Source organism: Gouania willdenowi, chromosome 3 (assembly GCF_900634775.1).
Source record: "Gouania willdenowi chromosome 3, fGouWil2.1, whole genome shotgun sequence".
Classification (NCBI taxonomy): Eukaryota; Metazoa; Chordata; class Actinopteri; order Blenniiformes; family Gobiesocidae; genus Gouania; species Gouania willdenowi.
Window position 1 is genome coordinate 33312792 of NC_041046.1, and position 144179 is coordinate 33456970.

At 37.5% G+C, this 144179-nt stretch overlaps 1 protein-coding gene across 3 annotated transcripts; it reads left to right on the plus strand.

The window, feature by feature from the left end:
• Positions 1-34040: 34040 nt before the first annotated feature.
• pcdh17 (protocadherin 17) lies at positions 34041-102622 on the plus strand. Of its 3 annotated transcripts, none has more exons than XM_028436546.1 (5): positions 34041-34688; positions 35403-38195; positions 60171-60229; positions 61159-61331; positions 100206-102622. In XM_028436546.1, exons 2-5 carry the CDS (start codon positions 35700-35702, stop codon positions 100901-100903), a joined length of 3426 nt encoding a protein of 1141 aa, XP_028292347.1. In that variant the 5' UTR covers positions 34041-34688; positions 35403-35699; the 3' UTR covers positions 100904-102622. The 3 variants fall into 3 exon arrangements, with proteins under 3 accessions (XP_028292347.1, XP_028292355.1, XP_028292364.1); XM_028436554.1 differs by having other exon boundaries at positions 61162-61331; XM_028436563.1 differs by having other exon boundaries at positions 35403-37985.
• Positions 102623-144179: the final 41557 nt, after the last annotated feature.

A 144179-nucleotide genomic window follows, 5' to 3' on the forward strand; every position in this document is an offset into this window, starting at 1 on the left:
TTAACCCATCTATGTGCGCAGTCATTTGTCTTTTTCAGAACAAATGCGTTGGTTAGGTTCTTTTTGAGATTGTTTTCGCCACTATCTGTGATCAGATTTTTAACATGTCAGTGCTACACACAAGGACAATTATTTCCATTGGCCATGCACATATGGGGTAGTTAGTCAGCCAGTTACAGAAAGACGCTTCTGTCCTAGATCTTGAAGGATAATCGAGGCAGTAATTATGATGTGTTCATTATAATAGGCTTTTATTGACAAGCATGGCAGCACCTCTGCGTTCACCCCTACCATCACAAGTGCTTATGAAAACAGGTTTTGCAACCCAATTACATTTGACATTGTATTTGACTCAAACGGCTACAGCTAAGTAAAAAGAGGTACACAACAGGTTTTGCGATAAACCATTGTACCTTTGAGCTTTTACAGGACCACTGACGCAGCAGAGGTAACAAAATTTGAAAAAAAAAACATTGATTTAAGATATTAGGGCCCAGGAAGCCTAAGCTGCAGGGAACAAATTGTTATCCTGCGTGTTATGATTCTTCTTCCGAGGGAATCATGCTTCCCACATGCTCACAATCAAGACATTTTGCACAAAGGTCCAGTCACATACAAGACATCCTTAGCTGCAAAAGCAGGCCAATGGTCTTAAAGGTAGCGCTGTAGCAAGTCTCTGAAGTATAACATTTAGAAAATTCACAACAAGTCAATCATATATGCTACAGATGTGCAACTTTGGCAAAAAAAAAAAGGAGCCACAATAAAAAAAATGAAACTTTAGAACATTTAAACCCAGTGCAAATTCATTACTTTCTGTTTTCAGAAAATTGTAAAACAATTTATGCTCAACTGACACCAAACTTGCTGCAGCACATCTTCAGACTGTCCTACACACATTAAAAAAATCAAGCCTACAGTGCATCAAAATATTTGACTGTAAACATATACTTACAAATTCTTGCTAAATATGTTTTAATTGCTCTTAAATAAAAGAACATTTCAGAGTCATGTTATATGATGTTTGGAAGATATCAGAATTTTATTTCAAAACTGATTTTTTGTTTTTGTTTTACTGTGTTTTGATTTTCACTCTCATGTGAACATTTGGAGTCAATGTAAACCTTTTTAAACATCAGTTTTTCACTCATAGAATCAATAAATAATTGTTAAATACAAATTACCGACATCTCCATGCTGTCTAGATCAGTGACGTGCCGTGAGTACGAGGGTTGGGTAGGCGCTGCCTACCTTGCCTACCTTGACGTCACTGGTCTAGATGCAATATGTGTATTTCCCGATTTTCTTAATAATTGAATTTTTGACACCCGTCAAGGATTAAAGGTATCTTAGATGAAACTGTTCTATTTCTTCAAAAAAAAAAAAAAAAAGGGTTAGGGTTTAAATCGAAAGTACTATTAAGTAATGTAAGTGACACTGCACCTCTAATGCATAAGTATTGGATTGTCCTTCACCTTTATCTGTCCTTGCTCATGCTTTTCTATAACCTTAAATACACTCCTTTGCGTCAAAGCATTTTTTTTTTTCCTTTAACGCGTCTTTTGATATTTCACTTCAAGGTCAGTCGAGCATTTGTAACCATTTGTCATGAATTTTGTTCAACCTTATAACTGCATGCTTCATGGATGTTACAATTCATGATAAATGACAAAAAAAGAAGCTGTGTTCTACACCACATGTTCCACAAATAAAACTGATGTTAGCTCTCGCTCCCAGAGAATGTCAAACATGCATTCAGTGTTTTTGGCTGCTCCCTCATGCTTTACCCTCCCTCCTCTTTATACAGGCAGGTACATTACAGCCAAGGCTCTGACGAATAGAGCACGGAACGACTGATCATGTGACTCATTTACAGCCTCAGAGGACACTGACGTCATGGACAGGAGCCAGAGCAATGGCTGTGTCAATGTCACCTTATGTTCTGCTTAACTGTTAGCTGGATATGAGCTGGGTGCTGCTGCCACTCCTTGAATCTAACAATGTGGAGAAAGTGGAATAAGTGACAAGTCATCCTAAACTTCCATTTTAAAACCCGCTGTGGCTAATGATGTGTGATCTGGAAGTGGCGTGCGTGGGTGTGGACCCATGCATATTGAGTGCTTGTGCACCATTACTTCGACTCGTGTCATTTTAATGTGTTTTCGTTTGGTTTAGCAACAAAGAGATTGGCCATTAACCTCGTAATGTAAATATAATTTATTTTAACCCATTGATAAAGGTAAAGATACTGGGGATTTTTAGACAAAAACTTAATAACGTTAGTTATATTTTAACAACATGCATAGACATTACGTAATAGTAACAATATATAACTTGCATTTACATTAAGTGATGCTGATATACATTTTAAATTCTTAAAAAATGTGTTTAGCAGTTTCGACAGGTTACGCTTCCATTTTGTGTCGTAAACAGTGCCAAATCAAGAAGGTGCCCGGGGCGAGGCTTTAGGGGCTCCCTTTCACATCACCTCCTCTTTCCTACGAGCCTGTCCTTTATGTTTGCATCAAATAATTCTACGTACAGTATGATTTCTGCATCATCCACTATCTTTGTAACCTTTGCAAACATGCTATTTAGTCAATATTTAGTGGGTAAAGCCATTGCCCTTAGTCACTGGATGTTGAACGTAATCTCAACATCCAGTGACAATTAGTTTTATTTACATTATTTTTTTAACAAACTGTTGTATTTGTGGGGTTTTAAAAGTTGTTGCTCTGTAATTAAAATATTGTTAGTATTTTTGTCAATTAAATAAATATTAGTATGAACTATGTTAAAAACAACAATGTTAATTTCCTCTCCGTTACACATGGTGGAGCTAATGCAGAGAGCAACTAGTGCTTTTCCTTCTTTTTTGGGTCAGCCAATCATTGATTCCACTGAAGGGCGGGACTTCCTCTTTCCTTGCAGCTGGAATTGTTTGGTGGTGTCTACCATGTGTCTTTTGAAATGCTTCATTGTAAGTCAAATGTTATCTATTATTGAGGATTATATTTTTGATTAGGCTAAGGTAATGGTTGATTTTTGCTTTAAGTACTTTCTAATGAAGATTTGGGTAATTTGACTTTACAAAACATTATTTGAATTATCTACATAAATATTATAACATTTATTATGATTACAATTCTACATTTATGTTTATATTTGCACTTTATCGTACTTTATTGTAATTTGTTTAGATCTTTTAGAACCATTGGCACTCGTCATCAGCACTCAACCAGTTCTTACCAAACTCGTGAAAGAAAATAAATACCAGAACTGAGTGCACACCTTTTTTCTGTGTGGTCTGTCTGGTTCCAGTTTAACCTTAAATCTCCAACAAATTATTTCTACTATTAATATAGTACAATTGTGCTGTGTAGTTGGCGGACTGTATATGTATGTGTATATTTACAAGACTTTGTGCACTTGTATTTAATCCTTATTTAATTTTGGCGTTATCAATCATGTATGTATCTTTTGTTTATGATTCTTTCCTTTTCTTTACCTTTCAATAATTTCTACTTGGAGCCTAGTTTGAATAGAATCAATGCCGTCTATGAATGAATGATACATGATGAAAATGATTTCACACTACATGCAGTACTAAATAAACAGCAACGTCAGTGGTAATTTACTCTAATTTAAATGTAACAAATTGCATAAGTACGTAAATTACTAATTTAGAAATATACTCAAAAAAGCACAAGTACCCATAAAAGCAACTCAATCGTGAGTACTTGTAATCCATTACTTTCATCTCCACGTAAAACCAACTGGTTTCACGAGGTTTAAGGCATGCACTGGTTCTGATCGTAATGTAAACTTACTCAGTTTAAGCACTCTTCCTTGTTTAGCTGGAAGGCATGAGTGGATCTGTAGTAAGATGGATGGCTGATGGTGGTATCCAACCAAATCCTATGCCAACCCACGCAGGATTAAATTTTTAGCATGGTAAGCACCGCATCACAATCCGTCTACTATAATCTTACTGGTCTTTTTTACAATAACGTCCAAAGAACTGGAACTAAGCACAGGGTAACATGGATAGGAATTACATGGAAGTTGTTCTAAATGCCTCCAAATGCATTACTTTGACAAATTAGTAACAAAGTTTTATTATTTATCTTTAGACCTATTGTATCATCTACAGTGCATTCATGTGATGGGCTGCTGACTGTTTTAACAGTCATAAAAAAAATTACATTAGACAAACCAATAATGGCTGCATTTATAAGCTATAACACGTGTCAAACTCAAGGCCCCAGAGCATCTGATTTGGCCTACAGGAGAAAACATGAGTGCTTGTGTAAATGACCCAATAGTTAAGTTGTAACTTGGTGTTAAAAGAACTGTACATTTTTCCAAAAACCTTTAATTTTTCTCAATTTATTCCACAAAATCTCCCAAATTGAAAAAAAAACTGGTCAAAAACAGACATTTAAGTATCTGTCACTTATTGTTTGGATATTGTTGATGCCTTCCATGGCTGATTTATAACTGGAAGTCCAAACTTTGGCACATTAGTGTTTAAATTGTTCGTTTTCCTGCCTAAAACTTGTGGCCCACTTGTGATTAAACAGGTCTGTATTTGGCCCTTGAAGTAAAATGAGTTTGACACTACTGCTATAACAGAATATATTTTTTTCTTCACATTTTTGACCTTATAATAAGCAGTCTACTTGAAGTATATTTTATGATATTTGATCCAAGTCATGCACAAGTGCAGTAAATTAATTTGAGGAGGTGTGTGTGTGTGTGTGTGTGTGTGTGTGTGTGTGTGTGTGTGTGTGTGTGTGTGTGTGTGTGTGTGTGTGGTTGAACTGGTGTCTACACACAGGTACTTTTGTTATGTTATTGACCTTCATTTTTACCTCATGCTGCTCAGTCCGTCCCCAGTTTTTATTTGTTATTTAATCACCAAAATCTTCTTTTCAAAAAGTGAATAAAATAAATCATTAGTTTTTCCATGCAACAAAGGTTGGCCACTATTGCATGCATGAAAAAAACAAAAACTTTAAATCTGTAATGCATAGCATACACCTTATATGACCAATAGGAAAGCTTGTTTTTTAATCTATATGAAATCAGTGTCAATAAAAATGCGTTGGTACAAGATCAAATAAAATGATAATCAAGAGATACATTTTCTTACACATTGGGACTAGCCATTTAAACAAAACAACAGTTATATATATATATATATATATATATATATATATATACACACACACATCCGCCTGCTCAAAAAGGGGTTACAATAAACACTTTTTACCATTTTTTTTTTTTTTTTTTACCACTCAGAGGTTCTGGCAGCTGGCCTGCCTCAGACCAAAAGAAGTAAAAATAAAAATGTTTACATATTTACATATGTACATATACCTTTTTTTATAATTATTTTTTTATGAATTTTAATCTATATATATATTAACTAATGCAGAAGCATTTGGCACTCATATGGACACATTCATTAATTTGCACCTTGTCATATAGTTTGCCTAACAACCATCAGTTTTGTTTATTATTGCTGTTATTTTTCTTATTTTATTTTTTTTTATATGCCACACTTTGCCTTACGAATTACCCCTCTGGGATCAGTGTTGGGCAAGTTACTTTCAAAATGTAATACATTACACATTAGTAGGTACTGTCATTTAAAAGTAATTAGTTACATTACAATATTACTGTCTCTGAAATGTAATGCGTTTCTTTTGAGTTACTTTCACAAAAGTAACCGCAGAAGTATGACTAGCATTCTAAAATGCTAAAATATAGTTTATTGTAGCTGATTATATATCCAGTGGAGGGTGATGTGGTATAGCATAATGACTAACAACTTAATATAATAAGCACAGTGAAGGATCATGGCACAATAAAGTAACAATGCCCGTCAGACAACTGGTAAGTTATGATAAAGATATTGTAAATATTTAAAGTCTAGACCTATTCATATGAAACTCAATAGAGGTAGAAACAACTATAATGTCAGCTATAGCCTTATGACATGACAAGATGCACAATCTCTTTCTTTTTGTTTTTCTTCTTTTATTCTCTTTTAATTAAAGCCCACAGCACAAAGCTGGCATGCACTGGGATTGGTAACCTTTTAAATGTTACATGTTAATTTACAATATCTGTCAGCTTTTTTAGCGTGATGTTTTTAACTGCTGCTAACATGGTGACCAGTAAAATTGTAACACCATTTTCTATGAGCGCCCAATACAAACCAGTCACGAGATAACATGACCACCAGTCAAAATGTAACACTGTTTTCTGAGCCCTCAATATAAACCAGTCATGAAGTCTATAAATAGAAACAATAACTAAGCACGAAAACAATCCAGGGAAATGTATCATTTTCAACTGCCATCAACACTGATTGACTGATCAATGGTTCATGGTTCAACTCATCTGTGACACTCAGATGGTCTATCCTTCTATCCTATTCTGTTTGTCCTTCTGTTCACTAACCCCTACCAGTCAAAGCAGATGCCTGCCACCTCTGAATCTGGTTCTGCTGGAGATTTTTTCCTATAAAAAGAGGGAGTTTTTTCTTCCCACTGACGTTAAATACATGTTCATGTGGACTTTAATTTTGTTTAGCTCTTTGAGATGACTTTATTGTATTTTACGCTATATAAATAAAGTCTTCTGTTGTTTTTAGCTGCCAGCTAGCATCATCTCTACTGTGAATGTCTCTACAAAAACTACTTCTAAACCTAAAACTTCTACATCGCACATTCTCAGCCATACGCCGGTGTTGTGTAGTCAGTTTGTGTTGCTGTTTGTAATAATAACACGCTACAGTAGATATCCGCATGACCCAGTAACTATACTGTATGGTATGGTACCACTCTCTATGACAACGTTAGCTTACCTTTTCATTGCTGGCGTTGGTGAGGATTTTGCCAACAAGCTTTTTAAAAGCCGGTGATTCCAGTGTTGACAGAAGCTACATATCCTCCACCACATACTCTGCCATATATATATTATTATTATTATTTTTTTTTTTTTCTGATTCTAAATAAGTAAATGAAATAAATATTTTTTTATGTTAAGATCCCATAAGAAAGGAAAATAAATGTTTGCCTTTGCTTCACCCTTCAGCCTCTACTGAAGACACATTACATGGCTGTGGATCAAGCGGGGTGACCCGTGGTCCATTACAACCACTCAGACACAAGCCAGCGCCTGATCAGCCATGGCTGGGTCACCTGAGGGTGTATGATGATGCAATACCCTAAACTCGCAATGACCCCAGAATACATGATGTGTCTGAGTTGCACCTGATGTGTATATTAGAAACACTCCTAGCAGGATAATGTTTTTAGGAACAACTCTACTTTAGGATATTACTAAATAAATGATAATATATTTTAAAACTATGCAGGTGCAGAATAGTCCCTATGAGGCTGAATTCTAAGTCACTGATTTTTTTTTTTTTTAGTTTTTTTTTATAATCTTTTGCAAGACGGTGGACAAGCAAGCAGAAAATGCATAGCGGTAGAAATGCCTTCTTTCCAGAATTGGTGAAAGGATTACACTAGATTTTTTTTTTTTTTTTTTTAGTTAAGCTGAAAATTAAATTTTTTAATGCACTGACCATGAAAATGAACTACACCAGTCTGCTAGGCTGATTGAAACAAAGTGTATCCAGAGGAAGAGTCGCACTGAATGACAAAGGCTGCAGTAGGATTGACCAACATTATAATGTATAACAACTTCATCATCATCATCTTCCCTCACACACAAAGACACTTGAACAGGGTGGAAATAAGACATTCAACGACTTTATTAAGGATTATGATGTCATTACTTTGGTGCTGCCAAAAAGCCTCCAGGGTTAGAAAACCATAGATGCACTCTCAATACATTTACATCTTTAATTTTGATTAATACATATTTTAAAATTCACCTTGTGTTTTGTGTTAACACTACGTTAATGTGCATCTCAGTTATTTAAATAAGCTTAAACTGCACTTTGTTTCAGTGGCGTTTAGTTCACTTAGCTATTCACAATCAGAATCAGAAATACTTTATTATCTCAGAGATAAATCGCTTTATTCTAAATCCAATGTGCATGTTGAGCTTTTACTCACAATTTCACATAATTATCATGGATATTAGTATATTTTTGAAATGCATTCATGGAAAGTCCCTTAAGATGCGACATCTCGTTTTCGATGGGGACCAAGAACATATAACATTTAATATACAGTACAACCAATTACAAAACAACCAATACTGACAAAATGATTTTGCTCACAACCCACAATCTCCCACCACCCCATATCTCAGGGTAAATATATACAGTACTCGTAGATCTACACATAAGTGTATACTAGGGATGTAACGATTAATCGTAAGGCAGTTAAAAATAGATTTATAGGTATCACGATTCATATCATTTTTCTGAAAATTGAATTGCAGTACTTTTTTTAAACAGCAGAGGGCGCTATCTATTTATCCTTCTCTTGTCCAAATGCTGAGGCGGCGGGGGGAATCTGCTACTACTTTCTTTCTGGCTGCGTTATACTCTTAAACATGTTCATGAATGATTCCTTACCCACTGCTCCTCAGGGATGGGTTAAATGCAGAGGACAAATTCCATTAATGTAATAACATTACATGGCCAATTAAAGGCGAAAGCCCCAATTTAATCTTAATCTTTTAATCATTTAGCACCGAGAGAATATCTGTAATGCTACGTGAATATCTGTAAAAGTCACGTTTTTCTATTAGCTCTGTCTGCTAGCATAGCATCTCTTCTTCACTGCACAGAATAGCTGCATCCCAACCGACCACTGGGTTACCAGCGCCCTCTGCTGGTCAAAACAAATATCTGACATAAATACAATGCAGACTGTTTTTTTTTGTTAATTGTTAACGCACAAAATACATTTTCACTTGCACTTTTAAAAAGAAAAAGAACTATTGTGCAGTTTTGCATTGTTTACTATAGAACCAGAACTTTAATTAATAGGCTTGTTCTTCATTTGTATTATTCCTTTATTTATTTCATTCAAGATTTATTTTTAGTTGAATTGCATTGTTTTGAATAGTTTATCAAGGGATTCTTTTGACAATGAAAATAAAAGGGAAATAGTACAGTATTTTCTAGTTTTTTCCCCCAAAAAAATAAAGGAATATTTTTCAATCATTATTTGTCTACAGTCCCATTTTGTAAAATAAATTGTGAGAGAATCGTATCGTGAACCCAGTATCGTGAATCGAATCATATCGGGAGTTGAGTGAATCGTTACATCCCTAGTGTATACAGTATAAAGATCCACATACATCATACAACCAAATACAGCAGACATATACATACATGCACATATATACATTCACGGCAATACATATAAGCATAGATTTTCACACATAGGAACACATGCATAACATATGCGTATACATTTTGTTTTACTGTGTTGAGGAACAAAAAACAAGGAACTTGTCATTAAAAACATTGACTGTTTTCAAGTAAGTAGAGCTGTTCCAAAGGAGCCTATAGGTGGTAAGTGATGAGTAGGAGTTTCCCTAGAAATACAACTTTATGCAAATGTGTATTGTTTGTAGTTGTTAAATAAGATTCCCAGTCATGCAGGTCTTGATAAATATGGTTCAAATAATCAGTATAAAACTGAGTGCAAAACATCTAACTCATACCATAAAATGCATGCTTGATTAAAGTCTACGTTGTTCACTTTCTTTAGCTGAAAACTAAAATAACTGCAAAATATTGCCATAATGAAAGTGTATTTTATTTAGTTGCTGTAAGCCACAGGGGCCAAATGTGACACTGCATGAAAATGCAAGGCATGCTTGTGCCTGGTCTCCCCAGGTTATGCAAATGTGAGTATCAAGCCCTCTTTAGGATGCAACTCAGTTACGCTGAAATTCACCCAAACATGAACTCATAACTGATGGGGTGAGTGCAGTCATTCACACAAGTCCAAACCAATCAGCATGTGACAGTATTATCAACTTTGCCCATTCACATTCACACCAAGCGCTCCGGAGAAATGTACTTTTCCATTTATTCCTGCAAAGCCTATTAGGTCCATACCATGTGGAATAATTTTAGTCAAACATACAGTTAATTTACATACATTAATTGTCTCTATTTCTTTTATTTTAAAGTTTAAACTAAAATTCTCAACCTGAAGGTAATTTATGGAGTTAATTCTTCTTTGACATGGTTACAGTGTATCTTAAACTAACCAAATTCCATCCATTTTGGACTGCTTGGCAAAATTAATGCTCAGCTTTGTGACTCATTTGTATTCCCAGTATCGGTGATTTGCATAATAGATCCCATTAACATCTATCTAGTAAAAGGTCTGCAAACTCTTCTTTCGAAGACTCGTGCTACATCCACAAAAAGCAGGCCTTGACTGCTTTGCAACTAATTTGGTTTCCCATATTTTCATTATGCTGGAAGGAAGTCATCTTTGATTTTATGTATGAGTTATTAATATGTGCAATGCTTTCAAATTCTATTCTCTCCATCAGCCCACAGCTGCCATAATCAATACAACTAAAAATCCAATAGCTCTACTTTAATCACATTGAATTGAGTGTTGCAGTATATTTCCAACAAGAGATAGCGGTGGGAAGTCCGAAAATGGGAAAAATGTCTAACTGAAGTCAACATGAAAGAGTTCGATTATTGGTCAGGCTGTTCCTATTGAACTTTCACATCTTTGGATCAATGTATCCTTATAAAATAGGGTTATCCATCCATCCATTCATCCATCCAAACGTGCATTTCACATCTAGGCCTTTGGTACAGTTCAGCATGCAAATTCTCAATAAAAACAAAATTCAAATGAAATTTTAATTGAAGACAGAAAAATATAATGCATTTCACTCACAACAAATTGCTGATCGTGTACACAAAAACACACATTTTATTCCTCAAGAGTGGATTAATTACTTAGCCTTACTGCTGCATGTGTTTCAGTAATATTTCTACTCATATTTCTATGGAGGCTAATGTTAAAAGCCCTTTTAACTGCGTTTCTCAAGGAAGATTTCATTTCCATTTCAGGTTACGAATGTTTTTTTTTTTCACTCTGTCAGGCTTTGTAGGTTGAAAAACAACGTGTAAACGGTAAACATGAGCTGGTCTCTGCAGATGCTTCCCTTTAGCTTTGAATGGAATACGTGAAATGTGTGGATTTTTGTGAGAAAACCTTGTTGAAGCCAATACTAAACCGTTTAAGAGTTTAATGACCAGGAAACAAATGATGTTAAAGAAAAATAGGGCAGGATCTAGAAATCAGACTCCATCTTGTTATCATGGTGGTTAGGGTAACTGCAGCCTTCAGCCAAGCCGCTGTGAGGGCGTGCATCAACTGTTTACAGCTGAATCTAGAAGATGGATACCAGACCAAAATCTGACGGGACCCAACGGCACCGGACGGGTCGGGTTTGGACAGATATTTAGAACTGGTGGTCTGGTTCTGTCACATAGTGTCGTTCTTCCATTCCTGCCACAGCTGCTGTAGCTGCTGCAGAGTGCAGCTTAAAGTGTATAACAGTGAGAGCTGTGATCTGCAGTGCAAGGAGAGTGGAGCAGAAGACAATTTTAAAGTAGTACACTGTTTAAACATTCCCTTTTCTGCACAATAACACGCATTATCCTTTTCTTTGATACATGGATTATGTAAATAGACACGATGGGTCTCTTGCGTGCACTGCGCCCCTTTTGTGTTTCACTTTTGCTTGTTATCTGTGCGCTGATCTGATATTGACATTAACAGTTGTTAATAAAATTGGTGCTTACCACCTAAACACACGTGAATCTAATTTCTTTAAAAAGAAAAGAGGTTTCCACTGTTAGACTGACGAGAAAATGCGGCCGATCCGCACTCCAACGGTGACACTTTTCTTTATTTCCTTGTTGTTTATGTGACTGTTTACTGCAAGACCTGTGCACATGCCTCTGCATACATCTGTGGAACCAAACAGTAGTCTAATCACTGTGCTTTCAGTCTCCAAGTCGTCCTCTTCTCATTCTTCTTTATTTCCGGTTTATTTCCAAGCCGTCGAGAACGCGCACCAGCGTCCTTTGACGTCACGTCTGCAGAACTGCGTGGGAAATTCACACCCAGAACAGCAGTACAAAATGTATCACACATTCTTTTCAAGGCAATAGGTACACATGTGTGTAAGCTCCTTCTTTTTCCTTAAAACAATAGTTAATTTTTTTTCTCAAATCCTGCTCTATGCTCTTTTAAGTGATTTCTGCTGGAAAACAGTGTTTAACTAAAGGAAAAATTAAAAAAAGAAAAAAAGATTCATTTTTTGAATTCCTTTTTGTGAAAAGATGTGGGGACTTTTTTTTTTTTCGTGTGTGCATCAATCGATGCTCTGAAAACATAAAACCTTTGAAGGAAAGACAATTTTGGTTCAGAGTTCACGTTAAGTCAAAGGATAAAACAAACGTAGAAGAACATATATCAACTGCACCATGGACGCAAAACCTGTCAACACATGTAATACCTTTCTATACGCACAGATAATCCAACACGGGCCTGGATTGGCCAGGGTTATCTCTGCAGCCAGGTATCAGAGCGCAGCTTTTGACAAAAACACCAACTTACTGCAATCATTAAACCCAGCCTTTCATTGTTTTAAGAAACATAAATCATTCTCGGCTTTTATTTCCCCTGTTCTCCTGTTTTTATTCCTGTCATATAAAGCCATTTGGTTGAAATTGGTGTATTGAGTTTGCGCTCGCATTGAGTCTGTCAAGAACGGACTGCAAGAGAAGAGTGTGCTTGTGAGTTCAATTTTCTTCAGTTGTTGATTTACCTTTTTCTTCAAAAGTGAGGCAGATGACAAAGATTTACCCTCTCTAAACTAAAACAACACAAACAGCAGCTGAAAAGAGCTCAGGTAAAACCTTCATGAGCAAAGAAAAGACCAAAGTTTCACAACTGCAGGTTGGAGTCTGGTGAGACTTAAATGCTTTCCAAACAATAGATCTAGAAAGTTGAGTTTCACACATTAAAACAATCTCATATAGAGAAATTGCTTCTAATGTTTCACAATTAAGTAACAAGCAATGCAATAAGTAAGTGTGATATTGGTAATAGGCTTGTTCTCAAAGTAACCTTTTCAGAAGAATTGTCAAACAAAACCCTACACAAGTGGTTTAACAAGCGTAGACATTTACAATTTATTAGCTTATATAAAAGACTATTTCAGAAGCATAGAAGCCTTTAGAATTAGAAGAGCAGAAATGTGGGCTTACTTTTTTCAACCCGTTATATTTCAAATAGAAAATGCGTCCATAATAACTAAGCATTCCCCTAAAAAAGATGATAAACATTGCAAAGCTAATCTATTCCATTATACTATCTATGCTAAAACAGTTTGCACCATCCTGTATTTGGCATCCGGACATCAACTTTATTGTGCATCCCCATTCACACTTAGCACACGTCTGTCCTGATTGACCCACAGTAAAATGCTCAACATTGCATTGCAATTATCACCAGGTATAAATATGATCTGGTTAAAAAAAAAGTGAGTCACTACAAAATGATGTTGTGCTGCCACATCCAATTCTTCCATCCAATCAAATCAAAAGTGTAAAATGAGTTTCCGGACTGGCAGTGGAAGCTGTTGTGCAGTTGTGATTTCAATATGTAGAGACAATTTTACTCAAAATTTCAAGTGACGTTTGCAAAATTAGAAAATTCGATGTGCTAATTGCATTGGCCTTTAATGCGGGTGCATTTTTTTTAAATTTAATTTAATTTTTTTTTTTTTTTTGGCAGTGGGGGGGTTGCTAACAAAATTCCAGATTAATGATTTCAAATTATATAGTTTTTTCATGTTATACTGTAGGCATTTTGTTGTTAAAAAAAAAGTCCCTTTCTGTTTTTGTGCACATCAGTCATTCATTTGCCTTCAAACATTGGACATTCATTTATTTTTTTGCGGGAGGCGCAAGCAACACAGATTCACCAAACCCTCAAAGTTAGATGACCTCCAAGAATGCATTTATCCAGGTTATATTTCAATTTGCTTTAATATGTTTTTTTGAAGGGGCAGTATTGTGAAAAATTAACTTTCGAATAGTTTTGCTACAGTCATATACATTCCTTTAGCCTCATTCAGAGGGCCAAAGTTGAAAAAGTTATGTTTCCTACCTCCCTTGTTATTCCACATTTTGTAAAAAGTCAGCTCCAAATGGGCAAGTTGGCTTTTTCTTGCCATATGACGTCAACGAAAACGTCTCTGCATTTAATCGCTCCCTGAGGAGCAGTGGGCAGCCACTGTGTAGCGCCCAGGGAGCAGTTAGGGTTAATTTAAGGGACTGATCAACATCCCACAGTGATGAACCAGTGAGCCTATAATTACAAGCCTGCTCCCTTAACCACTAGTCCCTTTATCCACAGATAATATATTTATGTTCAGTATATAGATTATTCAGTATATAGATAATGTGAAACGCTCACAATCAGTTCCATTTTTAGTATCCGTTATATCGCCTTGTATTGCCTTTGACATGATCTGACGTGTTTGTGACCCAATGCGACACAGCGAAAGGACAAAACAAATGATTATCACCTAATGGTCTATTCCTGTAGTATAGAGGAGAGGATGACAAGAAAGCGACGTAGCAGCAGAGTGTTTGAAACAGTTGACTGTGTCCGCTGCTGCTGTGATAAACACACACTGTGGAGCAGCGTTTTTGTCGGACTCACAATAACAATAGCAGCTTAAATAGCCGTGTGTTTTACTGTAATGTGAAGTTTTTTGGCTGAAAACAATAACAAGAATGTGTGGATAGCAAAAGACAATCGCTATGATGATCAGCTGTGGTGTGGAGTCAGTGTCTACAGACACGCCCACTCATACATACAGTATGCATGAAGGCCCAAAAACAGCCTGTTTGTAGAAGCATCAAGAAAGTGATTTTTCAGAGGCTATAACTCTGGACCTTTAAAGCCCAATTATTTATTTTTCTGTGCAGTTTAACGCTCTTTATTTGGGAACTTAGTAAATCGGGGCCTTTCTGTTTGTAGTTGGTACCCTTAAGATCTACAAAAAGGAACTAAAAAGCAATGGACTGTAGGCTGCCAACCTCTTTAGGCTTTTGTTCTCTATTGGAGCAGTCATGCATCATGTTCATCCTTCTGTTTGGATTAGCATCCAGCATCAAAGAACACACTCATTTCCAGCCTGTTTAGCTGCAGATATAGGCAGACAGATGTTTAAGAGTTGCATGTGTAAGGTTTTGTAAAGACCAGGGTGAGAGCCTGAATAGACAAGGCTGTAGTGGGATAATGTGCGTTTGCTGGTTGCTAAGAAACTGTCTGGCAGATAGTTAGAATAAACAAAGCTTGAGAGAAAAATGAAAGAAATAACAAATACGAAAGTTTTGCCAAAGCCCTTTAGTAATGTTATTTTTGGGGCATACATTTAATATAATCTATACATTGCAACTATTTTGAAGAAATGATTGTCTTCAGTTTTATAACAGCTGATAAAATAAAGTGGATGAAAGCAATTCATGATAATAAACTTGATATTTTCTTGAGTATAGCTGGTATTTTATTACATCAAAATAACTTAAACAAAAATGAAAAATGTGCAAGTGTGTCCTACATTACATTTTCAAATGTTATTTAGATTTTTGAGACACTTTTCGTGTAGCTTTGATGTTTTGCGATTCAATAACTCGTCATTGTGATGAGCAGTCATTTTGTAGAGTAAAACAATAAGCGAAATAGCAACAGCAACAACAAAACATGTTTCTACTTCAATCAAATCAAGCCAACTGGAATTGTGCACTAAAGCTTTTGAATATGATGTGACTTTTCCCTATACGTGATTTCATTGGAGTTTCTAAAACTTTCAAAATCTAATTACGGTTTGAACTGCAGTTCAATTTAATTCTATTTTCTCTTGGAAACTGCCACTTTGGTTTTACGAAAAAGTCCTTAATTCACATAGTAATTCAAAATGCATGTAAATGGAGCCCTTTTGAGTGGTAACTGAGTCACCTATGAGTGTTTTCTGTTCACCATTTGATGGAAACACTTATTGGTGTGCCTTGCCTTTTAACTTAAAAGAAACTACAGATACGTTTTGACATTCTCAATAAATACAAGATGCCTGTAGAAGACGAAAGAGTGGGTGACACAAAAATGATGAATTTAGGTAATCAAAAGTACCAAAAAAAAAAGAATTATTTCACGATTAACAGCAAGAAACTTTTTTATGTTGGTAAAGGGGTAACTTAAGATGAGCCATTCCAATGATATATTAGTGACACTTTTTTAATGAACAAACTCAATGAATATCTGAAAAATGTAGAACAAATATGACATAGTTGTGATGCTTTTTGATAATACTTCTGTGAGGTCTTTACATTAGTGATGATTCAACCATTAACGGGTTTGACAATTGAGGTAGTTTTAGTTAGAGCCCATTGTTATATGTTATGTTAGTAGAAAATAGGTCAATAGAAAAATCAAGTGTAAATGTCTGATAAATAAAATACTTTTGTTATTTGGAAATGTTCTGTTGCAGAAATAGCTTTACGTTAGGTGAATTCCTATTATTTGGTCTAAAACAAAAAAACCTTTCTTGTCTTACTTTGCAAGTAAATGAAACATAAATTGTTGTACTGCGCCATGTTTTGAGAGCGCGATAGTGAATGATCGAACGCAGCAAATAAAACACATCATTTACAAAATCACAGTTTTTGCCTGTGTGTGTTCAGCTTTTATTTGTTTCTCTTTGTCTCCCACTGTCTTTGTCAGTGTGTGTAAAAAGACCTCAAAAAGTCATGCAGAGATTTGATGTTTCTCTTTTTTGTGTCTCAGCATACAACTGCACTCACATGCAGCGTCTTCAAATTGGTAGGTTTACTCACCGCACTGGCAAAACTCTTTCTTCGTTTTTGTATTTACATTTACTAACTATAGGAGCACAATGGTGGTGCAGTGGTTAGCACATAATAAAGTCCAGGGTTCAAGCCTCGACGTGGTCATTTTGGTTCTTTCTGAGTAGAGTTTGCATGTTTTCCTTGTTTTCCATCTGTTAGGCAGAGTTAAAAGTAATGGATTACAATTACACACATTCCTGTAACTGAGCTCCTTTTAAGGGCACTTGTACTTTTTTGAGTATATTTCGAAATCAGTCATTTTACTTGTACTTAAGTAAAGAGTAATGTCATTTGTTACATTTCTTCACCCAACCATTACTGAGTAAATGTTATATATATATATATATATATATATATATATATATATATATATATATATTTGTGATTTATTTTTCTATTTACAGTTCAAGGTTTGAGGTCAGCAGCTTATGAAGCACATTGAACATAATCCATATGTTGGTAGTCGTTCAGTTTCTGATGAAATCAACTTTTTATGGTTCAGGTTAGGGTTTTTACTTATTATGTTGTTACCCACATGGTACACTTGGCATGTTTTAGAGCTCATAAATGTATCTATACTTAGAGCCTAATAATTTTTGAATTGAATTGAAATTGGTGTTATATTATTTTAAAAAGAAGTGTACATTTTGACAAACCTTTTATTTTATGCAGATGCCTTTGTGGGAAATAAATGAAGTTCCAATTGTGGTAGATTTCATCTCTTCCTTTTTAAGTTTATACATGAGATGTTTACTGTATACAAGGGAACCGTGGCAAGATTTATTACCAACAATAAACATGGTGGGTGAAAGTAACTAGTAACTTTTACTTTGAGTACTCTTTAATTGAGCTACTTTTTACTTGTACTTGAGTATTTTATGTATGACTTTTACCTGAGTACAATTTCAATCAAGTAACTACTTCTACTTGAATAGGTTATATCAGTATTCTTAATGCTGCTTTCACATCGAATGCGTCTTCTGTGGCACTGGATGCATCTGCCGTACAAAACGTACCGCAGGCTTTGCAGGATCAAAAAATGTCCCCATTCGCTTCATACGCACATCTGAAGGGAAGCCCCGCCCACCAGCGACACATCCAACTTGGTGAGTTTCACTTCCTGCTGAAGCGAGGAGCTGCGCTCTTTTTTTCTCCTCTCATAAACATAAACCACCAGTGGAAAAAAGCCGGTGTGATTAGCGGCTAATGCTATCTTAGCTCAGTGCCGACTTTCAAAGATGAAAACTAGAGAGAATGTTTATCTGCTACTGCCACCATCTCACTGATTCTCGTCCATGCCGAATCCTTCCTAGTCCGATCCCGGTTGTAAAGGCTGTGTCATACAGCTCCAGGTGGTCATCGTCAACAAAGCCTCTGATTGGGTTTCGTCATGCGAAACAGCCGCAGATTATAGTCTTTGGATTGACCGAGGAGGAAGTGAATTGCCAAAAACAAAGTTAATCTAATAAACTAAGCAGTTCAGTCTTTTGACAATTGTTTACTATTGTGTTGATAATAACATTTGATGTGCTAATGTCAAAATGTAATCCTTTTTAAAATGTCAGACTGGTTAACCTGACCAGCCTTAATATGAAATTGTAGGCATGATAACGGACAACACTTCTGGTTATGCACTCTTTAGGGTGTTAGGTTTCATTTAGAATCAACATGAAACTGGCGACATCAAGACTTTGAATATTCTTCAAAAGAAGCTGCTCATGATATTTCCAGTTGCTTTTTTAAGTCATATATATGTATTTCCTGTCATGGGTGGCGTTTGCCGAGCACCCACGTGTGCCAGACAGTCTACACGGTTCACTAATGACCCCCCGCTACCTATCAACGCATTGCATTGTAATGTTATTTCTTTGTAAATCCTCGTGGCGATGTTTGCTACTGTAGGCCTAACTGTAATAGTTGCCATCAGGATTAACTTATTTTAAATAAAACTGTTAAGGAAAGGCAAGGCAAATTTATTAGTATGGTACATTATATACACAAGGCAGTTCAATGGAATGTGGAATGCTCAACAAAATGGTTTGAAGGTTTGTACAAATGTGTCAATTTAAAAAAACATATAGGTAAAAAAAAAAAAAAAAATCTGCCAATTTGCTTAAGAAAGTCTACTTGGGGTATGAAATTTGATTTGTCATTTTTAGGTTATTAGAAAATAGTGAAAATTGTGTAGACTCACGGGGGAAGGTTGGTGGGGTCATTAATTATGTATTTATTAAATTAAGGGGCAGAAATATAACAATTTTAGTCCCGCTTCTTTCCAATCATGAAAATGTTTCATTTGGACTGTCATATTTTTTGATGTAATAATCTATGTTGGTTTGCATTTTCATGAAAGGAACAAATAAATATAAATAAATGGGCTTTACATAATTAAAAAAGTGCAACAGAAAACATTGAACAGTTTGAAAATCAATGGGAATGTTATAATCAGCAGTAATATCATTAATAATCTACCTGTCAATCATACGTAGTAGAGAGATTTTGTCTGATTTTGACAACCACTATTTCATTCCTTTTCTATCCTAAAGTGCACTATCTCTCTGGGTTTATTCATCAAGTGATAGACAGGCAATTAAACACAACTCCCACAAAATCAAATCAAGAGGATTTATGGTGACACTACATTATCCACAGGGACACAATAGCTATCTTACATGCTATTACATTTTCTTTATTGTTTTTCTTGTTGTTAATGTTATTTTTTAATTCTCCAGTGAAACAAAGAAAATCCATTAATTCACATCAAAACAAGACAAGTCGACACAGATGCTGTGTGTGGTTAGACGAGAAGCATTATTTATGGGTTTTTTACACTAATGTTGTTTTTAAAAAAAAAAAAAAACAATATGTGACTTTCATATCAAAAGCTCATTAGTAGTATACTGTACAAACGTCAAGTGCTTGCCCTGAGATAATTGACCAAACACATTGACACCATACCAGACAAAGTCTAGGATAAAAACATACACACACACACTTAAACAGGCAGTTACACAATGGCTGGATTGGAGGTACCACTAGATGGTGCTAATATGTTTTCTCACATATTATGGTCACAGTGTAATCATCTTCTTCTTTAATTTATCTTCCTTGTCCAATTTCTTACACATGTAACAACGAAGCATGAGATTTATATTTAATATTGAGGCTTTTTATTGCTCTGTGCATATCCTATAAGAAAATAAGTCAAGGTAGAATGCTACAGTGTGCAGTGCATGTTTGAGTTGTTGTCATTGGCAACCGCTGTTAAAGAAGGTGGGAGAAAGGTGAGCCCTATTTATTTATTTATTTTTTCATTTTACCAGTAATGATGGTTGTATGGAAGTGGAAAAATTGGAACTGCATGACGTAAATGCATTGAATACAACATTTAAATGTAAATAAGGCATTGCTACTCCACTTCTCGTATATGAGCGTGAGCAGATCGAATTCCTCAAACTGAAGGTGTGAAGAACTTTAAGGCGCCACTGATATTTTTTTCCGGGGCGTGAGCACATTACCTGCCTGGCCTTTTGCATGTGAATAGGTCATTTGTTGAGAAACACCTGTAACCTTTTGACAGAGCCTGAATGTTGTCTCCATTTTTTGTATATTCACTGCTGATGAACACCCCCTGATATGAATATGTCAATGCTTTTGAGAGTCCACAAAGAGTTGCAATCAGGTGCTGTGCTTTGCCTCAGCATGTAGCTACATCTGAGCACAGAACAGCAGCGCTCTGTGGGGAAAGGTTGGAGCCCTTAATTTTACTTTCAATCCCTTTGATATTTCCTTGTGGGAGGTGAGAGTGGTAGGGGCTAGAGGGAAGAGAAGAGACTGAAAGTGCAGGTGGGGATGTACAAGGATGGAGGGTGGGCTCATTTCCCAGTAGATAGAAGGAAAAAAGTAATATATTTATTTATTCCCTTTTTGCTGTTAAGGATCATTGCATGAAGCATTATAACCCATTATTGAATGGAAGACATGATGAGATCATCTTTTAGCTTATTTTGTGCTGGTCTACAGTGTAACATCCTACATTATGTTTAGAATTATACCACATAATGTATTCATAATTCACAGTAAAAAACACCTTTTTAGTGGATTTTTTTTTTTTAAATCAGCTGTATAAGAATAATTTGTGTGAGACTGATCATTTATACTACAAGGCTAATTAATTGAAAATAATTTCACCATTGCCATTTACTACATTTTGACCAATCATTGAGGTTTTGCATCAGGCAGTGCTGCCATTGATTTTTTTTTAATTTTTTTTTTTTAAACAAAGTGTGATGATGAAAATGAAAAAGAGTAGAGCATCAAGAGTACCTTAAAGCTGCTATCCAGAGTTTCTGAGAAACATCTCGATGTTCCACCCTAAAAAGCTCCACTTCCTCCCACTGCCTCTCCCAATCTACCAGAAGCCACGCCTTTACTTTTCTGCACGTGCATTGCGGAACATAACAAGGTCGCATTGGATCAGATTGATATAGGTCTATGGATCAGGTAAGAACCAAAATCATATTTACCTGTTTGCTGTGGTGACGTGCGGTTTGTTTCCGTGCACAGATCCACATTCACTTTGATTGACAGTCTCAAAAATAGGAAGTCGAAGCCTATTGGCTGGGTGCACTCGGCAATTGTTTCCATTTGTATAGGGGTCTATAGGAAGAAGGAGGGACTTATATACATTAATGTACAGTATATGAATGACCACAGGCAGTAGACCGTAGTAAAAGACCAGTTAGGTATTTTTTGCATTTCAAACGAATCATACATAAGCATAGATTTCTCAGAAACTCCGCTATGTCGCTATAATTTCTAGCAACATAATGTGAATATTTAAACCAATTTTTCTGCTTTAAACTTGACCAAATAATAAATATAAAAGTGAGCCAAGTGCACACAAATTGATTTAATGATAGATATTTATTTATTATTGGCTGTCTTCAAACATAAAATACAATACAAAGAATAAACATTCATTTTAACAACCAAAAATGGAATGGACTGAAGCAGTAGCTGCTTATCAGCGCCCATCCCCAAACTGCATTATATAAAAAACAGTATAAAAACACTCTAACAGCGGTATTCATCAACTTATGTTTCAATATGTGCAAAACATTTAGTTTTTCCAAGAATTTTTGAACATAGACAGTGAACTGATAAACAAAAGTCATCTTCAAGATCATACACCGTAAACAGAAACACATCTTCAAAAATATGAACCCATAATACCCAAAAGGAGGCTTTTATTTCTTACTCTGAATAAAATCTCTAACACTTTTAATCTTACTGTATACATAAGTTTTATTGTTCTATATTTTTTAAACACTTTGTTCCTAGGTGCCTGGAATTCCACTTTATGTATTATTCTTAATGCTCTCTTTTTTATTTGATTAATGGATCTAAACAGATCTACTTTGACTCGTGTTTGTAATGAACTTCTCTCTGCCACTTTTTGACCAAATTGATTCACTTGGTAAAATTTCCATTCAGGTTATAGTAAGCTTGTCACCTTGACGCTGCTGCAGTATTACTTCTATCACCCTTAATGGATGGTGAAACGTTACTCTGTATGGGTGTTTGTAGGTCTGTGTCACTTGCCTGACATCCAAGCTGACCGAAGGGAGTGTGGACCAGATGGACTCTGATGCGACGGGCTTGATCAAGTGGAGCGTTATCAGACCACCCACTCTGGCTGACATAAGCCGTGAGGGCTAAGCGTATTAGGAGGCAGGGGGTCCACAGGGAAGATAGAGATACTTCAGAGTAATAAACTCATCAGGACAGAGACAGATACACCTGTTCACTCCAGGGTGACGGGGACGGAGGTCGCAGAAGAGGAAGGAGAAGCAGAAGTCGTTGGTGTACGGTGCCAGGAAAGGGAAAAAGATAGCAATGAGAAGGGAGTGAGAGAGATAAAGAAGACGAAACAGCCACAAAGGGCGAGACTGTGCCTGTCCCTGGAGTGAAAATCGCCTTAGACAAGACAAATTGCTTTGGCCTAGTTGAGTCCAAGTCAAGCCAAACACTAGAGATGAAATCTCGAATGCTGCTTAAATTCTCTAACGGCTTCTAATACAAAACGACAGTGCAACACAAAAGTGTTGCCAAACTAAACTTTCCTTTTGTTCTCAGGGTTATTACTAAATTACAGGGGGACTCAAAATGTGACACAAGCCTGTTTTTCCCAAAGCATGTTGAAAACAACATCCTTCTTTTTTTCCTATACCCACTTATTCCTGCACTCATGGTTGTGCGGGTCCGCTGTTGCCTGCCTCGCTCACTCATCGAGCATGAAGTAGACTGCTCCATGGACAGAATGCAAGTCTGTCACAAGCTGCGTTTCCATTACCTTTGGAAATACACATTCTAAACGGTACAATAAAAACTGGTAATGGAAACACCCGAATTTCGAAAAAGCACTAATATATCAGTAAAAGGTGTTTATGCTTTCATGAGAAGGTATTTCAGACATTTTAATATTGAAATGAGTCACAAAAGCGCTATGGAAACACTTTTTTCTACAAATACACGTCACCGATAGTGATGGACCTGGTTACATGACGTGAGATACCTTGTCACATGATCACTCGCGCGGCACGTGTAGACATAAGAGGAGACCAGGACATTTTTTAGCATTTTACTTTAAAATTATTACTGCCACATAAGACCTGAAACAACAAAGGAATACAGAGTGTTATAAGGAGGTTCTGAGTATCCGTCTTTCTGCAGCAAAGTCTTGCAGGATGAGATTTCACAGAAGTTATGAGCAGTGACGTGCTGTGACCACTAGGGTTGGATAGGCACGTTGCAAATCGAGACCACCAATGACAATTCCATATATTTCTACTGGCAAGTGTTAATCAAACAAAATCAACATTGTAAAACACCATTAAAGAAACAAAAACAATTATTCAATAGCAGTCTTCATACGCTCCCAACAAGATATATCTCATGACACAGCAGCGCATCCGATGTTTGTGTTGGAAACACGGAGAACATGACAACAACTCAGAACAGCCTCAGTGAGGAGCATCCACAAAGCCAATCCTTCCTTTTGAACCATTCACTGTGGAAAGTACAAACAATTTTCTGACCTTCCCTTTACTGAAGGTCTGGTAGCTCAGGTGTTGGTCTCCCATCTTTTAAAAGCTGTTGTTTTTCCAAAAAAGAAAGTTTCTTTATTGTCTCTAGCGCTGTCATCCTGCCTGTAGTGTTATCCCGCCCACTAGCTATAAAACATAGCAACAGCCACGCTCTACCAGTTCACTAATGCACTGTGAACTTACGAATAGCATTTAGCATAGCACGATTACGTCCAAAGGCAGCATAGAGAGCTGCCTTTGGAATAGTTGTCAACTTGGGGAACTGACTGTGCTTGCGCAAACACATAAAAACACGCTATAGGGCCAGAGGCAGAGCAGCAATGTGCTTTTGGGAGGGGGTGTGGCCTCTTCCTGCCTTACAGCGGAGTGAGACTGTGCAGTGTCATTGCCATACCAGGAAATAGCGATGTTTAGTCATTTAGGCTATGAAAAGCACAAAATGCTGATACTTTAAAACGTATAGGTACTGTAGGCTATCGGAAATGGAACAATAAATAATTTATAATTTTATAATAATCAAAACAAATAATCAAAATATTAATTCACCCTTGGGTAGGCACTGCTTACCTTGCCTACACTGACTGCACGTCACTAGTTACGAGGCGCCTGCCCAAAACAACCTTCAATCAAAACACACAGTGCAATTATACTTTTTTGACAATCATAAATATCACTTTTATTTTGAAAAAATCTGTAATGGAAACCCAGCTACATAGGGCCGCACACCTTATTCACTCCTACAGGAAAATTCATACACAAGTTTCTAAATCCAAAACTATGCGTATGCCAAGGTCCCTGACAGAGGAAGCTCTGCTGTGTTATGGCTACCACTATCAGTGACATACATAACCCTGGGAGATTCACTGAAGCCTGTTTACCTCCCATCCGAGACAAGTCTCTCTCCCAAAACCCTTTGACCAAATAAACCCTGACCAGCAACCCTAAAGTTTGACTCATGACTCCATCTCATTCATCAAATCTGCCGCAACAGATTCCTGCATGGGAATCACACCCAGCACTTCTTGTTTTGAGGAAACAAAAACCCAAGAATAGCAAACACCAGTAGGGATGACAAAGTGAAGTTTAATTCAGATCTTATAAGAAAGAATTTCAACATGAGACAAATATAGACAATACTGGGTCACCTAGATTAAAATGGTTAGCAATTTTCAACAATCTTGAGACACTTGTAGAAACTGTAGAAACCACTCTGACCTATTTTAAGGTAAAGTAGTCCACGTTACCCTTTCGGCTCTAAAATATGAACATAAAGGGAAAGAAAACATTAAGGGTGTATCAAAATTCCCTCTTTCCCATACTTCCCAATTTTTTTATCTTTTTGTGTTTTTTTTTTTTTTTTTTTGACTTTGATCTTGAACTTCTTTGAAATTAAGACACTTAATCATAAGACATGACCCTTAAAGGGAAAAATCTAAAAAGGGAATATATTTTATTACATGTTGAAATAATTTCTTGTTTGATTTTAATATTTTTGGAAGTGTTTGGGGTGTACCAACTATTGTGTCATGTATAAAAAACAATGTGCCTTTTGTTCTGGAAAAAAAAAATCATTTACAAGCCACAAATCTCTGGGTTTTACACCCATGCTATATCTAAAGTGTTAATCACTGCCTGTCCTAATCACTGTTGTGTTTACTTGTCTGCCCTTTTGAATGCTTGCAGCTGATCCTTAGTTCTACGGAGCAGATGGTACTTTTACTGATTGAGGACTATGAAGGACAAGGTCTACAAGGCCATGAGTTGCATTAGTGGATTCTTACAACAGCTCCATTTGTAGGACATGAAACTGTGCTGTTGCATAAACTTTGCTTTTTTCAGTCTTCAAAGTGAAGGGTTTTGTTAAGAGCATGACATACTGTTGACAATGGAATTACACATAAAAAGACGTGATTGTTTCTTAAGCAGGCATTGAATGGGAAATGTGTTCAAATCAAAAATGAACAATTGGATTTAATTAATGAAAGAGGGACCCTTTTTTGACCATGTAAACTAATATTGTTTGTAAAACAAAAGACAAGTTAATATCCTGCTGAAGAATGTTGATGAAAAGCTGTATTGACTGTTATTATTCACTCTGCTCTTCTGTCACTTTGGTAATCCCTTATTTAACCCTCCTAATAAACACCTGTTTGTTGCTTTAATTAATAAGTGCGATTATACCAAACAAAACAAATGCATGCTGCAAAATGTTTAAGCTGTTGTGTCAGTACCCATGACAGTTCATTTATAAATCCTACATGAACTTTTGGAACCGTCGAAAAGGAAACGCGTCATTAAATTAGAAAATGTTTAAAACTGGCATGGAGGATAAGGCAGAGCTCTGTGTCATGATTTGAGTCAGAAGCCTGAAAAGAAATGCCAGTTGATGGATATATTTATTATACAAAAAGATTCTGCTAAAGGCCACAGCCCAAATATTCTCTCTCGTCTCAGGGTTTCGATTTTGCTCTGCAGGTGAGAAGGAAGGCAATCATCTGCACCTTGGGGTGAATGAAGTCAGGCTGGGGGTAAAATCCTTGACATGCCCCTTATTAAAGGACCAAAATGTTGCTCTTCTTCATAAATGAAAAATGGCTGTTATCATTTTTTAAAGGTGTAAAAACAAGCATTTCTTTCTATGAAGGAGAAAATCCGCTAAGAAATCCTTCATGAAACAATGGTTTTGTAATCGATCCATCCATTCTTTTTGAGATAAATACAAATGACACACATTTTTTTTCTTTTTATTGCTGCTCACAAGCACAAAAAAATCCTTAACATCTCACAAAACAAAGCAAATTTGATTTTTTTCTTTTTTTTACTCATCAGGCAACACCCTGAGCACTGATCGAGAAATATTTCTTGGACTGTAAACTGCGAACATTTGGTCGACACGAAACACACATGCACAGGCAAGCGCAATAAAAACGGAGAGACATGCAGAATGGGGCTTGACCATTAAACACATTCTGCTCAATAAAACCAGGAAAAGAGGCATTAATTATCTGCAGCCAAGGCAAAGACAGATTAGGAGTCAATTTATAGTCAAATTGAAAAAGAGACAAAGTGCAGACACATAAAATCAACACACACTACATGTCCAGGAAGCATTCTGTCCAGTTAACCTTGTAAGTAAATCTTTGTTTTGCAGGCCAATAAATGGATCCTAAAGGGCCTAAATAGTCGTGAAGACCTGAAACGGCGATCTTTGGGAGGAGAAATCAATGGATGGTAATCTGACTTTGCCTTTTCTGCCTGACCTGGTCATTTAAACTTAAAGTTAAGCTTGAATTAGATTTAATGTCTAACCATTGCTTTGTTTTAACTGTTTAGGTCAAGTTTGCACAATCTTCACTAAAATACTGTTCTTTAATCATCTGTAAAGTGAATGTTTTGAGACAAGCAGTAGTTCTTTGCTTAATGCCTCTGAATGTGCAGTTTTTTTCCTCATTATACACTTTTGCTTTAACAATACAAAAACATACTTTTAATTTATGGACGTATACTGTATTTGTGTTTTTGTTAGTCAATAAAAAACAGTATTTTCAGATTACGTCAATCAAAAAACCTCTTCTGCAAATTAATATTTCACACCCAAAAAAAATTTGAAAAGAAAAAACTTTGAAAAGATTTTTCATTGTAAAATAGTTATTCCATTGAATCAGCTTTTATAATAAAGACCATAATCTTTTATAATAAAGAATAATAAAGACACAAATCTACAATTGGTCTTCAACAGCAGTGGTTCTAAACCTTTTCAGCCCGCGATCCCAAAAATTAAGATGCCAGAGACCGGGGACCCCCGCTGTATCTGTACAGGGTCATCCATAAGGGGGGATAAAGAGGACAGCTTTTTGGGGCCCATTCATAAAGTCAGCAAAATTATGGTCTATTGTTCTATAAATCTGTGATATCTACATTTATGTATTGATTTGAATAATATCCACTGTTATCTATGAAGATTATTATTATTTGCACCATAGTATATAATCATCTTAAATGATGTAAATCCTTGTTTAAATCAGAAATAAAATTGATTGAAAGTGACCAAAAATAGTGGTTAAAAGTTGAAAATTAGAGTGGCCAGACACGGACAGAAAAAGTGGTCAAAATGGTTCAAAGTGTCAATGTTGGCTTAAAAGTGGCAGAAATCAGGGGGTGGGCGGCAAGAAAAATGTGATTGAAACAGGTTAAAATATGGCAATTTTGGTGTACAGTAGTACGTCGTTTATCGCAGGGGTTACGTTCTAAAAATAACCCACAATAGGCGAAATCCGCTAAGTAATCAGCTTTATTTTTTACAATTATTATGCATGTTTTAAGGCTGTAAAACCCCTCACCACACACTTCAGAGTCACACTGCTAGCAATCAAACATTGATGCCGAACGCATTCAGAATCTTTGTTGACGATGACGTCACGTCAACATGGACACCGGTCTGTTCACCCATTCAACCATGGAGTAGAAGCTGTGTGTGACCGCATGGAGCTGTATGACAAGGCCTTTATGACCGGGACCAGGGGGGATTAGGCGTGGAGGAGAATCAGCGAGGAGGTGGTAGTAGCATGTAAAAGTTCTCTCTGTAGCACTGAGCTAGGTTAGCATTAGCCGCTAATCACAAAGGCTTTTTTCACTGGTGGTTTATGTTTATGAGAGGAGAAAAAGGAGCGCAGCTCCTCGCTTCAGCAGGTAGTCAAACTCACTGAGTTGGTTGTGTCGCTGGTTGGAGAACGCAGCATTAGCCAATCAGGACACAGAACATAATGCGCGTTCATACGCTGTAAAAAAATGCATCCAAAATTGCACTGTAAAAAAAAATCTGCAAAACACAGAGGCCGCGAAAGGTGAACCACGTTATAGCGAGGGACTACTGTAGTTGCAAAAAAAGAGTAATAAGTAAAAATGGGCTCATTTTGTTCAGAAAATATTCTTAGTTTTTTGAAGGCATCTGGCGACTCCCTCCAAGTGTTTCGCGGCCCCAAGGTTGAGAACCCCCGTTCTATACGAGAGGGGGAGTGTAACTTTATATGTCTCTGCTGGTTTGTCCTGCAATGGAGACACATTTGAACAACCTGTCCTGAGAGTATTGCAATGTTCCTGGGCTATACTATGTACTGTAGGTATAATGGTGGCACCAACATCTTGAAATGCCTCTAAAATCATTCATTTTCTAAACTTGCTTTTTCCTAATTGGAGTCATGGGGTTTTTCTAGTCTCCAGCAGATTTCTATACCCAGGACAAGGTGCTATAGCTCCTCACTGGCCCCTAAATTCATTGTGACTATTTTTCATTTGAGTTATTTTTCAAAATACTCCGGGATTCAACTGTTGGCATAAATAACTGCTATTATGCATCATGTAAGAGATTATAAGATATTAAATGTTTGGCAAAGTCAGGCTGCATTATACATGTGACAGATGTACAGTGCTGCGCTCAAAACAAGAAATACAAGCATGAACTACACAAGTATGGGTTATAATGTTTAGCTCAATGATCTATACATGTGCTTTAGTCAATAAATGATACGTAGGGACTGCATTTAAAATAATGTTTCGTGTACTGCTGCTATACAGAGAAGTAAAACATTATGGCATAAAGCATATTTATATTCACTCAGTATAATGGAAGCCACCGTTTAACTGGTGTCAAACTAAAAAAAGGTGCAGTTTGAGACGTAAGATGGGATAAAATCACGTGGGAGGAAAACAACAAGCAAATAAAGATCATTAGTTGACAGATGTGAGAGACTTTTGCTGACAAACTTCCTTAAATTTGATAATTGTTTTTTTTTTTTCCTGTCTACAGAGTTTTACAATGTATTCTTTTCGGCTTGGAATTGTTAAGCAGACAAATGCAAAAAAAAAAAAAAAAAGTACCTTGGCAAGGGAATAAGGGGAGAAAAAGTGAACTGAAAGTGTGAGTGGAGGAGGTAACGAGGAATGTGATAGATAGGTTAGATAGTGGAAGGAGGAAAATATCTATACTCTCTCTTATTACCACCTAAAAAAAGGACCCAAATACAATTGATGAAATAAGAGTTTTAATGCAGATGTTCACCAGCAGCAGAAAATATGATTTCTGTCGGTGAATTTCCTGATCGGGCTATTTAAGTGGGCTAATGAAGAAATCGGCTAATGGTTGGGTTTATCTCTGACAGACCTGGTGACATTTCATCAGGGCAGGTGATTTTCCAGGTCCAGGCATTGTTTGACCTCAGTGTGAAGGCTTTCATTGGTTAAAATAGGTTGGCGGGGGGTTGGCGGTGGGTGTTTCGGGCACTCAATTAGATTCTTTCAACTAATTCACCAATTAAGTTAATAAAAATAACAATACATTAAGAAATAATGGATTGATTCCCATTCATGTTATTTGAGCCATGAAGGGCGGGGGAAAAAAATCACCCTGTAAATTACAAAACAACAACAAACAAAAGCAAAATAAAACTTTTACATTGTCTCATTTCATCACCTGCACGCACACATGAATGTTGTGTTATTAACGACCACTGTGACCTATTTTAAAGTAAAGTAGTCCATGTTACCCTTTCTATAATAAGAACATTAATAAGAACATAAAGGGAAAGAAAACTTTCAGGGTGTAATCAGAATTCCGTCTTTCCCATCCGTGCCAATTTTTAATATTTTTGTGTGCGTTTTGGTATTTGTTTTTTTTTTTTGTTGTTGTTGTTGACTTCCTTCTTGAACCCCTTTGAAATGAAGACACTTAATTGTAAGGCACGGCCCTGAAAGGTAAAAACCCTGAAATAACAATAGATATTAATAAATGTTGACATAATTTATTGCTTGAATATAAGTGAAATAAAAGTGACATGACATGAACAGTTTTAGCAGTGTTTGGGGTGTACCAATATATTGTGTAATGTTTAAAAAAGATATGCCTTTTTTTTTTTAATAGATTGATTCCCATTGATGTTATTTGAGCCATGAAGGGTGGAAAAAAATCACCCTGTAAATTACAAAACAACAACAAACAAAAAAAAAAAAAAAAAAAAAAAAAAAAACCTTTACTTTGTCTTATTTCATCACCTACACGCACACATGAATGTTATGTTATTAACGACAGTGATGTGGCATTTACCTTCATCTGTTATCACCATCTTGACATTAGCACATCAAACCTGCTGTTTAATAATGAGCTCTGGTCGCCTTTTGGCTAAACGAATCTGACACTCTTGTCATTCCCTCCTGTCAGATGAAAAGGTCAGTGGGAAAGTCAGAGAGGTTGAGACCCATGTTTATACATGATTAGACTGGACAATGCTGACAGGTCAAAAAACAGCAACACTGTACAAAACAGTTACTTTATGAATAAATAAAAAAAAGACCAGGCAAGTGAGCACTATTGGACCAATATTTATGTTTTCATTAAAATGATTAAACAGATTTATGTAAAAAATAAAATAAAATGGAGTGATCAGACCTGCCTCATGTACGAATATAACAAGAAAATGTATCATACCTTGAACTATTTGTAAATTTTCTATTTAGTCACTTGAATTTGAATCCATCCATCAAGATGTCTGTGACTTGGACGCTAAACCTACATCTGCTGCAGAAAAAGCACTTTGTGTCACCCCATTTCTCTGAAAAATATCAAGTCTGAAAGAAGAAAAAAAAATGTCAAAAAAAGAAAGAAAGAGGCAAAATTCTGACCAAATCTTTTCAGGTATTTATCTTTCAATTTCCAATGAAGTACGACTCCTTGTCTAAAATAAAGCATGGATTTAATTTTTATTTTCAGTAAGAGTTCAGATGACCCTGGGCTCTAGACCGTCTTTATTCATGGACTTAGGTTTCTAGTCTATCTTTTTTATGTACCTGTCTATGTGTCTACATGCCACAATTTAATGTTTTTTTTAAAATCATCTTTCCTTCCTCAGTCGGTACTTTATTCTGTCTGCCTGTTTGCGGGGATATTATTTTTTCTTTGCTGCTAAAAGTTCTTTCTTTATAGTTTCCTGCTCCAGACCACCTTATCTGACTGGGGCTTGACATATGCCAAAGCACGCCTATGATGACTCAATGACATATAGTGATGTTTGCAGGTTAAGATGACCATCAACTTCAACTTCACATCTGCCTACAGTAAAACAAAATAAAAAAATTTTTTTTAAAAAAAACTAAAAAATCTGTCACCAATTTAAAAATAAACAGGTAAATCAGAACTCATACACAGAGCAGATTGAAGGCCTGTTAACAACAATACAATATGTTACAAGACATGAATTTGTTTTAAAATAAAACCCAGAACGTGATAACTGATCATTAATGTAACAAAAGTGCTGGTCTTGAAAGGTAATAAAAACCAAAATGTTTTTGGACAATAATGTAACAAAATGCTGAGCCCAAAATGTTTTGCATTTCTTATTACATTAAGGGGCAGGAAAAATACTTTTCCCCCAATATCGTAATAATTGCATTACATCATAGAGTGAGTCATTGATTTATGGATTAAAGGGCTTATTGCTTCAATGTAGTATGTAGTATCATACATGAGTGTGCATAATCGTGTGTGTGATATATATCATCATTGTTACATATATTGGGCTCGAACAGGGCTGCTAGTCAAATGTTAAATATGTATTTATATATAACCATTGCCAAAAGTCCAATGCTAGGCCATCTAGACTCTTTATCTCCAGTAAATGACAATGTTAATTCTTAGTCACCAAGACATTTGTGACAATGGTATGTTTCAAATTTTGTGGGAACAGTTTGGGGACAGCCTTTTTGAAAATGTATTTAATATTATTACAACAAGACTAACCCTAACCCTCTGACCCAGACAGAGCCCGGACCCTAGCCCTATTGAGACCCTTTGGGAGGAATTGGAATGGAGAATGTGGAACAGGTGTTCTTCGTCCAACATCAGTGCTTGACTTGATACATACTTTCTAACATTTGTTGGAAACTGCCGGCCTTGGGGCCACATGCGACCCTCTGTTTAATTCTATGCGGCTCCCAAATAAAAGCACAAAATGACAGAAAAATGTCCAAAACAAGAGTAGAAAATATGCACATTAATTCCAAAAATACAGAAGATGACGACAAATGCAAAGAACAAAAAAAACATGACAACAAAAATACACAGAATGATAATAAAATCACACTAAATAACAACAAAAATGCATAAACCTATTCAAAAAAGAGAAACCATGTCGACAAAATACTAAAACTTACTCTAAAAGCACAAAAGATAAGTAAAAAAAAACTTAAAAATGTTTAAAACAAGATATACATATATGTCACCTAAAAAAACACAACAATGACACAGAATTATTATAAAAACAGACAAAACAACATTACAAACACAAATTTAGAGACAAAAAATTGAAAACAAACAAACCGACAACATAAACCCTTTATTCTTTCCTGTACTATTGCTCAGGTTGGTCATTGTTATAAATACTGACATGAATGTTGATAATGTGGCCCTCGGATCAGACAACCACATCTCTGCTCTATTAAATTAATTAAATGGGCCCAAATTTCTTCAGAAAACCTCCAAAACCTTTTAGAAATAATTCCAATAACAGTGGAGTCTGTTTCCACTGTATTTTCCTTAACTTTCTTTTTTAAACAAATGTTGAAGTGGGAAATATATGTTGACTCATACGGGATTTCTTTCTTGACTGTGATGGTGACGATATCCAGTTGGGTATAAATGAAACGTTGGGGATTCTCAAATGCATTCTTCAAAAAATCCCCTCCAGTTTGTTGTTTTTTGAATCCTAACGGGAATCGGTTCCAACCCCCTTTAGTCCTGGCCCCTGAGCATCTGTTGAAGTCACCGTTTCCTTTCATTGTAAAACAACAATGAAGTGTGATATTTGAAATAAGACAGATGCGCCACCGGTGAACCAGTGGCCACCAATCATCTGTAGTCTGGAGCCACATCCCTCCCTCTCTTCCCACCTCTTTAAACTCATTGGCTGCCGCAGGAACAGCGACAATGTTTAATGCACCATGCGGTGTCCGGAGTTCAGTCAGTGAGAGGAAGCGCTCTCTGTGCTTAAGGCTCTGCGACGTGCGCCAAATAGTAAATAACGGCCGTGTGTGTGTGTGTGTGTGTGTGCGCGCGTGTGTGTATGTGTGTGTGTATCACAGACCTTCTTCATTTTCTCTGACAGCTTTCAAGGAGACCTGTGTGCGCACACCACACATCCACAGCGTCTCAGTCCGTCTTTATGGACACTTTTGACGGGGACAACGGACAAGGACACGAGCCGCTCCGGTGTAACTCTGAGAAAAAAGACGCACTGATGATGAGCTTTGGAAGCGCACACTTTGGATCTACCTGTCACCACATGTGGATATGTTTGTCTGCCTTTTTGTGAACTGTGCTTCTTGTTTCTGATCACCGTCAGTCACTGCGGGCAGGAGGCGAGCCTGTGCATCCTAATCACACTTCAGCTCATTGACAATACAGTCTTTTTCTGGGACGCTTTTTCCTTTTTTTTTTTTTTACTTTCTATTTTATTCCCATTGCGCTTCACAGTAGCCTGTGTGAGGCTTGTGTCTTTTTCCCCTTTTACGCACGAAGGAGAGGCAAGGACACGGTGGCACCTTCTCAAGGTGTCAGGAGACGACACTGCCGACTTTTGAATTCTCGCTTTGATTGTTGGACTATCACAGTGTTTCTGTTGGTAAGCTGTTTTGATTTATTTATTACATTTTTTAAAAATCATTATTCCGTCCTGGGTTTGTTCTGTCGCTCATTTATCATGAGAATCCATCCCATCCCTGTGCGTATATGCAACAGCTTTCTCTAAGGGCTGTTGAGTTTATGCTGAGAGAGAAAAGGAGACGGAGAGAATTTTTTTTACGGCTTTGCTAAGATGTTGGCGGCTCATTATTTGAATTTTCACGAGACTCATTCTAAATATCCGGATTATGCGGATTTGTTCATGCGTGTAAGAGGCTCATATATACACTCTCATTCCAATAGCCGCCACAATAGACCATTTTCCAGTTGTGTTAACGTGTTATTTAAGTTGTATATTTGGGAGTCAGGTCATACTTTCCACATTTAATGTATGCATTAGAAGACTGTGTAATGTGAAGCTTGTGTTGACATTCATAGATGTGCATAACCTTCAGGGACATTCTGCCCCTGTATGTGATGTGATGTGAGTTGCTTCCCAAGATTAACTCATTGACAAGCATCCCCCATAATTGTGGCGATGAATTACACTTAGCCATGATTTTTTTTATTTTTTTTTTCCACTCTCTCTCTTTCTGTTGTGGATCAGATTTCTCCTTTTTAAATGACCCAGAGGATGCTCAGTCTGTTTCATTTAAATGACTTATTGATAGATATGTAATTAAATGCTATGTTTTTCTTCTGTTTTTCCTCATAGGTGGCATGACTGGACAATGACTGTTTTGTTTGGAGACGGGATCGCGATTATTGCTCAGATGAGTCTGGGTGCTCCGCTGAATATAAATTAGGTGTTTAGCACCACAGATTGCTTGGAAGGGTGGAGAGCATCAGAGCAAAGACAATCTGTAACGACAAATGTCAAGGTCTCACTACATGATGAACAGAACTCTTTATTGGATCTCGAATTATAGAAACACCAAATTTGATCAAAATACCAACAGGTCAAAGGAGGAATAAAAAAACGACAGATTGCAGCAGCTTTTACTGAGTGGAGATGTATCTTGCTGTTTACGTTTTCCTCCTTTTGTGGGCTCAAGCCCTGACATTAAAAAACTTGAGTTACTCTGTCCCCGAGGAACAAGGTCCAGGGACAGTGATTGGGAATATTGCCAAAGATGCCAGACTTGGACTCGAACAGACTGGGCAGGGGGGGCAGGGTAAGAAAGCCAACTTTAGAGTGCTGGAGAACTCAGCCCCACATCTTATTGACGTGGATCCTCAAAGCGGACTGCTGTACACAAAGCAGCGCATCGACAGAGAAATATTGTGTAAGCGAAACCCCAAGTGCCAGCTCTCAATGGAAGTGTTTGCCAATGACAAGGAGATATGTATGATTAAAATAGATATTCAGGACATTAACGATAATTCCCCTACCTTTCCCTCAGATCAGATCGATATTGACATTTCTGAAAATGCAGTACCAGGGACACGTTTTCCTTTGACCAGCGCTCATGACCCAGATGCAGGGGAAAATGGCCTGAAAAACTATCAAATAACCCGCGATGACTACAATCTCTTTTCCTTAGAGGTGAAATCCCGAGGCGATGGGACAAAATTCCCAGAACTAGTTATTCAAAGACCATTGGACCGAGAGGAACGAAATCATCACACCCTTATTCTGTCAGCTACAGATGGAGGGGAGTACCCTAGGTCTGGTACAATGCAAATAAATGTTAAAGTAATTGATTCTAATGATAACAGCCCAGTTTTTGATCAGCCCTCATATGTGGTTGAAATTCCTGAAAATTCCACTCCTGGCAAAGTGTTGATCGATTTAAATGCCACTGATCCAGATGAGGGCAATAACGGACAGATAGTGTATTCTTTTAGCGGCTATGCCCCAGAGAGAATCCGGGAGCTGTTCTCCATAGATTCAAGAACAGGGGTCATAAAGATTCAAGGAGAAATTGACTATGAAGAGAGCCCAGTTATAGAGATTGACGTTCAGGCAAAGGATTTAGGTCCCAATCCAATCCCAGGCCATTGTAAAGTCACCGTAAAAGTGCTTGACAGGAATGATAACTGGCCATCTATAGGCTTTGTGTCTGTGAGGCAAGGTGCCATCAGTGAGGCAGCACCTACAGGCACTGTCATTGCTTTAGTTCGCGTCACAGACAAGGACTCTGGCAGAAACGGGCAGCTTCAGTGCAGAGTACTGGGTAATGTCCCTTTTAAACTTGAGGAGACGTATGATAACTTCTATACAGTGGTGACAGACAGACCTTTGGACAGAGAGATGCAGGATGAGTACAATGTCACAATTGTAGCCAAGGACAATGGGCTTCCTCCTCTTAACTCTACAAAATCATTTACTGTAAAGATTATGGATGAGAATGACAATGTTCCTCGCTTCACAAAGTCCGTTTACCTACTTCAAATTCCTGAGAACAACATTCCTGGAGAGTATCTGGGCTCAGTTCTGGCACATGACCCAGATCTTGGCCAGAATGGCACAGTTTATTACAGCATTAGCAATTCGAACGTGAGTGGGGGTGACGTGAATACCTATGTCAACGTAAATGCAGCTAATGGAGCCATCTACGCTGTCAGGTCTTTTAACTATGAACAAATTAAGTACTTTGACTTTAAAGTTCTTGCGAAAGATGCCGGATCCCCACATTTAGAAAGCAATGCAACGGTGCGGATTAGTATTTTGGATGTTAATGACAACATTCCTGTTATTGTTTTGCCGCTTCTGCTAAACGACACGGCTGAAATTCATGTTCCACGAAATGTGGGTGTTGGCTACATTGTTACCACTGTGAGGGCAGTGGATAATGACTATGGCGAGAGTGGGAGGCTCACCTATGAAATTTCTGATGGCAATGAGGAGCACCTCTTTGAAATTGACCAAGTGACTGGAGAAGTGCGAACAGCTCATCCTTTCTGGGATGATGTGAACCCTATTGTTGAGCTGATTATTCGGGTCTCAGACCATGGCAAGCCAACGCTGACTGCTGCCGCCAGACTAATCGTCAAGGCATCAAATGGACGTCCCCCAGATGGTCTGCCTCACATGAAGGACAATCAGAACTGGGACATGTCTCTGCCACTTATTGTTACTCTAAGCATCATATCCATCATGCTTCTGGCTGCCATGGTGACAATAGCAATCAAGTGTAAGCGAGAAAATAAGGAGATACGGACTTATAACTGTCGCATAGCAGAGTACTCACATCCTCAGCTGGGGAAAGGCAAGAAGAAGAAGATTAACAAGAACGACATCATGCTGGTGCAGAGCGAGGTGGAGGAGCGGGATGCCATGAATGTGATGAATGTGGTAAGCAGTCCTTCCTTGGCCACCTCTCCTATGTACTTTGACTACCAGACACGCCTGCCACTGAGCTCACCAAGGTCAGAGGTCATGTACCTCAAACCCACTGCCAATAACCTCAGCGTGCCCCAAGGCCACGTGGGATGCCACACCAGCTTCACAAGCCCAGTCACCAGCACTACAGACACACCTACTAACCGCATGTCCATCATTCAGGTAAGAGAATTTGCACTCGTCTCCTTCACTGTTTCCCCACCGTTTTCTCACATAAAGATCCCTTATCCTAATAAGCGTGTGCTCCTTTTATTTTAAAACAAAAGAAACCGATGACACAGATACAGCTTTAGGAAAGCCCCAGGAGCCCTGAAATAAAGAGAAGGGAGGAGTGAGTAGTACAAAGATTAAAAAGTAATCCTGGTTATTTGGACCTTTAATTGCTTTTGTAGGCTTTATAAAAAATAAAATTCAAGGCAGAAAATATTTTTTTAAATCAATCATTCCTTGTCATTTTACTCATGCCAAAAAAAACCATAAAACTGTAGTTGAGAAGTAACCAAGTCTATGCATTTTTAGACATTTTTGTGTGTGTTATCTTTATGATATTTATTTTTCCCACAACAGTTTATCATCCTTATCTAATGATTAAAGTACAAGTTAAATTCTGGATTTTACTGCCCGCATTTCCTATATTTGTATGTCTTAAAATATGTTCAATCTTGGTCTTAAAAGCACAATCTGTTATTCCAAGTAGTCATACACATGTTTTCTGCGTCCTTAATTCTGCAGCTCTTTGTGGTTTACTGTAACATTATTAATTCCTGGAGATTAGGAGATTGTTCTTATTGCTAGGCTACTTTATACGTCTTTGTGCGGCGTACTTGTGTGTATAAGCCTCTAACGTGATAACTTCTCTGTGTCTTTGGTACTAAGCCCATTAAAAGTCTGTCGTGACAGCTGAGGATTTAAGTCTGCTTAAGACAGTGGTAGTTTACAATGACCATTTTGGGCACAGGCCACTCTTCTTATTCGCGTTTACCTGTTGTCAAATGTGTATTCGTAGATTTTCCTCCTGTTAAATCTAGTTGTTTTTTATTGTCATTGTCACCACAGTAATGGTTGAAAAGATAAATTGGTTTACATTACGAAGCAGAAAACATGCTACCCAAGGCTTTAATCAGAACACAACCTAATTGTGTCCCTTTCTTTATATACATACAGTATATCAAGATGCATGACCCTCCAATTAGCTTTTAATTATTAAGACTACATGTATTCAAAACTAATGAGCACAGTTAGAAATTCAGTTTTTCCCAAGTACTTGAACTTTTAATGTCTTTATTGTACTATCCGCTGTCATTTGTATTTCTTCATTTTCACTGGACTTGGATGTGATGATGACTGGAATCAGATGTGACGTGTTCCCACCAGGGAGGACAGTCGCTCCCGCTTGCTCTGGCTCACAGTCTCAGCTCTGCTCCTATTATGAACCAGTTTCAGAGGGCAATGGTCAGCAGCAAGACCGTTAATGCGTACTAATCGGAGGAACAGATTATTATGCTAGTCCATTATGCTGGCTGCCTCTTAATAGCACTAATGAACTGGACTGTTTGCTGTGGAAACCCACCCATTCCTTCTTGTCCCTGTCATTCTCCGGACTGACAAAGGAAAGGAAAAACAGAGAAGAATACCAATGGCACATTCCTGGGTGTCTTGTTTACACAGAGTTCCCTAAACGCATCAAGTGTGTGGGGTGCTCTCTTGTATTATTCAACAAAAACCTGTGCAAAGAAAGATGGCCTGAGGCATTACATTTCTTCCTAAGATGTACAGGAGCATATCACGTTGCCCTCTCCTTCTCTCCTGTCCTACGTCTCTCTGTTAGAGTGGACAGTAAGTAACCCGAGTCCGGATGGTAGCTATGGGAAATATGTCAGGAGACAAAGACAGAACTGTCCCTCCATCGATCCTCCAGCCTCTCACACACATCTGTCACCACAGTTGCCAAGGAGGAGAGGCTAAATAGGAAAAAATAAATAGACTGATTAAGTAAGGAGCACATCCCATGCTTAGTTGGCTGCACAAAAGCACCCTATCACTGCTGTCTTCTGCTAAAACTAGCAATGCTCCTAATGATATTTTATGGTTTGGACTTGTCTGTATCTGGGAGATCGAAATGATATAATTTTATAAGCTGTGATTGACTGGCCTCATTGTTGTCAACATTGTGCAAGCATCCAGCCCAGTGAAGCACCTCATTTCATTTGTGAAGACAGTTTGTGGGATAAAGAGATGGATGATACGTAATGGTGTCTAATTCCGCTAAGGGAATTACTTAGTGTGGAATCATGGTTAAAACCAATCTGCAGGAAAATTCCTCAGAGCTCTGGTAGAAGAGATTGCAGTAATTTGCTATCCAGAGTTAGCTTGCACCCACACTGTCTTGAATATGTTTTCAAATTGGGTTCCACATTACAGTTGGCGCGCACTGCCTGGCCAACTTCTGGCCCACTGCATTTCCAGTGGGTGCTTCCCCAGCTTTATTTACAGCTCTGAGAAATAACATTACTTTTCAGTGTCCAGAAAAGCAAGTGTTTCTCAATATTATAATAGGTATAAAGCAGAGGGATTTAAATTCAGGTCATTTAAAAAAAAAAAAGGGTTGCAGGTGGGACAATCAGTGTATGTCTAAAAGCATCTCAAAGGAGCCTTTAGGTGGCGGTATTCTGCCTTTGCAGGTGTCAGTAAGTAGAGTAGAGTAGAGAAAGGAAAAAGAATGGGTTCTCGTGTCTAGTAGCATGCAAAGAAAATGTCTTTACATCTTTATTGTAGTCTGTCTTTTGTGTGAAATGCATGTCTGAAATATTTGACAATACATTATTCCTGCACTTTGGAAATCAAAAACCAAAAAAATAAGTATTAAAGTGGCTACTTTACCATCATTAAATTAAACCCAGCAACACTGAATCTTCTTGCTATGAAGTAAGGGTTTAAAGTGATTGCTTTAAGTAACTGGTGAATTTAGGATACCCTAAAATGCTGTTAGGAGCTGTGACTGTGATCATTTACGCAGTGCATATTATAGAGAAGAGATGGAAATGTGTCTCTTTTGATCTGTTTTGGTTGAGCATGTGCATGCCAACAATATAACTAGTGCAGATGTTGAAAATAGATGCTTTGAGGAATAGTCTTACTCTGCATAATTTATGCAGATAGTGTGTGTATGTGTTTCTTGGTGTATCTGTGTGTGCACATGTTGTGTAGGGGTATAAAGTCATTGTGTATTCCAGGCATGTGATTTAAGCCTTTAGCTGGCAGGCTCCGTGACAGATCCCCTCTCTTTTTTGAGCGTGACAATCTTGCATTTGTCCGAACCTTGAAACACCCTTCCTCCAAGAAATGCACACACGTGCACACAAATGCACAAGAAACCAGGCCTGGGCAGTTTTTTGAGGTTTTCACCAAAGTCTTTTCAAAGCCTTCACTGTGTTTTCTATTGGAACCTCTCGCTGTCTTCACAAGCCACCAAAGCAATGATTGGAAAATTCACTTTATTTCATTTATCTATATTTATACTGCTTTCTTCTGGCGTTTTTCATGGTACTTAATACAAGTTTTCCATGCCGGTTTAGATTAAACCCAGCTGGCAGTTAGGATTTAACAGCTCAGAAACAGGATGTCTAAACAGTCCTTTAAAGGAATGGTAGCTAGTTCGAGAGCCACTTACCTACATTTGTTTTAGCTGAGCTTTCACAGTAAATAAAGGCATTGGCTTTCCTCAGAATGTAGCTTTGTATTAACTTAAATATACCCGCAACCGCTGTAAACAACACCACACAAAGAAAGTATTAATATTGACAGGTGTTTTTTCTTCTTCTTATTTTCTTCCCAATCCCAAAAGTGCATATAATAGATATGAGAGGAGAGAAGTAATACAAATATAATTTGAAAGAGTGCCTTTTAGTTCTTGCTCTAAAAGTGCTTGCATTAATTCATCACCACTGTAACTTGAGGCTGTAGCAGCTCTGAGGGCACAGTACAAAACAGAAGCTATATTTGCATCAGCGTTCATTAATAAATCATAGCGTTTAACAAATCAGAGGAAAGCATAAGATGTCATCATAAACATTAGCAGGCTCTTGGTACAAATTTGTGAACAAGAGCAAAAGAGGGGCAAAACACTGAGTAATCACAAAAGTTATTCTGCGTCAGACGGGAGTAGAATTCAAGCATTCCTTTGTAATTTGAAGAAGCCTGATGTAAAGTATGGACATCATATTTTCATTTATGGCATGAAAACTATTCCTCCTTGTAAAAAAAAAAAAAGAAACCAGCACTCTACCCATCAATAGTTCATCAAGCATGTAAAGACTATGAAGATAATGTGAATTTGATCACTTTTGCCGTTTTTCTTTGGGCGCTAAGACAATAGCTTATACACTATTAGAAATTACAGTTCATTAGGTATGATATCACGATGGTTCGGGTCATTTACTCGAGGTTTCAGGCAGCTCTAAATATCTTTATCTTAGTTTTTCCATAAAACTTATATTGTGGGTCTGTAAAACAACTGTAAACCTGCAACTGTTCTCCCTCCTAAACACAGTTCCAATTTAAAATGTGTAACTAACTCCCTTTCATTTAAAACAAACCCAGAATGGAATATATTAGAGCAGTGGTTCTCAAACTTTTTTGGCTCAAGTACCCCCTTTCTCTTGTTTCTAAATCCTAGTACCCACTTTGTCCAACTACAACATTTTGCTCAGAAAACTATTTAAAAACAATTATAGAGCATAATGATTGAATAAATGAGAGATAACACACATTTTAGAGAATCTCATTTTGTAAATAAGTGGAAAGAAACAGTATTTAGTGCAGTGGTTCCCAACATTTTTTGGATCGTGACCCCATTTTGATATCAAGAATTTCTGGCAACCCTAAATACATTTTTTTCTTGAATTAGTTTTTGATCATGTTTGAGCTCATATATATATATAGCATTTTTTTCAAAAAACAATTTACATGGGGTTCCGACCCCAAGGTTGAAAAACACAGAATTTTGGCTCCTGAATAGATTCATTTCTAGAGTTTTTATCATTACCAGTCATATCACGTCTGGGGTGGGACCAAGACTGACACTTTATTTGTTGATTTTCCACTCTCTCTCTCTCTCTCTCTCTTTCAAATACCCCCTTAGTGCCATCGCGTACCTTTAGAGGTACACGTACCACCATTTGAGAAACATTTGTATTAGAAAATGGCAAAGCAGAGAAAATGGTGCACTTTGCTTTTTGGTTTGTCATGAGCTCATGCAGTTGCTGTGTGTTCTCTAGACACAGCACTGTTAAGCATAATTTGCTTATATCACCACACCTTCTGACCTGGATATACAGGACAACAAAAGAGTTTAAGTTATTAGGAGTGCAGAAAAATAGACAGGATGTGATTACACAAGTAGACCTGAGAAATAGGTTGTCCGGACACATTGAAACTGATGTGCTTGGTTCATTAGGAAGATAACATGGGCATGTTAATAAGGCTCCAGCTGTTGGTAGACATGCACTGTGAGTTATTGGGGTTTGTGTATTCTCGCCAGTTGTGTGTGTGTGATGGAAATGATCAACTGTTGGTTTGCTTGATGTGCTTTGACTAGACAATAATTCATTTGATGAGACAGTATTTAATGAATTGATTTATTTTCCCCCTTTCTGACTTATGAAATGCTACAGAAAATGACTGTTTACTTTTCTCACAGCTTGTCTACTTTTTCTCACCCCGTGGTAAGGTTGTTGTATTTCTGTGGAGAGTGTAGAAGTAGTTTTTTTTTTTTTTGTTGTTGCTGTCAGTGAACAAGAAATTAAACAACAGAATTACAGTCAGTGGAGGAGGTTTGATCCCGAGCATGCACGTTTGGATGGTGAGGGTAACTAAAGTACCTGCAGAAAAGCTCCTAAAGCACAGGGAGAATATGGAATATCCAAATATGTATGCTGATATCATTAGGAAAATGATTTTTTTGTTTGTTAGCAAGATTACATCAAAGGAACTTAACAGATTTTCACAAAAGTTTAACCAACGATAGATCTTCTGTCATGGAAAATGTAGTTATATTTTGGAGGGGATCTGGATCAAAATATTGACTCAGACTTGGAAAATTAAAAAATTCCCATCACTCATAACTGGAAAAATTTCAACACTTAATATCTCGGATCGTAAATTCACTGATATTTATGAAATTTGACTGTTATGTCAAGTTGCCCCACCACCCCCCACCCCACTCCATACATTAGGACTTACTTTATTGTATCAGAAGCCTTTAAAATGTGAATGACCATGGTACCATCAACAGGATCACTGATTCAGTTAACTGCCAATATCTGGATAAGAGGTTGTTTGGCACTTTGCGGAGGTTTGTGCTCTCTGAGTGCTCTTGTTTTTCTTATTTTTAGGTTTTATCAAAAAAAAATTCCAAATAACCAAGATAAAATAATGAACAAAGCTCTGTTGATGCTTCAACGTACCACTTCTGTGCTACTGGCAACTTCTATGAACAAGTCAGGCAAAGGAAGCACACAGAGCATTAACAGGGTCACAAAAACCTAAGAACAAAACATAACCTTCACAGCAGAATAGCATCTGTCTCTGCCTGTGTGTGGATTTGTTCGTACTCACCCACACACACACACACACACCTCGGAGACCACCAGCTGCGCTCTGAAGAACCAGTCATGCTGCTTCGCTCAGATTGGAATGGGCTTTTCTGTTGGGGTTGGTGGCCCCCTGATGACTCTTAGATCCCACCTAGGCTCTTTAGACTTACCATTTTAAACAGCAGGGTGCTGTAGCTGCAGCAACAGATAGATGTCTTAAGGAGTGACCACACCATATTGTGCACTAATATGCATAGCACACACAGGGCAGCACTGGTTTGCTTGGAATAGTGATGTATTCCTTGAACTGATGGCAGTTTGGTATCCTGGCTGTAAATCAAACAGTCTCAAAGTCAAACAAAGTAGAAGTCGTGCTGCTGTCTTGGCGTTGCTCCAACCTGAGAGAGCTTTTATTTCTGCCATTTCTTCCTTCACTATGCCCCGTAGGCATGTGCGGTGGAAACAACACGCAGCTCTAAGAATGAGTTATGTGAATCTGTTCTCACCTTCTATCTCATTAGTATAAGGGAAATGATTTATCCCCCCCTGGCTGAGTCTCTCTCTCCTTGTCCTTGCCTTTTACAGCAGCACCTTTTCAGCTACGTCAGTAATTTGATTAATTGATAAGGGACTATACCATGAGCGCCATATTATTTGATATAATTTCACCTAACAGCATGTCAAATCATGCACTTACAAAACATCTTCTTCCCACTTATACAATGATCGAAGTATTGGACAATCATCCCAAACAACCACAAATTACTGGTGCTTTCAAATTGAAAGAGTGTTTTTGAGACAGAACTACCCTGCTGGTGGGCGTTTGTGTCTGCGTGTGTGCTTGTTATGAGTGCATCCGCATAAACGCTGGCATTCTGATGGGAGACATCCTACTGTCTCTTTGTTCCTGCTTATATCTCTTGCGCAGTTGGAAATCTGACTCCTATGTCTAAAGCTCTTTGTGTCTCCAAAGGGAATTGACAACCACAGTGTTTGCAGTGGCTGTTATGTGTTTATGGCAACAGACAGGAGTGAGGTGGCACTCCCGGTTGTTTTTGCCTAAACAAAAGGCTCGCTAAGTGGTTGGCACATAAGATTTGTCATCTTGTGTTGATCCAGGATGCTCTTTAGGGTAACAGTGGGATCTTTGATTGGTCAGGTCTCTTTCTATTATACCCAAAGGTGTACTCAATTGGCCCCTCACTAAGGTTAAGAATAAGACTTACAAAAAACAAAAAAAAATCTTCAGGCCTTTAGCTTACAGATCAATGCTTGGTTTGCTCCATTTCCTATTGATTTTTGGTTTTGTTTTGTGTTAAAAAAAAAAAGCAAACAAACCCTGTTTTACATTATCTATTGCTCTAAACAGTGTTTAGAATGAAAAGCAAGTCTGTAGTGTGCACTCCCTGAGTTCCCTCGGCTTGGGCTATGACTTTTTTCTTCATATTCCCCATTTTTTTCACTCCACTTGTCATCTCAGATAAGCGTTGCAATTGCTCTTGTTACTGACGACCCAAGCCAAATTCATAATGATGAGATTATCTTGTCAACAGTGCAGGGTCTATATGTCTACTGTATTGATCTTTGCACACTTCTAATAAATGAAGTTTCACGGTAGAAGAGTTGGTTCCATGATAACTGTGAACTGATCTGGAATTCTTTAAAGCCTCCTAATGCTGCTGACATGATAAATGGAACACAGCCTGTTAAGCTTCCCTCTTCAGCAGTGTAAAACATTACCTGTCCTTACACATTGTCTGAAAACATCCTTTTTGAGGTCACGCTGATATGCTGAGTCCATGTACTTCCAGGTGGAGCGACGTGGATGCTGGGTGGGGGGTGTGAGTGTGGGGAGAAAAATAATCAGCAGCACTCTAGTCAGGCACCATGTGCGTGCTTAAAGGACTGCATTTTGAAGGAGAGTTTATCTATGCATTTGAAGAGAAGGTCAGCAGGGTTTAGAGCCTGAGATTATATGTGATTGTTTCTTCTCCCTGCTAGCTGATTAATGCTAAAGCTGGCCTGACAGATTCTTAATGCACTGTAGACACAGTTAAAAGAGATGGAGAGAAACCAGCGTCCACAACTTTGACAACAGAGCATTATCTTAAAGCCCTCCTTGTCAACTTGTACAAAGGTGGACGGACAGTATCCTGCTCGTCTTCCATTTCATCTTTGTCTGACTCATCAGTACGGATCTGATTCAATATACAGTGGCGAGGTCACCTTGAAGTGAAATGTAGTTCATCTGCTCTGTGCCTGTGTGTCGAAACAAAAAAGGAAAACCCAGGTGTGTGTTGATGTATTGATGGTATTATGTGCACTGCTTGTGTGTGTGTGTGCATGTTTTTATATTTGACCTCTATTCTAGGATTTTGGTATTTGCCTAGTTTCCTTTTTTTCAGAGTAACTCCTTCTCTGACATTCAAATAGGATTTGGATTTATCTTACAAGGAACTAACTCAAAACTTTTGTCCTAGAAACCAGCAAAGTAGACAAACACCGGACTGCGTTTTAACAACTAACAAAAAGACTAAAAGATGATTTTAATTTATTGATTTTTTTTTTTGGTAATTTACCAATGAAGAACTAGGATAAATGAAATATATATATATAAATATCGCAATTACACACATCTGAGCACGTCTCGAGAATCTGTCCAATGAACGCATAGCGCTTGTGCGTAAAATGGCCCGTCCCTCCTTTATTAAGCTCTGATTGGCCAGGGCTTGATATCACCAATTTCTACAGGCTCTGAGATTTGCAACACCGTGTCAAGCATTCTGATATGTCAAAGCATTGTTGAAGTAGACCCATGCGTAACGGCACCAAAAAGTGGAACAAGAAATAGCATTATGCATGACACAGCAGACACCTAAATAAAATTGGATGTGTTTATTTCAAGCCAAATATCAACACCTAGTGGTCAAACATAAGACTAACGATGATTGTAATCCATTTAGATGGTATATTACAGTTATACACCTGTTTCCAAGTTTGTTGGAAAACTTTGGCACAGTTGTGGCAAAGTAGGCTTCCGCCTGAACTTTTTTGCACAAAAACGTATATCTTTAGCCTATTGTTTATTATTATCACCAAACTTGCTGCAGTTATTGCCCATAAATTAATTCAATTATTTCAGCTTTTTTAGCCTTCCCTAATGAGAATTGGCTTTATATTTTATGTAAATCTCTAGTTTTTTTTGGGGTGGACTACAGATTTCTGTATTTAAAACATGATTTATTGTCACTCAGTATCATATATTTCAAAAATGTCACATCATCTGTAACCACTAAGAGTCCTACTTCAATCTGAACAAAAATGTTACCATGTAGAAGCAAACGTTATTTGTTATGGGTATGTGATTTTTGGAGAAAAGTGGCTGGGGCTTAAGAGGTTAAAAAATAATTTCCTTTTTTCTAAGTTTTTATTTCAATTACTCTTGGTGTAATTCTAATGTTTTTGTTTATTTGGGCTTAAATTTACATCCTAGTCATTACTGTTGAAAGAGGCCCTCATTCAACAATTACATCTAACAACCCATATCATTCCCTTCACTGATCAAGTTTAGTAAAACACTGCAACAGGCAGGGGGAGAATGGTAGCTTCCTATAATTAGCTTTGTCTGAGCAAAAAAAAAAAAAAACAGTTTTTCTGTGTAGGGCTTGCATGTCTTTCATTGGTGTGCATTGATATTTTCAGAGGTAATTAGGTTTATATAAATCGTGAATGTGTATTTCTGTGTCTGGTGCTATATTTTAGCTTTGCCAATGGTGGGTGACCAGTCCTGACTGTCATGGGGATCCATGGATTAGTTGAGTTGAACTCTCAACTAATTTGAATAACACTCAACCGTGTAGATACATTGAACCTTACGATCAGACCAAATGTTTTGCAGAAATATCTATTCTATGGAACAGAAAAATCAGTACTCATAGATAAAGTAATACTCTGTGGGCTAGAATTCTTTCTGCAGTGTCCTAAGAAAATATTTGTCTGCTTTTGAAAACAAGTTATTTTAAATGTTTGACCGTAAAGCAAGGTTAGTGTTGAATCAAAGGTTTAGTTTTTTTGCAAATTCCTTAAATTTTTTATATACCAAGATTATACACAGCTTACAATCTTCCCATTATACATTATTTATAGTTTGCACAAACTATAAAAATGTACATCTTTTTAAATAGTCCTCTAGATGTGTAAAGTAATGATACAATACAGTGCTGCTATTTAGAGCTTTTGCAAACTGCTGAATTAGGACTCGTGTCAGAATTAATATCTATGCCGCAATCTACATTTATCATTGGCTCTTGGGGCTACACTGCCACAGATGTGGGCTGTGTAGATAGCACTACAAACACATGTTGTGTCTTCCTTCCTCCTTGCAACAGGATTTTTTTTTTCTCTCTGAACTGGCTTCAGAGACGACCGCTCAACTGGAAAATTGATTTGTTGCCACTGCCACTGTTGTTAAGGGAAATGCCGAGCAAATTAGTTAAAAGATTGCTGTCAATGGCCTAAAAATTAAAACTTTGATTAGAATCAGGATGAGAAACCATTTTGCCTCATTACTAAATAGCTGTGGTGAAAAATTAAGGGTAACCTACCTCCACCAAGGAGGTCATATTTTAAAGACTGACAAAGAATTTGACAAAATTTGAACCAAAAATAGACCTTATGCCATATTTTTTTTTTTTTAGAATTTTTCCCCCCATATTGGGGGAGAAAAAAATAATAAAAAAGTGGGAGCCTCGTGGTTAAGGACGTCAGGCTTGTAATCAGAGGGTTGCCGATTCGAGACTCACCTGGGCCATAACTGTGGGATGCTGAGCAAGTCCCTTAACCCTGACTGCTCCCCGGGCACCACACTGTGGATGCCCACTGCTCTCCCCCGGGGAAAATGGGTTAAATGCAGAGAAAGAATTTCACTACGGTGATTTATAAAGGTGACGTCATTATTATCATGATTTTGCATCACTTCAAAAATATCAATAAATCACTATCACTCATCATTTGCAAAAATTTGCTAAATTCATCTCGCGCTTCACAAGTGACTGATTTTTATGAAATTTAAATCAGTTATATCAGGTTGGTTTCTCAATTACTGCACCAAGATTCATCTGGATTGGATCCAGATTGTGCATTTGGTCGAAATTTTTTATAAAAATGGGGGTGCTGGACATACCGTATCATGATTAATGAGGATACAAATTTATTCAAAAGCCTTTAAAGTGTGAATGATCATGGTACTATGATCAGGATCATTGATTCCGATAACTGCATATATCTGGCAAAGAGGAGATTTGGCTCTAGGCGGAGGTTTGCACTCTCTTTTTCAACTACAATTCCATCTTCAATTATCCATGTTCAATTACAACTCAATTCCGATTACGGTGACTGACATTTTTTTCAATTACAATTAAGATTATAATTTTTTTCCCCACAAAGTCAATTACAATTACGTCCTTAATTACTAAAGTTAATTTAGAATTAATCAAATTTACACAGCCTTTAATAAATAAGCCTATGAAACGTAACCTTCCCCTTGTGTTAGCGTTCTGTTAGCATGTCTAATGATTACGGTTCAGTTTTGACCCATGTCTTAAATCAGTTGTAAAATACACTAAAATAAAATATAATCTATCATCCGATTTGTTTCTCATCTCTTGGTTATCTTGTTAGACTTTTTAACCAATGAAATAATTGGTGTTCAAGTTTTTGGTGTGGGCGTTAGTATACCCTTAGATTTTTTTTTTTTTTTAATAATAGTTAACTTTGTATATAACTGTAACATGGTTCCCCAGGTTTGCGTTTAATTACATTGTAAATTAAAGTTTTTCTAGATTTTCCATGACAATTACAAGGCCAATTATCTCAACTAAATTACAATTCAAATACGATTACAACAGCAACAGATTTTTTCCAATTACTATTACAAATATAATGATGTAATTATGTAATGAATTATCAATTACACAATTACATTCATAATTAACCCGAACCTTGAAATAAATTCTGTCAGGGAACCGTGACTCAGTATAGAATAAACCTGGTAAAGAATTTGAATGCCTGAATAGGGCTTTGTTAAATGCCTGCAGTGGCAGGAGAAACTATTCAAAAGCAATTATTGTCAGGTTTTACTGTTAAGTGTATTCCTGCTTTGCGGCTGCACATAGTTGCATACTTGAGTTTGAGGGTGTTACTATGACCTACATTTTTATCTCGTTGGTGTAACCTAAACCTGACCACCCTGATGGCTTAATGGTAAAATGTACTCAACCTCAGACCAAGAACTAAATTATTCAACTGGCTGTTGCTTGCCAAAAAGTGTTAAAAAAGCATGTGACTGTAAACAGATTTTTATCTCCACATGATTAATAATAAACATTTACGTACGCACACACACACGCTGATGGACGTACCCACAATCACACCATTTCCTTGGTGTGGGAGAGGATTATGGCAGATTTCTCAGTCTTAGGGTCAGTCACTGCATTTCATTAATTAGCATTCAGTTTGCAGCTTGTTATTAGGCTACAAACTGTGGCAATGCCACCTTTATAGAACTGGAATTCATTTATCCTCTTGTATATCCCACTCCTCGGGCATTTCAGTCTATCCCACATTCAGCTTGCCAGAAAACACATTTACAGAATTCTAGGTGAGAGAAGGCAGAGCAAATGTTCTCCTTCTTATTTTTAGTGCTGTGCTTTCATATAATCAACATCTTAAAATACAACTCAGGAAATGTTGCTCATACATGGCAAATGATGACAGAAACTATTTCAATCTTCTACATTGACTTATTTTAGTCACTATTTGTCTTTGTCAGGGTGCAGCCCCCCTCTGTGATTAGTGACAAAAGAACATGAGTGCAAATAACTACATATGCATTTGTGTTAAGACTGTAAAACATCATCAGAAAACACATAATGACTGTTAAACTGAATCCTAAACATTTGCTTTTAAGCAATATTCCTTTCTCGATCCAAACAATACAAATGTGGTTTGGTGGTGGTGTAACGGTTAATGAAGTGGGCTTCTAATCGGAGGGTAATCTGTTCTTACTGCTCATGTTATACTTTGGATTAGGGATGCACCGAAATGAAAATTTGTGGCCGAAGCCGAATAAGATATAAACACTTGGCCAAATATCGAATGCGGTTGTTAAGTTTTTCACTATTTTTTTGATAGTGCTTAAATAGCCTAGAATACATTTGTAGACATGTTTTTAAAGGAAGTAAATATTTATTGAATATTCTGACATTTTTTTTAAATACAGTATTCCAGTAGCCTTTGCTTTTCAAAAAAAGCATTGTTTACACATATCAGCTGTTAGCATTCCATGCTAATGCTACACCAGCCTATGCAGCGAGACTTGAAATCGCTTGTGAACTGAGGAGGAAACGATGGGGATGTTTATGGATTCGTGGCTCACAGCGCTAACAACGTGCTCATTTGTTGAATCGACAGCTTCCAACTTTTACGCGGTGACGGAGAGTGGTAAGCGGAAAGGAGAGAGTCTGGCTGTGTTTGTGTGCAGAAAGGAGAAGCTGCTGCTCTGGTTCAGCAGCAACGCACACACACTTTCCTGAGTCTAAATCACTGCACGTCGTTTGATTGCGTCATTGCGTCACACGCTACTATTCGGCCTTGCTTTTAACTCATTCCATCAAAAGCCGGATGTTGCTTATTTTTTTGCAATATTCGGCCGAATATATATTCGATGGCCGAATATTCGGTGCATCCCTACTTTGGATACATGCGTGTGATAAATAATATTGTAATCTTGTAGATTATTTGTTAATTTCTTACTGTAGGCGCATCCTATAATTTCATCTTTTGCTTAGAGTGACTATTTAAAAAATCGTAGTTGAGTGTTTCTAAATTGGTAGTTAATCACAATCTTTACCAAAGGGGATGTTGGTCAACAATTGAATTCAGCCTCTAGGGATGCTGTTAATTCTCCAGGCCAGATAAGGATGATTTATTCATTATTATCCTACTCAGCTAATTAATAAATCAATTTAAAGGAAAGTGGTTTAAAAAGAAAAAAAAGTATACATTTTTAATGTATGCAGAAAACACTGGATTATGGCTTTCTTATACTTAGATGAGCCCTTAATGTGTGTTTTAAACACAGTTTAGTTCAGTGTCTTGGTTTTGTGTTTGTAAAAGTTTAATAAATTAGAGTTAGTTGAATTTCATGCAAAAAAAAAAATTTGTATTCATGTTTACTTTGCGAACATTACTTTCCAAGATATTTATAGACAATCGAATGATTATAACATGGCCTTTGGTACAATTTCCCAGTATCAAGGTCTGTTTATCACATGATTCTAATGGTTAACAGAAAAAAAGATTGTTTTTTTGACAAACGTGCTTCATGAAAGTCATGGACTATTACTCTGAAAGGCAAAGACAGATGCCTGAAATTAGCTAAAGAAAAGTACCTTAAAATGTGACCAAAGGCGTCTCTTTACACAGAAAAGAAAAGTATAGCTATGCTTGCTTGGGTACTCTAAAGAATAATAGATTATCAGTAACTCTTTTCTCTATGCTGTCTAACTGCCGTTGATTGTTGCCCTTCAATGTGGGTGTGCGAGTGCAATACTAAGCGCTCTATTTTATCCATCGACTCCTTTGCTCTTCATGTAAAGTGTTGACTCTACGATCTTGAACATAAAAAAAAAAAATGGTGGAGCACTAAAATGACTGCAATGATTCCCCAGAGCTACAAATAAGCTTGGCTAATGACACTGTATGGTCAACCTAAATAAAAGAGAATCAATAGATGCAGTTGCATATAAAACATGGACTTTGTTTGTTTGCTGTTTAGAAATAAATATGAAATTGTGTTCATGTTGGGTTTGTTAACTGTATAAAGCCTTGAAAGTTTTACTTAGGAACATTTTATCTAAGTCCCTCTCCCCTCAAATAAATACACAAAGAATAAAAGGAGTTATAGCGTAACTATGAGGAAGGTGGAAGCTTTTTCTGCACCATCTTTTTAATAATAATAATAATAATAATAATTGAACAAAAAACATTATTCAGTCAATGGCTACTTCAAACATATTAGTGCTAGGCAGTCCCTCCAGGATTTTGCGGGCAATTTTTGTGATTGGTGCGGGCTGAAATGCCTGATTTCGTGGACCATTTTTCCAAAAGTATCGGTAAAAAGTTGCGATTTTATTTCAGCCCCAAAACGTACTTTACTCACAATTAAGTGAATTTTTCTTACCAGTTCTAAATACATATTGACCAGACATGTTATCGAGAAAAATATGCTTTATTGTTGTAAAGCAAACACCAACACAATTTTGCAAAACATGCAAACACTTTTTTTTTTTTTTTAGCTTATACACTGAGCATACCCTGAATGCAAAAGGTGCAACAATTTTTAATCAAAATGATCATCAAAAGTGCAAGAAAGTAAACAATATTGAACTTAAGGAATCTTAAAGTGCATAACATGAACCTGTCATGAAGACTTGTATACTAATATTTCTTTAGGCATTTTAAAACAAAGCATTAATGAACATATTGTTTGTAATGATATTGTGTGCTTCCTGTTTGTTCTCCCACATGGGGTTGTGCACTGGCTTGCATTCTCTTGACGTGCTTTGCAGAAGCAAAATGCTTGTCCATAGACGACTTCCGCTTGCGCTCGATAACATTGCATTTTGAACAGAAAAGTTTACCTCCATTCTTACCAAGCAACGTTGGGTACTGTTTTGCGTCTACGTATATATGTCTATGACGCAAAGCCCATAGTACATCTTCCGCTACTTCCATAGCAACTACAAGCTCTAAAATGCCAAAAATAACGATAAGCGGCCGCATATTTATGTTTTTTTTTTTTTTCAGAGGAGTTTCGGGAAAGTTGCGGGCTTTTGGAAAAATTGCATTGCCGCTCTGATTTTGAGGAGTTTGCTTGATTTTGCGTTAATAGTTGCGATCGCAAAATCCTGGAAGGACTGGCAAGGTGAACTGTTCTGGGTTAGGCTGTTCTATGTTTGCGTTCTTACCAGTCGGAGTGGAGAGGAGTGTTCCTTCTTTTGGGCTTCTAATCACATAGGAATGGACAAAGCAGCATTTTTATTTTATTATACTTTCACTGCTTTTCCATTTTGAACTCTTTCTATGTATAGCCCATGTATTTTCTGGATTTTTAGAAAACCTTTTTTAGTAATATTACTTACAACAAAACTTTCTTTGATCGATGATAAGAATTCATAGTCCATATACTCCGAAATGCACTCAGATTATATAATATCAGGGTTCTTGCCAGCGCTGTTAAGTGTCAGAGCCCCTGACGTTGTAATTTTGCTCCCCTTCGAAGCAATGGCGCCCCCTACGCTCCGTTTTCAGCAACATGGGGGGATTTTCTGTTGTTTTGTAATTTTTTAGTTGGTGCTGTGGTAATAATTAGCTGGGTTTCCATTACAGATTTTTGCAAGATAAAAGTGATCTTTCTAAAGGTCGACAAAGTATAATTGTGCTTTGAACGTGTTTTCACTGAAGGTTGTTTTGGGCAGGAGCCTCACAACTCCCATGAAATCTCATCACGCGAGACTTCGGTGCAGAAGGACAGACTCTCCAAACCTGCTTATAACACTCACTTGGACACTCCCAGGCGTGCACGGGTTGTTTAAACTCTCTTTTTAATTTGCATAACCGAGAAACACATACATGAGCCGCACCATCTATTTAATACAGGCAATTAGCTCAGATGCTCCTATCTTTACCTCACGACCCCTGCAGCCCTTTAGCTTCCCCCAATGCTGCCCGTGTGCATCCATGTAACCCTAATCACCACCCAAGCTCCGAAGAGTGTGGACAGTCCGGATTCCAACAATATATATATATATGTATATATATATATATGAATCAAAAATATCTCTGCACACATGCACAAAGACAATGTGACACTTAAAGAGATGTTGTGCTGTACTGGCAAAATATAGACAAAACCCTTGCTGTTTATATGAAATAAGTCGAAAGTGTGAATTACTCAACCTTGTATACCAAGCAGCAGGAGCTTGACCTCCTGCATCTCATCATATGGTTAATGAGGGCTGTAAAATTGATTTGTGAGCCACTAATCCAAAATAAAGCTGTGGAAAAAAAAAATACACTAATTTATCTGTAAAAAACAGAAACTAGATTACCAATATGTATATGTAGGTGGTTAAGCAATCAAACAATACGCTTCAACTGCCTTATACAATAACTGTTGAGTGATTTCAAATGTATTTGAAAATGAGTTGATTGTTCTTTGATGGTTGGAAGTCCAAAAAACCAGGTCTTGGTCTTTTACTGATACATAACACATAATTTCATACAAAATAGCTTGTTACAGGTTTTGTTGTTTAAGTAAGTAGTCCCAGCCATTGTCCATGTGGGAGGACATTAACATTTCCTAAATGAATTCTGGTAACCTTTTGAATGTGAGTGTATCCTAAAATGTAAAAGTTGAAGATGTTTATCTTCCATTGATTTGGTGCCTTCTGAAGTCATTAGAGTAAATGTCTGTCAGGACGACTCAGAGTGTCTCGTCTCCTGTTAGTCATCAGCGGCACTGCATTAGCTCTCAGTGTTCCAGTTTGTAGTGGACCTGTTCTTCACTTGTTTGGTTGATCGTGTAAGATAATTTGCAGGCTGTGGACTTAGATGGCTTTACTTCACTTAAGTCTGTGGATTGATTGGTCCGTTATCTCCAGGAAGATGTTTCAATACTAATTAGATCTGATTACTTAGAATAGCTTTTCGACTACTTGCAAGTCAGTGCAGTCTAATTATTGTCTTGTCCCTAGACCTCCTTTGCTTTACTACTTCTCGCCTATTTGCCCATTTTTCGTTACGTTACATCTCTCTTTGGCTTCACCATCAACAGCATGTATTTATCTCCAAACAAAGGATCCCCTGCACATTTAACTTCCTCTTGCTTAACTTCCTCTTGCTGTTATTGGTCTACATTAAAAGTTTTCTCCAACAAGTTAACTTGATAACAGTAATAACAGAGCTGGGCAATATATCAATATTCAAAATATATATTCTATTTTAGCAATATAGAAAATGACAATATCGCCTATATTGAGATATATCTTTTTTTAATTCATACTATCACATAGTACGAATCACATCATACAAGTATTTAGTATTATTTTTAGGGTACAGTCAAACTGTCCTTCACAATTTTTCCATATTTCTGAGATATATATTTTATAGCTTATTTTGTATTAAAATAGTCGTTTAGGAGTCGCTGCTTTTGTTACTTCTCAGAATCACAATGTAAAGCACAGTTGGATAGACCACTGAGTGTGTCCTAACCCAGATCTTCCTCTAAACAAGCCACACAACAGAACTCACTCACACGTGCTGTCCTTAGAGGAGAAAAATCCAAAAGTGGCACTGATTGTGCAACTAATGTTTTAACTGCTTGCTAATAAATCGGCAAATTTAACCCAAGACTTTATTGACTTAAAGAATATCGAGATTAATATGGTATATCAACATTTTGAGAAAAAATATTGAGATATGAGTTTTAGTCCATATTGCTCAGCCCTAAGTGATAACACATACAAAAAATACACCAAGATTAAAAACTACATGTTTTATTGCCCTCTGACAAGGGTTGATGAGGAAGCCCTCACCCATCCTGACCTAATGAAATGCATATACTCCTGCATGCACTCCGAGAATAAGAATTATGTGCATTTACAGGAAGACGGCAAAGGACAAACGCATGTATCATACCTAACAGGATGGGCAGTGGGAGGGGAGCACACTCTTGTTCTCAAGAATAAAAGAGGGTTGTCCAATGATGTGTGAAAGAGAAATGGCCATTTGTCCTCATTCACAACTCTTATGTTGGATATCAAATACACACAAACAGAGGCACACAACAAATATAGTCCCATTGAAACAAACAGGGCTCCAAAATGCACCAACATGCCCTGAGCGTAGAAGAGCTGCTCTCCAATATTTTAGTCCCATTTGTCTCAATCGGTCAGCCGTCAGACCGGTCAGTCTTAAGGCCTCAATGGGAATAGAGAATAGAGTGAAGCTTTTTACACTTACTCAGCATCACTCTGCTCACGGTCTCGCTGACCTTTCAGGACAAGCTACATAGACTAGACACAGCTAAATGTATTTTCAGTTGGTACACTGCTTCTTTATTGGTCATCGTGTTTTTGTTTAGCTCAGTAAGAGTCTCGGTTTTTTAAACAATGGATAATTGTCTCGTGGTCATTGTGTTCCTTTCAAATTAAACCTGTTCAAGATTACCTCAGTTCATAATAAAAAGCATGTTCAGCATGGTTTGGGTCAATTACATTTTTCAGTTATAATTCCATTTTCAATTACCCATGTTCAATTATGATTTAAGTTGCCAGCATTTTTTCCAATTACAATTGAATTACAATTTTGTTTTAATCCTCAGAAATTCAATTACAATTACAATTATTCAAGTTCAGCTACAATGAATCACAATTACTGAGCCTGAAATAAATAACCTAGTAAAAGTTATCCTTCCTGTTGTGTTTCTGTTAGCATCTCTTATGATAACGGTCCTAAATTAGCTGTAAAATACACTAAAAACAAATATATATCATCTAATTTATTTCCTATCAATTGGTTACCTTGGTAGACTTCCTAATCAATAGAAATGTAGGTTTTAATATTTCTGATGTGGATATCTGAGCCTTTTTTGTGTCCGTATACCCCTCCATTATTTTTTTTTTAAATGGTTAAATGTTGGAAAGCTTGATATGAAACATCCTGTATTTTAATATTTTTTTAACTACTTATGTATAGAACTGTAACATGGCTCCTTAATTTTGCATTATAATTATAAATGACATTTTTTTTAATAGAATTTTCATAGCAACAGATTTTTTAAAATACAATTGCAATTACAGTTATAATTACGCCATAATTGTAACTAATTATCAATTACACAGTTATTATTGACCCCAACCCTGCTGCCCCTCCATTTAAAGAATGAAAAAAAATCCAGAATTTCAACATAATAGGTAAAAAAAAAAAAAAAAAAACTTTTATAGAAAAAGATGTAAAAAAAAAAAAAGGTGACTCATCTCCTTCAAAACTCATAATAATAACATAAAATGTGCGCTCACATACTAAGTTTTTTTTTTTAAGTACACTTATTTTCCCCTCTTTTTCATGCTCAGTATTCAGCAAGGCTGTCCCCGCCCCCCAGTTCGGGAACCACTGTTGTAGTAAATGCTGTATAATACTTTAGTCGGTACAATGGACAAAGAATGGATTTTTTTTTTTTGATTCATTGAGAACTTTGCTTTGCTCACTACAAAGCAGCCCATACTAGTCTGTTATCGACCCATTAATTGGGAAATGGCCCATTGTCATGAAAGGGCTCGCCAATATAGTCAGACAGGAAGAGATGCAGGCTTTAGATCAGCCTGGGCTCTAATTGGCAGGAAAGAGATTTCTCTACCCTGGTGTATTTTCATTTTATTACCAGGCGGGTCCAAAAGTAGCACATGTTACAGCAACAGTGTGACATATACTGTTGCTTCAGGGGTGGGTTTTTATATTATTATTTTTATGTGTTATATGCTAGATTCCTAAAATACAAACCATAGTTTCAGGTCAAAATGAGGGAAACTTGGTGTATTAACTTGGGTTCACTCTGAACTATAATTTTAATTCCCCTTTATACGGCGCCAATACAACAGCAAATGCAATAAAAAAAAAAATGTTGAGTACCAAAGTTCCAAAGACATGGAAGGTCAAGGTACAGAGGTGGCCTGTCTGACCTTCACACACCCTTTTCCAACTGCGACACTCCAGAGCCCCGACGACATTGAACTACTTTATCGACTGCGAGTCAAGCTGTGCATGTGAACACCCCCGGCCCAAGGAGACATTATTCACTAAACATGACATTTTACTGCAACCAACTGAAGACAGAGACTTTGTGACAGATATTGTAAATATTTGTGATGCTGTGATGAATGTCAGTGCACCAGCAGGAAAACATTCTCTCTTTAAAAGACATTTGTCTCCTTTTTTTCCAGCTTCTGTGCTACAATACAGCTGGATGTAATTTTCATTGCTGTATTAATTTATAGCTTATATACATGGCATTCTCCCCAGTTTTAGTGGCTTACTAAAAGTAAATTTGATTGCATGATTTTATTTATTTATTTATTTTTTTCGATTTAATGCAAAGTTGATTGCTATTTCTGTAAATGCCAACTATCTTTGTGACCTTTTGTCTGTTTTGACATGATTAAAACCCCTAATATACCACCCATTTATAGAATTACCAGGAGAAAGAGGAAGTGGAATTGATTCTGTCTGTAATGCACATGCATACAGTGTTGGCGTAAGAAAACCTCGGTGATCTCATGTTTACTTTGTACTTTTGCCTTTCTTCTTTCTCCTACCTAATTCGTTTCCTTGCATAATTAATGATCTGTCACCGGGAGTTCTTGTTTCACAGCAAGACTCATGTCTACTTAGCTAACCATCTTTTTTTTTCTTCTTCTTTCTACAGACCGACAATTTCCCCACTGAACCTAATTACATGGGTAGCAGACAACAGTTTGTTCAAAGGTAAAGATTGGGATCTATAACTATCACTACATCTTAAGTCTTTGCTGTTGTTGTTAAAGTTAAAGCTGTTAAACAGGGACATAGAGCATGCAACGGTGTATTTAGTGATTGTTCTGAGACACAGAAACACAAGCATTTAATAGGGTCTTAAAGTTGTTTCCAACTATTTTCCAGGGAGCAACATTCTTATTCAGTATGCACAGATGTCTCAGTTATGCTAAGACACGTGTCCAATTCAAGGCCCTTTAGACCAGGGGTTCTCAACTGGTCCCGACCCACCAGTTGAGAATTGCCGCTTTAGACCATCGCATCGGCTCGCTCGAGAAAGTAAAAATGATAGAAAAAAAACATGAAACATATAGTAAATGACCAACTAATTCAGTTATAGATATCTCAGCCCCTCCAAATACAAAAAAAAATCTATTAAAATCCACAATATCTGCAGAGCTAATTTTTCAGTTCTTTTATCACATGGCGACAGTCATTTTTAATCTCAAATTGTTAAAGGAACTTTAAATTTTTCCAAAATCTGGCTAATGTTCCTCAAATTATTGCATGACATTTCCCCAAATTTCCAAAATCAGGTTAATTTAAGTGAAGAACCTGCAGGGACTGATATACTCACATTCTTTATCATTTATATATCATTTATACCTGGAAGTGCAAACCAGTGCACAATAATGTTGAATTTGCTCTTTTTCCCACATTAAACCTGTGGCCCATTTAAAATCAAACTGGTTTGAATTTGGCCCCTGAATTAAAATGAGTTTGACACCCCTGTGCTAAGGCAAATGCAGTATTTATAGACAATATTTAATAGATGTTAAATAAGTTTTGTAATTGTTCTGTTTTGATCACTTTTTTTTTTACGTGTCTTTTCAAAACTTTGACACAAACAAACACACTGACATGTAGTTTTGTTTTTCTAGTAGTTCAACATTTAAAGACCCCGAGCGAGCGAGCCTAAGAGATAGCGGCCATGGTGACAGCGACCAGGCGGACAGCGACCAGGACACCAACAAAGGCTCTTGCTGTGACATGTCTGCAAAAGAAGCCCTCAAGTTAAAAGCCTCAGGCGTCAAACCGACGCCTTTGGAACAAGGTGAGCACACACTACTACACACTGCTTGTTAGATCACACAAGCAATAAAGGCAGGGACTTTTTCATTGTTTTTTTTTTTTTTTTTTTTTTTTGACCAATCGACAAAATAGCAATTTTCTTGTGCTTTAAGCTTTCATGGGCACTTACAATCTTAACTCAGAGAATTGGGTACTTTATTCTCTTTTACTTTGTTGGTACCTCCTTTCTTATTTAAAATGTGTGTGTGCATGTGTGTTGTGTCTATCAGTGAATGTGTGTATTGGTGGGTGTGAGACAGTGTGCGTTTTCTACACGTCTTCAGTTTATCAAAACAGACAAGCCCATTATGTTTTTATAAGTCCAACTACTTCAGCCTCTCCATTTAGTCCCACTTCCCTAAGCATCCTTGTCTGAAACTTTGATAATGGAACATGGAAAATGACTTAGTGAGCGGCAGGCGATGTAGCCTCATAGTGCAATGATTAAATATGAATAATTATTCTTAGCAGAGATAGGCACCAGCAGACCCCCCCCACCCCCCGACCCTGAACAGGAACAAGTAGGTTGGACGATGAATGAATAATTATTCTAAGCGCCCGTGGGTCAGGCAGATTGCACATGACACGTGTAGAACAATAACTCCCAAGATGTGACATGTTTCCTATCGCTACTGCCACCTTGTGTGATTAGTGCAGGTTCAGGAGCAACAAATATGAAGACTACACATACTGTAGAAGAAGTAGGACTGGAAGTTTGTTTTTGCTTGTCAAAACGGATACTCCCATGGAAACAATAATTCACTAGGTCTCCTCTATGAAGTAGATGCCTCAGTGACGAGACCCAGACGCTTTGTATATACATGGTTTCTCCGTAATGGTGCTATTAATCCAGAGAACAGAAGGGTTTCTTCTTCTTTTTTACTTTTTGCAGAAAAACAATGGCAGTTTATGGAACACTGTGTGCCGCAACGTGCATGTCTGACAAGAAGGATGTGTTACTTTGCAGCTTTTCATTGGTTTAGACAATAACAACAACAACAAAAAAACCACACACACTGGCAAGAAAAATTGGCCTATTAAAACGTTCCATATGTTTCTCATTTTCCAAAATGTTCTCATCTAGTTATCCATGTGGAACCCAAAGGATCACATTTGTACACAACCCACTTGTGACAAAGTGCATTGATAGTGCGCTGGGCGGCAGTCACTCAAAAATATTGTTCTGATACATTTATTTGGCGGTTGAAACAGGGTTCTAGCGGATCCTTAAAAAGTCTTAAAAGGCATAAAATTAATTAATCTAAAAATAAGGCCTTAGTTATCATTAAGATGTCTTAAATCAGTTCTTTCAAAAGTATGACATTTTAACTCGTAATAAGTATTTTATGATTTTAATTAGTCTCCCATTTCAAAATAAATGGCAACATTCATTTTTTTTTTTTTAAATTTATAAACAACATGGAAAAATTTAAATTTAACGACAATTGCCTGGCTTTTATTTTGTATTTGTGTTGTTGTTTTATAGAATTCTGGCTATTTTTGTAGCATTTTTGGAGTTATTTTGAGTATTTTAGTTTGTTTTTGGTGTGTTTTACTGTCATTTTGTGTATTTTTCTGTGTTTACTTTGGGGGCCGCCAGTTGCACATCTGCACAAGACACTAGAAAAAAATTACTCTTAACCCTTTGTAATTAATGTGGCATTTTTTTCCCCCAATTACGTTTACTGAGAAGTTCGTCTTAAATTTAATTTCAAATGGCAATAAAAAGTCTTAAATGTCATTTGACTAAAGCTGTAGGAACCCTCTGTAAACCTGTCTGTCCACTTTTTTTCTGTTGTGTTTCAACAAGAAGTCGACCAATAGATCCACACACACACACACACACACACACACACACACACACACACACACACACACACACACACACACACACACACACACACACACACACACACACACACACGCACACACACACGACTTTGTCTTTCTCTCTGTCGTTGCTCCTCCTTTTTTCACTCTCCCTCTCAGCCATGCTCTCACCCCCACTCCCTGACTTTCGTTGCACTCCTTCACCTCTCCTTGTTTGGGGAAATCGATTGATGTGAGATTAGACAGTTAACCGGCTGCAGCTGGCTGTGTTTAGCCAATAACATGTGGGCTGAGCTAAGCTGTGGGGGAGAGCAAGGGTGGGAGGCCAAGGCATAGTGGTGGATCAGTGATGAAGACTTGAGGGGTGGTAAACATCACTTTGGCAGTGCTCCAATGCATCTCTATTAACTTTCACAAATACCACTGCTCACTCTGAGAATAGGATATTATCATGAGGAAAATAATGCTTTCAAGTCATCGTCTGTCAATCTATAAAGTCAACTTGTTTGTTTTATGTCATCTTCCTGTTGAAAACTAATCAGAGGATGAGCCTCTTGGCTTGGGGAGACTCAAGTATTTACTAAACTCACTCCTGTACGGATCCATCTTTATCACACTCAAGAAGAAGAATACCAAAGGAAATGGGACCACATACATGTGCCGTAAATAGGAGAACAGAGACCTATCTATCGTCAGTTGAAGAAAGGAAAGAGGAGCTTGTCATTTGTCACTGTCCAAGGGTCACTTTCCCGGAAGGCTTATTTTCTTTACAACTCAGCACTTAGGTTCCCCTTTCTCTCCTTCCCCCTTCCTGCTCTTCTCTCATCTTAAGTCATTTTCCTCTGAGCACGGCTTTGCCAATTACGCTCTAGAGCTCTCTCTCTGCTTTCCTACCAGAACTCTCCAGGCCTTATTCACTGGTGAAGTATAAAAACAACTAAAAGTGCAAAATGCACGTAGTTTAAATCCAGATAAATTCCCAACTCTCTTTCAGATTGTTGTTGAGTCTCTTTTTCTATGTCGATTCAAAATATTTTTCTTCAAAAAATGCCTTGATTATGGGTGGGACTCTTGGAGCAGATAAGACATGCCCAATCTATACTATAACATCTCTACTCAACACGGTATGCTACGCTATTTACCGACTTAATATTCACTATACCACTCTGTTCACTGTTCTCTCAATTCGACTTACTCGCCACAGATTGCAGAGTCGACAGTGGGCCAACAGTGGTGGTTGGTAACTTAAGAAGCCAATAACACAAATGAATTCAATTCAAAATAAACAAATTCTCAGACTCTAAGTATAGCTACATTTATGAAGTCTAAAACTGAGAAAATAACCTCCATTCAATGCTGTTTTGGAGCTGTATATTACGTTTAATCTGGTTGGTCGGCTATGATGTGATGCAATTTATTGTTGTCTGGTCATTTTATTTTTTTTGTTATTTCACAATGTCCGTTGATCATTTTAAAACAAAACATATTATTTTACTCAGTAATGGTTGGGTGTAGAAATGTAACAAAATACTTTACTTATTTTAAAACATAGTTAAGGACAAGTGAAATGACTGATTTATAAATATACTCAAAAAAGTACAAGTACCAAAAAAAGCAACTCAATCACAGTAACATAAGTACTTGTAATCCATTTCTTTCACCTCTGCTCTTACATTTTTACAACAAAATATGCCAAATCTTAGTACTTTGACTAAAATGTCAAGAGTTGAACAAGAATCAATCGACAACACTACTTAATACCAAATACATTTTCTGTATTTTTTTCCGTCTCCTTACGCCTACTGTCCTTGTAGAAATATTACCAATATGACCTGAAACCTACAACTTTCTCACACCATGCTTACAACGCAAATTATTTTATGTTCAAAGATGTTTCCCTCTGAAAACCATAATCTGGACATCTTTCCCTGCCTCAAATTGATTAAATAGCCTTGAAAAATTGCCTTTTCTTTTTTTGCCAGTGTTAAACAGCGATTAATTGATGCACCATAATGCCTGCGGCAGACATTAATACAAGCTTGTCTGGCTTTGGTGGAGTGGCTGGCAGCAAATGGTCCGTCTCTCTGGAGATGACTGCTACTGTCGCTATCACCAACAGACAGGAGGCGGTGGTGAAGGAAGATGTTCCCAACTGATTGAGCTGTTCCAGTAAATGAAGGTGGGGGTGGAGATGACGAGGATGAAGATGATGGAAGAGATGGTAGAGCATGGAGCGGGATGGATACAGTTTGACTGTACTAGCTGACCTAACCTAATTAGCTACGACTGGTTTATGGTAATCAAACTCTCTCTCTCTTGATTTAAAAGAGAGGCCTGCTTGGGATTTAAGAGGGGGTACTTAGGACGAGGATACAACAAGGACAACGAAAAGTGGCAGCATTTAATGTTTGCCTGTAAAAGTGCAAAATGGATAGAAATGACCAACACAGTAGTCATATTGTACATAATAAGTATGTATATAATGCACTAGTAGAAAATCAATGCAGGACTTTTTTCATTATTATTATTATTATTATTATTATTTTTTTTTTACTGAGCTTGTAATATACATTTTTCATGTAGTGTTTGAGGTACTTGGCCACTTTGACATCAACTAAATTTCATAGAAAAAGCATGATTCTGAACAATAGTTGCCATACTGAATGGATTTAATAGCTTATTGTAAGGAAATAAGGTTGTTGTTGTTTTATTGCTGGCATTTTACTGCTGTTTATACCAATTCTAAAATATGAAAGTTACCGAACAGGTATTGTTCAGTCTAATCATTTTGGTGGTGTTTACTTTCATACTGTATATGTGCCAGCACAAAAAAAAAAAAATGCTATAATGCATCTTAAAAATTCACTTGTATTCCCTTATGTTGGTTCCATCTTACGGTGTTTGCATTAGTTGACTTTTCCCAAAGCGTCTCTATTTGCAGCAGATTCTAGCCGTTGCTTTTTATTTCTCAGTATTAGCTGCAATTAATTAGAATTCTAGAGAAACCTTTGATAAAAATCAAATTTTAAGATTAATTGACTGGTCACAAGTATGACCAGATGCCCTTTTCACTCTTGTATCCATGGCAACCTTTATCATCCCCTCTCCAGCCTTCAATGAACCTTTATCTGACTCGTGAAAAAAGGGCATTCCATTCAACATCACTCATATTTTATGGACAGATAAATGTAGACATGGTTTTGAAAGCTTGGTTGGAAGTGTGGTACATCTGCAATTTAAATATTCCTATTTACATTTTGAATATTAATGTTACTAATTAATATTGGCTTTGTACGTGAGTGATTATTATTATCCCCCACCACAAAGTGTGGGAAGGGAGATATAGGTTTGAGCTTAAAAGGGACAGCTTTTCTCATAAACTGTTTAAGATAGGATAACCAAATTTGGTGTGTGGCTTCAGGGTATCAATACGTTGATGGAGTTCGAAAATGAGAACCGCACAATTATTTTTTCCGGAGTTATTGCCCTTGTTCCATTTTTTGGACTCTGTTCCAGGTATCATCAAAGGGAACAGCTTTTCTTAGAAATGGTTTAAGATAGGATAACCAAATTTGCTGTGTGGCTTCAGGGTTCCAATACCTTGATGGAGTTTGAAAATGAGAATTGCACAATTATTTATTCTGGAGTTATTGCCCTTTTTCCATTTTTTGGACTCTGTTCCAGGTATCATCAAAGAGGACAGCTTTTCTTAGAAACCGTTTAAGATAGGATAACCAAATTTGGTGTGTGGCTTCAGGGTTTCAATACCTTGATGGGGTTCGAAAATGAGAAGTGTGCAATTATTTTCTCCAGAGTTATTGCCCATGTGCCATTTTTTATTTATTTTTTGCTTTGTTCGAGGTATCTTTAAAGGGAACAGCTTTTCTTTAAGATAGTAATTTTATATTCTGATGTGATAATATTTTCTTATGTATACATCTAAGTTCTTAGATTTAGGACATTTTGGAAAAGGTTGAGTTATAATGTCAACCCATTTGGCAGGGGATGTTGATGGCTGTCTTCTTGTTATTATTATTATTATTATTATTACGAGTCAGTTGTTCTCAAACTTTAGCCAGTAATGATAACATTTTAGAACTATAGGTGGGGCGATACACTGAGTTCACTTTTATTAACTCAATATTTTTTGAAAATGACAAAAGACCAAAAAATATGTCACTTGAAAAATACCCATGCTTTTATTTGACCTTACTCTTATTCTAATCGACAGGAATATTTTAAAAAAAATAAACAGTGGGACAACTCAGTGCACACTCTTTTGACATTTTAATGTCACATTATCCTGTCACACAATATATTGTCCCAGCTTTAATAAAAACATTGAAATTTAATAATTTCTACATGGATTTTACTTTCTCTTAATGTGCCACTACTTAGGACCCACTAAAATAGGCACGATAGAAGAAGAAAAAGTCTTCACAAGCGGCACAAGTTAGAAATATATATAACACAGCACAAGGTCTGTCTTTAGGGTGATGTTCCATAATAGCCACACTTCTTCCTGAAATTTCTCCAGCAGGTTTCAAACAAAAAAAATACTTAAACCGCAGCTCAGCCAGAATGATTCAGTCAATGCTTGTGGTCAAAACATCAAATTATATAAACATGCTCAAAGTTGGATTTAAAAGCAAAACCAGCAATAACAGGTTTTGTTACTAAAAGTACTAAAAAATTTGTGAAAGAAAGAATGCTCCCACAATCTGAGAAAGTACAGTATGTGTAAGTTTCTTAGGTTGAAGTTTTATTTATTCAGACAAGGTTTTTCAGGAAATGTTTATCTCCCGACATGTTTCGACTGTCAACTGCCAGTCTTCATCAGAGGAGTTCTGCTGATCGCCTTAATGGTTCCTTTGAAGTTTCACTTGACTTCCAAGTAATAGTTCCTCACTGAAACATGCCGAAACCTGATTTCCTGAAAAATCTTGTCTGAATAAACGAAAACCTCAACTTATCATACTGTTCAAATAGAAGACTAAATGAATCTCGCTGGAACAATTAAATGTAAGTTTCTTGAACGGTAAACTGCTTCGTACAATTGTTACTGTATGTCTGCTGGAATAATGAAATACTTTACTAGTTAAGATGCATCTTACCCTTGCTTTATGTCTTAATATGCCTTTACACATTTCTATACTTTTTACTGATTAAAGGAAGTGATAGTGCCCTCTTGTTCACAAGGGCCATTGCCACTGTGTGATTGCTCACATGTGAAGAAAGTTGTTGTTCTGCAGGTTAATAGCCAAGCATCTGTTGAGAGCAAAGCTACATTTTAAATCACCGTAATTAGTCAGTTAGCTAACATTGCCCTAAACAGGGAACATATGGAGGAGTCATCATTTCATGTGTTGCTGTCACATCTGTCTGTTTAAACCTGATTAATTAAAGCTATTAGGATGTTTTCACACCAATAGGAATGCCCATGTGCCACACTTCAGTATCATTGGCAGCATTAGAAGGTCTTATTTTCATCAGTTATCTTCTTTGTGAATCTTAGATCAATTCTTGGTTCTCTGGGGGATATGTTTTCCTGTGTCCAGTTAATAATTTGAGGGAAGTTGTGTAGCAGGACCAGGCCATTTAATGGAAGCCAGAAAAACAAATGTCATCTGGGAACTGCAGCCAGATGCCCTTGTTTCTTGCCGCTTTTTGGTGGGAGCCATGAGGCTGATCAGATTTTCTTATGAGACTTTCATCTTCCTCTGCTTCTCTTTCCATGGCCGGTCCCTGGTTGGGCTGGTTTCCTTAACCATGGCAACGTCAACAGCTACTTTCCAGTTATTGATAATAGGAACCAACTGCTACCAAGACTTTTACAGAATGCATTAATCAAACTCAAGCACGGTTTGAGTGCTTGAGTGCTTGTTTGTGTGCCTAAATGCATGTGCCTGATCATGTGTTCACTCCATTCTTAGAGAATGTGGCTGCATCTCACAGCAGTGAGGCGATTTGCAGCTAAGCTATTGGAATCCTGTGGAAAGCCTGAAATCTTGTGGGGTGAAGGAAGGCGGGGATATCACAGTCAAAGGATTTCAGCCCCTCTGATTATGGAAGATTTAAAGGATTAATTTAGCTTTTTTCTTAATATACAAAGTTTTGATAAATTCTATCATATTGATGTGCCTCACAAGGAATGTCCATTCTTTTATCTGTCTCTTTATACTGGTTGTGGGTGATTTGGTCCTGTGCTGGGTTAGAGATATGGTTGTTTCCCCCCTAAATATTTCCCAGTCTCACATGACAGATTCGCCCCCCCCAACACACACCCCCACCCCGATCTCATTCAGCTAGTAAGCTTATCGCGAGTACTGTGGCACCACAATATTGGAGGGGATTGATAAACATCTCAGACTCTTACCACTTGGGCTGTAAATCGTTGACATGATCCAGTCACCCCAGTAGCCACAGTGAATAGGTATAGCATGTGTTTGATGGTTATGACTAAAAACCATTTTGCCATTACATCATGACTGCAAAGTATGATTGACTATCTAATCTAGAAATAATGTCTATGTAAGATTCCAGTGAGCTTTTTTCTCCTCATACCTTTATTAAAGTGTACCTGTAGTCAATTTTAATTGCAAACGCCATGAAAAAAATCATATATAATACTAGAGGTAGGGCTCCATTCCCAGGCTGAATGGGTGGAGAGCAGTTAATCATTTTATTACCTTGATTTGACTCGGTTTGTGTTCACAGCGTCCTTTTTGATCCGCTCTACAGCCTCTGATGCAGTTGCATGAGCTAGTTCGTTGGGGGAAGACAAACAGAATTGAGAAGAAAACGGTCTCATCTATTGGTCAACACGAGCGTGCATAAATTTCTCTGCCTTCTCCGCCTGTGCTTTTACAACATTCAACAATAGAGGAGAAACAAATTGCCGTGATTTTAATGTTTTGTTTCCATGTCATCTTCGACACTTCCTGTGTTTGGCCCGATCCAAACGTGTTCAGGTGCGTTCACACCGAAAGCAACTTCAGCGACTCTTGTCCCTAGATTACATTCAAAATCAATGTAAATAACGCAACGTCAAACAACTCAATCGTGCAATTTGAATCGCTGGAAGTCGCTCTGAGTTTAAAATTTCAAACTTTTCAAACAACTTTGAGTGATGCTGTGTTGCGACATCAAATCCACAATGAGTTTCTCCCTACTTCACTTATGGTAGATGAAGCTTGCAAAAAGCACAACTATGTTCAAGCAACTCATCACGATTGATTTAAGCAACCATAGTCGCTGGAGTTGCATTCAGTGTGAACGCACGTTTAGTGTTCAAAGCACTACCTGAATTACTCTAGACTTTGATTGGAAATGCTCCAAGTACAGTTCAAACAATCGCTCTAGAATTCTCCTGCCTAATCTGTTCCAAGCTTTGTTTGAATGTCCACACTATCCACAGACAATTAGGGTAAATGAATCCTAGAGCATTTGAACTGCTCTAGGACTTTTAAGTGTCAACGCACCCTTAGTCAGGTTATTTTCATTAAAAATCCTTATAGGGCAGCCAGGATTAGGAAAACTGGCTCGTCCTTGAGAGGCAGTGGCCCAGGTGTTGTGACACAATCTGTGACCCGACAAAATGGTTTCCCCGGTGTCTGCGTTTACTGGAGCGTCAGCTGCGCACTGTTAGAAGTAGTAAAGGACCCTCCGAAGTAAATGTGGAGAAAGGCACACCCAAAACGCTCACACATGCCCTTCTTGCACCACTTTGGAATGAGAGCATTAGAGGGTATAAAACCAAGGGTGTGCTCAGACATATTACAATAAGGAAAACACACAAAGCCATTAGACTGTGGAAATGTTATTCAAAGCCCATTAACAAATGTAGGTGCTCTGAGTACAAAGATAATCACTCTTTAGTCATACTGTCAAATCTTCTGCTAAGAACTCAGTTATGCATATTCATACACATACATACAGTATATTTGGATAATAGATGTTACATGTTCACACTTAAACATTTTTTTTGAATTTTGCCTTGTTGTCGGAACCATGTTACAGTTTAAGGTCAGAGTCTTCACCTGCCGGATGGGTTTCAATATGTTTGTTTTATCAGCTCATTTTTGCTTGTAACAAAACTCTTGCGTGAGTTGAGGTGGATTGATTAGTTTGCATGTTTGGTGTTTACACTTTATACAAGCATGCAGGTTTGTTTGCTGTAAACACACTAGTAACCTACTTCAGTACCTTGGATGTGCGTTTTTATAGTGCACAGTGCTTCAAAGACATCAATAAAGTCTTTTTCGAGTGGGGCTCCACCTCCGTATGAAAGGAATATTATTTTAAAGCAGTGACAGCAGCTGTGGGAGAGAAAATCTATCGTATTTGTCACTACCATCACCATGACAGACGTGTCTACTGTCAGTAATTATCTTTCTAATCACGTGATGTAGTTTTGATGCTTTAGATTAAATTAATTATCACCACCATTATCGGCGTCATTACAACACAGCCCTCGTGTCCTCTACACTCACGCATTAACATCATACATAGAAGCTAAGCTGTTAAATTTGTGCTTATAATGCACATTATTAAGGCGTTATCACAACTGGATGCTGAGATATTTTAAGATACATGCTCCCGTGATCAATCAAGGAAATGGAAACTGGTTCTCCAGCTCTCTAGCAGTGCAGAGTGAGCCACATGCTTGACGATCATATGGTGAAAGTGTTGGGCCTGTGTCGGCTTTGCTGTACCATGTGATTCTGTTCTTGTTGTGAGCCAGTCTCATTTGTAAAGATGTGGGTCCGTGTGTGTTTATTGTGAGATTTAGAGTTAGAAGCTTCCGTTTAAAATTTGTAATGCAAGAGACATGCATGTTGTTGTGTCACGTCTCTATGGGGATGCAGGGGCAGAACTGTTCCAGTATCTGCTCTTGGTGGGTGAAACATGTTGTCCAGCACAGCAGTAGGGAGGACACTACGGTGCAGATTATAATGATACAGAACATTGTCACTCCCTGGACGAGAGCCACTACATGGCCATCTGTCCTCTGTCCACGGACAGCTGGGCATTTGTGCTTTTTTTCTGTTTGTGTGAGCACAGTGTTGGTTGTAATTCTAGACATTAGCTACACTCTTTTACATATGCTTTGATTGCCTCTTTTGCTTGGGCTGGATCATTTTCCAGGCCCTCACATAAACAAAGATGTGTTTTTCATTAGGAAACCTTAAAATGGGCCAAACAAACCAGAGGGGTGACATGTTTTTTATTTATTTATTTATTTTTTATTTTTTTATTTTATTGTTTAAGATAAAACACATACTTTCAACAGTTTATATGCTGCTAAAATAACAATTAAAATTAATAAATAATATCAGTATTTTTTTTATTCTGCAATCAACTGAAAAATTGAATAAATAGTTATGCAGCATTGCGTGATCAGACTATTAATGTCAATCTCTGTCTGATAACCATATTGGATCAATTATCCTACTACTCTAAATGTGTAAAGACAAAAAATAAATATATGTACAATTAAACAATAACTCTAAAGATAATAAAACTATATTGACAATGACAGGGAACAGTCCCCTACTCAAGTCCTGGTTGTTTTCTGGGCTGATGTTTATGAATATTTGTCGTGCCCTTGGGCATCGTTTCCCCATGTTACACTGCATCAGGAACCAAAGAGATAAATGGTCCTGGCCTGTCTAAAGCATCAGGACTTTTCAGCCATAACTAGTAATGTTCTTTCATCCACTGCCTGCAGTGCTATAGATAATGGAGTATTTGAAAAACAGAACGCATTAAAACAAAGAGAGGGAGACTTGTTTTGTATGATTACAGTGGATGAGATGACCCGAGCTTTCAGAAGAAGTAAACAATTGAAAGAAAATAAGAAAAAAAAAACAACATCAGCAGATCTTAAATGCATGAAACTCCCTGTTCAAAGGTATATAGAGCCTTAATAACAGAGTGAAACAAGTCTGTAATTAACAAATGAAAAGGTCTAAACCACTTGTAAGTGGTCAGATGATGACAGGAAGAGCATTGGATGGATTGATAAAGAGGGGTGAGACAGCAGGTGAGCTCCATTGGAGATTGGTTTTACTAGCATGGTGTAAGGCTCCCCTGAGTCACCTACTGCTAATAGAAAACCTGCCAAAGAAAACATATCCCCTGCTAAGACATCCCTGAACCAAATCACGCGTACACACTCGTGGACACGCTTGTACTGAAGTGATATTAAAAAACTGTCATTAGACTAAACCCATGCTAATTTAATAAATATATGTATGTATGTGTGTTTGGAAATAAAACATTTTATATGAGACATTGTTGTATTGGTTTCTACACCAACAGTGATTGAAAGCATGCGCGCATGCCTGACTTTGAGTGTGTGAGGATGACGACTGGGGAGTGTTTTTCTCCGATAACCTCAGTTTGTTACTTTTTGATCCTGTTAAATTAAGATAAGAAGCTCAGTTAATTAAACTGTCACATGGCAATACCTTGAGGAATTGCGAGGCCAACACAGCTTTAATTGGGTACTTGCTATTGTCCCTATATTTCCTCCTCTTTCTGTGAAGCAGCCCCACGGTGGAGAAAAAAAAAAACACCCATATGGCTGCTGTCAAAGGATGGAAGAGCTGAATACTGGCACACATAAACATTTAAATCTGGAGAGATGTGGAAATAATAGATGGTCTTATCCTAAAGATGTTATCAATAGCTGTGCACTATTCCACCTACAGTTATTCTTTTCCCCTGAGACATACACCGACTTCAAATATCCCCACAGTTGCTCCATGTAACATTATGAGTTTTAATCGCCTATCAGTATGCATGAGTGAGTTATATGCATTTGTCTTGCAGTTATTTCTGTGGTGCATGGTACTCCAAAGCCCCATGGACAATGTCAGCAAGCTTAAGATGCATCGGTAATTACCAGCAGCCAATTAACAGCTGACCTCACCATTCCACCTCCAACCACAGCAAAGATCTATCATGGTGTTTTTAATGTCCTGTTGAGTGAACAACTAGCTGTGATGGGTAATCTTCTAGTGCTTTTGACTTCTTTTCAGCACATCCTTGAAATTAATGGAGATATTTCATTGTATATTGCATTTATATAGGTTATTTTTTGTGGTTAGCAGCTTTTCAGGGTTACTTTGGCTAATGAATGCCTATAGGGAGATCATACTCTAGGGTTAAAGTTTACAATGTAAGGTTGGCATGTTTTCAGCTTTTTGTATTCCTCTGAATGATTACGTTCGAAAACCTAATTGAGTATGTCTGCAGTTTGTCAATTTCTCTGTGTTTGCCAGAACAACATAGACTGATTTATGTTTCACACTAGTTAGAATCATTAAAAATTAACTAGTTTTCCCACATGCACCCTTAAAATCGGCAGCATACTATAGTCCCTAAAGGCAGTGAACATGTCAAGGAATTACCTAATCCACAAAGAACCGGCTGGCTCTGGTTTACCTTACAGGTGGTAGATCAAATGGGGAGGAGGGATAACATTGTTCCATTGAGACTAGTCGGTAGCAAAGCTGATAGGTTAAACATTCGATTTACCAGTTGATATATGTCCCCACCCTCACCACTAGTTAGGAGCAAAACTGATGCCTGCAAGCAAGAACAAAATCTGAAATACAAGTGTCCAAAATTGGATTCTTCACAGGGTTGACGTCTAACCCCTAAAGGTAGGGTAAGGAGCTCTGACTGAAGAGAGACTCTAAGGATAACCTCTATATTAAGAGGAGCCCAAATATATAGTTTGGGCATCAGGTAAAGACACCCCAGCAATGGGTTTTAAAGATGCCTTTCTACCATGTATGAGTACGAGTCTATCTTAATGCTATCAACGTTTTTAAAAGAGCACTCAGAGAGCTCAAACCTGCGCCAACTGCCGATTCTCCTCTTTGCCAGATATTGGCAGTTAGCTGAATCAATTATCCTGATCATGGTACCATGATCATTTACACCTTAAAGGGCCCATATTATGCTAAATTATTTGGGCTTCATACACATCCCTAAATCGTTAGTTAGAGGGTGATTTGCTCCTTTCTTACTGCAGGGTGAGCCCAAACACACGCGTTCCCACTTTGATTTTGACGCAGCACATGTAAACAGACACGCTCACAAAGGTGAGCATGTCAGTGTCCTTTGCGCAGTGCTATGTATGTATTCTCTACAGTCGATGTATGTACTGGGGAACGCCCCGCCCCCACGCTCTGTCTCGTGTTTATAAAGCAGCATGAGCTCGGCTACGGAGTGGGTGGGAGGAGGGCCGGCCATCCTCTGACCCTTCGTCACCGTGCGGGGAGGAGGAAGTCAGTGTCCCGTCTGTAAACACGCCCACTCATGAATATGCATAAGTAGGCTGCAAATCAGCCTGTTTGTGTCAGAAGCTATAACTCTGGAAAACAGGTGAGTTTGAGAAAATAAACCTTAAATACTGTTTTGGGGGTTCTTAGAACAAATGTAGAAGGGTGAAAATTAGCATGACATGGGACTTTTAAAGGCTTGGAATAAATTTCTATCCCCAATAATGACGATCCAGTAGGTCCAAATGTAAAGACACCTCATTGTTTTTGTTAAATCGCGATGAAATGTGCAATTCGTATTTGATCCGGATGAAACTCTATGACATGAAACTCATAAAGATCGGTCAATTTCGACATTAATTGTTGAAATTTTGCCAATGATGAGAGCTTGGGACTATAGATTTTTGAAACTGAACCAGAATCAGTAGATTTTTCCAGATCTCCAAAATTCAATGGAATCTTCCATGGTGTAAGGTCTATATTTCGTCAAAATCCAAAAGCACTTTTGACATAATACTGCTAACTGACAAACAAAAGGCAGTGGAAATAGTATCACTCCTTGGCAAAGGTAATAAAGGTCTCATCCTTGTTTTTAAAAAAAAAATTAACAAGTTAAATATTAAAAAAAAATGTTAATAAATGAGTAGCTGTGTTGTCCTTTATGGGTTGTTTTTGCTTTAGGAAGTTTCCTTGATAGCATATTGCTCCACATTGTTTTGAAAACAGTTGTCCATCTGCCCTCAAAGGTGCTTAAAATCTGCCTTGATTAACAAGTGGAGAATCGTTGGTGCTTCGTCTCATCCGCTCCCAAGTGGGGATCAAAGAGGATGAAGTTTTGAGCCTGGGGATAATCTAGTTCCCTAGATTGTGATAATGCTGCTTGGGATGATCATGTGGATGAGAGCGGGTTAAGGCGTGCTCATGGATGTGGGTTTGTGCTTGCACGCACTAACCCGCCTGTGTGATGACACTCAGAAGAGAAGAGGGAGACAAAAGAAGACTAGGCCACATGAATTAGGATGCATACAAAGTGAATAATAATCATGCCTATTGTATCCAGGCAACCCTTCTTTCATTTTAAATATGAAATACTTTAGTTCCAGTTTGGGTTCCAACACTTAATACAAGTACAACAGAAATACTTTTTTAGGTATAAAGTTCGTGTATACACAATTTAAGGCATGTAAATGGCATATTTCTAAATCAGGTTTTTCTATCAAAGCTGCTACACTTTAGGATGGTTTGAATAAAAATTGCTAAAATTCAGTCCTATTATTGGTCAACCATAATATGATTACATTTGTTTTTTTCGGTGAAAATATTTTCTCTAATGGCTTTCAATAAAGGTTCTTTCTTTTTTTGCAGGAAAACCCTTATATTCAGTCAAAAATGTGTTCAGTTTAAATTTTGGCTAAGCTTATGTCTATTGTTTTTTTTCTATATTTTTTCTATATTTGAATTGTACTTTTTTTTAAAAAAAAAAAAAAAAAAAAGAGTCATGATTTTTAGGCTATCCTTTTGTTATAGAGGTAACTTTCATTCAGGAAGCTTTGTGTTATGTGTTATTACCTAGCACGTGATGAATACACAGTAGATTAATTGACTACAGCTTATCCAATTTTCACGCCAATCGAGGCTGAACAAAATACTTTTTACCAGCAAGCTTACAATATATTTGGATTTTATTCTTTTAAAAGGTGTCTTTTATTCCCCTCTGTCTTGTTTTTTAAGGCCAAAATGTGGTTTACCTTGTGCAAGTTGTTGATGGTGCCCTCTGGTCTCTGAGCCCTTCCTCCTTTCTCCCTCAGCTCAACACCTGATTCAGATCAGCAATCGGGGAAGAGGGAAGAGAAAGTGTAAAAAAGGCACAAACATTGAGCAACAGACTGGGTGGGAGAGCTTTGTGCTTGTGGAAATCCTGTGTTCATGTTTTTGAGGTTGGCTCAGTATCCTCGTTTCTTCTGTTCAGTTTGGCATGAGTCTTTTATATGTGTTACTTTTCTTGCCCTTTTGATTGAGATAAATCTCCTTTTGTTTGGTGTTCTATATGTTGTGGCCCCTCATGCCCTTGGAAAGCATCCTAGAAGGGACCACGACAGTGCTAAACCTTAGTCTTTGTTTAATGGCAAATTCTTGCACACAAAAGCCTTCTTGCCCGCTGGCGTCTCATTCAAATTTGGGCTGTTTTTTTCCTCGAATTGTCTTAGTATGCAAATAAACAACAGATCTTGGTGATATGTCAAGGTCTTCAGGGACTTGATTTGAACACAATCTACCCATTCTCTAGCTGGCCAAGGATAACACAGCTTTTGCTGATATGTCTTGATCGGTGTGTAGCAGCACATGTCCGTGGGTGGATGACTGAGGTCACATAATGTTCAATGAAGGCCACAAGTTGCCTTCAAAAGAATCTCTGAATAGCAGTTCAATAGTATTTCAAAGAGAGGGTTAGTGACGTCAAGAGAAAGATGTCTTTGCTTGTAGCCAACAAAAGAATAAAAATGGTGTAAAAGCGTGGTCCAACTATCCAGTTCTCTTTCATGTCGAACAAATCAATCGTACCCAATTTTTTTCTAGTTGCACAGTTACCTGTCTGTGGAAGTGAAACATGGATAAAACTTTCATTTGGAAAAAAAAAAAAGGCCACTCCTTATTACTGATTTGTTAAATAGGTAAATGGAATAACAAATTAAGCACTTTTTTTTTGGTAGGAGTTCATTAAAAAAAAAAAAAAAAAAAAATGGGATTTTATTTGTATTTATAATAAAAAATGAACTTTTGATAATAGTTGGTTTAAGAATAAAATACTTGCTTGACTTGAATATTGTGTTCGGGCTAACCTGGTTTCCGTGGGTTACACTTGTAATGTTAAGCTTTAAAGGAGGAATCTTTCTATTCTTGTCTATTTGCGCGTTGTCAATTTATTGACCCCTATTTTGACATGATTTCAATACGGGTGTTTCAAAGAAGATGAGAGGTGTTGATATAAACTGGGGGGATGGGGGGGGGGGTGGGGTGGAGTGTGCTTTATTATTGTATTATATAATTTAAGTCTGTGTACTCTAAAAACATTCTTCCATGTGAAACATGATCAAAACATGTTTGTGGCTGTTGAATGGCAAGGTTAATGTATTTGTATAGTGCATTTCATACACAAGGCAATTCAATGTGCTTTACATGATCAAAAAGTGCAACATAAAACATTTAACAGCTTAAAAATCAATAAGAACATTAAAAAATAAGCAGTAAAAACATTAAATCAACAACATGATTAAAACTCTTCTCACTCATAGTCAGTAGAGAAAAAGAGTGCCTTTAACTTGGACTTAGAAATGTTCACAGTTTGGATTTAGAAATGTTCGCAGTTTGTTCCACTTCTTTGCAGCATAACAACTAAAAGCAGTGTCACCATGTTTGCTGTGAACTCTGGCCTCCACCTGTGTCCATATAGATCTGATAAGAGGACTTTTTATTTGTGTGCATGTTGGATTCATTTCCCACTTCTTTGCAGTTCACATTTTTTTTTTTGAATGACAGAGAGTTTAAGCTTTATTGAATCTCATTTTAGTCCTATGTCCCGTTGTTCCGCATGGTCTCTTCCCACCCTGATCTGTGTCTGGTGTTAGTGTCCAGCTGTTCCATCAGCATGACAAGTGGTTGAGGAAACTCCCTCATTGTTCACTGACCAATCACAAACACACCAGAATGCTGTCAACGAGCATTTTCCACCCAGTGGTTTGCATTTTGCCTGCACCTGTGGTTTGAGCCCCGAGGGCACGGGATGCAAGGGTGGGTGGCAGAATGTGGGGGGGGAGCTGGTCAATGAGGTGGAAAGGCAGTCCGAGTTAGGATTAGGTTGTTCTTCTTCTGTCGAGATTAAACAAAATAGATTTGCTGTGCGTTTTCCCCCCAGTTTTGTTGTCTTTTATTGAAAATGCTTGGGATGGCAGCTGGGCTTCACCAGCTGTATTTGCATTTCTGTGATTTGCATGAACTCATCTAAGCTTGGAGGTAGCTTACGGTTGTGTGTGCACACATGCGGCCATGCATATGTGTCTGGGCATGTGTTTTAGAATTTGACAAGCAAAATAGAAAATTTGTCAAACTAATGTAAAACAGAAGAAGAAAAAAAAAAACCATAGCTGGAGGAGGAAACCTGGGCTGTGTTCATAGAAATCATACAACACTTAAGTAGTTGAAGCAAATGTTTAGTGATTACCAGAATGTTAAGGAAATTACATAAACTTCTTTCTCCATTTTGCTGTAGCACTGCATCATTCTGCAGTCAGCGGAGAGCCAACGAGTATACTAGCGCTGCACTGCAGTGCAAGCTGGGGTTGTGACTCTTATCAGGCAGTTGTGGTAGTGGATTTTGTGCAAGTGTGTATGTGTGAGACCGTCTGTGCTTGTGCATGTGTATTTGTGCCTCTCTGTGTGTGTGTGTGTGTGTGTGTCCAGGCCCCTCTGGAGTCTATTAATCCCAAATCTAACAGACTTTCTGCAGAGGCAGGCTTTGATGTGTGCTGAATCCCTCTCTGGAATATTGGATGCTGCTTCCATAATATTCACTTCCTTTTTTTCTCTCGTCACAAATACATTGTTTTGTTTTTTCCCCCACGACACCGGTACTATTTAGCTGGACAGATGGCTATTGGGTTATCAGTTTATTTACAATTCAGGTGTGTTTTTACCAGTTTACTGATCTTTAATTTTACATCTCTGAGCTCCTTTAATCCCATTCTTATCTTGTGTAAAGCTTCTAATCTTTGACCCTAATCTTAAACGGCCATAAACTAGGGGGCAGTGCAGATTGAGGCGAGTTGTTTTGCTTACCTTGAAATTCAATGTAGGCATTTGTAGTGAGGGAGCCTCGGGTTTTCAGGCCTTTGGGTATGCATCCTTGCAATCATATTTTAAAAGATGTTTATTGCTATACTGTATATTTTCCATTTATTTAGCGGCCTTAACTTGAACCCAGCCCTTATTTAAAAGCCCACACTCATAGCCTGCCAGTCTCAGGGGTGAGTGAGACAAAGAGGCACAAAGTATAAGCCAGATAGTAAGATGGAAAACACATTGATATTTGAAATGATTATCCCCTCTGAAGCGTATACTAATAGACTGTTATTGCATTTCCCCCCAGTTTCTTTTAATCTAATCATACTTATGAACAGATGAGTGAGAGTGTTAGTGTGCACCCATATTTATTCACAGAGACATAAGCAACCAGTGTCTAGACAGCAAACACCCATTTGGCTGGCACAAGGAGGAACATCAATGCTAAAGTAATGTTGCTGAAACGCAAGGCGTGTTCCCTGGACTTGCACGGAGAGCAGATTGTATAGTGACAGCAGACCGGGAGGGAAGCGGAGGTGCGGCAGAAGCAGAGCAGAGGTTGGCAGAGCTCAGTGAGGCTGATAGATCCAAAGTGTGTCAGTTAGCTCTCTAAATGTGTTAGACCCTGGGGCTGAGAAAACCAAAACCATCGACTCAACCTGCCTCTCTTCACCTTTCCACTTAGCCTCTGTTCAACACTCGCCATTATCCTTAAGCGCCGTTGCTCCCTTGTTCATTGGCACGATTGATCAAATGCCAGCATGCTAAAGTGTCCAGTTTTCTAACGCATATTTAAGTCTCCCGATTGCATGTGCAGAAAGACAAAGTCGGACTTATATAAAAACACAGCTGTGACTGAACATTTCTATAACTATCTATCAACGTGATACACAACAAAGAGAAATCACACCAGGGTTGGGGTCAATTACGATTTTCAGTTACAATTGCATCTTCAGTTAACTGTGTTCAATTACAATTCATATACGAATACAGTGACCAGCATTTTTTCCAATTTCAATTCAATTTCAATTATTTTTTATATCCTCAGAAAGTGAGTTACAATTATTTACAATTAATGAGCCTGAAATAAATAACCTAATACAAGGTAACCTTCCTCTTGTGTTAGCTTTCTGTTAGCATCTCTAATGATTATGGGTCCTTAATCCACTGTAAAATACACAAAACAAAATTATATATATATTATATATATATATATATATATATATATATATATATTATATATTATATATATATATATATATATATATATATATTTTTTTTTTTTTTTTTTTCCCCATCATTTGGTTTCCTTGTTAGGCTTTTTAATCAATGAAAATATAGGTTATTTAAAGAGCTTTTTGTGTCAGTATACCACTCAATTTCTTTCTTTTTTTTTATTTATATATATGAATGAAACGCATTTTATTCATTGTTAACTGTATGTGTAGAACTCTACATAGAAGTGTATCATTGTTCCCCAGTTTTGCGTTAAATTATAATCGACAATCTCTGTAGGATTTTAATGACAATTACAAAGATTGGTGCGGCGTCTGCAGTGATGCGGAGTCTGCACCAGTCCGTCATTGTAAAGAGGGAGCTGAGCCAAAAAGCGAAGCTCTCTATTTACAGGTCGGTCTACATTCCAACCCTCACCTATGGTCATGAACTTTGGGTCATGACCGAAAGAACAAGATCACGGGTACAAGCGGCCGAAATGAGTTTCCTCCGTAGGGTGGCTGGGCTCTCCCTTAGAGATAGGGTGAGAAGCTCAGTCATTCAGGAGGGGCTCAAAGTAGAGTCGCTGCTCCTCCGCATCGAGGAGAGCCAGATGAGGTGGCTCGGGCACCTAATTAGGATGCCCCCTGAACGCCTCCCTAGTGAGGCGTTCAGGGCACGTCCCTCCGGAAGGAGGCCCCGGGGAAGACCCAGGACACGCTGGAGAGACTATGTCTCTCGGCTGGCCTGGGAACGTCTCGGGGTCCCCCCGGAAGAGCTGGAGGAAGTGGCCGGGGAGAGGGAAGTCTGGGCCTCCCTACTGAGGATGCTGCCCCCGCGACCCGGAAACGGCTAAGCGGGAGAAGATGGATGGATGGATTACAAAGTCAACTATCTGAATTTGATTACAATTTATTTATGATTACGACAGCTACAGGTTTTTGAAATTGCAATTATAATGAATTATCAATTACGCAATTCTAATTATAATTGACCTCAACCCTCAATCACACACTTGTTTTCTTTACAACTTTGTAATTTTTTTATAAGCCCTCTTTTATGTACACAGTCAGTCAGCGCTTTTCAAGCTAAGATCCAAGGACTCAACAATAAAGTAATTGTGTATTTATAGGACATGCACAACACACAGTGGTATCAATGTATAAATAAAATAAACCATCTTGAGCCTCAATGACAACCTTGCTCTGAACCTTGTTTATGCGCACGGACAAAAACGGTTTCAGAGAGATCCAACTCCTCCAGTAATCCATTTTGTTTTTAATCCAATTTAAATCGCAACAACTCTGTTTTGTTACATTGAATTATATTAATTCCTCCATGCATTTATGTGTTGAAAGCCTTGGAGTACAGATTATAGTAAACACATTTTATCTTTTGTGAGGATAATCAAGGCATTTGTGCAAATGTTTCTCTCTTGTACAGTCTTGAGCTTTTCAAATTTTATCTCCCCCTGGTTTAGATTCTTATGTCCAAGCAACTTGTTTAGAAGTGAATTTGTTCCTATAGGTTTACGCTCTTTGGATACTTTTCAAGAGCTATATTTTGCCAACAACTTGTGGAAATGATCTAAATACAACTATTTATACAGTTTCTCAATTTTTTACTAAACCCTTCACTCCCAAGTGAAATCCTCAAAAAATCTGATTTAACACGCTCCAGTCTGTCACAGGAGAAGAGAAATATATTTAATATGCAGCAGACGAGTAAACAAGCTTAGTTTGTCAGAAGAGGCTGTTTGAACACTTCCGAGTGTGTCATGTCAGACACATGTAGAATGTCACAAAGTTTTCAACCAGCTCAAGCTGCTGTTAGCCTTGCTCCAGTTATATGTGATGAGTTCACTGCTTCTACTTTGAAGTGTTGCTTGATGGAAACCATCCCAGTTATATTTTGGGCTGTTTCTTCAATCCAGCAGAGAGCCCAATCAATCAAAAAATCTAACTCATTATGATTCTGCCTACTTTCAAATCAAACATGTCAACTGGACATTAAACTAGTTCATTTCAAACACATTGGATAGGCAATCATCTCTAATGTATTCAGACACCAGGGCGTCCTTTGAAGCTCTGCAACACATTTCATTCAGCAATATCGACGCTGAAGATGATGACCGACGTCAGTGATAGATCGCAAACCTCAATGCAAGTGTATGCGCAGAGCAATTCCACTGCAAACTATATGTGATGTTGTGTGACAGTGACAGATCTGTTGAGGCAGAGAATCAGAGGCACTTTCCCTAATCCCTCCAAAGCAGCGCACATGGGAATGATTACTCACACAAAGCCATGACACCCCGAGTTGCGAAAATCCTTTTGTTGAAAAGACAGCGACAAATGGAGAGGGAGACAATGAGTGATTTAATTCTGCAAATGTGACAGCATTGTGTGTTTGCTGGATGTCGTTATTATGCGGATGGTCAAAATGAAGCCTCCTCTCGTCTCCGCCTTCTTTACATCCTCGTTGTTTCTGGTTTCTTATCAGAGCGTGACCAGAGGGCTTTATTTTTACACGTCAAACCCACTATTTTCGAACTTTTTCTTTGTGAGAACAAAAGTAAAAACACGTCTGTGCATCTGTTTACGGGACTCCACGTCCCACAATGCAATGCGTGAAATTCATCCAAAATGTCAACAAGAGTGTTTCTAATGGAAACCCCTTTTGAGTGGCAATCTCGACCTTTTTCCTTTCATTTTGGAGTAAATTATGTTTGATTCACTGATCTACGAGGCCTACACAATTTATTCATCAAAGAAAATGTGTAAAATGTATAAACTTGGTCAAGCAGCGCAACTTTTTTTCAGATTAGCAACAAGCATCTTTTTTTTCTTCTTTTGTCTCGATAATGGAGTTTTCTAAACCTGTTTCCTCCAAACACCTTTAATGAGATGGTGAGTGGATTCTCTCTCTCTCTCTCTCTCTCTCTCTCTCTCTCTCTCTCTCTCTCTCACACACACACATATTTACTATAACACACTTAGTCTATTTGGGCCAAGGCAGCTTTCTTCACTATCTACTGGAGAATTGAAGTAGATTAGGAACTGGCTACCGCTATGAGTGACAGGTATGGATGGATAGAAAGGGTCAATGAAAGCCAAACAAGCTCGACCTGGTAAAGTAAGGTAAGGTAAGAAGTAAATTAAGGCTATTAACACTCCAAGGATGTCTGTTCTATGCTCTGCACTCTCTCATCGCTGAACCCTGTTCAGCTTTTCTGCTCTCCCTTGACAGAACACGGCTCTTTTAGTTTTGTCGTGTGGTAAAGACATTGCTGTTTGACTGCTACAACCCATTTGTTCGCCACAAATTCATTCTAATAGTGTCACACAGTGACTAAAGAAAGCACCAACGAGAGCATCTTCTCTTCAAGCTGCACGTTACAGCGAAGATAAATAAAACATGGGGCAGCCATGTCGTGTCTATTTGTGTTGCTTATGAGCGAACATGCTGTGATCACACACACACACACACACGCACACGCACACACACACACACAAAAGAAAAAGGCTCACACAGGTATGCTATATTTGGAATACAAAACTGCCGCAAACTCTAAAAGTAAGAAATAAACAAAGAGGAGGCAAAAAAGTCCCAAAGCCTCCCCTGTCATGGTGCAATCCCCCACATCCTAATTACACAGGCTTAGAGGAAACGGAGGATTAGCCACTGATTCACCACGCTTCTCGCCTCATCCTCTAATAAATCTCCTTCTTGTCTCCCTCCCACCCTTTGTACCACCTCCCCAGCCCCTCTGTGCCTTCCCAGGTAGAGGTAGAAATATTCTATTGACCCGTGACATTATGTCTCTTTTTGTTCCTTTTTCCTAACATGCCTGTGTGAGACAACGCCACCTAATCCAATTGTAAAAGTAGGCTAGGCGGCAGCAGACTTGTTTTGTTGGCTTTCCTCATCATTGTGTGCCTGCGTGCATGTAAAAATGAATCATGAATTTGAAGTCACTATTTGGCTTATTCTTTCTGAAAGAGCATGGGTTTTCTGGTGTGTTACAGTTGAATTTACCTTTACAGTAAATTAATGAATAACCCAATGAATGGCTTAGTTAATTACTGGAAAAAGTTGAATATTCTTCAGATTGGTGCATGGTCTGTTTGTCCATTTACATGCAGAAAAAGTACTAGATCTTGATGAATATAGTGATTAGTTTAAAATAATGTAAAAATCCTTATTTCTCATTATTGACAAAATTTCCAAATTGTGCATCTCTGTAATTGATAGTATGTCAAGTTATTTACTGACTTTCACCGCCAAATTTCATCTGAATGAGGTCTGGATTATTTATATGACATTTCATCTTATCTTTTTGAAAAGAAACGGGGGTGCCCACACATACTGTGTTGTTATTAATGGGGATAGAAATGTCTTCCAAGTCTTTGAAGTGTGAATGATCATAGTACCATGATCAGGATCACTGATCCAGATAACTGTGAATATCTGGCAAAGAGAGGCATTTGGCACTTGGCTCTCTGAGTGCTCTTGTATTTAGGATATTTTCAGAACTTTTGGGTAAAAAAAAAATAAAAATAAAAAAGAGCTTACATCATTTATAATTAGGAGGAAGCATTTTTTTTTTAAATTTTCCCTGCGACCCTGAAAACAGGAACAAGTGCATCGGAAAATGGATGGATACTGTAACATTAGTTACAGTATCCATCCATTTATTTTTTTTGCCTTTTTAAGAGCCTGGTCCTATTTTGGGCTGTGACAGCAGCATACTGGTATTAAATGGTGGAATCATTCATATTGAGTATACTGTTGGTCATATATTAATTTATATTAGCAGCTAAACTAGAGCTACACTTTAATATCTCATCTTTTTGGTAATTATGTGCCAAAATTGGGTGACTTGATCACAAAGGTTGTTCCTCCAAAACATCTTGAATTGTTTGTTAATGGCTGCTCCGCTTCTGTGGCTCCACCATTCAAACGCTGAATGAGGTTAAAGAAAGAAAAGAACTCAACCGCCTGAGGAAATGTTGAATTGTACACTGGTTACAGGGTGAACCCATGCTTTGGATTGGTTTATGGGTGCTTTTTTTGCTGATAATCTACATTGTTGCTTGGAATTTGTCACTCTGGTTAGTATTGTTACCCCTCAGTGCTGTGGTCATGGGTTTGAATCCCACTGGTTGCTCCCCAACCTACCATGGAGCCTGTACACCAGATGTGTCAACCTTATTGCCGGGGGTTGATTCTGGCCCCCAAGAGCCTTCATTTTAGCCGACAGGACTATTCTGTTTGTATCGTGCACATTGAAACAAAACAATAACATAAATCATCATGTAAATCAGTTTAGTTGTAGATATCTCAGCCCCTCCAAATTAAAAAAAAATGAATGACCCTTCCTAATATATATAGGAAATTGTCCTTTTAATATTAACTCAAATTGCATTATACTACTACTACTACTACTACTACTACTACTACTACTACTACTACTACTACTACTACTACTACTACTACTACTACTACTACTAATAATAATAATAATAATAAATGGCTACAAATTTCTAGGACGTCTGAAGTACAAGATCCTGGAGTTACAAATAGTGACGTTGTGTTCCCGCGAATCCTTAAAGAATATGGCCTTAATCGTCATTAAAATGTCTTTTGTGTGTATTTTACTGTCATTTTGTATATTTTTCTGTGTTAAATTTAGGGGCCAGTTGCACATCTGCACTAGACACTGGAAAACAAATTACCTTAACCCTATGTAATTGATGTGGCATTTATTTTCCCCATGTGTGTTTGCTTTGAAGTTGGTATAAAATGTTGTTTCAAATGGTAATAAAAAGTCTTCAATTTATTTGACGAAGGCTGTAGGGACCCTTTGTTTAGGTAAATGGTTTTTAAAAGCCAAACTTAAGTACATAAAATCTTAAAATTGCTCTTTAATCCAAAAAGAATGTATATTTTTCTGCTCTGGCCCACCTCAGATTAAACTAGGTCGTGTGTGGCCCCCGATGTAAAGCGAGTTGGCTGGACGGGTTGCTTCTTCACAACAGTGGGAACCTGCAGAGAAAAAACCTCTCACCGTTGTGTTTGGAGATAAACATCAGTTTTGCTGCTCTCAACAGTTGTTTCAGCTTAAATTGGTTCCCATGACCTTTGTTTTCTGTTGAACCTGTTTCCAGAGGCAGGGGTTCTTTGTTGTTTGTGAGTGTGCCTCATCTGAAGTATGTCAGCAGACGACGTGAGTGTGGGACAGATCATATCTCACCTCAGCAGTAGGGCTGCACGATTATGGTCATGTTTATTTTGATCAATATTTTGTAACAAATACAATCACTATTATTTATCATGTTGGGGGGATCTGTTTTTATTACATTACTTTTAAACAAACAATATGTGTACAGTTTACAGTGCAAAACGAAGCTTTAAATTATACTAAAAAATAATGAACCCAAGAATGAAAAATGTATCAAAGGCTAATGATATACATACATTATTACAGAGTGCAAATATTGCAGACGTTCAGATCCACTTAATCGTCAGAACCAAAATTGTGATCACGATTAAAATTGGATTAATTGTGCAGCCCTACTCAGCAGCCAATGTTAAACACTTAAAGCTGCTATCCAGAGTTTCTGAGAGAACGTCTCAATGTCCCGCCCTCAACAGCTCTACTTCCTCCCCTGGCTCTGACAATCTACCAGAAGGTACGCCTCTAAGTTTGTACACGCGCATTGAAAAACATAACAAAGTTGCACAACTACAAAAACTACACATTTATTGTTAGAGTGTCATAACTTTTGATCAAAACATGTTTATTACCTGTCCATGAGAAATGTCGTCAAATCCTGGTCCGTTCGGAATCCTTTTAAGAGCAGATCCTGTTGCGGTCACAAAAACGTTTATCCACAAGCTTTGTACCTGGATTTTTCTTTTGTCTTTGAGTAGAAGCTTTATACGGAATGGGTAACTGTGGAGTTTCGGAGCGCTCCTCTATGACGCTTTGCTGCTCAGAGTGATACTTGTTTGAGAAGCGCAGCCTCGTTTCCGTGCACAGTTTGCGCAGCACACGCAATCTATTTGTATAGGGGTCTATAGGACGAAGGAGGGACTTATATACAATAATGTGTATTAATGACCATAGTAAAAGACTAGTTAGGTATTTTTTTTTATATTTCAAAAGAATCAAACATAAGCAAAGATTTCTCAGAAACTCCAGATATCAGCTTTAAAGCCAGCCTTAAAGGTGATGGTGAGTCATTCATAGTTTACAGTAGAACACAATTATTCCCACAAATAATGCAAGTGATGGCAATGGATTAGCGTCACACTCAACTCTGACACACACACAATCATGCAGCTGTTCGACAACCAAATGAGTCATTTGTTCACGCAGTTCTAGTTCTAAGGATCACATCCTGCCTTTTTGGGCCCTCGAAGCTCCCGTGTCTCAAAGGGAGAGTGATGTTTGAAAGCATAAACCTACTGCTTAGATGTCGCACATCTTTACAACCTACAGAGCCCTCGTTCCACCCACAGCACACAGCTCTCCTTGCTCCTCATTGATCAGGCTTTGCTTGTTTGTGTTAGTTTAAATATGAGCTTATGCTATTATTCCCCCTGCTCTGGGCTGTGGATCCCTCACAGTGTGTTCTTTCAGTGACTTGGCCAGGCGTTTGGTGACGGAGCAGCCTACGATTGGCGGATTTGTTTGATCCTGAGATATGTGGGCCACTGGTGCTTCTCCTGTTACCCCTGGAGCTTTTCTGCCATGCATCGGTATTTTCTGGCCTCCCGCTGCGATAAAATCTATTACACCATAGAGATGGATTTTTATTTTATTGTGCAAAGCTCCCTTGTGCCACAAAGACCCCCAGATCAATTTCCTCATCTCACACAACTACAATCATACCACAATTAACAAAGATTAACCACTTAAGGATAAATAATGATGTTTTTTCAAAGCAGTGGTTAGTAACGCTATCTGTCAGCTAGAAGGCTGTGTTCATTTTTGGTTTGTTCCTGCCTGGGTATTCTGCTTTTCTCCCACAGTCTAAAACAGCATTGTGGGCATTTGTTAGAAAACTAGTAAACACTCAGTCTCCCCATATTCCATTGTCACTTAAATGTTAAGATATAGTAGGTCTAAATACATGGACACCCCTATTTATTTATTCATTTAAAAGTTTTTTAAGTGCAAGGAAATCTGCATCCGATCACGATGAAGCTTGGTGGGGTGATAGAGGAACCAACTTCACATGGTTGAGTCATATTTCATGAACATCGGTGAATTACTATCTGAGATATGACTTTTTAAAGGTTTCGCCAATGATGAAAGATAGGGATTATCTTTAAAAACTGATCCAGATTGGGGATATTGATTTGGATCAACCCAAAAATATAACCACTTGTTTCATTATCCCATTTTAAATATTTCCTGAAAATTTCACCTCAATCCATGCATTGTTTTTTGAATTACTGTTCACAGACAAATAAATAAATAAAGGCGGGCCAAAACATAACCTCCTTGACGGAGGTAACAAACACTTTGATACATCAAAGTATGTTTTACCATGTGCAGAAATTAGCATTATTCATTACTTTTCTAGCAGCATAGTAGATCAGTATAACATGAGTCCCAACACATTTCAAAGGAATACTTCAGTACTGATCAAAAATGCATTAACAGAAATCAGAAAATATCAAAACAATGTTTGATAATATGATTTGCTTAAGTTGCATTTTCATTTTACAAAAAATTGTCATTTTGTAAATATATGGCCTAACTATTAAATGTGATGCTTTACTTAAACTTAAAACAACTTTTTTTTTAAAACCATTACTTACACATCTAGCCTATCCATCCATCTTCACAAGTTTCATATAAAATGCACGAAAACATTTGTTTTCCTTGTCTGCTGGAAGTGTAAAACTACACTAAACTAAGTAATTTGATATTCCGTAACCTGAGAAGTCCTTCATTATTTATCAAACATCGAGCTCAGGAAGTCATGGGACTCTTTTTTTTTTTTTTTTTCATTAGTTTTTCTCTATGTGGTATTATTTCATTTCACTGATAGGTCGAAATTTCAGGGACAGCATTCACATGCATCAGCTGGGGTAGTCGATGGCAAGCGTGGAGATTAAAAACATGACACAAATATGCTCATGCAAACACACGGCTCTGGTGGACGGATGCATGTGTGTCAGCTGCCACTCCTCCTGTCCACCTTGGGTGTGTTGTGTTTACCCCCCCCACCCCACCCCACCCCACCCACCCACACACACACATGCGTGCACACACACGTGTACACATTTACTCAGCTTGCTCTCCAGCCTAATGGTCTGCTTTGGTGATTCACAGAGCTTCCTGATGACTGTTCAGGTGTGTTCGTGTGAGCATGTGGAGGCGAGTTTTTCTTCATAAATGTAACATTTCTCTAGTGGTGCATTCTATTTGGAGAACACTGCTTTGTCCATTGTTCAGGGCACTTTTGCTGCTTTGCTAGCTTTAGGTGCAGGAGTACGGCACAATTTATGACAGAGTGACATTAATCACAGGGATGGGGTAATAAAGCAAGGACAGATGTGCATGTTGGACCGGGGGGCAGCCGTCTGCAGGGGGAAAAGAGCTGTTTAGGGAAATCACAACATGCGTTATTGAACACGCTGATACACAAGCCCACTTGTGCACATTCTGGTTCAGAGGAAAAAACTATAATACACACTGACAGCTTTAAATTGGAAAGTCGAGAAAAATGTAACTAATTATTTTTAGTATTTTTCAGTGTGCAACTTTCCTATTTAATATGACTTGATTGGCCCTTCGTTATGGAAGATCAATTTAGGTAAGGAGAAACTTGCTTTTTACAGTTTTGGGCAATGCTTTGATACATTTAACATTTTCTGGTGAAACTGTAATTTAGTTTTAAAGATCTCTGTCAGTGACGTGCAGTCAGGATAGGCAAGGTAGGCAGTGCCTACCCAAGGGTGAATTGATATTTTGATTATTTGTTTTGATTATAATGTAATTATAAATATTATTTTTTTTCCATTTCCGATAGCCTACAGTACCTATAAGTTTGAAAGTGTCAGCATTTTGTGCTTTTCATAGCCCAAATGACTAAATATCGCTTTTTCCTGGTACTGCAGAGACGCTGCGCAGTCTCACTCCGCCGTAAGGCAGGAGGAGGCCACACCCCCTCTCAAAAGCACATTGCTGCTCTGCCTCTGTTTCCATAGCGTGTTTTTATGTTTGCGCATGCGCAGTCAGTTCCCCAAGATGACAACCATTTACGTAAAAAGGCAGCTCTCTACGCTGCCTTTGGACGTAACCGTGCTATGCTAAATGCTATTCGTATGTAAGAAACTTTCTTTTGAGAAAAAACAACAGCTTTTAAAAGATGGGAGACCAATACCTGAGCTACCAGACCTTCAGCAAAGGAAAGGTCAGAAAATGTTTCGTGAAAGGAAGGATTGGCTTTCTGGATGTGCCTCACAGAAAAGGCTGTTCTGAGTTGTTGTTTTTGTTGTTATTGCAGTCATTTTCTCTGGGTTTCTGTGTTTCCAACACAAACAATGGATGCAAAATAAAAGGAAAAACGTCCAAATTGATGCCATTAAAATATGTTTTCATCTCCACTTTAAACACTTGGTTTGTTGACATTTCGCGCATTGCATTGTGGGATGTGGGATCATGGAGACAGGTGCATAGGAGTATTTTTATTTTGATATTACACACACAGGGAACACTGTGAACAAACTAAAATAAATATGGTGTCAAGCAATCACTGTTCCTCTTGTTTAGTTTAAAAAAAAAAAAAAATCACGCTAAAAATTAATTATCGGGGTTAGCAGCTTCAATTTAATTCAGTGCTACAGCTTTTCAAATATGTTTATTATATACATTTCATGAAAATTGCATTTTCCTATATTATTGGCATCATTTTTTACATTAGCATTTTACACCGGTTGCGTTGATAGCCTTGGTGTGTGGGTGTGTATATAAGCACCTCCACCCTCATTTTTATTTTCATGCCGTCTGTTTCTTTTGCTCTTTTAAACCGCTTTTCACCCGATCCTTTACTCTGACCTTGAGCTTTAGAAAACGCTCTGTTTAAGATGAGGTGGTATTAATGGATTTTTCTTCCTATGAATCTCCCACAGCCACTAAACAAAGGATGTGCTAACTGTTCTTGACACCGAGTTGATCAGCCGACATGTAAAAAAAAAAAAAAAAAACAACCATACACGACTTAACATCTTGAGTTTTTACATGCATTTCCACCGAGGACTAAATTACACCCTAAGCTGCTTATAAAATATTTCAACATTGTTTGTTTAACTTGAAATCCTTTTTGTTTTTGTATGCCTCACTCCACTTATAATTGAAATTCATAGCTGATATTTATCAAGCTGTTTATAATTCCTTCTGCAAGATAGCCTGTTTAAACAGATGCATGTAGAAACCCGCATTTACATGTTTATATTTGCACATCAGTGGTGCGGAAAGGAAACAACAAAATCCTCCATTTTTTTCTTTTAACTCTCATTGGACTTTCTTACCCACAGTGTTAGAGATCACTATGGGGTCTGATGTTTATAAATGAGTCTAAACACTAGGAATGTCTTATTGACCTTTTTCTTGTAGTGTTTTAGGATTTAAAGAAAACAGCTAAACTAGACAAATACTTCTTTCTCTGTTGCGTAAGTATTTCTTGGAGCAGCTTTAGCACATACTGTATATATATATATATATATATATATATATATATATATATACACGTTTCATGTGCTTTCAGCACTAAAGATAACGCACTACTTCACAGCTATACTATCTTAAGTCATTGTTACCCAGACTCACAACTCTGCCCCCAAAGCAAGGTAATTAACCCTGCCAGAAGAAGGGAGATAGCGCCTGCATTTCACCGCTAAGAAATCATCCACAAATACAAAAGACTTTGTGGGAGTTAATTAAACCTTTTTGTTGGCAAGAGACGTGTAATAAATATTTGATTTCAATCAGGTATTCGGGTCAAGTGTCCAAATCCAAGCTCCCCTGATACAAACATTAACAATGGCTTGTTCGTCTTTGTATATTTTAGTTTTTTTTTTTTTTTTTTTATTCAAGACAATTTTTTTTTTCTTCTACACATTGCTTAAGCTGTATATTATAGTACAAAAAGCAAAGGTGTAAAGAGACCTGATATATACTAAGATTCAAATTGTACTGAAGTACAAGTACAATAAGTCATACATAAAATACTCAAGTACAAGGTAAATGTAGTTCAATTAAATAGTACTCAAAGTAAAAGTTACTAGTTACTTTCAGCCCCCATATTTATTGTTGGTGATAAATCTTACCATGTTTCCCTTACATACAGTAAACAATGCATGTATAAACTAATTTATTTTCAACAAAGGCATCTGTATAAAATAAAAGGTTTGTCAAAATGCACAATTCTTTTTAAAATTAAATAACACCAATGAATGTAAGCATAGCTACATTTATAAACTCTAATGCTGCGTTTACACTGGATGCGTCACAAAATGTCCGTACGACCAGATTACATACAAAGTCAATGGATAGATGCGTCCCAGATGCAAACTCTTTTCTGTGCGGCAGTGCGGTCTGATCCGCACGTCAAGTGCGTTGGCCGTGCGAGCGCGCTGTCGATTTTACGCAAATCCGCACACTCGCAAGAGTTGAAAATATTGAAGTCTTGCGACTGTTTCGCATGACAAAAGCCAATCATCGTCGTTGTTGACGATGACATCAGGCCGTCAACACGGACACTGGTCTGTTCACCCATTCAACCATGGAGAAGAAGCTGTGTGTGACCACCTGGAGCTGTATGACACGGCCTTTCCTCTGTAGTTTTCATCTTTGAAAGTTGGCACTGAGCTAGGATAGCATTAGGCGCTAATCACACCGGCTTTTTTCATTGCTGGTTTGTGTTCATGAGAGGAGAAGAAGGAGGCAGCTCCTCGCTTCAGCAGGCAGTGAAACTCACAGAGTTGGATGCGTCGCTGGTGGGCGGTGCTTCGCTTCAAATGCGCATATGAAGCGAATGGGGACATTTTTTTATCAATATTTTAACAATACAATAGGTAATTTCCAAATTAACGTGTGCACCGATTTTTCAAAATAATTGGATGAAATTCACAAATCCGTATCTGTTCCGAATGAAACTGAAGAACCAACCCGACATAATTGAGTCATATTTCGAGTCAAGTTCAGTCAATTACAAACCTAGACATGAATTTTTGCCAATGATGAAAGATTGGGATTTTTTGATTTTTTTAACCTGATCCAGAATCAGTATAATAATCCACAACCCCTCAAAATTCAATGGCATCTTCAATGGCGTGAGGTCCTCCTTTGGGTAAAAATTTGTCAAAATCCATCAAGTGCTTTTGACGTAATCCTACTTACAAACAAACACTGCTGAAAATATTAAGCTGGAATTTGAACATCTGGAGTCGTCATATAGCGTTTTGTTCATGCCATTCTTTATGGAGGGTTACATACTTGACAGGTTACTATTCAGTTACAAAGCTGAACACAGTGAACCCATTGAAATCCAGGTAGAACATGTTTTTTTTTAAAACAGAGAGACCAGGGGCAAGGGACCCAAAGGGTTCCCAAAGTGGGGTACGCAAATTGTCATAGCAGGTACATGAATAAAAAATAAAAATTTGAAACTAGAATATGAAAACGACCAGCAGTCAGGAGCCTCCATGCATTGCCACAAATTACACATTGGCCAATGTGTAATCTGTAACCCATGGTTACAGAATATTATTTATTATTTATTTTATGTACAACAGGACAGTTTTTATTTAATTTTGTATTTATTTAATTGCAATAACAAAACATGCATTGCTGTCTAAAAAAGATTGCACTTCTTGTAATGTTGACCTTTGACAGCATGTGCAGACAAAGAAAAGAAGAAAATTATCACACATTTTTGAAGTCTCCAGAGACCTTTTTTTTTATTTCTTGATTTGTTGTTGCCAGGATTAATGCACAAAGTGACAAGATGTGCCAGCTCAGATATTTTGTGAAAGTATAGAATACAGTTGTTTAAGATTATTTTGTGCATGTGTGTGTGTGTGTGTGTGTGTATGTGTGTGTGCGGTGTGATTTTAAAAATACATTTTTAATCAGAATTTTTATTTCTTTTTTTGTTATAAATTCAATTCCAGATGACCCCACATGGGGTCACAAGTCCAAGGATGAAAAACACTATTACATTATTATGTTTTTTTTTAGGTGTGCAGGAGTAGGGGGTACATGGCTTCAGGTTAAATGTCTGAAGTGGTACGAGACTACGTAAAGTTTGGGAACCACTGTCTTAGACCAACTAACCTCTGCTGTAATGCTAACAAAAGCACCACCAAACAGCCAGCAGTGGATCCATTATGTTAACTGAATTTTCGTACTACGTTCAATTCAGATGAATGAGGAAACTGCAGGTAGTCACAGAGAGAGAGATAGGAATGTCACCCTCGCCCATATATGTCATATTGTTGGCCTTAGATATGAGAAGAAAGTTGACCGTGCAACAGAGGCATAAATAATCTATCAGCGGTTTCCTCCAACTAAATACAAGGAAATATGTCTACATGGATTATTTATGGTTTAATATGCACACAATGAATGGACAATCACCTCTGAGAGCATGAAGACAGTGTAGGAGTCGCATAAGGGCTTCACGTCTTCCGTTGGTGCAAAGCTGCACGTAGGAATAGAAGTGTTTGAGCATGCGTGCGCATAGATACACTGCTCAGTGATGGATTACCGTAATGATCACTGTGTGCTCGGGTTTGTATTTTCTGTGTACATGTTTGTTCTTGCTAAACTTTTAAATCCTTTTGCATAAACACAAGCACTGTGTTCTCTGATCAGAAGACGAGTTAAACATGGGAAAGATCTCCTGCTTCTTTGCCAACATGTCAAACATTTGAGCAGCTTAGCAGAGCAGTCGCTTAGAAATATCAGGTTTCAAGGTTTCAGTTTCAATATCAAGGTTTAGCCAAGTAGCGAGAATGAGCGTGAATGCTACGCTTGTATTTCTCTATTTTGACAGTCATACAATTGTGAACTGTTGCTCAACATAGTTTGAAATCTCACGTTGAACCATATAATGTGAAGAAATGTAGTGCTTGCAATACTGTATTTTAGGCCTGGGCAATATATCGAGATTCAAAAAATATTGAGTTTTCTATTTTGGCGATATAGAAAATATATCTCATATATCAATATATTTTTATTTTATAGCTTATTTTGTATTAGGATGCTCATTTTAGGTGTGGCTATCAACAGCATGATAAGCACAGTCAGATGAATTTCTCAGTGAGTCCTAACTCACACGTGCTGTCCTTTAGAGGAGAAAAAACGCAAAAGTAGCAAATATTATATAGCTGTTTGTTAATAAATGTCTCAGTCCCATTATGTATGTTTTTCCTCCTGTGTATTTTGTTGTTCTTTTGTGTATTTTTCGGTAATTTTGGATGTTTTTCTGAGTTGTTTTGTGTATTTGTTTGTTATGTATGTTTGTCCCATTTTTTTTCTCTCTTTTTCTCTCTTTTTATGTCCTTTTTTGTATTTTTGTTCTTCTTTTGGGAATTTCAACATTTATTTGTATATTTTTCTAGCTTTTTTTTAATGCATTTTTGTTGTCCCATTGTGCATTTTTTTTTCTGCTTTTGTGTATTTCGTTGTCCTATTTAATATTTGTGTTGTTCTTTTGCATATTTCTGCAATTTTTTTGTATTTTTTGCTGTCATTTTGTGCATTTACTTTTGGGGCCGCTAGTTGCCCATGTTTGTGATACACGCACAAGTCTTTACATTTATTTTTATTACCAATCTTAAAGCACTGTGATGTTATTTTAGCCTGTGTGGCATTTTGCATCAGCAAATTGAACCCTGAATATTTTTTTTTGAATTAAAATGATCAAGATTTATATTGTGTATCTCCATTTTGAAAAAAAAACAATATTGAATTATGAATTTTGGTTTATATCACCCAGCATTACTGTATTTAAAAAATCCAATGCCAGTAGCTGTAGTATGTGGTTTGTTAATTGTTTGTTCGCTCGTAGCAATTTCAATATTTCATTTTGACTGTTTGTGTCTTGTGTCACCCTGTGATGTCATTGAACCCTGCCAATGGAAATATTCCATATTCCATTTGTAGAACAACAGATGCTCAGCCCCCCCCACCCCCAATTTTTTTCACTTTTCAATCAAGCAAAGGAAACAAATTTATATATTGTTTTGTATTTCAAACAAGTTTTGGATCAGTCTGACATACACATGAACACTCCCATAATCAGCGAGAGTGTGCATTCTTCTGAATAGAGATGAAAGAATAAAACACACACTCTCACACTCACACTTATGCACACATGCGCGCACACAGCATCAACAAGAAGCACACAAATAAACAGGCACAAATACACAGGGAAAAAGCAAGCCATTTGGCAGAGATTCTCTATCTAGGGAGGGCTTCAAAGCCCACAGACATGAATTTATGATAACGGTGGTACGCCTTTGCCAAACCTCAACTGTTGTTGTTTTTCCTCTCATGCCCACCCCATCCTTGTATGAATTTTCTGCTTTTTACTTGATTATAGCGTTTGGAAAATACTTGCAAGTGTCCCCTAGTTTATGAGATGCATATATATACATATCTTTTTTCCATTTTTCCTATATCATATCAGCTAGCTCGGTCCTTCATTTTTAACTTAAGCTGCTAATTCATTTAGCAATAATCACAGACGTGTCACCAATTTTGGTCCCTGATCCAATTTTTAGATTTTCAGTGTTTTCCAATCGCGGCTTTTCCTATCCATTTTTTTTTTCTAGTTAGTAGGAACTAGTTTCATTTTTTTTTTTCTATATACATTTTTTGTTTATTTTATAAATTTTTAAAATAATCAATTAAAGCTGCCACCCACCATATTTTTTCTTATTAAATAAATCCTAGTGTATGCCTTCGATCAATGAATTGAACAACATTTACTCCAAAAAAAAAAGGTTGAAATTGTTGCTAAATACCATACGTTTGTTTTCGTCTCCACTGTAAACACTGTTGACATTTTAGACTAATTGCATCGTGGGAGTGGAGTTTCTTAAACAGATGCATTGAAGTGTTTTTTTTTACTTTATTCGTACCGTGATTTCTTGTGTTTCTTTGCCAGACAAAAGGGATAGCAGTGATTCACTTGACTCATTAATCGTTCTAGTTTGTTCCCGGTATTCCCCGTGATATCAGAATAAAAAAGTTCTATGCATCTGTCTCCGTGACTTCACATCCCACAATGCAATGTGAGAAATTTCAACTTTTGAGTGGCAATTTGGACCTTTTTCCTTTCTTTTTGGGGTAAATGATGTTTGATTAATTGATGTATGAAGCATGCACTAGAATTTTATCTAATAAAGAAAATGGTGGGTCGCGGCTTTAATTGATTACTTTGAAAATGATAAAACTATTTTTTTTTTTTCTTTTTCATTCCTGACACTTGTCCCTGTGATGAACCCTTGTCTGCTCCATTGGTGGAGTTTGAGATTCTTGCCAGAGTGTGCAAAATAAAAAATAGAATTAAATTTATACTGGTAGATAAATATACAGAGCACCTCTTAAGAGATGAAATGCTTCTCAAATACAGCAGCAAGTATCATTGACCATTTAAAAGTTTAGAATCTTCCGTTTTTACCATATAAACCATTCTAAGAAACAACCATCACAGCAAACAGTCAATTATTTGGTCAAACTTGGAAAAAAAATGCCGACATAAACAAGCTAGACATTAAAAAATCCAATGAACCCCAGTATTTAGTCTAAATCAAAAAAAAAAATTTAATGTAACGTCCTATTTATAAGAAGAAAGCAACTCCGCCCTGAATTATTCTTACTTGTTTTTAGGTCTGTGAGGCTGATGAACCATGTCATCAAAAATCTTTAGATTAATGTTGTAAGTTCATGATAAAAACAGGCTGGCGGCCGCTTTCTGCTTAATTTTTGTTGCAGTACCATCATGAACTGCTGGGTGCATTATCACCTCACCATTTACAATGTGAAGAAGAATTGCGCAGCAGAAGAAGAACCAAGTCACATGACTGGAGCGCCAAAAAAACAACTTGTATTTTTAAAGAGAACAACAAATGCTATATTTTGTACAGTCACTGTTTTGTGGCACTTAAAATAATTGTATTTTATGTACATTATATTAAATTTTATTGTTTTTTTTCGAATGAGTTTGGGAGAACTGTTATGAAAACTTTTGACCACTGGGGGGGTCAATGCCCTCCCTGCCCCCACAAACTCCACGTATGGTCAGCTCTCTTCGTCCTGTTGGTCAATGGACAGGAAGAGCTGAGCTTTTCCAGACGTTTGTTTGTGTGGCTATTCATTTATCATGTAGGCACTTTCAACTTCAGAATATAGTCACACACCATGTAGTATTTTAATTTTATGTTGTCTGACACAACGATATTTACTTGAAAACAGGTAGTTGCCAATACCTTTAATATTGGAAGAAGAAAAAACCACAACCTCCTGATCCAATACAGATGTTAAGATGCTGAGCTATTTTGTCACTGTACAGATATCACACTCTGTGCTCCTTGCTGACATGAATATCTTTTTTTTTTCCTATCCCCCTGCCTTTTTTTTTTTGCAGATGAAGATTGTGTGAATTGTACGGAGGAATGCAGAGTACTGGGCCACTCTGACCGCTGCTGGATGCCCCAGTTCCCCACTGGAGGAAATCAAGCTGAGGGTGTCGACTACCGTAACAATATATTTGTGCCAGTAGGAATGGAAGCAGTGCCCGAAACGGAGACTTATGAGACCGTCAACCCTAATGGGAAGAAAACATTCTGTACTTTTGGAAAGGAGAGGCGTGATCACACTATACTGGTGGCCAATGTCAAGCCCTATTTGAAAGCGAAACGTGCTCTCAGCCCACTGCTCCAGGAGGTTCCCTCAGCCTCCAGCAGCCCTACCAAAGGTTGCTCCACGATGTCGCCTTGCTCTTCCGTCAAAAGCCCTGCTGACGGGGCTGAAGACAAGCCTCCTCCTCCCACCTGCTCTGGCCACTACGGGCCACCTGATGGTCAGTACCTATCACCAACCAAACAAACCAGAGACCAAGGTGGCTACCAATCCTTACCTTCAGCAGACCCCGTGGCCAAGGTGCTGGCGGAGGCTCGATCTAGGATCAGCCAGGAGACGGCCAGTGAAATGGAGCTGGCCATGGAGCAAGAGGAGCCATCTGGGAACCGGGATGGAATGGACGCTGGTCAGGTGGTGAGGGACATTGACAAACTATTGCAGGACTGCCGAGGAAAAGAAACCACTGGCACACTCAGGAAGTGACACGAAGCACGCCAACTCTAAGACTTAAAGTGACAAACAGTGAAGTAGGACACTAATCAAAAACTGTCACCAAAAGACAGTGAAAGAGGTCAAACAGAAGCTTCTTTGATTCCAGTAGTTGTAGAAATGATACAACACTGGATAGACGGACTTTACCATGTCACCAGTTTTGGTGCTACCAACGAAAATAAACTTTCTTACTGTTGTTTGGATTCTGTTGAATTTATAGACTTGTTTGGGATTCTAAAGCAAATTGCAGGGGTTTAGTCCTCTGGCACCTCTCAAGCTACTATCTAAGTGCCCACCAGCTCATAAGTGTGTCATTCATGGTCTTTCGTGAAGTCCTACATAATCCAAGTGTGTGTAGGTGGATTTCTGTGGTGTGTGTTGGACTCACTGAAAGAAAAAAAAAAAGGACTATTCATGGTCAGATGTGACAATCGATATGGAAAACGGAACCAAGTTTGTATCTTCTCGGGACAATGAAAAACGAAATACCCACAAGAACCTTATCTTTTTTGGAAATATATTATAGGTGTTTATCGTGTGATGGATCTGTAAATGACGAGTTTGGTAAATAATGGAGTGTGGCCACTAAAAGGACTACTGAGGGTTTGGAGCATCCTGATTGCGTTATGGAAGGAGACTAATTACCAGTGTAATCATGTTTCACCTGTCATTTGTAGCTACATGTGTAAACTGTGTCCGTCTCCCACCTCTATTCTATTTAAATGATCATGTCGCTGATCGGTGCATTTGCACGCACCTATTTTAAACATGTGCACTACATTTGGCAACTACACAAGCTGAGAAACAAACATGCACGCACACACACACACACACACACACACGCGCACACACAAACACGTTCGCAAAAGTGTCCATCTGTGGAATTGTCTTCTACATGTGCTTCATCAGCTTTCAGTCCCTTGTGTACAGTGATTTATCATGTGTGTGGCAATGCCTTAAGGCAATCACAAAAGTTGTATAAAAAGGGACATTTTTTCCTAAACTGTGAAAAGACAATATCTATATAATTATATAGATGACTGTATGTATGAATCCATGTATAGTGTCTAAATATTACACTGAATATTTATAAATTTTTTAAGGCAAAAAAAAGAAAAAAAATGAATTGAGGAATCTCAACTAAAAAGTGTCCTGGAGGTAAAGTCGGGACAAAGATTTTAACTCACAAACTGCAAAAGGACACTGCTGTTGTTTCAAAGACCATCCAAAAATATAAATAAGTCCCTTCACATTAACACTATACATAATATCATTATATGTGTAAATGTATCCAATTTCGATGTGTTTACATGACAAATTGACATATTTTTATTGGTTTTACTGCAATTTCTGTGCATTTGAGCCAAATTGTTACATGTACAAAAGCTATATTGTGTATTTTATTAAATTAATATATAGTTGTGTTGCAATATACATGGGCTTATATTGTATTCGGCAAAGGTTGCCTTAGTAGCTGTCGAACTCTGTGAGTTTGCTTTAGTTTGGGTTTTATGTTGATGTTTTCTTTTGTTTTTCTCATCTCTATTCTGTATCTTTGCAGGCTGGCTTCAGTGATTTTGAAATGTCTCCTCTTTTTACCGTGAGATCCAACTGGATTAAATAACCCTGTTTGGAGCGTATTAGGCTAGCCAATTAAGGATGAAAAAAAAAAAACTTAAAACATACCTAGCCAACAACAAAAAGCAACAACCACAAGATTAATGTTTGAATATTTTTAACTGAGCGGTTTTTTACAGGGCAGCTATTTTCTTTAACAATGAATAGGGAGTTTATTTTATTTTCATTCTGGTTTGACTTTCTTTCCAAAAAAAAAAAAAGAAACCTGCCATATGGAAGGTGGAGTGGTTTCCTTGGTGATCATAAAACTGCCTTACCGTCTCTGCAGAGAGCTTGTATCTGTGGAGCTTGTGACTGCTTATAAAAGCCCTGGTCCACAAGAATGTGCATTTTCTACACTGGACCAAAAGCGGTCCTTTATTTTTCAGCAGTTTGTGTTATTTGTGTACTCCTCCTCAATACGCTCATACTTTGCAGTAAAAAACACACAAAAAAAAACATCTAAAATTTTAGCTGAATTTTACTTTGGATTTGATGTCTTTTAGCTATTCACATGGTGTATACAACCAGGTGTCTTTGCATTCAGGCTTTCTTATAATAAAATTAAAAAAGATATATACAGACGTTTATTTTTAAAAGTTTTTTGGCACATTTCGGCCACCCTCTCAAATAAATGTGGGAGGTACTTTTTCTAATACTCTCTGACAGGAAAAATATGCAGGACAGTAGGCTACTAGATGACATGTGTCCACACTAACCAAATGTATGTACAATGCAGCCATGAGAGGGAACAGCAACTTTCATTGTGCATTTGCCATAGCCTATACACAAAAGGTATATCGTCACTGTTTTAAGCATTCAACACTTTTTTTTATGTACATATAGCATATGCTAGTCTTTGGTATTTATGTTATTGTGTCTTTTTTATTGATGAAGCTGTATGTTAACACATTTCTCTGTCAGTCTTTTGCTCAATTATCGAATATATTCTGAATTTTGGCATTCTTATTGTGTAACCTCTTTGTTCACCAAAAATCACTCTTTCTGTATTCATTCCAGTGTAAGATATTTCATTTGGACTTATACTTGCGCTTATATGGGAATGAAAAGGACAAAAACTTTCAAGTTTTCTTTGAAGATGAGCCATCTTTCATCTACCAAATAACTCAGTGGTTTCCAAACTTTTTATGCTGCGCCTCCTTTGAAGAATGAGAGATTTTCAAGGCCCTCCATTACAAAAAAAAGGGTAAAATAAAAGAAGTAATCTTTGTTGATAAAAGGTACGCTACTATTCTTATTCAAAACTCATAAAAATATCATAAAATGAACAGTCACATATTTCAGAACCATAATAAAAAAAAGTTAAGTAAATGCAAATAATCTTTTTTTTTTTTCTTCTTCTTTTTTTATGGTTAAAGTTTGGCAAGGCCAGTCTCACACCCCCACTGTGACCCCCAAGTTTGGGAACCACTGAGATAACTAAAACAATCAAACTACCTTTCTGCAAAAAAAATGTTAATAAAAATATTTGTAATTTTTTTTTTCAATTTTTAAAGCATTTAAAATCCTTGGTTAAAAACAAGTACAAATGTTACCTGACAACCAACCACCATGGCATTTCAATAAATGTTATCCTTTTAAAACAAATGTTAATTCTTTAAAAAAAAAAAAAAAAAAAAGAGTGCAAAACAACTCGCAACACTTTCTCATTCATCTTCATGTTGCTCTTTAATTTCCCTTTGTGTCCAGTAAACACCCTATAGTGTGTGCTTTCACGAGTGTGTGTGTAGCTGAGCCTAATTCACTTTAATGCTCCCATTGTTTGACAAAACGACTCCTTTCTTCTTTAATTTCGGTTACCTCTGTTTTATAGATTTACCTCTAACCCAAATTGAATCTCTGCTGCTGCAATCTCTTTTATTTTGTTCTTAATTGAGACAAAGCATAGAGGTCATCACCGCCTGGCTCATCTAAGCGGTCAATGAGGCACGTTCAAGTGCTGTCCCCTCAAACGGTTGTTCTCTGGTTCTCTGTGCCTGAACACGGTCTGTACACTGGATGAACTGCAGGGCTTCAGTAGATAGAAGGTGTTTTTAAAGCCATGGCCCTCTCTCAGGCTATTTGCTGTTTAATCGAGCGGAGGCTCACGTTGAGGTCACCACATAGTTGGAGCAGAATCTATTGGTCTCCCATTGTCTAATTACCCACTGTTGGCATCATACACTGTTAGAAGTGCATTACTCAAATCCAGAGTGGGTTATTTTTACTCACCTGATATGATTGGATTCTACTAAGTGATTAGGACCAGACCTTGTTGAATGTGGTTTATCGTTTTTTCGGGATGTGACTTACACTGAAAATGCACTTGGGACAGCCACAGGTTCTCACTCACAAATGAAGGAAAAAGCCTCTTTTTTTTGGTTAGGTAAAAAAAGCACCTCCGTGTTTATCAGTGTTTCCCCTCACCCCTCGGCTCACACTGATAGCATAGGGCTCCACGCCAACGGGCAGCTGGTGAAAAGACCAGACATTCATTTGTATGGATTATTTCAACTGCTATTGTCTAAAGACTGTGTTCATTGTGCTCTATCTGAGAAAAAGATGAAAAGATTAAATAAAAAAAAAAAAGCTATTACTAATAATGTTTGCTCTTGTTTTCATGTGAGTCAGTTGAAGGCTGGTTGGTCATAGCCAGGGGTGGACTGGGACAAAAATTCAGAATCAGAATCAGAATCAGAATCATCTTTATTCGCCAAGTGTATGTTGTACACACGAGGAATTTGACTCGGTCAACTGTGTCAACTGGCATTTTCTGTAGAAGCCATTATAAAGTCAGTGATGCTCAACATGTAGCTCTTTTATGTCTTAATTTTGATTATTATTCCCTCAGAAAACATTAAAATTGGGACACTTTTTAACCCCTATTAACTTTCAAAAAGTTCTGACACTTTCTTCAGACTTTAGCCACCTTTTGCAATAAATACCACTTTCTCCTTATTTTTTGTCCATTTGTGCAAGTTCTCTTTGACACTTTATTCCAATTCATGTCATTTCTTTCATTTTTTTGGGCCACTTTTCATCCTAATGAGCTAACTTTTATACCACTTGTTTCCTTTTTCTCCTTCATTTTGTCTCTTTTTGTTCCACATTTGCCCTGTTTCACTATTGTTTGCCATATTTTGCCCAGTTAAGCTATCCTTTTCAATTACATACCACCTGGTTCCTATTTTTTGATCACTCTTGACTGCTTTTGGCCCAATTACACACCGTTTTGCCACTTTTGGACCATTATTGGTCACCTGTTACCATATCTGTCTCCACTTGCTTATCAAAAAAAACATAGCGGACCGCCCCACTTTGGGTCAACGGCCGACCGGGACGATGCCCATGATGCCAGATGGCCAGTCCACCCCTGGTCATAGCGTTGATACAATTTCTCTTCTTCTAAGAGATGACCGAGTACTTGAGAATTATTCTGTCAAGCATTGACCAAATTCTTTGTCTCTACTAAAACAATAAACAAATGGCAATGTTACCTGTGAGCACATGTACTTTGTAACAAACCATACTTTCAATGTCCAAATTTCATTTTTATCGTTCACCTAAATCTGCCACACAACTGAATGCAGCTCACGTTTTTCACCCTAGCCGCACAGGGGCAAATAAATTAGTGCTTCAAATTATGTGAAGTAATGCTCTTCAGATAAGATTTTCCATTTAAATCTGAATTTGCATTTACAGTCTAATTGGATGTCTATGGAATAGCCTGTACCTAGAGATTATTATTATTTTTTCATTTGAATCTAACCTACTTGGTTTGAATTTTATGAATATATCATTGATCATTAGTACCTGTGGCAAACTAAATTTGGAATTTCAATTTAAAAATAATGTACAATACCAAAGGTTATGTCATTTAATGTTTGTCATGAGTTCTTGTCAAGTAGCTAGAGTACCTGCTCCTTCACAGACCCTTTGATATCATTTTAAAGAACATTTTTTGAAATAGAATTATTCAGTGTCTGCTGGAGTTACTTTAATCTTGACTGAGAAAAGAAACTCATCTGTTTGTCAGGTCTCCATCAGGTACTGGTCTTTGAACCAGGAGTGGACTGGGACAAAAAATAATCCCTGGCATTTTCTGTCCAGACCAGCCCACTACATTATCAGCAACACCACATAGAAGCAATTATTAGGCAGTGATGCTCAATATGTGGCTCTTTCTGTCTTAATTAGGGCCCAAGCAACAACGGTGCACAGGACCCTATTGTAATGCAACTCGTTTTATTATTATTATTATTATTATTATTATTATTATTATTATTATTATTATCAAAAACTAATGAAAATTAGAATGGATATTAGGACTGGCGACAAATTAGTTTTTTGGGGGGGGAATTGCACATGTAGATGGCAAAATGACTCAATAGGGGGGCTTTATTTATTAATTAGTTTCACGTACATGGCATTTTGTTTCATTTTGCCCCTGATGCTTTTTTTCAGACTTTTGAGTTCATTTTCTTCGCTCTCAATTTTTTTTGGGCCACTTTGAATCCAAAAAAGCTAAGTTTTGCCCAATAAATACCAATTGTTTCCTTTTTTACCCTATATTTTGCCTCTTTTTGTTCTACATTTTTGCCCTGTTTCACTATTGTTTGCCACATTTTGCCCATTTAAGCTATCCTTTGCCATTACATACCACCTGGTTCCTCTTTATTTGCCCATATTTTGGCCACTCTTGACTGCTTTTGGCCCATTTTAGTCACTTTACACTCTTTTCTTGCCACATTTTTGCCACTTTTGGACCATTTTTAGCAACCTCTTACCATGCATGTCTTCAATCGCTCGTAAAGAAAATTAAAAAAAAATGTAGCTGACTGGACCAGCTCACTTCAGATCGATGGGACTATGGCCAACCAGGACGATGCCCGCTATGCCAATTGGCCCGTCCACCCCTGCTTGGAAGCCCCGGCAAATGATTGCCAATGAACGTCATTTCCTGGAATGGTTTATGGAGAACTTGTCCATGCAGATAATGTGGCCTTCCAAGTGGTCGGCTATGAATTCATGCTCTTTACAATAGTAAAACTTCATGTCAGTTCTCATGCCGGAGCATAGCCGGCATCAAACCACAACTTGCGATCTACTGATATATCTGGCAGTATTTTCCCCTTGGGAATTGCTACAATGTTATAAGTCACTGTTTTCACAAACAATATTTCTCTGACTCAAACACACCCATTTCATCACAGTTACTAACCTACCAATCTATGCTAAATTTGGCCCAAAATGGCTGCTACCCATCATTTGCACTGCTCCAAGAAAACATTTTGTCTAAAATATTATTTTAAAGGTGTTTTTCAATGAATATGAACATTGTGATACAACCTACTGCAGTAAGCATGTGGAGATGAATCAATATGAATCGGTATCTAGATACAAACGTGTGATGTGAGTGTATCGATTCATTCAGTGTGCATCGGTACAATTTACGGGTGAAATCGAGATGCATCCGTCACTGCGTGCCTGCATCTGTAAAATCCATGGTTGCATCGATTTTTTCCATCCATCCTTTTTCTGACCCGCTTGTTCCTGTATTTCTGTTGTATTTCATTCTATCCTGTTTTATTGAGGCACATTGAATGCACCATCACTGCTTCGTGTTTTGTTTTGAACATGAACTGAAGCCAGGAAGCACGTTGGTACCGCAACAAAGTTACAACAACACAGAGTTCCAAAGCAGCAGTAGCAGCAGCTAGGGATGAGATTCATAACGCACCTAAAAACTTTAAATCAGGCGTAGAAAAATGGTGAACTTGACCATATGCGGGTGGTTTGTAAAGAATGCCGTGCTGCTAAACCTTACACAAACTGAGGGTCTCACTCGTATCAATGCGGCGCCGCTGCTCCCCCCCGTCCCACCCTGAGGGAGATTGTAATCAAAGCTCCAGCAAAACTGTGAGAAAAGTTCCTCTAATAACTTTTGCCCAAGGCGGTAATCTGGCAGCACCCTCTACCCATGATAAATACATAAATGACGCCAGATCTGTTTTCAAAAGTGTACTTTATTTTTATTTTATTCTTTGTTTGTCTAATGGACATTAGATATGACCTGCTGAACAGTTCATATTAGTATTTGTGTGGCAGACAGGAATGTGGACAAATGAAAGTGTCACTTTACGTTGTAGTTCTAGTAGAGATTATAAGCAAAACATGCACTTCTTGTTAAGGTTGCTGCTTAAAAGCCAAACAACAAATCTTCTGCCTCTAGTACCATACTGAGTCGCAGCTACTTATTTACTATTTACATTTTTGGTATCATTTCTTTGCATCATGTTGAATCGCATCTTACAAAATTGCATTGTATCGCATTGTGTTGAATTGAATCGCCATCAAATCAATTGCGCATCGAATCGGGAACAGAGGCGAAACGTATCGCTTCGTATCACCAGGGGATTCAATGCATCACTAATGTATCGTATCGCTGGTAGCGTATCGAGATGTGTATTGAATCGTTGCCAGTGATGGAGATTCACATGCGTATAATGCAGTGGTTCATCAGCATGTCTATTCCAGTCATACCCACGTTAGTGTCCCATTAATGATATGTTAAGCAATTGTAAAACAAAAAAAAAAAAGCTCTTTTCAAGTAGATGGTGCAAAATTCAATGTCTCACAATGTTGCACATGAGGATTTGTAAACAGCATAATGTACACACATCCTCTGTGGTCGATTCGATACATTATCAAAACCAATAATAAAACAGGTAAAGCCCTAAAATTATGAAGGTAGATATGTTGCAAAATGTGAGAGCTTGTAGAATGTGATGTGAGCTTGTGCATGTATAAAAACTCTACACATGTGAAATAAATTTAATGTCACAAATGATGGGGGAAAAAAAAAAATTATAGACTGATATTTACACATAAAATTACAGCTGCAAACTTGTAATCCAACATTTATTTGCATGTTTTTTAATTACTTGCGTAAATGATCGTTTACAACCACAACTCTCCGGTTACAACTTCTCCAATCTGCCGTTACAAAAATACAAAAATACTTTTCTCGTGTGACTCTGCGCTGCTTGTGTTTTGCAACACATTTTGCAAGACGTCTGTAGCGAAACTGATTCGTGCTCGTAGAAATGGCCCCTCCCCTCCCCCATTATACATATAATGTGACGAAGCAATAAAACAATGAACATGTATGTGAACTGTCACGTAAAAATAAAGAAAGATTTTGTAAAATTACATTAACCTCTTGGCCACTGAATCAGATGTCAGCTCTCGATTCTCATCTCCACATAGCGGTTACCTAGATTCAAACAAGGAGAATCACTCTCCATGACTATTATTTTTCATAAAAGACTCTAACAACCTTTTTCAAACAATCTGTGGAGGCAAATTTCAGTGTCCTGCCTTGACAGTGAAAAAAATGACTTTGTTTCGGTCATATCACCGGCTGCCGCGCTAAAAAGACACAGCACTCCGTCTCCAAATCCTTGTTTCTGATTGGTCACCAGTGTTTGAAATAACGGCGTTTAAAATAACGGCGTTTAAAATAACGGCGTTAGGTAACGGCGTTTGTCTTTCAGTAACGGGGTAATCTAACTAATTACTTTTTATGCCGTTACAGCGCCGTTATCGTTACTGAACGTTAAATGCGATGCGTTACATGTATTGATTGAATAAACTGTTATCAGAAAGCACCCCTGGCTTCATACGCAGCTGTAGTGAGATGGGTTAAAAACAAGGTGAGCGATTATGATTGGCTAAGGCGGCGTCAGGTTCCATGGTAGCCAATCAGAGCTAGTGTTTTTACTCATGTGCCAATACACATGCCACACACACACACACACACACACACAACCACGACAGATCTGATGAAGCAGCAGAGATGGTGAGCGTGGAGCAGTCCGATGAAAAGGTGGTGATACAAACACTACTTTAAATTAATTGTGGTCAAAGGCAAGAACGTGTATGTGAAGTGTTCATTATATCCAGGAGTGAAGACTTTGTCGACATCGGTTGTAAGCAACACACATTAAATGATGCACCTCACAACAACACACGCATCTAAAAAATCTGAATTATTTGACATATAGCAACTTTTTTTTTTTTAACAGTAACGCAAATAGTTACTTTCCTTGGTAACGAGTTACTTTTATTATAGAGTAATTCTAACTTTTTGGAACAAGTAGTGAGTAACTATAACTATTTACTTTTTTAAAGTAACTTTCCCAACACTGTTGGTCACACACACACGGGGAGCGGGGAGGGGAGGGGCCATTTCTACAAGCACGTATCAGTTTTGCTACAGACGTCTCGCAAAATGTGTTGCAAAACTCAAGCAGCGCAGATTCACACGAGAAAAGAAGTTTGTGTTTCTGTAGCGGCAGATTCGAGAAGTTGTAACCGGAGATTTGTGGTTGTAAACCATCATGTAAGTAAATAAAAAAAAACATGTGTTGGAGAACAAGTTTGCAGCTGTAATTTTGTTTGTAAATATCAGTCTATATATGTTTTCCCATCATTTGTGACATTACATTTATTTCACGTGTGTGGATTTTTTATCCACAAGCTCACATCACATTCTACAAGCTCTCACATTTTACGATATATCTTCTTTCATAGAAAAGCCCTTTCCCTGGCATGGATCAAGATAAAAAACCTTTACTTTTGTGAATCCCGAGTTCTTCAATCTATGACTTTATAATGGCTCCTCAAAAAGCACATTATTGAGTAGTCGGGATTTTATCAGCTCTATTTCATTCTCAGAAAACAAACACATATCATAGCCCTTTAAAGTGTTATGAAAATATTTTGTTTAAAAGGAACTACTTTTACAGCCACAATTTACTACAGAAACGTACATCAATAACTATTCAGGTTGTTAAAGGGTTATACTTCATTTTTTAATTTGGATTTTAAACATCTTTTAATTTACACTGGAACGTCACAGTACCATAGAGATATCCATCCCTCTATTAGTGCCAAGATTGATAACTGCTAATAGCTAGTTTAAAAGATTCATTACTAACTCAAAAAAAACATTTAGACTGACTGATGTGTTAATGCGAATGCTTATGTCCACACAAAGAAAGTTACAGACAAAAAAGTGGTAAAATTCCCCATAATAAATAAAATATGTTCCTCTTTTTTAGTTCAAGGGAATTCTTTCAAGTTTATTTTAGTTATGACCACTGAGAGAATGTTTCACCCCATACTGGATATATTCAGCATTGGTATGCACCAAGGCCATTTTCTGTTTGTATCTAACTAGCTGCCTTAAGGCAGAAATTAATTAAAAAGACAGACGAGACCCACTTACTTAAAAACATCAATTCACTAACTCGAGTGGCAACACGCAGAGCAGTCTTCTCTTGCAGAATGGCAATTTTTTTTTTATCTGTATCATATCAACAAGAAGTTTTTTTTTTTGTTTTTTATTTTTTTTTATTGTGTCAATCACCTACATTCAAAAGTAGTCTGTAGATACTCTCAAGACATTATACATAATTTGACCATCACGAGATAAATTGATATTTGACCAATTTGTTTGAAAAGATCCAACAAATCTATCGAACAGATTAGGCTGTCACTGGATTTCATTTTAATACAAAAACAACTAACACTAATGCTATATGAACTGGTAGGTAGAAACTGACTAACTGTTAAAGATAGGCGATTTTCAAAAGCTAGCATGAATTTGAATGTAGCCTCCCCGATGGCTCCGCCTTCACCCCCCTCGCCCCTCCCCTCTGTGCTCCATCTCACATGCATGCATACAGCTGCTGCAGAAGCAGACCTCAGCTCATCGCTTGTATGGTGTAGAAACTTTGTTGTCTCATGTCTCATTCAGCAGTAAGTAAACAATAAACTTTACCATTACATATGTCAAAAACTCTGTTTTAACTCTGTCAGCGGTGACGCGCTTTCAGTGTGAGCTTGTGCATGCGAGGGATCGAGAACGAGCAGGGGGACGTGATTGGTAAAAAGAACGGTCAAAGTTAATACAGGTTTACAGCTGCTACAGTTGACAGATTTTCTTCGTTCCTTTTTCAGAGCACATAAGATCTTAATTTCTATCAGGACATAAAGACAATTTCAACCAAAAACTTAATAAGTGTATCTAAAGAAAATCCCTACCCTAGCTTTAAGTCTGTAACACATTTAGTTCCAGTTTCAAGCTGAACCTGCAATAGAGAAGTCATATTTTTACATTTTAATTAAGGTTTTTGATCTAAATAGGTGAACTCATGGGACTTAATCAAGTTCTGTGTTGTATTGAGCACGCTAAAACGGCAAATGCAAATAGTTTCTTTTTAACATGAGGAATAGAAGGTATTCATTATAATCTATTGTTAAAGGACTAAGCAGTACTCGGCAGTGTTAAATGAGCTACTCACACATTTAGGGGTGGTAGTGTGTGTAGGTGTGATATTGAGATTCAGCTGGTTTTCTCTGTGCTTCATTTTACATATTCCTCATTAACTGTAGCTTTAGTTAAACATTTTAACTTAAAATGTTTTGTCCTTCAGTGCTGTTGTGAGCAGCTACAGCGAAGATACATTTTCTTCGGATGATATTAAAGGTTTTTCTAACTTCTAGTAATGTTATAAATTGTGTTTTACATGACACTCATAATAACTTTAACTTGACACCACAGGATTTAGAATCTGAAAGTAACAAACCTTTTTTTTTTTTTATATTTGCCTGCGATTACAGAGTGCAACCTGAAATTGCACTCAAGACATGTTTTTTTTTGTGTGTTAAGATCTTATTCAGTAACCTGTGACTGCATCTGCAGAGGCTCCTCATTCTGTTGGTTTTCTCTCATGTTCTAAGCTCTCGTCCCCTGTGCAGTTAGTGTTAAAGTGTTTTTCACCCCAAGCAGAATTGAAAGCGGCAAAGTGAAGGCTCTCGACAGCTTCAGTAAAGGGGCAGCTTACATCAGTAAGGGAAAAATGCTGGATGAAAAGGTCAATAGGCAGCTAGAGAAAATTAATGTGAAGTAGACATATGAATTCCATCACATGGATTAGTGCCTCTAGCAAAGAGGCAGAACTGATGGACACAACCCAATCAATTTGGTTGTGGCCATACCTGCTTGTCATTGCAAGATCTTGTCAGATCTTTAAGGCTAAGCAGGGCTGGGCGAGGTTTGTAGTTGGAGACCACTGAAAATTCAAGGCGCCACAGTGGGGGCAGTTGCTCTAGTGGTATCATTCTGTCATTAGTAATTTAACTAATTACTTTTTACGCCGTTACAACGCCGTTAACGTTACTGAACGTTAAATGCGATGCGTTACATGCATTGATTGAAGAAACTGTTATCTGAAAGCACCCCTGGCTTCATACGCAGCTGTAGTGAGGAGGTGGGTTAAAAACCAGGTGAGCGATTATGATTGGCTAAGGCAGCGTCATGTTTCATGGTAGCCAATCAGAGCTAGTGTTTTTACACGTGTGCCAGTACACACGCCACACACAACCACTACAGATCTGATGAAGCAGCAGAGATGGTGAGCGTGGAGCAGTCCGATGAAAAGGTGGTGATACAAACACTACTTTAAATTAATTGTGGTCAAAGGCAAGAACGTGCATGTGAAGTGTTCATTATATCCAGGAGTGAAGACTTTGTTGACATCAGTAAGCAACTCAAATTATTGAAGTACCTCACAACGACACACGCATCTAAAAAAATCTGAATTATTTGACATATAGCAACTTTTTTTTTTTTTTAACAGTAACGCAAATAGTTATTTTCCTTGGTAATGAGTTACTGTTATTATAGAGTAATTCAATTACTAACTCAGTTAGTTTTTGGATCAAGTAGTGAGTAACTATAACTAATTACTTTTTTAAAGTAACGTTCCCAACACTGTAACTTGTGAGGCCTTCAGGGTTTGCAGGTGAAAACTAACACAGATACATAATGGTTGGCTGATAACAACAGGATGTGTAGGCAGAATGTCAGAAAGGAAGAGGAAGTTCGATACTAAAGTAACACAATATGACCTTGGGGACCAACATCTTCCTATCACTGCTGTTCCCATTTTGCAGCCCTGCACCATTGATCTTTTGCTCTAATGTCAATTAGACACCCCAACATTAACCGAGCTTCACCACAATGTCATTTTAACAATGTTCTTTGGAAAAGATCAAGTGTTAGTCTGTCTCCTTTACACCTAAAGTGTGTTTTGTCACGTAGTGTACAGAGGTGTAGACCCCTATAGTCACTGTGTGATTCAACCAGAACCTTAGAGGAAACTATCCATTCTTTATGAATGCTGAATATAAACCCACTGACTTTCTGACAAGTGCCCCCACACGATGGCCAATTATATTTGCTGCATGATAAATTTCATGACTTTGAAATATATTAGTGATGGAAATTAAATGTTCCCTAATGAATTGGTTTCTTTATCTGATGCTCTTTCTTCTAAAAGGAAATAAAAAAAGAACAATTTTGACATTTTCATGGGACTTCGTGAGTTAATTTAAGGGGTTTTCAATCATGCTTGTATTTCTTATTATATCCATAAAATGATTATAGTGCCCGCGATATTTCTGATATGTGAACAATAGACAATCAAACGTAATTTTAAATCCATAAAACGAGTAACTGTGTAAAACTCCAGGTCAAATCTAAAATCAGGCCTGTGGGAGAACAGTTCACAAAGAATCATTTAAAAATATTATTTATGATCTAAAACACCCTATTATCACAGTAACTTAGTAGACTATCTTGTACATTTTAATCCACCATAATCTGCATGTAGCCACATGTTCAAGGGTTTCATGCATTCATGAAGACTTCACTAATGTTTTTTTTTCTTCATCATCTATATTATAATGTTAAAACAATGCAAGAAAACAACGCATTAATATCATACAAATATAGTGGGTTATACTCACCAAAAACCCTCAATTATTATTTATTTTGTTCACCTGTTTACTTCTCTTTTATGTTGTAAATTTAAGTGGTTTGATGAGAGTAAAAAGTATAGTTTTATATCTGAAAAATGATACAATTAGACAGTTAGAAAAAAATCTGATAAAAAAAAAGATCCACTTGTTCGACTACACACCATTTATTGTACCTATTCCTATAAAGTTAAAACATGAATATTATTAAAACTGGAATGGAACAAATCTAAAATGAAATTAGCAAACATAATATATTATTACAGCGAGCCCATTATCATCTATCGTATGATGAACTCAGCGTCTTGTATCACCCCTCGTAATGAGATCTAAGGTTATTTTAAAGGGCCCATATTACGCTAAATCAACTTACACTAAATCAACTTTTCTGTGCTTTATACCTGATAAAAGTGCTATTTGGGCTTCATACACATGTCCAAAGTGTTTTTTTCATTGATTCCCTCAATCGTTAGTGAGAGGGTGATTTGCTCCTTTCTTACTGCAGGGTGAGCCCAAACACCTCGCTCCAATTTGATGACTCGTTCCCGCTTTGATGACGAATTTGACGCAGCACTGAGCAGGAGAAGCCGCGCCTCCAGGAAGCTCTCTGCCTTGATTGACATGTAAAACAGACACATCCATGAAGGTGAGCATTTCAGCATCTTTCGCGCAGTGCTATGTATGTATTTTCTACAGTCTATGTATGTACTGGCCCTACGTCATCATGCGGGGAGGAGGAAGTCAGTGACCCGTCTATAGACTTTTCAGAGGGCTAAAGCTCTGGAAAACAGGCGAGTTTGGGAAAATAAACCTTAAATACTATGTTTTTGGGATTTCTAGCTTGACATGGGACCTTTAAGACTTGGGCTGATTACTTTAAGCCTAGTAAGTCATGATGGTTGAAAGCTACACTTTTTTATGAAGTTTATGATTGTTATAACTTTCATGCATCTTTTATTTGCAATTTTTTTTAATTTAGAAATATCTTTCCATACATTTTTTCATGCAATTTTTCATACATTTTTACATTTTAATAATTTAAAAACCTCTCTGATGAGAATGTGGTTAAAATATGGTGTCATTTCTTAGACACATGGTTTGAATGGAAATTTATTTTATTTTTTGTCAGCAGAATCAAAGTCATGACATCTCTCAGAGAGTCACCTTTTAAGCTTGATGCTTTACTTCAATGGCTGAACATTTGATCTTGAGAGTCAATCAGCCGCTGCAAAATCAGACAGAGTTATAGAGCTGGAACTTTTTCAAAAGCCCTACTTTAGTCAGACCACTGGCTTTGGTGTGGTATAATAAGTACAACACTGGCATCTGGTAACTTTTTGTTGGATCAAAGCTTTGCGGCTCATCCATCCTGCCTTTGTTTTGAAAGTGTATGGATCTCCCGTATGTACACAGCAGTGGAGATGTCGGCCTCTCTCTGAACTTGCAGAGTCAGCTGACAAAGACAATTAAAGTCTTAGATGGCATGCTGAAAGGTAATAAGAGCATCTTTTTAGAATTTTAAACGTCGATTCTCCACCCTAACTCTTCTAAAACTCCTATAGACAAAAACAAGAACAACAAAAACTGTTGTGTACAGTTAGAGACATGTAACAAAATGATCAAACACAAATCAGATGGCACAAAAAAACAAAGAGTCGCTAAACAGTCTGGCAACAAACAGAGACCTTTCCCTCAGCTAATGGCTAGTGCAAATAGGATAGGCCCCTGGGGATTTAAAGGACGGCTACTGACAGTTAAACCAGTCTAAAGCTGATCTACAACAAAGTGGGAATGCAATACATTCACGTAGCACCAAACCAGACAGAATGAGAGGGTGTAAATAACAGGCACTCCCTAGAGATGTGTGCTACATAGCACAAAGACTGCTTGGTTTGGATGTTTGATTTGTTTGAACGCAATCTGACATTTACTTAACCATCTGCAAAGAACATATCCGTTCAAATGTTCTATTAATTCCTAAAAACACCATGGAATGCATTATGAATGCCACAAAGGTTAAAGGTATTATGGAAATAAATTAAAAAAAACATCTGGAGATTATGCTAATATAATGCTATAGTCTCAAGTTATACACAGAGAAGAACTTACTCTGTTCCATTTACGTCTCCTTTTTCCTCTTATCTTGTGAAAAATCTCTGCCATCACATTACGATTACCTTAATGGGAAACATTAGATGCCCTTCTAATGTTTCTCCCTTCAGATATGGCTTTTCTTCTCTTTCGTTGTGTTCACCCTATTCTAGACCCCCCAGACTATCACAGTAAGTGACGTGAGTGTGCAAGTGCATGTGTTGTGGATCTGGGCTTGTTTTCCAGCTCAGATCACAGCCAAGTGCACATCTGAACACCCTGTTTTTAAGTGTCAGCTGAGTGACAGAGGACCATTGACTCGTCTCAAACCCACCCTGTGACATTCTGTGCCTGACATTCGTTTACGATGAAAGTGTCTCAGTGCACCAAAGCAAGCGACTCAAATAAGGGCAAATATTTTTTTGTTGTTGTTGTTGTTGGCATTCCATGCTTTTTTTTTTTTTTTTAATGATGTATGGTTTCTTAATTATACGATATACAACACCAGTGGATCCAAGTCCCCCATTTGTCCGACTACAACAGTTTGTTCAAAATACTATAAATAAACAACTATAAAGCATAATGATGGAATGAATGAGTGATAATACACATTTTAAAGAATCTCATTTTGTAAATAAATTGAATGAAACAGTATTTAGTGCCTCCTGAATAAATTAATTTCTAGTTTTATCTTTTCCAGTCATCTCCCACCTGGTGTGGAACCAAGACTGACCTTTGTATTTTTAGTTCATTCTCTAATTAAGAAAATGTACATCACCAATATTATGATTATCATATTTAACTAAAAATAAACATACAAAAAAAACACCCATATTTTTAATGTTTTTTTTTTTTTTTGTTCTTTTTTTTAATCTCCTGTTGTGCCATTGCGTACGCCTAGGGGTACATGTACCCCTAATTGAGAAACACTGTATTATGCAATAGACAATGGATACAATCTCCAGGACCTAAAAGTGATTTATAATAAAAAAAAAATATCATGATAATTTCTCATGCACATTGTTTAAGAAGTTATTACGTACAGTGGGTTTTTTTGGGTTTTTTTTTTTTTTTGTTTTTTTTACCTTTTTCATTTTAGAATACTAATGACAAATCTCAGAGATAAGCAATAATAAGGATGTGGCTCATATTCTAATGATGCAATTTCTCTACAGTCTTAAAGCGTATTGTTTTCAGGCTTCTACTCCAGCGTTTTCTCAAATGGAGGTACGTGGTGGCACTACTTGAGAGAGAAGGTGGAAAATACCGTGAAAAATATGAGGATTTTAAAATGTGTATTTTTAGTTTAAAAAATAAAATAAAATAATAATAATAATGATGATGATGAAAATAATCTTGGTTAGAACATGAACTGAAAATACAAGGGTCAGACACCAAGCAGAAGATGATAAAAACTATAGAAACAAATCTATTCAGAAAGCACAAAATACTGTTTTATTCCACTTTTTTACAAAATGTTCCTTAGAACTTGTGTTGACACTCATTCATTCCATTATTATGCTGTATAGTTGTTGTTGTTTATTTATTTTATAGTAGTTCTGAGCAAAATGGTGGGTACTTGGATTTAGAAATAAGAGAAAGGGTGTTCTTCAGCCAAACAGTTTTGAGAACCACTGTTCTACTCCACACTGTATGGGTCATTTTAAACTGTTGACAATCATCCTTTTAACGCACTGATCAGGTTTTCTATCCACCACCTTCAAAGACATTCTGACATTGCAAAGATAATCCTTTTCTGTTGCCCAGATGGCTCAGTGTCGCCGTACATGAACCGTTAAATTTCTACGGGTTGAGATATAGTGCCACGGGTGGCATAGCTGCACATGGTACGACACTGAAAGGGCTGCGTGGTATCTAGACCAAAGCAAATCCTGATGGTAATGTCCAAAACTACAGCAGGACCGACTGGTTTCACACTGGTGCCCAGCAATGAGTGAATGATGTTCATATAATCATTTCAGCACCATTTCCGCACCAAAAGGTATCTTTATCACCAAAAATGTAAATGTAATATATTAAAATATATTTCAATTGTAAATTATTTGTTGCATTAACTTACATTTATTGCAATTAAAATCTCTCAAAAAGGTTAATGTATACAAAAAGCATAAGAGTGACAATTATTTGATACAAGAAGAAAAAGAGAGGATTTACACACATAGAGTCATTCATTTTATATTTGTTTTCCACTGTGTCAATCTTGACAACATTAAAAACACATACGTTTAATGTAAACAATATCATTAAAAATATAATCTAAGAAAAAAGTATCTTTGTCAACAGTTTTGATTAGACCATGATCAAAATAATCATATTTGTACATTTGGAACCAGATTTTTAGCACGACAGAAAAGATGTAAATGAAACAATCCTGGCTGAAGGTAGACCAGCAGTGTAAGGCAGTATTTTGTTTTTAAATTCCTATTATTTGCTCTTAAGAACAAAATAATAATAATAATAATAATAATAATAATAATAATAATAATAATAATAATAATAATAATAATAATAACAATGGTCATTTAATTAGACGCATTGGGCTCTTGAGTATCTAGTGCTATTAAAAAAAAATAAAAAATAAAAAATCTTGCCAGTTGTGTCTATTTGCAACTGGTAAAAAAAAAACCTGCCTTTATCTTCATGCAACATTAACACATAACTCATACAAATACAGTATGCTTACAACACTGGTTTATTAATTACTACTATAATACAACAACAAGTTCAGTCTCTTTTTAAATACTAATTATTAGCAATGTTTAAATGTTTTGTTTTAATGGTGGAGCAGTCATGACCTGGCTTGTTGAGCCATGATAAAGAAAAAAAAAGGTACACAGTAAATGAAGTTTATGGGTTTTAATTACAATAAACCATCAGACCTAAAACAAAAACAATGGAATGTGACTACCTTCTGAGAGAGACACTCTGTTGGGTTTACACACTCCAGTACAGTAGGTGGCGCTATATGCACCTATTCAAGTTTGTTACAACAGCCAATAATAAAGAAACAAAGAAGAAGAAAAGCAGGCCAGCACCAGCCAAGCAAAAACAGAGAGCTACCAGAATGCAGCAGAAAAACCACAACCTGAAGATCTGACAGTGGATTCTTCAATAGTCCATATAGTGGGAGACTGGCCAGGTGTTCCCAGTCAGTCTAATGAGGCTCCACCCACCAGCCAGGCACCTGCAAGACAAACCACAAAACAACAACAAGGCAGGAGACTAATAACCCTCATGACCTCATTTTACAACAGGGGTCATTAACCTTTCTGAAACTGTGCTACTTCATAGGTACGGTATAGTCTGACGGGTTACCAGTTAGAAAAGCACTTCTTAAATACTAAATGCAACTCTTTATTTATGCAATTGTTTGATTTTTCTCAACATTTCATCGAAAATGATCATCTTCCTATTTTAGTAGCTACTAACAAAAACATTTTAACAAATCATAAAACATGTAAAATTAATTAATGATAATTGTCCTATTTTAAGAAAATCCACCTTGCTTTAATATATATATATATATACACATCGTATACAGTACAGTTGTCCCTCACCTTTCGTGACCTCAGTGTTTTGCACATTCTTTTTACAGTGCAATTTTGAGTGCAGTTTTTTTTATAGTGTATGAACGTGCATTGTGTTCTGCGTCCTGATTAGCTAATTCTGCGTCCACCCACCAGCGACACATCCAACTCGGTGAGTTTCACTGCCTGCTGAAGCGAGGAGCTGCGCTCCTTTTTCTCCTCTCATAAACATAAACCACCAGTGAAAAAAGCCGTTGTGATTAGCGGGTAATGCTATCCAGCTCAGTGCTACAGAGATAACTTTTACCTGCCCCTACCACCTCCTCGCTGATTCTCCTCCACGCCTAATCCTTCCTAGTCCGGTCCCGGTTATAAAGGTTGTGTCATACAGCTCCAGGTGGTCACACACAGCTTCTACTCCATGGTTGAATGGGTGAACAGACCAGTGTCTGCGTTGACGACATTGTCAACAAAAACTCTGAATGTGTTCTGCATCTACTGTATGTCTGATTGCTAGCAGTGTGACTCTGAAGTGCTGAATGTTTAAAAACAGGTTTATGTTTTTAAATCTACAAAGGTTTGAACTTTGAGAGTGTTTAAACAAGAGAGAAATGTTCATTTCTGTCTGAGAAAAGTGTATAAATTGTGTGGTGAGGGGTTTTACTGCCCTAAAACATGTATAATAATTGTAAAAAATAAAGCTGACTACTTTGCGGATTTCACCTCTTGCGGGTTATTTTTAGAACGTAACCCCCGCGATAAACGAGGGACTACTGTACAACATACCACTGAAAACTGTATCCCGTACAGCCATATTTAACACTGCTAAGTACTCACTACATCTCTCATCTGTATTTATCTTTGTGAGTTTGAATCCAGGAAAGTAATTCAGATTTTAGATGGAGCTCATTGGTGACTAGAGCTTATGATTGCACCTCAAATGGTCCATGTGGGCTGCCATGTTGGTGACCCCTGTTTCACAATGTAATTTTGTAAAGCTTTCACTCTGCACCTGAACTGATTGTTTTCGCACAAAAACAACAGCAGACGAGATGCTGCCAATGTGTGAGACAACAAGGCTTTCCCTTGGAGAGCAGACAGCACTCAACAGACAACTTGCTTGTTGTCACACATTGGATATACGGGCCGGGATATGTAGAGTGGCGAAAACAAAGAAGAGCACTCAGCACCTCCCCCTAAAAAACTGTTCATAAATACTGCAAGGTGACGCCTGGTCTTTCTGCTGCAATGAACCCACCTTCCCTTACATGACAGCTGTGCTTTAGCAATGTGCTTCCCAGCTACATTACATAGCATACAACCTGACAGCACCCATATAATTCTGATGTATTGTTGTAAATGTTTAAATGCTTTTACTGTCATGCACTTCCCCCTCGCCCAAAAAAAAAAAAAGTTATGTATTTTCCCAGAAGCAGTAAAGACAGAAATATTACATGACGCTTCAGGAGTTGGACATTAACTGATCGCTCTGCATATGTCTCGACTCTTTTCGAAATGCAGCATTTACCAACTTTTTTTTTTATCTAGTTTGCACAGCTGACAGGATTAGGTTTTCTATATACAGTAAGGCTCTGCGGTGGAACTGGTGATGTGCTAAGCTCTTTAAGGTCAGAGTGGTTTCAAATATCAGAGAAGGTGAATCACTCAGCAGACAGACCTGATTAAGAACCTAACCTCGTTGCAAGAGCTGTTATTTATTATAAAATGTGTTATTTTGGAGAGAGAAAAAAAAAAAACAAAACTGCTTTTGACGGGAATATTTTAAGAGGATTGCTTTTCAGCTTGAAGCTGTGACACTTGTTTACATGGCAAATGCAAAGCTGTCCAGCTTACAACCTGATATAGCTGCTTACCTGCATGAAAAATACCTAAAGAAAAACCTTTATTTGCATAAAACCTTTGATTTAACACAGATGAATGCACGGGAGAACGCACCAACCACTTTGTTGAGATTAGAGGAGTTTGTGATATTTGTCAGAATTGGCTGTGTAGAATGTAGTTGCTTGGGAGGAAGATGGGGCAACAGACAAGCTATGAAAAGAGGAGATGTGGAAAAAGATTGGAACTAAAGAAGAAAACAACAAAAAATGAAGAAAAGAGTGAAAGCTATATATTTAGCAATCAATCTTGATAACCCGATAGTCACAGGGTGCTGCTATTTGTCCTGGATTACTCGGGGTGCAAGGCAGGGAACTCTTTGGTTGGGCTGTCTATTGATCGAATCCTTATGAACTCATAAGGTGTGCCCTCGCCCCCTACCCTTGATGAAAATCATCTTGCCTTGCTAAAAGGAGGGACAGAAAGAAAAGCTCCCTTTGCTTCTGCTCTCCAACTCGTGGGGGGCTAGAAATGTTGGAAAGTAACCTGAGCAACTCTGCTGGACTGAACCTCTTTTCTTCTCGGTATGGTGGCTAGAAAGATGTGTCTGTAACAGCTGGATGTCTGTTGTGGTGAAGGAGGGCTGTGGTGTTGGATAAACTACCCACTGCTCTCTGCTTTAGAAGTAGCTGGGATCTGTTACAGGCACTCATGCAAAAACACTGAGAAATAGGCAAGGGGATTAAAGAAGACAGCTGGTTGGTGAACCACACCATTTTTGGCTTTTGGTTAAGCCTTGATGTCTCCAACGTGATTACCGGATTCATAGACTGTATCCAAATCATCTGGCTAAATTATTACAAATTAATGAATGTTCAATCAAATATTGAATTCACATCTTGCACTGAATGTTTATTTTAGAGAAAATGTATATATTAAGTGAATGTACCTTATGTATATTACTCCAGTTTATTCCTAAGACTTCCTGATGTGACCTTAGTAGAGTTGAAATCCCAATATGCACTTTTTGTTCATTTAATGTACAGAATTTAATGTTAAAAGCTATAATGAGAGAATTTTGATTTATTATTTAATGATTTAGTTTTACTGGGTAAACTAAGCTAATTAATGTAGGTATGTACATGTTTTGAATATATTTGAGCTGGATTTATAGACAAAATAAAAATTATAAATGTGTATCTTTATTATCTAACCCTCTAATGAAAATAAAACCGTGAACTTTTAGTATTTAAGAAATGCTTTTCAAACTGGGAGCCCTTGGTACTATTCAGTCTATGAAGTAGCTCACAGTTTCAAAAAGGTTGGTGACCCCTGTTCTTTACTATGTGTAACGCCAAAATAGTGTGTTTTAGTTAAACTCACCACTTGTATAAATACCGATCAAACATGTTTTTGAGATGTGAACATTATAACACCTTTGGTCTGTAGCCATAAGAAAAAGAGTGTTTTTCACTTTATTCACGTATCAAGAGAAACATCAAACAAGATGAGCAAAGGAGGTTTACTGTAAAATCATTACCTTTCCAACAGGCATATCCAAAACTGTCTGGTACAAGCTACAGGACTGTAACCATTACAACACCTACAATTCTAACACCATAGCTAACTACAGATCATTTCATTATATACTGTACCTCTTTACCCTAAATAAGCCTGTAAGAGATCCTTTCCCTCACCTCTAAACAAAGGGTGTGCACAGAACATTTATGAATAATTTAATTCATTTGCGTTGAAAAATAATTCAAGTTAAAAAAATAAAAAATAAATTAAAAAAATCCTTTGAGATTTACCAGGATAAAATCAAGCCTCCCTTCAAGCAGCTGAAGTCCAATTTTGGCTACCAGCTATTCACAGTTGAGTTCGTTCTCTTTTCTTGATTTTCCACTCATGAAACCTTTTTCTGTCTCCTGGGTTTTTTGTTTTTTTTTTTCTTCAAGGTGAATTGGTTTGTCCAGCTTTACAAGGAGATAATGAGAGCTTCATTACTGTTTCCTGTCTGATTAAGCCTAGGAAGAAGACAGCATAATATTTGCCAACTTTAAATTTAGGATTTTTTTTTTTTTTTGACAAAGTTGCAGTTAAAGTGAGTTAAATAGCTAGGACGCAGAGGGAAAAGATTTTAAAACTCTCAGCATGCCCCAGTGAAGGAGTCAGTTGTACATACTGTAGGCATGGGTTAAAGTGTCACAGATTTTTAAATTTGAACAAGAAATGGAATTTTCATTTAGCTCATATGAGTTGTGGATGACTAAAATAAGAAAAAACTTTGTTTGATTAAAGAAATAATTATGAAATATTGCAACCCGTACAATTCAGAATGTATACATTTCCATTTTAATAATATATACATTAAAAATGGAATTGCTCCTCTTGGTATTTTTTTTTCATTGAACTTTGTAATTATTTAATGTCTTTGGGGCTAATGGTTTGTGTGTCTGATTTCACCCTAAATCTCAAACATCTATGAAGCCTGAAACTTTAAACATGCTGCATACAAATAAAATCCAACAAAAGAGACAAACAACAGTTACTTTATATTTGCTGACCAAAGCTGATGTCCGAAGTTTCCTGCCCTCAACAGCTCCACTTCCTCCCCCTGCCTCTGCCAGTCTACCAGAAGCCACGCCTCTACTTTTCTGCACGTGCATCACGGAACATAACAAGGTCGCATCAGGTCGCATTGATATAGGTCTATGGGTCAGGTAAGAGCCAAAATCATATTTACCTGTTTGCTGTCGTGACGCGCGACCTGGTTTCTGTGAACAGTTCTACATTCACTTTGATTGACAGTCTCAAAAACAGGAAGTCAAAACCTATTGGCTGGGCGCACTCGGCGATCGTTTCCATTTCTATAGGGGTCTATAGGACGAAGGAGGGACTTATATACTGTACATTAATGTATATAAATGACCACAGGCAGTAGACCATAGTAAATGACTACGGCATTTTTTTTGCCTTTCAAAAGAATCATACATAAACATAGATTTCTATGAAACTTCGGATATCATCTTTAAGTGAGTTACTTTTTTGGGAATAATAAAGGAGGCAAAGGGAAAACCCGGCGTAAAGAACAGTTTTACTCACAGGTGGGACAATACACTGAGATCACGATATGATTTGATAGATCAGTGATTCTCAAGTTTTTTTGGCTCAAGTAGGTACCCCCTTTCTTTTATTTCTGAATCCAAGTACCCCCTTTCTTTTATTTCTGAATCCAAGTACCCCCTTTGTCCGACTACAACATTTTGATTAGAAAACAATTTAAAAACAACTACAGAGCATAATGATGGTACTCATGTTAACACACATTTTAAAGAATCTAATTTTGTAAATAAGTGAAAAGAAACAGTATTTAGTGCAGTGGTTCTTAACCTTTTTTGGATCGTGACCCCATTTTGATAGCAAAAATTTCTGGTGACCCCAAAGACATTTTTTTCGAGTATTAGTTTTTGATCATGTTTGAGCTGAGATAGTTTTTTTTTCCTTTTTTTTTTTTTTAACTGCATTTTAGTTGAACTAGATTTATATTTCACAAAGTAAAAGTATAGACATACAGTTGCTAAAAATTGTTTTAATTTAAAAAAAAAAAAAATACCCCAATGTTGAAAAACGCTTATTTAGTGGCTCGTGAATAGATTTATTTCTATTCACGGGCTCGTGAATAGATTTATTTCTATTCACGAGCTCTATTCATTTTTTCTCATTTTGGGTCATCTCACGCCTGGGATGGAACCAAGGCTGACACTTTATTCCTTCATTTTCCACTGTCTTTCTCTCAAGTACATGTACTTCCATTTGAGAAACACTGTGATAGATGATTATCGGCTCGTGATTCCGATACAATACATTACATTTGGAATAGAAGAGGACAAAAATTCGCAGTTAAAACAAACCATAACAATCTTGAGTTTCGTAGATCTCTTCTCTCACAATATCACTTGTGCCTTCAACGACTCACCTTGTGATGTTTTAATATTGCTTTATCTTGTCACATGATGTATTGTCCCATCTTTGGTTTTAACCCATGCTTTGGTTCAACTTCTTTTTTTCAGTAAATGTGCTGAATAAGAACATGATTGCCAAAAATAATGTACCTCAGTGCAGTCACCTAATGAGCTCCACCCTACTTAGCCTCTATACATGTTTTATTCTCCCTTTTCCAGATCAAGGTCACGTGATGCTGATGCCAGCTCCAAAATCACAAGCATGTTGGATTACTGTATTTGTTGAATTTAAAGCCCCAGTTAGGCTAACATACAGAGGAAGGAAGAAAAGACTGAAAGAGCTGGCAAAACACAAAAAAATAATCTGCTCTGCAAATGGAATCAAACCAACAATCTCTTCACTGAAAGACTACTTTTCTATCTTCTGCGAAACCAATTGCGTTGTCCTTTTTTGCCTTCCTCCCCTCCCCTGCCTCCCCCTTTTCCTCATCTTTTGATCATTTTTCTGCTCCCCTTGACTACAAATGCTGCTGTGAAATTTTCACACTCCTTCCTCACCCTTCCTTCCTCTTCATCTCGATAGTCACATCTTGATGCAGATTCATTTTTGTTTTCCTGAAATTAGAGCCACATGTTGCCTCTTTACTGAATGTGGGTATAAGGCAGGCCTCTGTGGTTTGTTGTCAGTCAGAACTCCAAGCCTCCACTCATCACAATGTCATAGGTGTTGATGAGAAAGAGACTGTAACCTTTTTTTCCCATGAGCAATCGGTAACAGCTCAGCAGCATCCGACACAGGCATAATAACACAAATTGCAATGACTTTTAAATGCAAAATGAAAGCAAATTAGCATTCTGTTCACATCTTCTGACATTCACTGTGATGCAAAAAAAGAAAGGAAAAAAAATCAGCTGAGGTAATGCCATGAATATTAAAATGTACTCAGGCGGTACTGTACATCATCTATGAAGAGCTCCCCGCTGTTGTGTGAGGCTGATTTAAAATTGTAAACTCTAGGATGAGTTGATGCAGCAGCTTCAGTGAGTAACTAAAGTCCAATAGGCCCATTCATTGTTTCTATTCCACACTTTACCATACAGCCTTTTCTCTGTTGGCAATAATGCAGTTTGTCTTGTTGAATTATGGGTTGGTTTCATACTCAAATACACTTTGAAAGGAGGAAAAGTACTCTTCACCAAGCTGTTTTGTAGTCTGTTCAGATCTGGCATATTTTTTATTTATTTCTTTTTTAAATGCTGTACCTCTAAACTCAAGGATAAAGCTAAAGTCAAGTGTGCACAATCGAGGACAAACGACAAAGCTTTTTGCAACATAAGTGATTCCAGATTAAGTAACACACTGCTAGTAGAGAATACAAACAGTTTTAGTTGCAAATGCTGTGTTGTTTACTTTGATTACATATCTCTTTTTTATCTGTTTTTGCTCAGATTTTTCTCAAAGAAAATGATTATCAGGCAATTTTTTGTTTATTTTTTTTCCCAAAGGAAAACACAACTTTTTTTCCACGAATCTTTTTCTTACAACTTTCCAGAAAGTCAATGAACATATGCAGGGCAGACTCTGCCCAGGGGCTGTCCTTGATTTCATATCACTAGTGACCATCATAGGTTTACTTTCTTCCAGATGATTTAAAGCAGCAACAAGCCCAGTGGGGTTTCAAATGGTTTAGCAAAACAAATCACTTTATCTTATCTTCCAAACTAGAGTTAAATGCATATGTGGGCCACAAGCCCAGTCAAGCCTAAACCCAAAAGGTGAGGTTTAGCCTAGATTGGGTGGACTTTTTCTGCGTGTAACCCATAGGCGGAGTTTGAGACTCTTGCCAGGAGGGGCAGCAAAAAATAACATAGAGTTTCAGTTCACAAATAAGGAATGAAAACAAATGCACCAATCAAACTGTTTCTATTATTACTAGTGCAGTGGCGTAGGACGTATGTATTGCTATAGAAAAGTGGGAGGTTAAGTAGTTTTTTCATGGATGGCCAAATGAGGTTGTGTTTGAAGGTGGGACGTCTGGGACATTTACTGTAGGTTTGTTGTGAAATGTGTAGAGTGATAACTATTGTGTCTTCATATATTTTAGCTTTTAGCAAAGACACTGTAGGGAGTTGAACCCCACCTATTCCGATTCCAGTTTGTTGTCCTCGCGGATCCGGATCTCCTCAGACCGGAACAGACTCGGTCTGGACTCGTTTAGTGTCATTAATCCACAACGGTCAGTTTAGATGCACACGGAATTTGTGAAGCATTTATGAAACCATTCATTAACCGTATCATTGCACTCCAAACAAATCTGACTTTGCACACCCTTGAACCAAGCAGCAGCCATGTTGAAACTCTAAGATCAGCCTATGTTTTCTATTTTTTGACTGCAAAAAAAAAAAAAAAAAAAAAAAAAAAAACTACAGTATTCAGTTTAATATTGGCAAATGAAAATGTTTTGTTGAGAGTTGATGAATATGTCTGCTGTCATTGATGTCTAACTATTACCTGCGGTGTCCGCCATGTTTTAAACACTGCAGCGTCTGAGCTGCTACGGGAAGCAGGAGGATCAAAGTTCATCAGCTCCTGGTGCTTTAAAACTTTTATCATTTCCTAGTCACTGTGTTTTTGGCACTTAAAATATTTGTATATTATGTACATTATATTAAGAATGTAATTGTTTTGGATGTGTTTGGGTAAACCTAAATTAAAACGTTGGATCACTTGGGGAGACAATGTTTTTTTTAATTCATTCTTAAGATGATTTCTTGTGTTTCCTTACCAGTCATGGAGGACAATGATTCTAAACACCAAAATCAACATTTAAACGTTTTGCCACGGGCCTCGCCCGTGCTGGGGCCTCCCCTAGTGTTGCGCTGGGTGGGGGTGCGGCCTGTGGCTTCTGGCCTGGTTGATCCACGTCGGGAGTGGCTGGTCTGTTGGCTGGGTGCGCTGGACCCCGTGGGCGCCATGCCGGGGCTAGGATGTCTCAGGGGTTGGTATTTGGGTTAATCCTCTTGGGGCGTGCTCTCTTGCCGTCTGCTCGGGGGCTGGCCGCGGTTCGGTGTCGCGCCGTGCTGCCTTGGCCTCCTTCACACATTTAAGCCTGTCGGGTAGGTCCGGCCTCTCTGTTGATGGCTGGGTCACCATGTAGAGCACAAATAAATCAGGGTGGTGCAGTTGGGCGTGGCAGGGCGGTGAGCCTCTGAGGGGCGTGGGGGGTTGTTGCTGGGTGCTCTCTTCCCGGGGTCTCTCCAAGCAGTGTCGGCCTTTGCTGGGCGTGGGGGTGCCTCTTCCGGTATGGCTTGGTGCTTTTATTGTCTCCTGGTTGCCTTGGGGGCGGTCCCCGTGATGTACGGGCGCCGGTGTGGGGGGTTGGGTGCACTGAGGGGTGCTGGCATCTGTGCCGGGGTTGAGGCGAGGTTTCATGGCACTACCGAATTATGCCGTTTACTGGGGGGTGGCGCTCGCTGTTCTGGTGGTTGGGGTCGCTGTCGATTGCCTGATGGGTCTGTCCTTTTATCTGCAGGCCGATGGATGGATCCGGGCGCCTTTGGCTGGGGGCTGCTGTACCGCACCAGGTGTGTGCCGTTGGTGTGCCTCCTTCACATTTTTTCAAGTAGGCTACCGGTATATTATGTTCAATACATCGATCAAAAAGGCCTACTTTATATCTTTATCTTTTTTTTTTTAAATATTCATCTCCAGCAGCTTTAAGCTTTAGATTTACCTTCAGCAATTAAGTGCTTGGTTGTTTGCGTCTTGTTCAAAATTCTACATGTTGTATAAATATTTTTTTCTTTTTACTTGCTTACATTTTTAGGGGTTCCAACCATTTGCTTATTCATCTAACGGAGTAAAAGATCAAGATCTGACCAAGAAACTGTCATTGGTCCATCAGTTAGTAAAACATATGTCTTCACTGTATCAAGCTTCTGTGCAAGTTCATTGTATTAGTTCAAATGTATTTTTTTAATATGTTCGTGCAGATTTTATTGGGATTTTATTTTATATACTGTATATACACGTATTTGATTTTTTGATTAGGTGTGACCACTGTCTGGGGTTGACATGAATTAATTTAGGTAATTTTGCAGGCAGAGGAGTCGGTAATCATAAAACCTGTACATTTAAAATTTTCATCATTTCCCATCTGCGAGGTCGTTAACAGTTGATTCGGAAATCAAATGAATGTGCATGCAAGTGTTGAAAGATTACCCTCTATCTGTTTGTCTGGATGTCTATCACACGTGCTGCATAATAAAGCATCTGCCAGTAATACTAAGATAATCATAGATGCTAAATATAGATGAACCTGTGCTGCCGGTCTCTACCAGCAGAGAGCTTTCAGGGTAAAGAGGCGTGTGAGGGAAGCTTGCCAAATTCAGTTTCAGATGGAAACACAGCAGGCCAACTGTTTAGATTGAAAGAGCAAAACAGGCTGCAGCAGATGAATTAAGATGCTATGGGGTTAATGGACAAGCTGAAAAGGTCTACATTTTCTGATATGCTACTTAATTTGACATCTTATGTTTTTTAATCTATTCTTAATGTATATCCCGCATGCCACCAGTGACGTGCAGTGAGGTGCATGACTGGTGAGGCGCTCTACAAAATAATGAACACAATAGCTTAAAAAAAAGCTTAAATATGCCACTTTTTTTTATGACATTTTGTATTTTTAAATAAGGAGCAGTCATTTCCTTGTACTTTTACTATTTTGTCCTGCTATTGTGAGAAGATATTGTTGCATATATTGTCTGTTATTGCAATGAAATGGTACGAGTTTGAATATCATTTACAATAAGTAATCAGATTCTGATTATATTTCGATTTTGTCCCTAATTGAAACATTTATTTATTTTAAAAGCTTTTGATTATGTTTTAATCCGTTCCATATATTTCAACAATACAATAGCAAGTAAAAAAACAAGAACTTGTTTTATAAGGTCAACTTTGTTTTTTTTTAATAAAATGTTTATGCATTTTTATGATGAACGATCTTTACATGAAGTTCGGTGTTTAAGGGTATTGTATGGTAAAATAGTTTTTAAGAGAACTGACCGGTAAACTTAATTTGAAATACATATTTCAATCATGTTTAAGCCATAGAACTATGACATGGCTCCCCAGTTTTGCATGCTTTTATCCTATGTAAGGATAAAAGCACCTACCTACCTTGGGTTACTTGAAAGGTGCCATCAAACAAATAAAATGTATTATTATTATTATTATTATTAGAGCTCAACAATGATTACAACGGAAATTATGATTATAATTACGTTATAATTAATAACCAATTGCGCAATTACAATTATAATTGACCCCCACCCTGGATGTCACAGGAGACCCCACTGGTCTCTGCTTCCCCTCGCTATTTTCAATGGATTTGAACAGGTTTGAATAGGTTAATTTAGCAATTTTGACCATTAAAAATAAATTTATAGAACAGTCAACTGGACAAATTAATTTCCTCTTATCATTGTAGTGAGTGCACGTCACTGTATGCCATAATGCATCTTTTTGACTTGGGGTGAACAAGGTAATTAGATTAATAATAGCCTTAATGTGAAATATGGCATCAAATATGAATATGAACAAATGGATCGCTAAGAAATGTGTTTCCTTCAAACTTTTATTTCTATTTATTACAGTGATGATTCACAGTCACCACAATACAATGAGAAGTCAAACATCTACAGTGTTTTTGTGAGTCAAGTTATTCATTTTCATTGCAATCAGTGTTGTTTTTTTTTTTTTCTCTTTCTTGGTTTTTGTTGAGGTTACTCCCAAGTGATCCAAAGCTCTACTTAAGTGTGAATGCACAAAGCCCAAGTGCTAACAGTGCACATTTAAATAGCAACAACAAATTGCATGCCTCAGTGGTAAAACACAGATAAGTGGCACATTTATTTTAACTGAAAATACACTTTAATTTACCTTGAGTGGATAGGAGAAAGTCCTTGAATGGATTTCCAATTGACTTTTATTCAATGAAGTAAAACAATTAATGGTAACATTTTCAAGTATTTTTGCTGACCAGCGTTGAATTAAAGATGGTTAAAGTCAGATCACCCATGCTAAACTTATAGGTGCAATGTAAATGAGTTTACTTTTGTTTGTTTGCACCATGATAAAGAATTCCTTTGTAAAAGTTAGAGTGCTGTTTGATAAAGGAAACATACAGTTTGCCAAGCAGATAAAGCAGCGGATCGAAAGACTTCCCCACAGTGGAAAGTCATTGTTTGGCTTCCCTCTCACCACTCTGGCTTTCAACAATGTGTTGACGTTGACAGGCAGTGTTTGCCAATCTTTTGAGCAAGAACTATTGAGGTAAGAGCAATAAGCAGTTGCAGAGTAATTGCATTTTGGCTATAGATATGACGGGGGAATAAGGTGCAGGTCCTTTTGCAAAGCTGGATCCTCTCATATTGATGAGCAGACAAAGCTATTGAAATCCCATAGCAGCTTGGTAGAGTTATTTTAATAGACACAATGATTAAATAGCATTTCATTAAAAACACAGTTTTTTCATGAATTGACTGATCTCTTTTGTGTCCTATTTATTAAAAAAGCTGCTTCTTTGAACCCTTTTGTTTAGTTACTAATATAAACTTCATTACAAGTTGTTTTTACTAATGAATTCACATCACACAAAAATCCCCTAAAAAATGAGCTTGGATCTCCCTGTGTGTATACACGGTTTGTATTTCCCTTTGTTTGCAATATATTTGCAACCCGTTCGGTCTTACTTGTGATTCCGTTTGTAATCTCAGATTGTCTCGGGGATGTTGAAACTAAGGCAGCGTGGAGGCCTCTCCATCTGCTATGGAGCTTTTCCTCATTTCTAAAATTGAAAATAGTTCCATCTAAACGTGGCTTCATGTTTTGGGTCACTATATGCTTGCTAAATGAATTGGAAACCAATCAAAAGCCTCCCTGGTGAAATTACCAGATGTTGCATGTTTCTTATTTTTTCCAATCTTAAACTAAGGTACCTCGACCCCGTCTGACTCTCTGTGCCTACAGGCTGTGGAACTTTTTATTCCATCAATCCAGCACCTGTCACTTCCTACCTCTAGTTATTTTGATTGGGAGTAGAGGGTACATGATCTTTTGCAGACTGCAGGTCATTTTATCTGTCTGTTCATATGAGAGGCCTCTGGTTCTCATTATTTTCAAAATGTTGCCTTTTGGGTACACCTGTCCTTAAAAAGATGCTCTCCTGGATTTATTTATTTAGTTTCAGTGCATGTGTAATTGTTTTGTTTATTTAAGATCAGTTTGGAAAATTAAAATAATGATCACATTTATTTTTACATACAGTGGGTACAGAAAGTATTCGTACCTCTTTCAATTTTTCACTCTCTGTTTCATGCAGCCATTTGCTAAAACCAAAAACGTTCATTTTAGTTCTCATTAATGTACACTCAGCACCCCATCTTGACAGAAAAAAACAAATCTAGACATTTTTGCAAATTTATTAAAAAGGAAAAACTGAAATATCACATGGTCAGTATTGAGTAGAAGCACCCTTTTGAGCTAGTACAGCAATGAGTCTTTTTGGGAATGATGCAACAAGTTTTTCAGATCTGGATTTGGGGATCATCTGTCATTCTTCCTTGCAGATCCTCTCCAGTTCTGTCAGGTTGGATGGTGAATGTTGGTGGACAGCCATTTTCAGGTCTCTCCAGAGATGCTCAATTGGGTTTAGGTCAGGGCTCTGGCTGGGCCAGTGAAGAATGGTCACAGAGTTGTTCCGAAGCCACTCCTTTGTTATTTTAGCTGTGTGCTTAGGGTCATTGTCTTGTTGCAAGGTGAACCTTCAGCCAAGTCTGAGGTCCTGAGCACTCTGGAAGAGGTTTTCTTCCAGGATATCTCTGTACTTGGCCACATTCACCTTTCCTTCAATTGCAACCAGTCGTCCTGTCCCTGCAGCTGAAAAACACCCCCATAGCATAATGCTGCCACCACCATGTTTCACTGTTGGGATTGTATTGGGCAGGTGATGAGCAGTGCCTGGTTTTCTCCACACATACTGCTTAGAATTAATGCCAAAAAGTTAAATTTTGGTCTCATCAGACCAGAGAACCTTAATTATCATAGTCTAGGAGTCCTTCATGTGTTTTTTGGCAAACTCTGTGCAGCCTTTCATATGTCTTGCACTGAGGAGAGGCCCCACAAAGCCCCGACTGGTGGGGGGCTGCAGTGAAAGCTGACTTTGTGGAACTTTCTCCCATCTCCCTACTGCATCTCTGGAGTTCAGCCACAGTGATCTTTGGGTTCTTCTTTACCTCTCTCACCAAAGCTCTTCTCCCACGATTGCTCAGTTTGGCTGGACGACCAGGTCTAGGAAGAGTTCTGGTCGTCCCAAACTTATTCCATTTAAGGATTATGGTGGCCGCTGTGCTCTTAGGAACCTTGGGTGCTGCAGAAATTTTTTTGGAACCATGGCCAGATCTGTCTTACCACAATTCAGTCTCTTTGCTCCTTGGGCAGTTCCTTCGACCTAGGATTCTCATTTCCTCTGACATGCACTATGAGCTGTAAGGTCTTATATAGACAGGTGTGTGTCTTTCCTAATCAAGTACAATCAGTTTAATTAAACAAAGCTGGACTCCAATGAAGGAGCAGAACCATCTCAAGGAGGATCAGAAGAAATGGACAGCATGTGAGTTAAATATGAGTGTCACAGCAAAGGGTCTGAATACTTATGACCATGTGATATTTCAGTTTTTCTTTTTTAATAAATTTGCAAAAATTTCTACACCTTTGGTTTTTTTGTCAAGATGGGGTGCTGAGTGTACATTAATGAGAAATAAAATTAACTTTTTTGATTTTAGCAAATGGCTGAAATGAAACAAAGAGTGAAAAAGGTAAAGCTATCTGATTACTTTCCGTACCCAATGTATGTAGTTTTTTCTGTTAATTTGTTAGAGACAGGGATGGACTGGGACTAAAATACAGCCCTGGTATTTTCTGTCCATGCAGACCAGCCCACTACATTATCAGTGGACACTATGTAGAAGCTGTTATTAAGTCAGTGATGCTGAACATGTGCCTTTTTATGAATTCATTTTGATTATTATTCCCCCAGAAAATCTTAAAAGGGGGAAACTTTTTAACCCCCTTTTATTTTTTTTCTTCTTTTTTTTTTTTACCTATTTCCCTTTGCCTTCTTCCTTTTGCCATTATGTCCTATTTTTTTCCCATTTTCAAAAAATTACGACACTTTTTTCAGACTTTTGCCTAAAAGTATCCCTTTTTCTTCTTTTTTGTGCATTTTTGCAATTTCTTTTTGACACTTTTATTATTATTTTTTTCCGTTCCTAAAAATTTTTGAGACACTTTTAATCCAAATAGTCTAACTCTTGCCCAATAAATACCGCTTACTGTGTTTCCATTTTTTCCTACATTTTGCCTCTTGTTATTCACCATTTTTGCCCTTTTTCACTATTGTTTGTTACATTTTGCCTATTTAAGCCACCCTTTGCCATTACACAATACCTGGTTCCTATTTGTTTGCCCATTTTTTGGCCACTCTTGACTGCTTTTGGCCCATTTTAGTCACTTTTGATTCTTTTCTTGCCATATTTTTGCCACTTTTGGACCATTTTTAGCCACCTGTTACCATGTCAGCTTCCACTCGCTCGACAGAAATGTGGGCCGACCCACCGGGACAATGCCCGGTATACCAGATGGCCAGTCCATCCCCGGTTAGAGACAATCTATGGTGTAATAATGGCAATCTTTTAAAACAGCCGAGAAATGATACAAAAGTCGCACATTGATTTTCTTTTAAAAAATGTTTCATGAAACTGACTCTCACCACTCTTTTGCTTCACTTTCTGCTTCACCCTAATCCACTAAATTACAGGTTTAAAAGACAACAGTCAAACAATGATTGCATTGATTTGTGCAACATACCGCTAAACATAGAAACAAAGACATACAGGTGCGAATGTGTGTGCAGATGTCAGATACAAGCAACAATCTGTGCCAAAACACATATTTACATACATACAGTTTCTAACATAATACAGTTGTGTATGATATACGTTGTGCAAATAGCTATATTTATACACACAGGTGTCAGACATTCAGACCATGGGTTAAAACTTGATTCAACTCCAATTATAAAATAGAACATCATTCTTCATCTTAATTACTTTGTCTTTGTGTAAAGATGTACCTTTTTTTTTTTTTTTTTTAAAAAAAAGAAGTTAAAAACAGATATTGTTTTCTGTTTTTAGTTGCAAAGTTCTTGTGTAAATATTAAATTTTGAAAGATTATTGTAAAACTTGTACCCCTTGTAATTTTCCAATGCAGAAAAATCCTTATTTTAACTTGAAATGTGCTACGTCAAATGAAATGGGAAATGTTCTTGGTGACATAATGAATGTTGATAATGTGGCACTCGGATCAGACAAACACATTTTTTCTGCATTATGAAACGATGTAGAATGTATTAATAACATTGTACTTGAATCACGGGCTTAAGAACAAGATACAATAGAGAGATGAGTGCAAATTAAAAATCTGCAATTATTACTCAATGTAAAGCCAGCAGCTGAACTTAAGTTCAGATCTTCCTGCTGTGTGAGCAAACACACCAGTGTGTTCCTAATAGGCTCCCTGTGCATGAGGGAAGTTTCAGAGATCATCTAAAAGGCTATTAATTTGGTTTAAATAAGTGTGAAGTGTTAGATGCTAATTCTTGCATCTGTTTTGCAAAAACAATTTATACATAGCAGCTCTCTGCGGGCCTCCTTCCTCATTAACCATCCTCTGTAAAGTGAATGCCACTCAGTACTGGGAAGTCTGAATCAACATGAAATCTGTGAATACATTGATCAGAGTGCAATCACTTTCCATTCCAGATGTCATCCTATGCAAAGCTTGGTTCTGGCTAGGGGGGGTGGGGGTTATGGAAAGGTTATGGAGGTGGTAGAGTAAATAGGGTTTGTTAAGTGAGGATGAGGACATATAGATGAACATTTAGCAATAACTGCAATGTGGGAACTTTTACAAAGACTTTGAACAAACTGGTCAAGGTGAAAAGGTGGAAGGGAAGGTGCAAAGGCCAGCCGAGTTCAGCCATACGTGGGAGGCAACTGATGAGTGATGTATTGTGTCCATGAGTCGCCCCCCTCCCCATACACTGTTGTGAGTAAGGTCACCTTGTCCCCCTCAGAGTCACAGAAATAAACTCCACCCAAACCTTTTCATTTACAGCTCCTCATTAGTTAGAGTGAGGAATGGGGGTGGGGGGGTGGGGGTGGGGGGGTAAGTCTCTCTGCAACACCGCCACTCAACGCCCAAGTGAATTCATGAGTTTGATATTGTTGTGTTTCAACATAATATTTCATTTCCAGGCTTTAACCGACCTTCACATTTTTTTTATGGACAAGCAGAGATTTTGAGGAACACCTTTTAAATGCCCATCAATCTGCCACATTGTTATTCATGCTCAGCATGATTGGGATACATTAAAATGTTTGTTCCCACAAAAATGTCCTTAGGACTTATTGTTTTTAATCTTGAAACAGCATTTTATTGCAAAATGAGCAAAGTTTCATTTCATTTCATTTTCTTCGCTGCCAGTCTTTGCTTTGTATTCAATGTCATTTAAAAGACCACTTGAGAAGATTACATATCTTTTTTATGGAGGATCACAAGATAAAAAAAACTTCACTCTTTTTGAGAACTTTTATCACATTGTCCTTGACATGATTTTGTAATTTTATTAAAAAAAAACAAAAAAACAAGCGTCTTCATTTCATGGGTAATATCTACTTAGTAATCAGATGTGTAGATATGGTCTTAGTCACTGTCAAACTTACTTTTTTGTGACTGATATTTATCAACTTGCTCTAAACCACAATAAATGATGTTATATATTGCATGTTGAATGAAAAACATTATTCAACCATGCTTGTGAGTTCAGCAGGTTACCTTGGTAGTAGCTGCAGTCAGTTATAGTGGATGGGTGACGATGGTCGGGGTCTCCGATCAGGGTTTTTAGGGCCAACCAGTGATTACTCATGTAGAGGGTTATGAATAATGGGTTATATGAATGAGAATATTAAATATGATTATTAATATTACATTAATATACTGGGGTACCGTAAAATAAACCCATCAACAAGTGGACAAGGGAAGAGGATTCAAACCAGTTAAATCTGCACCCAATAAACACAGCTTTAATAATTCAGAGGAATCAAAGATTGCAATTTAACTTTTTATTTTCATAATTCAATAATAAAGAAAACAATGTGGTAATTGCTGAATAAAAATACAGGGTAAATATTTAAATTAAAAAGGATAAGAAAAGTCAAAGAAATAATAAAGAAAAGCTCAGGGGAAGGACAGACACGGGTGGACGTACAGACACGAGTGGACGTACAGACACGGACAGACAGATAAACTTATATGAGATGAAACTGGATGTAAGACATGTTGCAGGTGTTGAATGTGTTCAGTGTTTATGTGAGATTATTTTAGATTGGATCTGATTACATAGTTGTTCAAGTACCTCAAAGATGCCCAGGAGAACTTGCAGGCGTTCTTTGATGCAGGAGCTGCGCTCGTCGTGCCACCGTTGGGATCTGTTTTGTTAAACAGCAAAGCCATGCTTGACCGATCCATTTTGTGAATCAGTTGTTACTCACGTCGATCGGCGTCTTAGTCTTCACTACTGGGCCAGGGGTATTTGAACTGCTCGAGCTATTGGTTCAAATCAAACTTGAGAGCTAAAAATGAAATAGAAGGAAAATAAATGGATGAAGCGGGTAAGCCAGTAACGCCAGCGTTCCCCAAACTACCTATTTTCTAAGGAACACTCCTTTAACAGGAAAGTTGAAGGATGCCTGTTAGAGGATGGTTTTAGTTAATTATTCAAAAGTCATGGCGTTGATTGGTAACCTAAGGTAGTGGTGTTGGCTTACTCAGCTGTGGTGGGTGTGTCTGAGTACATGTGTGTGAGGTGGATGACGACAGACAAATGGAGGAGAATCCTAGATTTAAACGTGAAACAATGATCTGAGTCCAGTATACTTTCAAATCACCTTTTTCAATGTGAGAACTTGAAATAACATGAATTAAGTCATTTTGGAAGGGACTTTGGAAAGTTTGGAGGCAGGGCAAGAGAGCAGCGGGGAAGGAGGGGGAGAGAGGGATCTGAAGTTACGGACTGCACCTTTAAAGAGGTCTGTTCTTTAACTTCTAAGCATTAGTTTCCCTATACTGACCACATGAAAATTAAAAAAAAAAATAGTTCATTTCAACACCGATAATGGAACCCTGTTTCTCATTTATCTGTTCTAGACAACAATGACATGTTCAACTCTAGTACATTATTCAACTTAATTCAACGGTGTAGTTCTAAAGCACCAAAACTGGCAAAACCAGTTAGGATTAAGAACAGTCATTTACTGATGAATGCAAAGTATATTTTATCAACATATTATATATGTCTATAATATATTGATATTTTTATTTTATATATTTGGAAATAATTATTCTTGATTCAATTATTCATAATTAAAGTGTTCTGCTTTGTGTTAACATGGAAATAATAGTATATTGTCACCAGCGCATCATCACAACTGAACGAACATTCGCAGAACTACCAGAATTAATATAAAGCAGAATCAAACATTTACAAGATTGATGAATTATTCCATTTGGAATTAAAACCAACCACTTAATTTGGATTTTAGTTTACTTGGGAATAGCCATTTTCATTTGGAATTTGGTGTTTACAAGGTCAGTTTAAAGATGAATTAACTTTAAAGGTCCTATATCATGCTAAATCAAATTTTTTGAGCTTTTAACCTTGTTACAATGTTCATTCTTTATAATAACACCCCCAAAGTATTATCAGGCTTTCTTTCTGCATCGCTGAGCAATCCTCACTATTCCTGCTCTCTGAGCGGTTGCTCTGTATTAGCGGAAAAACTTTAGTGACCTCACCAAAGTCTGAACTGCCCCCTCCAGGAAGTGCCTGCTGCTGGTGTAAGTACCAAATGCAAATATATCCAACAGCAGCTGTGGGTACAGTACAAGTGACGCCCCCTACAAACCACGCCCACGCAAGCAATCTTTCAATGCGATGCATTTTTAGTATCCGTTATATCGCCTCGTATCCCCTTTGACTTGATCTGACGTGTTTGTGACACACAGCGGTGCAGCGGTGGGACAAAACAAATGATTATCACCTTAAATGCACTATTCCTGTAGTTAATAGAGTTGAGGAGGAGAAGAAAGTGACTTAGCAGCCAGTGAGTGTTGAATTACTCTGCTGCTGCTGTGATAAACATACGGACTCACAATCACAATAGCCGCTTAAATATCCATGTGTTTTACTGTAATGTGCATTATTTGGCTGAAAACAATAACAACAGTGTGTGGATTGCAAAAAGAAAATTGCTTTGGTAATCACTGATCTCCCTTGCAAGAGCGAGGCATGAAGTCTGCGTCTACAGACAGGCCTACTCATGAATATGCATGAAGGCCCCAAAACAGCTCGTTTTTAGAACTGCTCAGAAAGTGACTTTTCAGGGGCTAAAATTCTGGAAAACAGGTGAGTATGGGAAAATGAACTTCAAATTCTATGTTGTTGGGATTCTTAGAACAAATTAAAATGGTTAAAAAATAGCGTAATACAGGACCTTTAAATCTGAATTTAAGGGTAATGAAAGCTCTATGTAAACGTTGCCATTGTTTCATTGTTTATTCCATTCTTGTCATGTATTTCCTGGTTACCCTCCACTCCCCCTATTTGTATGCTTCTCATGGATCTAACCCATGTATAAATTGCATGCAGTACTGTAGAAAACATTTGATTGGTTCAATCTCATGATTCCACTTTTTATAAATCGATTTTGTGTCAGGCATAAGACATAAACAGCTCTGTAGGAGATCACTTCGTTGATTAGCTTATGACTCGTGCTGTGAGATTTTACTTCAGGGATAGACTGCCGGAAGACAAATCATATCTTTCTGCTGGTGATTAAGTGGAAACCTTTTCTATAATCAGTAACCTAAAAGAGTATAAATGTTGTGTAGTAAAAATGATTATGACAATAAATACAATCATTTTCCCCATAATTTAAAATAAATTGATGTCCTGTTTAAGCCATATTCGCACTCACTTTCTTGACTTTATCTTCTTTTATCTCACCAAGGAGGTCATATTTTCACCAGCATTTATTACTTGTTTGTTTGTCTGTTAGTAGGATTACATCTAAAGCACAAAACAGATTTTGACATTTTTTGAACCAAAGTCAGATCTTACACCATGAAAGTTTCCATCAAATTTTGGAGGGAGTCTCTGGATCAGTTGAAAAAAATTTTAATTTCTATTTCTCATTTCTGGCAAAATTTCAAGAATTCACATCTCGGTTCGTAATTGATCGATTTTCATGAAATTTCATGCTTTAAAGTGGGGTTGGTTCCTCAATCATCCCAGTTTCATTTTTTAGTAGTACTGTTTTTGCTTGCTCGTATAACCTTTATGCTACATATGTATGTAGCTTGCATACAGTCACATTTGAATGTCTATACTCAATATGGGATTCTGTAAACAAACATGACCATGAAAAAAATACTACTATAAATAAATTGTAATGTATTTATGGTGTTTAACTACCAAATATATGTTGTAGTCTCATCTGATGCAATCACTCTGAAGATGCAAATGCAAAATTGTCACATATTGAAGAGCAAATACAAATGTAAGAGGCTTCTTCACACTCAAACTTATCTCAACACTCAAAACTCGACTTGAGTCCCATTAAAGATAAAAATGCTACACAGTATAAATATGGGGTTGAATTTTATAGATATATACATACACACTGTACTTTGGTACAGATTGAAATATCAGTCCTTCCTACTGGGACTGTATCTGCACACCCTTCTTGATGCATCAATATTCCCAGAACTGTGCCGCTGATTGCACCACATAGACAGCTGGGTGTAGATATGTGTGTGGATGCATTTTAAACAGAGTCAATAAATCCATATCAGCTTCTTTCTGCGGCCCTCGAGTGTGTCTTAAAACCCTATATGTATCTCTTTTTGCCAGAGCCCAGTGTAATCAGCTCTGGTTCAGCCGCAATTGGGATCTTGGTGCTGGACATAAAAGCAGCTCAACAAAGACTGTTAAAAGTACCTTTGTTTTATAACACTGATTTAGCTTTCACATAAACAAAAAGGAAAGTTGTGAAAAATACTCACATGTAGCCATTTTGAGAAGGCGGAAAATAATCATTCATCAAGTAGCAGAAATGTGTTGTCCGTTGTTGGCAGTGCAACAAATTAACATTCTTATTGGTTCTGCATAATAGTCTATAAAATATGATAACTTTACTGAAGGAACTGTAATACCGCATGATTGTTGTCTTAAAGTCCTTCACGTTGTCAGTCAACATCCATCCATTTACACACACCATTGGTGACAAAGCCATAATCAGAAGAGCTATGACCATACATCCATCCATCCATTCATCCTTCCTTCCTTCTTCAGTCCATCCAAACACAAAAGACATGCTATAGCTTTTGTTTTGTTTTATTGGTTTTCTAGCAGTAATTAGTATTATTGGCTTAGATTTATATAGTGCTTTTTTTCAAGGAGACTCAAATCACATACATAAACCATTATTAATTCGCTATTGTCACTCACATCAGTCATACCAGTGGTGGTAAGCTACAATGTAGCTACAGCTGCCCTGGGGCATACTGACAGAAGCGTGGCTGCCATTTCAAGCCTATGGCCCCTCTAACTACCACCAACAATCATGCACAATTCAGACGCATCCATACGAGGCAATGTGGGTAAAGTACCTTGCCCGAGGACACAACAACAATGACTTCGGTTATTGGACGACCCACCGAGCCATAGCCTTATTATGAGGCTCCAAAAGTTAAAATGTATGATTCCTCCCTCCCTTGTTTGCCTCACATCTTATGAAATGACAGCCAAGTTTGAGTTAGCTCCGTTTGTGATGTCATAAGAGGAATACCTCCTTCTACTGCCCCTCCCTCTGCCCCTGCAGCGAGGTGAACTCCTTCCTTACTAATAATTTTGCTGGTACACAGACATGGTGATAGGACGACAAGCCAAGCATAAGTTTATTTTTCCTCCCCTCCGTTGAGCCTCTCAGGACCCAGTGGCTGGATTTTATTTTTGCTGGTTGTTACCAAAAACCATTACCAAATGTGTGTGCCTGGCATTTCACTGAGAACCACTTTCAAAACATAAGCCCATACAGAGCTAGCTTAGCTCAAAGACTAAAGGATAAGCATGATG

What these genes read in the sequence shown, in the direction of transcription:
- pcdh17 (XM_028436546.1), top strand. Translation starts at nt 35,700, where the DNA reads ATGTATCTTGCTGTTTACGTTTTCCTCCTTTTGTGGGCTCAAGCCCTG. An exon ending in AGACAACAGTTTGTTCAAAG is followed by an intron (nt 60,230 to 61,158) that starts GTAAAGATTGGG and finishes TTGTTTTTCTAG; the next exon opens with TAGTTCAACATTTAAAGACC. An exon ending in ACCGACGCCTTTGGAACAAG is followed by an intron (nt 61,332 to 100,205) that starts GTGAGCACACAC and finishes TTTTTTTTGCAG; the next exon opens with ATGAAGATTGTGTGAATTGT.